This window comes from Sturnira hondurensis, unplaced genomic scaffold, assembly GCF_014824575.4.
Source record: "Sturnira hondurensis isolate 20B ecotype Veracruz unplaced genomic scaffold, ASM1482457v3 Scaffold0007607, whole genome shotgun sequence".
NCBI classification, from domain to species: Eukaryota; Metazoa; Chordata; class Mammalia; order Chiroptera; family Phyllostomidae; genus Sturnira; species Sturnira hondurensis.
The window spans coordinates 1-114,685 of record NW_028080238.1 but is presented as its reverse complement, the minus strand read 5'-3'; the positions used below and the strand labels follow the sequence as shown (position 1 = coordinate 114,685).

The window sequence follows — 114,685 nt, the reverse complement described above, 5'->3', positions numbered from 1 at the left end:
TTAGATTCTATATTTCCCCTACTACTCTTGCCCTCCCCCTATCTATTTTCTACCTACTGTCTATGCTATTTTCTGTACCTTCTCCCCCCTTCTCCTCCTCCCACTCCCCTGTTGCTAACCCTCCATGTGTTCTTCATTTCTATGGTTCCACTCCTGATCTAGCTGTCCTCTTGGTTTGCTTTTGTTTTAGGTGTGGCTGTTAATAACTCTGAGTTTGCTGTCCTTTCACTGTTCATATTTTTCATCTTCTTTTTCTTAGATAAGTCCCTTTAGCATTTCATATAATAAGGGCTTGGTGATGATGAACTCCTTGAAGTTGATCTTATCTGAGAAGCACTTTATCTGGCCTTCCATTCTAAATGAAAGTTTTGCTGGATAAAGCAATCTTGGCTGTAGGTCTTTGGATTTCATGACTTGGAATACTTCTTTCCAGCCCCTTCTTTCCTGTAAGGTCTCTTTTGAGAAATCCGCTGACAGTCTGATGGGTACTCCTTTGTAGGTGATTGTCCCCTTATCTCTTGCTGCTTCTAGGATTCTCTCCTTCATTTTAATCTTGGGTAATATAATTATGATGTGCCTTGGTGTGTTGCTTCCTGGATTTCCTGGAAGTCTATTTCCTTTGCCAGATTGGGGAAGTGCTCCTTTATTATTTGTTCAAATAACTTTTCACTTGTTGCTCTTCCTCTTCCCCTTCTGGTACCCTTATAATTTGAATGTCAGATGTTTGGATGTTTAAAGATTTCCTGGAGATTCCTAAGCCTCTCCTCATTTTTTTGAATTCTTGTTTCTTCATTCTTTTCTGGTTGGATGTTTTGTTCTTCCTTCTGGTCCACTCCATTGATTTGAGTCCCAGTTTCCTTTCCATCACTATTAGTTTCCTGTGCATTTCCTTTCATTTCTATTAGTTTAGCCTTCATTTGTTCCTCTAATTTGTGACTAAAATCAACCAGTTCTGTGAACATCCTGATCACCAGTGTTTTGAACTGTGCATCTGAGAGGTTCACTATTTCTTTTTCACTTAGAGTTATTGGCTTTGGGGCTTTGAATTCTTAAGCCACAATTTGGACTGTTCGTGCCTGTTACCTATGAGGAGCAGAGCCCTAGGTGTTCACCAGGGCGGGGCAACTCAGTCACTGGGTTGTGACGATGTATGTAGGAGCAGGGTCAAAGGGAAGCAATGGCATCTCCTCTGCTGCCTCCTACTGCTGGGGCCTCGCGGTCTGCCCCACTGTGCACGAAAGTGGGACCGAAGTCAGCTCACTGCCTTGTGCCCTCACTGGGTTCACCCACTGGGGCCTGTGTGGTCCGTCTCACTGCTCACTGCTCTGCTGGTTTATCTGCACGTGAATGTGTGACTGCCACAGTCAGCCTGCCTCGCGCCCTCACTGGATCCGCGTTGGTATCCCGGTTGCCTGGGTGCCTGCATTGGGGGATCTTTCCTGCCTGACCCTGCTCTGCTGCTGGCTCCCCCCTCTTACCGGTCCCGGTTGAATGGTTCGTTGTTGTTGGACTTCCGTATAGTTCAATTTTCTGTTCTTTGGCTGCATCTTTGTTTATTAAATCTTTGTTGTGTTCAAACTTGTTTGTGGAAGAATGCACAGTGTTTCCACCTATGCCTCCATCTTGGCAGAAGTCCTCCGGTTTTTTATTCTTTTAAAAGTATTAATTATACGATTACAGTTTTCCCAATTTCCCCTATATGCGTCCTCTGCCTTGCACCCCCCAAACTTCCAGCATTCCCCTTCCTTAGTTCATGGCCATAGGTTGTATATATAAGGTCTTTGAATTCTCTGTTTCCTATAACATTCTTAACTTCTCCCTATTTTATGCGTACCAACTATACTTCTTCCTTGTACCTTTCCTCCACTCCCCCACTCCACTGAAAATCCTCTATGTGATGTTCATTTCTCTGATTCTATTCCTGTTCTAGTTGTTTGCTTAGTTTTGTTTTCATTGTTTTTCTTTTTTTAGGTTTCAGTTGTTGATAGTTGTGAGTTTGTTGTCATTTTACTGTTCATAGTTCTTGTTCTTCTATTTCTTAGATTAATCCCTTTAACATTTCTTAAAATAATGGCTCGGTGATAATGAACTCCTTTAACTTGACCTTATCTGGGAAGCACTTTATCTGCCCTTCCATTCTAAATGAAAGCTTTGCTGGATAGAGTAATACTGGATGTAGGTCCTTGCTTTTCATGACTTGGAATGCTTCTTTCCAGCCCCTTCTTGTAAGGTTTCTTTTGAGAAATTAGCTGATAGCCTTATGAGCACTCCTTTGTAGTAACTCTCTCCCTCTTGCTGCTTTCAAGATTCTCTCTTTATCTTTAATCTTGGGTACCTTGGTGTAGATCCACTTTGGATCCAACTTCTTTGGGACTATCTGGGCTTCCTAGGCTCCCTGAACTTCCTGGAAGTCTATTTTGTTCACCAGATTGGGGAAGTTTTCCTTCATTATTTGTTCAAATAAGTTTTCAATTTCTTGCTGGTGTTTTTCTCCTTCTGCCACCCCTATAATTTGGGTATTGGAATGTTTAAAGTTGTCCCAGAGGTTCCTAACCCTCTCTTTATTTTTTGGAATTCTTGTTTCTTTGTTCTGTTCTGGTTGGATGTTTATTTCTTCCTTTTGTTCCAAATCATTGATTTGAGTCCTGGTTTCCTTCCTGTCACTGTTAGTTCCCTAAATATTTTACTTTATTTACCTTCGGGTATCTTTCATTTGTTCTTTCATTTTGTGACCAAGCTCAATCAGTTCTGTGAGCATTTTGATTACCAATGTTTTGAACTCTCCATCAGATAGGTTGGCAATCTCCTCATTGCTTAGTTCTTTTTCTGGAGTTTTGTTCTGTTTTTTCATTTGGGCCATATTTTTTTTGTCTTGCCACACCCATTAAGCTGTAAGGAGGTGGGGCCTTGGGTATTCACCAAAGCAGGGCAACTCTCTTTGCTCCATTGTGGCGCTGTCTGTGGGGGAGGGGTCAGAGAGGGAACGATGAACTCATTTGCTTGCTCTAGTCCCACTTTCCAACTCTCCTGTGAGACTGGGAGTTTCTCTTACCATGGCAACCAGCACTATAGTCCACAGTCAGCTCTGGGTCTCAGTTTCCAGTTCAGCCAGCCTCGCCCACATGGTCTGCTTCCTCACTGTGAGTTCTCTCACCCAGCCACCTCCTCACTGCACTCTGTCCTCAGCTGCCTCGCTTCGAGTTCTCTGAGCCAGCCCTAGCTGCATGGTTGCATGGTCTGACGCCTTGCTGTGGGTTCTCTCAACTTAGTGGACCTCACATCATGGTCTAGTCTGCCACCTTACTATGAGTCCTTTTAGCCAGTGCCACCCATACAGTCCAAAGTCTTGCCACAGGTTATGTCTATCCACACATCTCCTCTGTCTCCCTCATTGCCCTCCTACTGGTCTGGTTGGTCTGGTTGGTTTGGTTGACTGTTTCTTTAATTCCTTGGTTGTCAGAGTTCCATGTGGTTTGATTTTGTGGCAATTTTGGCTGTTTGTTTTTTAAAGATTAGTTGTTATCCTCCTTTTGGTTGTGCAAGAAAGTGAAGGATTTCTATCTGTACCTCCATCTTGGCCAGAACTCTCATTGCAGTTTTTCTTTGCATCTGTCTGATAATTAGTGACACTGAGCATTTTTCATATGTTTATTGGCCATCTGTATGTACTACTTGGAAAACAGTCTATTTATGCCCCTTGCCCATTTTTCATGAGATTGTTTGTCTTCCTGGTGTTGAGTTGTGTAAGTACTTATATATCTTAGAAATTAACCCCTTATCAGACACATCATTGGCAAGTATGTTCTCTCACAGAGTGGGTTCCTTTTTCTCTATTCGTTGATAGTTCCTTTTGCTACACAGATACTTTTCAGTTTGATGTTGTCCCATTCGTTTATATTTTTTCTTTTGTTTCCCTTGCCCTAGGAGATATTATCAGCAAAAATATTGTTATGAGAGATGCCCAAGCTTGTATTACCCGTATTCACTTCTGTGATTTATTTTTTTGGTTACTTACATTTAAGTCTTTTATCTATTTTGAGTTTATTCCTTTATATAGTATAAGATGATGTTTTGGTTTCAATTTTTTGCGTGTACCTGTCCAAATTTCTCAACACCATTTTGAAGAAACTGCCTTTACTTCATTTTATGCTCTTGCATCCTTTGTAAAATATTAATTGACAATAAAACTGTGGGTTGGTTTCTGGGTTCTCTGTTCTGTACCATTGATCTATATGCCTATTCTTATACCAATACCAGGCTTTTTTTTTTTTATTACAAGGGTCTTGTAGTATAGTTCGATATTAAGTATAATGATATCTCAAATTGTGTTCATCTTTCTCAAGATTGCTGAGGCTATTCAGATGCTGTTTTTTGTTCCATATAAATTTTTGGAATTTTGTTTTAAATGTGTGAAATATGCTGTTGCTATTTTAATAGAAATTTCATTGTACCTATACATAGGTATGTGTAGTATAAGCATTTATATGATAATTCTTCCAATCTATGAAAAAGGTATATGCTCTACTTATTAGTATTTTCCTCAATTTATTTATTTTTCTTTTAAAAATATTTTATTGTTAATGCCACTACATTTGTCCCCATTTCCCCCTTTGCCCCTCTCTAAATAGCACACCCCTCTCCATGTTAATAATCTGTCCCCTCACCATTGTCCAGGTCCATGAGTTCTTCATATATGTTCTTTGACTAACCTCTTTATCTTCTATCAGTCCCCATCTATGCCCTCCGCTCTTACAACTGTCAGTCTGTTCCATGTTGCTATGCCTCTGGGATTTTTAAAATTTATTTATTTTAATTGTTCAAGTACAGTTTTCTGTCTTTTACTCCCATCCCAGTTCACCCCCCCAGTGCTCCCCATCTCCCTCCATTTCCACCCCCTCTTAGTTTTCGTCCATGTTTCATTTATACTTGTTCCTGTAAACCCTTCTTCCCCTTTTCCCCTGAAATTCAATTTCTTTCTTCAATATCTTATAGATTTCTGAGTACAAGACTTTTACCTCCTTGGTTAAATTTATTTCAAGTTACCTTTTTTTTATTTGTTGCCATAGTAAATATGATTGTTCTCTTAGTTTCTCTTTCTAAGATTTCATTATTAGTATATAAAACTGTCACCAATCAGTGAATATTTATTTTGTATTTTGGTACTTTACTGAATTCAATGATTAGATCTAGTAGTTGGTGGAGTCTTTGTGGTTTTCTATGTATAATGTAATATGATCTGTGAATGACAGTTTTTACTTCCTCCTTTCCAATTTGGATGCCTTTAATTTCTTATTCTTGACTGATTCCTGTGGCTAGTACTTCCAGTACTATGTTGAATAAGAGTGGTGGAATCAGACTTGCCTATCTTGTTCCTAATCTTACAGAAAACATTTTTAGTTTTTGGTTATTGAGTATGATGTTTGCTGTAGGTTTCTCATATATGACCTTTATTATATTGATGTATGCTCCCTATATTCCCACTTCGCTGAGTGAATGCCATATCTTATCAAATTCTTTTTATTCCACATATATTGATATGATCATGTGGTTTTTGTCTTTCCTTTTGTTTATGTGGTATATATAACATTTATCAACTTGTGAATATTGTAACATACTTCCATCCCTGGGATAAATCCTACTTGATCATGGTGTATGATCTTTCTAATGTAGTGGTGGATCTGGTTTGTTAATATTTTGTTGAGGATCTTGGTATCTGTGTTCATCAGGGATATTGGCCTATAAACTTCTCTTTTTTTTGTAATATCTTTATCTGGCTTTTGAATTAAGATAGTGCTTGCCTAGTAAAATAAGTTTTAAAGCTTACCTCCTGTTGAATTTTTGTAATACTTTAAGAAGGATAGGTGTTAGTTCTTTGAATATTTGGTAAATTCACCTTTGAAGCCATCCAGTCCAGGATTTTTTTGCTGGTATTGTTATCGGTCTATTCAAGTTTTGTAATTCTTTCTGATTCAATTATGGGAGATTGTGTTTTTCTAGTAATTTATTCATTTTGCTCAGGTTGTCCAACTTTTTGGCATGTAGTTGTTTTCATAATATTTTGTTATAATCTTTTGTATCTCTGTGATGTCTGTTGTTCATTTTCTTCTTTCATTTCTGATTTTATTTATTAGGGTCCCCTTTCTTTTTAATTGATATGTCTGGTAAAAGGTTCATCAATCTTGTTTATCTTTGCAAAGAACAAGCACATGGTCTTTTTTAGTCTCTGTCTTTTATTTTGCTTTAGTCTTTATTATTTCCTTTTTAAAAACTCATCCAGGCTTTCTTTGTTATTTTTCTAGTTCTTTTAGCTGTACAGTTAGATTGTTTGAGATTTTTCTTGCTTCTTGAGGTAGACCCATAAGGCTCTGAACTCTCCTCTCAGGACTACTTTTGCTGTGTACACAGATTTTGATTTTTTTGCATGTTCATTTTCATTTGTTTTGAGTCAAAATTTTATTTCTTCCTTGACCTTCTTTCTAACCCATTAATTGTTTAATATCATGCTCTTTAGCCTCAATATGTTTGAATGTTTTTCCAGTTGTTTTTTTTTTATGGGAGAGGGGTGTGTTAATCTCTTCCACCATCCACCAAGATTGTCTTTATATATTCAATATTTAAGTGCTCCTATATTGGGTGCATCTACGTTTACAAGGTTTATGTCTTCTTGTTGGACTAATCCCTTTAGTATTACATAGTGACCTTTTTTACTCCTTGTTATGGCCTGTGTAGTCTATTGTGTCAGACTTCTATTCAACCTTTTTTTGTTTCTTTCCATTTTTTAAAACATTTTTTATCCCTTTACTTTCAGCCTGTGTGTATATTTTCTTCTCAGATTGGTCTCTGTTAGACGGCATATGTGGGTCATGTATCCTTATCCATTTAGCTACCCAATTTTTTTATTGGAACATTCAATTCATTAACATTTAAGGTTATTCTTGACAAGTACTTATTTATTACCATTTTTTAAAGATTTTATTTATTTATTGATTTATCTTTAGAGGGGAAGGAGAGGGAGAGAAACATCAATGTATGGTTGCCTTTCGTGCATCCCCTGCTAGGAGTTACCTGCAGGGAACCAGCCTGCAACCCAGGCATGTGCCCTGACTGGGAATCGAACCACGATCCTCTGGTTTGCAGGCCCGCGCTCAATCCACTGAGCTACATCAGCCAGGGCTATTACCATTTTTATACCTTATTTATTTACTGTCTCAGATCTTATATTTATGCCTTTTATTCATTTTGAATTGATTTTTATAATAGGAACCAACCTGTAGTCTAATTCCATTCTTTTGCACATGGTTTTCCATATGTGGAAAATGGTAAATTTTCCATTTACCCAGCATCATTTATTTCAAGGGTTTTCTTTTCTGTATTGTGTGCTTTTTACTCCTTTGTCAAAAATTATTAACCCATATATGTGTGGTTTTATTTCTAGACACTCAATTCAGCTCCTTTGGTCTGTATGTCTCTCCTGTCAATACCATGTTGTTTTGATTATCGCTGTTTTGTAGTATAATTCTTTTGTAGTATAAGTCACATAGTATGATACCTTTGTCATACTTCATTCTTTTTTCTCAGGATTACTTTGACTATTTGGGGTTTTTTTGTGGTTACAAAGAAGTATGATGGATTTTGCTCTATTTCTTTAAAATATTACATTGGGGTTTTAAAGGGGATTGCATTAAATCTGTGTATTACTCTGGGTAATACAGCCATTTTAACTATGTTGATTCTTCAAATCCATGAACAAAGAATATCTTTCCATTTCATTATCTTTTTTCAGTCTCTTATTAATGCCTTCTAGGTTTCAGTATACAGATAGTTCACATCCTATCTTAAATTTATTCCTAGGTATTTTATTATTTTTGTGGGAACCAAATAGGATTTTTTTCATTTTTTCTCAAGTTTTATTGTTAGTATATAGAAAAATATGTACATATTTGTACATTGATTTTGTATTCTGTAACTTTCCCACATTTTGTTTATTGTTTCTAATCATTTTGGGGAGTCTTTATGGCTTTTTTAAAAAACAGAATCATATAATCTGCAAAAAGTGGTACATTTACTTGCAAAGTTGGATGCCTTTTATTTCTTTCTCTCACCTGATTACTCTGCTTAGGACTTCCACAACTATGTAAATAAGAGTGGTAAGTGTGGGCATTCTTATCTTGTTTCTCATTTTAGAGAAAAAGCATTCTGTTTTTCACCATTGAGTATGATACTGGCTGAGGTTTTGTCACATATGGTCTTTATTTTGTTGAGGTACTTTCTTTCTATAACTGTTTTATCGAGTGTTTTAATCGCAAATGGATGTTGTATATTAACAAATGCTGACTCACAACTATTAATAAAATCGTATGATTTTATCCTTGGTTTTATTAGGGTGGTGAATCACATTGATTTGTTTGTGTAGGCTGATGATCTTTATGCCACTGGAATAAACCCCACTTATTATGGTGTGTTATTTAAATGTACCATTGGATTAAATTTTCTAGTATTTGTTTAGGATCTTTGCATCTGTATTCATCAGAGATATTGGTCCGTAGTTTTTTTGTGGTTTTTTTTTAGGGTTATCCTTGGCAGGTTTTGGTATCAGGGTTAGGATGGGATCATAAAATGTGTTGGGAAGTAGAATCTCTCCTTCAATTTTTTTGGAAGGGTTTGAGAAGGATAGGTATCAAGTCTTCCTTGAATGTTTGGTAAAATTCACTAGTAAAGCCATCTGGTACTGGACTTTTATTTGGGGGGACATTTTTAGTTGTTTTTCCATTTCCTCAGTGTTTATCTACCCATTTAGATTTTCCATTATTTTATTATTACATTTAGGAATGTTATGCATATTTAAGAATTTACCATTTCTTCTAGGTTATTGAATGGGTGGCATAGCATATTTCATAGTATTCTAGTATGAACCTTTGGATATCTGTGATGTCTGTGGTAATTCTACTCGTTCATTTCTGAGTTATTATATGAGCCCTTTCTCTTCTTTACTGAGTCTTGCCAAGGGTTTGTCAATTTTATTAATCTTTTCAAAGAACCTACTTTTTGCTGTATTAGTTTTTGTATAGTAATTTGTTCTCTATTTTATTCATTTTCGCTCTATTTTCTATTATTTCCTTTCTTCTGCTGATGTTGAGATGCTTTTGTTCTTTTTCTAGTTCTTTAAGATGTAAATGGCATTTCAGTTGTTTCTTGAGATAGGCTTTCAATAATACAAACTTCCTTCTTAATACTACTTCAGATGTATCCTGGAAGTTGTGATATGTCATATTGTCATTCTCACTTGTGTCTATATGTCTTGTGATCTTACCTTTTTTTTTCTTTGATACAGTCACTTTTTAGTAGTATGTTACTGATTGTGCATATATTTTGGGGGTTTTCAATTCTTTTTTGCAGTTTGTTTTCTAATTTATTTTGTTAACAAACTTTATTTTATTTTTTATTGTTATTCAACTACAGTTATCCCCATTTTCTCCCACCTACCCATATCCCACAATCAAAGCTAAACCCCCATTGTCTTTGTCCATGGATCCTTTCAACACGTTCCTTGATGACCCTCCCCCTTCTTACCCAGCTATTACCTTCCCCCCTCAGGTTACAGTAAGTTTCTCATATATTTCAATGTCTCTGTCTCTGTCTCATTTGTTTTGTTGATTAGGCTCCACTTATAGATGAGATCATATGGTACTTGTCTTTCAATGACTGGATTATTTCACTTGGCATAATGCCCTCCAGTTCCATCCATGCTATAGCAAAGAGTAAGAGCTCCATACTTTCTACCGCATAGTATTTCACTGTGTACATGTACCACAGTTTTTTGATCCACTCATTTACTGACCGGCACTTAGGCTGCATCCAGCACTTGGCTATTATAAATTGCACTGCTATGAACATTGGGATGCATAGGTTCTTTTAAGTTGGCGTTTCAGGATTCTTAGGATGTAATCCCAGCAGTGGAATTGCCAGGTCAAAAGTCAGTTCCGTTTTTAGTGTTTTGAGGAAACCAGTCTGCATTCCCACATACAAAACACTAGGGTTCCCTTTTCTCCACAACATCTCTAACACTTGTTTGTTGATTTCTTTATGATGGCTATTCTGACTGGTGTAAAGTGGTATCTCATTGTGATTTTATTTTGCATCTCTCTGATGGTTAGTGATGCTGAGCATCTTTTCATATGCCTCTGGACCCTCTCTGTATGTCCTCCTTAGAGAAGTGTCTGTGCAGGTCCTTTGCCCATTTTTTCATTGGATTGTTTGTCTTCTTGGTGTGGAGTCTTATGGGTTCTTTACAAATTTTAGACATCAAACCCTTGTTTGAGGGTATTATTGGCAAATACATTTTTCTATACAGTTGGTTCCCTTTTCATTTTTCTGCTACTTTATTTAGCTATGCAGAAGCTTTTTATTTTTATGAAGCCCATTTGTTTATTCTTTTATGTTCCTTGTTCTAGGGGACATACAAGTACAAATATTGCTGTGTAGAATATCTGAGATTTTCCTGTCTATGTTCTCCTGAACTTATATGTAAAGAGAAACAACTTATATGTGAGAGAAACATCAATCCATTGCTTCTCACAGGTGCCCCAATCAAGCACCAAAGCTGCAACCCAGGCATGTGTTCTGACAGGAAATCGAACAAACTAATGACCTTTCAATTTGCAGAAAGATGCCCAACCAATTGAGTCATACCAGTAAGGGCTGGGTTTTCTTTTTTAATTCTGTCTGTTACTCTATGAAGTCACCTCTTTATTGGTGAATTCAACCCATTTACATTTATGTCGTGTGAGGATTTCCTATAGCCATTTTATGTTTTGTTTTCTTGTAGCTCTCTGCCTCTATTGTTCCTTTTTCTTTGTGTTTTTGTCTGACTTATTTGTTTGATGGTATTCCTAAATTCCACCCTGTATTTTCTCTTTTATACACCATGTGTCTCAGTTTTGTTTTGTTCTCTTGTCTGTGGCAACGTTTAAATTTATGGAAAATTAAGTTTCATGTATACAGTAGTTTTTTTTTAATTTTATTGTTCAAGTATAGTTTTCTGTCCTTTATTCCCGTCCCAGCCCACTTCCCCAGTGGACCCCACCTCCCTCCCATTTCAACCCCCCTTAGTTGCCGTCCATGTGTCCTTTATACAATTCCTGTAAATCCTTCCCCCTTTCCCCTTGAAATTGCCTCCCCTCTCCCCTCTGGTCACTGTCCCCCTGTTCTCCATTTCAGTGTCTTTGTATTTATTTTGCTTGCTTGGTTGTTTAGCTTCCTGTTAAGGTGAGATCATATGGTATTTCTCTTTCAACACCTGACTTATTTCACTCAGCACAATCCTTTCCAGTTCCACTCATGCTGTTGCAAAGGGTAGGGGCTCCTTCTTTCTTTCTGCTGCATAGAATTCCATTGTGTATATGTACAATAATTTTTGATCCATTCATTTACTGATGGGCACCTAGGTTGTTTCTAGCTCTTGGCTATTGTAAATTGTGCTGCTCTGAATATTGGGGTGCATCAGTTTTTTAGGATTGGTGTTTTAGGGTTCTTAGAATATAATCCCAGTGGTGGAATTGTTGGGTCAAAAGGTCCATTTTTAGTTTTCTGAGAAAATTCCATACTGTTTTCCACATTGATTGTACCAGTCTTCATTGCCACCAACAATGGATTAGGGTCCCCTCTTCTCCACAATCTCTCCAACACTTGTGGTGTGTTGCATTGTTTATGATGGCCATTCTGACTGGTGTAATGTGGTATCTTATTGTGTAAAGTGGTTTTAATTTGCATCTCTCTGGTAGCTACTGATATTTAGCATTTTTTCATGTGTCTTTGGATCTTCTGTATGTCCTCCTTGGAGAAGTGTCTCTTAAAGTTCTTTGCCCACTTTTTAATTGGGTTGCTTGTCTTCTTAGAGTGGAGTCATGTAAGTTCCTTCTATATTTTAGAGATTAAACCCTTCAGTGAGGTATCACTAGCAAATATGTTTGCTCATGCAGTTGATTCAATTTTTATTTTAATACTGTTTTCAGTAGCCATGCAAAAGCTTTTAATTTCAATGAGACCCCATTTGCTTATTCTTTCCTTTATGTCCCTTGCTCTAGAGAACATATCAGTAAAAAGTTGCTGCATGAAATATCTGAGATTTTCTTGCAAATGTTCTCCTCTAGGATTTTAATGGTGTCATGGCTTATATTTAAACCTTTTATCCACCTTGAATTTATTTTAGTGTATAGTGTAAATTGGTGCTTGAGTTTTATTTTTTTGCACATAGCTGTCCAGATATCCCAACACTATTTGTTGAAGACACTATTATCAGTCCATTTTAAGTTGCTCTGCCCTTTGTCAAATATTAATCAGTGATAGAGACTTGGGTTTATTTCTGGGCTCTCTGTTCTATTCCATTGGTCTATATGCCAGTTTTTATGCTAGTATCAGGCTGTTTTGAATACAGTGTCCTTGTAATACAGTTTGGAATCAAGTATTGTGATCCCTCCTACTTTGTTCTTCTTTCTTAAAATCGCAGCTGCTACTCGGGGTCATTTATGGTTCTATACAAATTTTTGAAGTCTTTGTTCTATGTCTGTGAAGTATGTCATTGGCACTTTAATAGGTATTGCATTGAATCTGTAAATTGCTTTGGGTAGTATGGACATTTTGATGATGTTAATTCTTCCAATCCATGAACACGGTATATGTTTCCATTTGTTTGTGTCTTCCTTGATCTCATTCTTCAGTGTTGTGCAGTTTTCTGGATACAGGTCTTTTACCTCCTTGGTTAGGTTTATTTCTAGGTATTTTATTTTCTTTTTGCTATATTGAATTGGATTTTTTAAAATTTCTGCTTCTGCTGTTTCATTTTTGGTATACAAAAATGCCTTTGATTTCTGGATATTGACTTTGTAACCCGCTGTTTTGCCAAATTCATTTATTAGTTGGAGCAGTTTTTTGGTAGAGGCTATAGGATTTTCCAGGTACACTATCATGTCATCTGTGAACAATGCCAGTTTTGTTTCCTCCTTTTTGATTTGGATGCCTTTTATCCTTTTCTTGTCTCATCGCTGTGGCTAGGACTTCCAATACTCTATTGAATAGAAGTGGTGAAAGTGGACAACCTTGTCTTGTTCCTGTTCTTAGTGGAAAAGATTTTCATTTTTGCCCATTGAGTATGATGTTGGTTGTAGGTCTCTCATGTATGGCCTTTATTATATTGAGAAATACTCCCTCCATTCCCATCTTGCTGAGTGTTTTTATCATAAACAGGTGTTGTACCTTATCAAAAGCTTTTTCTGCCTCTGTTGATATGATCATGTGATTTTTGTCTTTGCTTTTCTTTATATTATGTATTACATTTACTGATTTGTGAATATTGAACCATCCTTGCATCTCCGGAATGACTCCCACTTCGTCATGGTGAATGATCTTTTGAATGTATTGTTGAATGAGATTTGCCAATATTTTGTTGAGGATTTTAGCATCTATGTTTACCAGCAATATTGTCCTGAAGTCTTCTTCCTTTGTTGTATCATTATCAGGTTTTGGATTTAGGGTGATGCTGGCTTCATAAAAAGAGTTTGCGAGTTTTTCATCATTTTGAATTTTTTTGAATAACCTGTGAAGAATAGGTGTTAGTTCTTCCTTAAATGCTTTGTAGAACTCTCCTGTGAAACGATCTGGTCCAGGACTTTTGTGCTTCAGGAGATTTTTGATTACTGCTACAATTTCATTTGCTTGTATTGGTTTATTCAGGTTTTCTGCTTCTTCTTCACTGAATTTTGGAAGATTATATTTTCTAGAAATTTGTCCATTTCACCTAGGTTTTCAAATTTCTTGCCATACAGTTCTTCATAGTAATTTCTTACAATCCCTTCTATTTCTGTGGGGTCAGCTGTAATCTCTCCTCTTTCATTTCTGATTGTGTTTATTTGGGTTCTCTCTCTTTTTTTCTTGATGAGCCTACTTAAAGGCTTGCATATTTTGTTTATCTTTTCAAAAAACCAACTCCTGGATGCATTGATCCTTAGAATTGTGCTTCTAGTCTCTATGTCATTTAATTCCGCTCTGGTCTTGGTTATTTCCTTCCTTCTGCCTGGTCTGTACTGTCTTTGTTGTTGATCCTCAAGTTCTTGTAGGCTTAGGGTTAGGTTGTTTGTTTGAAATGTTTCTATGTTTTTTTAGGTAGGCTTGTATTACTATGAACTTCCATCTCAGGACTGACTTCGCTGTGTTCCATAAGTTTTGGGTTGTTGTGAGTTCATTTTCATTTGTTTCCAGAAACTTTTTGATTTCTTCCCTAATTTCAATCTTGACCCATTCATTGTTTAATAGCATGCTATTCAATCTCCATGATTTTGAATGTATTGGATCTTTTCTCTTGTTGTTGGTTTCCAGTTCCAGTCCATAGTGATTAGAGAAAATGCTTGGGATGATTTCAATTTTCTTAAATTTCGTGAGGCTTGTTTCATGTCCTATCATGTGGTCTACCTTTGAAAATGTTCCATGTGCATTTGAAAAGAATGCGTACTTAGCTTCTTTGGGATGAAGGGCTCTATATATATATTAGTTAGGTCCATTTCATCTGGGACGTTGTTCCACTCCACAATATCTTTGTTGATATTTTGTTTGGAAGATCTGTCTATTTTTGACAGTGGAGTGTTAAAATCCCCAACTATAATTGTGTTTCTGTCAATATGTTTCTTCAAGTCCTCTAAAATTTTCTTTGTGTATTTGGGTGTGCCTATGTTGGGTTCATATATATTTACAACGTTTATATCTTCTTGGTGGATTCTTCCCTTGAGTATTATGAGGTGACATTCTGGGTCTCTTTTCATGGCCCTTTGTTTGAAGACTATTTTGTTTGATATGACTATTGCTACCCAGGCTTCTTTCCCCTGACCATTTGCTTTGAAAATTTGTTTCCAGTCCCTCAGTTTTAGTCTGTGTAGGTCTTTTTTCCTGAGGTGGGTCTCTTGTAGGCAGCATATGTGTGGGTCATGCTTTCTTATCCATTCAGCTATTCTATGTCTTTTAATTGGTGCATTTAAGGCATTTACATTTAAGGTTACTATTGAAAGGTACTTATTCATTGTCATTTATGTACCTGTGTTCCTCTCCATCTCTCTCTTTTCCTTCCTTTCCTTAAAGCAGTTCTTTTAGTATCTCTTGTAGAGCTGGTTTGGTGGAGGCATATTCTGTTAGACTTCTTTTGTTTTGGAAGGTCTTTATTTGCCCTTCTATCTTGATTGAGAGCCTTGCTGGGTAAAGTAACCTTGGTTGCAGGCCTCTGTTTCTCATTACTTGGAATATTTCTTGCCATTCTCTTCTTGCTTGGACTGGTTCCATTCAGAAGTCAGCAGCTAGCCTTATTGGGGCTCCCTTGTATGTTTCTTCCTCTTTCTCCCTTCCTGCCTTTAAGATTCTCTCTTTGTCTTGGAATTTTGCCATTTTAATGATGATGTGTCTTCAAGTGGGCCTCTTTGGGTTCCTCTTGATTGGGGCTCTCTGTGTTTCCTGGATTTGTGTGAGTTTTTCTCTCATCAAATTAGGGAAGTTTTCCATCATTAGTTTTTCAAATAGATTTTCTATCCCTTGCTCTTTTTCTTCTCCTTCTGGTATTCCTATTATTCGGATATTATTACGTTCCATATTGTCTTGCATTTCTCTTAGTCCCTCTTCATTGTTTCTGAGCCTCTTTTCCTTTTCTTGCTCTTTCTGTGAATTTTTTTCTAGTTGGTCCTCCAACTCGCTGATCCAATCTTCTGCTTCTGTATACAGTAGTTTTCTTGATGCATCTTAACTTCATCATTTTTGGCTAATGCAGATATTCCCCCCTTTCCTTTTTATGATTTTATTGTCACAAGTTATCCCTTTTTTGTGCTCTAATTTTGTTGGTCATCTTGCTCATAGATTTGTTACCTTTTGTTCTTTATTTCAGGTAGAATAACCCTTTTGTGTATTTTCTTTAATGGAAGTCATTTCGTAATGAATTCCCTCAGCTTCGGTATGTCTGGAAAATGCCTTTATTTCTCCTTCATATTTAAAGGGTAACTTTGCTGGATGTATTATTCTTGGCTGTTAAGTTCTCTCTTTCAGTTGTTTGAATATTTGGTTACACTCTCTTCTGGCTTGTAGAGTTTCTGCTGAGAAGTCTGATGATAATCTGATGGGCTTTCCTTTGTAGGTTACTTTTTTTCCCCCTGGCTGTCTTGAGAATCCTAACTTTGTCATTAATTTTTGATAGTTTTAATACAATGTGTTTGGGAGAAGTCTTCTTTGTACTGCAGTAAGGTGTTCTGTTTGCTTTTTGGATTTGAGGATCTAGTTCTTTCTGCAGGTTTGGGAGTTCTCATCTACTCTTTAAATAGGCTCTCGGTTCCCTTCTCCCTCTTTTTTTTTTTTCCAGTATGCCTATTATACTTACAAAGCTTTTACTGATAAAATCAGATAGTTCTCACAGAGCTCCCTTTTTTCTTGCTCAGATCTCTCTCTCCTCTCTGTGTCATTTCTAGATTTCTATCTTTGATGCCACTGATGTCTTTATTCATTTTGGTGTGCTTTGTATCTTATTCATTGTGGATCTAGTTCATTGTTGATCTCTTTTATTGAACTCTTCATCTCCAATATTTTTTCTTGTTTGATTTTGAAGTTTCAGTCTCCTTAGTGAAGCACTCCTTTAACTCACTGTTTGCTGAGCTTGTGAACTTGCCTGTTTGTACGTTCTTGCATCTCGTTGAGTATTTTCAGAACTCCAATCTCTAATTCTCCTTCATTTATGTCACATATTTCTATGTCTGTAAGCTTGTCTTATTGGAGATTTTTCATATTCTTTCTGAGCTGCCTTGCTACCTTGGTTATTCGTGGTATTTGTTGGTATTTATTTATTTCTTCTTTGTCTTGGCATCATCAATCTGTGCAGGGAATTTCTCTAGCAGATTAATATGAAGAGGTCTTTATAATATTTTCCAATAGGGGGCACTGGATCCTAAGTTGTTTGCTTGCTTGTCTGTTTGTTTATTTGTTTTAGCTCTGTGGAATCCCAGAGTAGCCCTGCTGTCTCTGGCTGCCCTCGGTGTACCCATGATGCATTGAGGTTGGGAGAGGCTGGGGCAATGCGCAGGCTTGTTTGTTTTGCCCTACTGGTAATGGCAACCTTGGTCCTCTGAAGGGTGCTCCCCATGCCCCTGTTTTCAGGAGTAGTCACAGAGTGCACCCTTCACTCAGGGAGGAATGCAATTCTGTCATGCTAGTTCGGGGGCTCAGAGATAATGGTCTTTGTGACCCCCACCAGGAGAAAAGAGAGGCACATTCTGGGATGCTAAGTGGAGGTGGCCAGGTTCCTGGCTTTGCTTCTCCACCTGAAATGCCCACTGCCCAAACACCCCAGCCCCACTCTTGTACTGAGTCTTTCTCCAGGTCCTTCAGCTCAGCTGCAGCTCTGAGCCTCTTTGTTCCTCCTCCCTGAAGGGGGTGTCAGCTACCATCAGGCTCCTTCCCACTCTGGTAAGAGTCCTGCCTTGAGCTCCTGGCTACAGGGCTGCATCCTTGACTCCTGTCAGCTCCACTCCCCTTTTTGCATCTCTCTTTTGTTCCACTTGCCTCCTTTAGATGTTTCAATACGCGAAACTCTCAATCACATTGTTCTGTTGAGCAGGGAATTCTTTGTTGAGTTAGAGCTATTCAAATATCTGGAACTTCAAGGGGAGACACCAAGGGGATGGCTCACGCTGCCATTCCTCTGAAGTTACTTGGGGGCACTCATCTTTGCTGACCTTTCTTTAAGTAGGGTTATTGCCTAGAATACCAATTATGGTCTGTCACCTTATGTAGTGGATTTTGCTAATTCTCCTGACTTCTCGTCACTTTGTAGCTTGGTCTATTCCAAAAAGCTTGAAACATTCAAATGAGTCTTTCATGCATACTGAGGTATGCCAGCTCTGTAGACCGTTATATATTAGTTTCTGGGGGGCTAGTATTAGCCTTTGATATTTGCCTTTGAAAGCAAATTTTTTCATAATTTATCACAATAAGGGTATTCTTAGAATGGATTTTGAGGAAGCAATTACTTTAAATTCTCTTGTGAATAACTTGAGTTGCATTAAAGCTGCCATAACTGTTATTGCACTTGTTTAAATTCATATGCATTAAGATAACAAACAGAAGATTTGGATTTGGATTTTGACTTGTAAAAGTCAACACTTAGCTATAATTCTGTTGGTAGGCAATTGCTCATATAAGTATATTCATATATTTGGCTATAGCTATATAAGAAAAATATAAATTTATTTAGATACGCTATATAAAACAATGAAAGTTCTTTGAAGTAGGGAAGCAAAGTGGGTATTTCCTAAGTACCTTGTTAATTTTAATTGTTTTTAGATAAGTAAAGATCAAAGTCTTTCAGAAGCAGAGTTGCCAACCCCTGATAAGGCAGCCACTTTGAGTGTCACACAAGCAGTGAAGTGTGTGCAAAACCTTGAAGAGCTGAAAAGTCACCTCAAAGATGGATCCGAAAGCTCTGCCAAAGTTGTGTTATATAAGCCCGAGTAAGTAGAATATAGAATAAAAACATAAGTGGGTATGTAACTAGTAATGAATGTGAGGTGATGCTTCAGATATTACACTACACAGAGAGCTTCTAGGTCAAATCAGAAGGTCTAGTCAGCTTGTTTCTATTTGAAAACTTTAATAGTTTGAAGTGGCACTGTTTAACACAGTAGACACTAGCCACAGTGGCTGTTAAAATTCAATTCAATTCAATTTAATTTAAAAAACCAATTTCTTAGTTACACTAGCTACATTTCAAGCACTTAGTAGCTATGGCTACTGTTGGAAAGTTCTTTCAGACATTGCTGGCTTTGGAATATCTGACCCATGAGCTTTTTTTTTAGTTTGATTGGCTAGCCTTCATAATAAATAGGAAACTAAAGTGTGATTAAATATTTTATTGTTCATGAACATCATTATTTAAAATTGCATGGGGACAGGGATATCTACCAAAGAATAAATTACTCCTGTTAGTTGAGAAAAGCCTTTCTTTTTCTCCCAGTGGGCGGAGATTCAAATGAATGATTATAGTGATGCTCCCATTATCTGTTGATGCTCATTTTTGATATTTGAGGATTACCTGTCTTGAAATTAAGTAGATGAATAAATCATCATTATAGAATACCTTCCGTGATTTCCTCCCTCTTCACAGAGTTACTATTTGTGGGCATGTTGTGAGAACACCTCAGATCCATTCTCTTAACAAATTTCAAGAATGCAATACAGTGGTGTTATTAACTGTAAACACCATGATGTACATAAGATCTCTAGATCTGTATTCAACTTATAACTGAAAGTTTGTACCATTTGACCAACATTTCCCCATTTCCCCAATCCCCCAGACCCTGGAAACCACCATTGTACTCTCTGGTTCTAAGAGTCTGACTTTTTCAGATTTCACATGTAAGTGAGATGATGTGTCTTTCTCTGTTGGGCTTATTTCACTTAGCATAATGTCCTCCAGGTTCATCTATGTTGTGACAGATAACAGTATTTTGTATTTATGGCCAGGTGATATTCCTTTTCTATATATTTACCATGATTTCTGTATCCATTTATCCATTCATTGTAAGCTAAGTTGTTTCTATATCTTGGCAGTTATCAGCAATGCTGAAATAAATGAGGGAGTGCAGATATCTCTTTGGAGATACAAATTCCACAGTTTTTGGATAAATACTTGGAAGTGGGATTGCTGGATTATATGGTGGTAGTCCTTTTTTAAATGTCTTTTTTAGAAACATATTGTTGCCCCTTAAGGTTCTAAAATTCACATTGTCAACAGCAGTGTACAAGTGTTCCCTCTCTCTACATCCTCACCAACACTTATCTGTTGTCGTTTTAGTAATGGCCATCCTAACAAGTGTAAGGTGATATCTCACCATGGTTTTGCTTTGTATTTCCCTGATGATTGGTGATGTTGATTACCTTTTAATGTACCTGTTGGCCATTTGTCTATTTTCTGTGGAAAATGTCTATTCATTTGTCCATTTCTTTCCCCATTTTAAAAACTGTGTTACATGGACAACAACTAAGGGGGGTGGAAATGGGAGGGAGGTGGGGAGCACAGGGGGTTGCTGGGATGGGAGTAAAAGACAGAAAACTGTACTTGAAAAATAAGTAAATAAAAAAATAATAATTAAGAAACGGTATTAATTGGTTTTTGCTCTTGATTTGTATAAGTTGCTTATATGTTTTGTATGTAAATCCATGATCAGATATATGGTGTGCAGATATTTTTCTCCCATTCTATAGTTTGCCTTATCATTTTGTTGATATTTCTTTCATTGTACAGAAACTTTTATATTTGATGTAATTTTATTTGTTTACTTTTGCTTTTGTTGACTGTAATTTTGGTGTAACATCTAAAATATCATTGCCAATACCAATTTTAAGGAGTCTTTTTTCTAGTTTTTTTTTCTAGCTGTTTTGTGTGTTCAAGACTTACACTTAAGTCTTTAATTTATTTTGAGTTCATTTTTTGGTGTGGAATAAAGTGATGACCTTATTTTGTTCTTTTACACTCAGATATCCTATTTTTCCAGCACCATTTATTGAAGAGATTGCCCTTCCTTTCTCACATATTCCTGGCATCCTTGTCCGAGATGAATTGATCACTTGCATGAGAGCTCTCTTTTCTGTTCAGTTGGTCTAAGTGCCTATTTTTATGCCAGCACAACAATGTATTGATTTGCATAGCTTGAAATTAAGAAGTATGATTTCTCCAGCTTTGGTCTTTATGAAGGTTTTATTGGCTATGTAGGCTTTTATCTGATTCCATATGAATTTTAGTATTGCTGTTCTATTTCTATGAAAAGTGTCATTGGAGTTTTGATGGGGATTGCATTGAATCTGTAGATCACTTGGGGTAGTGTGGGCATTTTAACAATGTTAGTTATTTTATTCCATGAATATGGAATATTTTTTTCATTTGTTCCTGTATTATTCTGTTACTTTTGTATGGATCTATCTAAGCAACCTATCTAAGTAAAATTTTACATTTATAAACAACTCTTTTTATTTATATTAAATATATACCAAACCTCTTAATTTTATAGTGTCGAAATAGAAAGTACCCATAATTGGAAGGGACAACTATTCATTTTGCAAGCGCTTTATTGATAGCTCCACTTGTCAATGATTAGACTTAAAGGGGTGAATGGAGTGGCGCATGAGTTGGGTCCCACAGGAGTTTCAAAATAGATCCTTGGTTCAAAGGCCCAGATATATTCCTTTCAGCTATCTGTGGTCAGGTATGAAATTAGTTTCTAGTCATATTTTAATATTAAAACCTGAAATTTAATTGTCTGCTGTATGCTAGATATTCTCCTTGCAACTTTTCGTGTATCCTGTGGTCCTTAGGAGCACTTTGTAAGTACTCTAATAGCTTAGTTTTAGTAGACGAAGAAAGTGAAGTCCAGAGAGGTTCAGTAACTTAAGTAACAAGGTCCCATAATTAGTAAGTGGGTAAAACAGGTTTTGGGCCAAGTATTCTCACTCTAGAACTTGTGCTCTTAATGCATACACCATTAATAATACATTAGTAAAAAGATGTCTCATGCTTCTACCCTATTTACTTTTGCTAATTTTGTTGTTAACGTTATTGGTATACCTAATTGTACTTGTGGAATATATAACATTCATAGAATCATATTGTTTGCCTTTTAAACTTTTTTGCTCACTAATAATTGATTGTCAGTGAGTAAGGGTTAGAGAACATGCTAGAGTTTACTTTAAAAACTGAATATGTATAGAGTGTATATTCTACTTCTTATCTAAGAATCTTATACTTTGATAATAAATATGTTCTATGTATTGACATTTTAACAGGAATAGTGAAAATCTACCAGAATCAGTACAAGGTGATGAAAATGTACTGCAGAAAATTGAAGGTGATATTTTATATATGTTTGCCTTCATAACGTTACCTAAATACATTAATATTTTGAGGTATACAGTTTAAGGGTTTATAGTCATAAAATTATACAATAGCAAATTGAAAAAGTTGTTACCAGAGGGAAAGAAGGGTATGGGGAAGGTAGTAAGAATAAAGGGGGTGAAATATATGGAGACAGAAGTAGGTTTGACTTTGGTTGGTGAACACATAATGCAATGTGCACATTATGGTATCATAGAACTGTACACTTGAAACCTGTAAAAGTTTATTGACCAATGTCACCTCAATTAATTTCATTAGAAAGATATTCAATAGTGAGTTTGATATTTTCAATAAAAGTTCTCATTATATTCCAGATTCTGAGAGTATAAAATGACTCAAATTTGTTTGGTACCCATACAAAACCCAAAACTTACTAAGGGCACAAACACATTATATATTATTTCTCATAGAGTAACACATGATAAATATTTGTATTATTTTTAATAAGTCTACAGTAAGGAGCCAATTTGTTCAATATGAGGAGTTGTAGCATTTTATGCAACCTTAAAACCTGAGTAGGACTTATTTCATTTAGGAAGGGAGATGTTTGGCACTTTAAAAGAAAGATCAAGTATGAACAAATAGCATGAATGGGGGATTAACAATTGGAATAGTATTAGACCATAAAGCAATAGGTAGAGATATGGTCGGGGAGAACCTAGTCTGAGGCACTAGATGCTGTGCTAGGAAACATTTTAAAAATTAGTTAATTAATGTATTTATGTTATATAATAGGGAATCATTGAAGGTTTGTTTTTTGTAGAGAAGTGACTTCATTATATTTTATTTTTAAGATTATTCTAGCCACATTGTAGAAACTAGATTTGGGGTCCAGGAGTAGGAAAGAGAAGTTTTTGCTCTGTCTTATATGTGTAATAAGTGCCTATATTAGAGCACAAGTAAAAGAGAAGGGGGAAGATTTGAGAAATATGTACCTTGTCAAACTGGCAAAACTTGGTGACTGTATGTGAAAGGAAGGGAGTTTAAATGATGATGAAATTACCTAAGAGGATATTGGAGAAAAACAGCCTCTTTTGTAAAAATGATTAGTTCAAATCATATAAGTATATGCATATTCTTGCAGATATTACCATTGTTGCTTACTTGGGAGGATCTATGGGTTGGAAGTGCTATTGTGACTCTTATAAATATTTTCCTCTTGAATAAGTTATTTAGATAAAAATTGTGTAATTCAAACTCAATACATATTATTGATATATGAAGCTTTTAACATTCATTATTATTTCAGAATTCATAAAAACCCACTCAGCTGTAGAAGTCACAGATATTTCTGAAACTGAGCCACGTAAGTTTTCAGTCATTTAAACACTACTGTACTAAAAACTTATTTTTTTATTTTTTATATATTTTATTAATTATACCATTACAGTTGTTCTATTCCACCCTCATTCTCCTCCACCCTGCACACCCCCTCCCCTCACATTCCCCCCTTTAGTTTATGCCCACGTGTCTCAAGTTCTTTAGATTCTATATTTCCCCTACTATTCTTGTCCTCCCTCTATCTATTTTCTATCTACTGTCTATGCTATTTTCTGTACCTTCTCCCCTGTTCTCCTCCTCCCACTCCCCTGTTGCTAACCCTCCATGTGATCTTCATTTCTATGGTTCCACTCCTGATCTAGCTGTCCTCTTGGTTGGCTTTTTGTAAGTGTGGTTGTTAATAACTGTGAGTTTGCTGTCCTTTCATTGTTCATGTTTTTCATCTTCTTTTTCTTAGATAAGTCCCTTTAGCATTTCATATAATAAGGGCTTGGTGATGATGAACTCCTTGAATTTGATCTTATCTGAAGAGCACTTTATCTGTCCTTCCATTCTAAATGAAAGCTTTGCTGGATAAAGCAATCTTGGCTGTAGGTCTTTGGATTTCATGACTTGGAATACTTCTTTCCAGCCCCTTCTTGCCTGTAAGGTCTCTTTTGAGAAATTCACTGACAGTCTGATGTGAAGTCCTTTGTAGGTGACTGTCCCCTTATCTCTTGCTGCTTCTAGGATTCTCTCCTTCATTTTCATCTTGGCTAATGTAATTATGATGTAACTTGGTGTCTTTCTTCTTGGATCCAACTTCTTTGGGACTCTCTGAGCTTCCTGGATTTCCTGGAAGTCTATTTCCTTTGCCAGATTGGGGAAGTCTCCTTTATTATTTGTTCAAATAACTTTTCCACTTTTTGCTCTTCCTCTTCCCCTTCTGGTACCCCTATAATTCGGATGTTGGAACGTTTAAAGATGTCCTGGAGGTTCTTAAGCCTCTCCTCATTTTTTTGAATTCTTGTTTCTTCATTCTTTTCTGGTTGGATGTTTCGTTCTTCCTTCTGCTCCACTCCATTGATTTGAGTCCCAGTTTCCTTTCCATCACTATTGGTTCCCTGTACATTTCCCTTCATTTCAATTAGTTAAGCCTTCATATGTTCCTCTAATTTGTTACCATAATCAACCACTTCTGTGGGCATCCTGATCACCAGTGTTTTGAATTGCGCATCTGAGAGGTTCGGTATTTCTTGGTCACTTAGAATTATAGGCTCTGGGGCTTTGAGTTCTTCTTGAGCCATGTCTTGGTCTGTTTGCACCTGTTACATATGAGGAGCAGAGCACTCGGCATTCACCAGGGTGGGGCAACTCAGTCACTGGGTTGTTAAGCTGTACATGGGAGCGGGGTCAAAGGGGAGCAATGGCGGTCCCCTCAGCCACCGCCCACCACCAGGGCTGCATGGTCCATTTCACTACGCATGAATGTGTGACTGAGGTCAGCCTGTCGCCTTGTGTACTCACTAGTTTCGCCTGGTGGGGCCTGCGTGGTCCGTCTCACTGCTCACTGCTCTGCTGGTTTATCTGCGTGTGAATATTTGACCGCGGCAGTCAGCCTGTCCCACATTCTCAGTGGGTCTGCGCTGCTACCAGCCACCTGTGCGCCTGGGTCAGGGGATCTTTTCTGCCCGACCCTGCTTCGCTGCTGGCTCCACCCCTCTTACCAGTCCCAGTTGAACGGTTCGTTGTTGTTGAACTTCCATATAGTTCAATTTTCTGTTCTTTGGCTGCGTTTTTGTTTACTAAACCTTTGTTGTATTCAAACTTGGTTGTGAGAGAAGGCACAGTGTTTCCACCTACACCAACATCTTGGCGGAAGTGTACCCTGTATTAAAAACTTCTGTTGAGAGCATTAATTTCTATAATTTTCCACAATTTTAAAGCAGTAATAGTATTGGTGTTAAGTACAGTTCTCTGCCTTTTACTCCCATCCTAGCCCATCCCCTCAGTACTCCCCATCTCCCATTTCCACCCCCCTAGTTTTTGTCCATGTGTCCTTCATACTTGTTTCTAGTTACAACACAGATTCCTTGTATTTTGCAAGGAATACAATTGAGCTTGCTATTAAGCAAGTATTGAAATTCCCAGTTGCGGCGACATGTTAGTAAAAATAGACTCATTTTCAAGGAAGACCATGTTATTCTTTGGAATGGAGGATTTTTAGTTGTAATTAGAATATGCTAATGAAATATTGCAGAAGTGGCAGACCTTTAAGGTGGGGCAGTAAGGAAGTTAAGAGATTAGTTGTAGATTTTGTTACTCTTTATTACAGATCATGTCATAAACAGTAATCAGCTATAGTTAAAGCTGCTAGAACCAGTATATTAAACTTCTGACAACTTGTCAATGGAAATGAGAAATGTTGCTTGTGTTTAATACTGGAGAGGATTTGTAACAATCATGTAATGTATGCTATGGAATACAGTTTAGAAGGAAGCAATTCATTTGGTTGGAAAAAAATCAATTGTTACCCTTATCCTCTTTCAACATCAGCTTTAAACTCTTATGTTGCCTTGTTTAAAACAAGGGCAGATATACATTCTATGGTACTTTAAGGTTGTATAGGACCCTAAAACACCAATCCCAAAGAACATATGCACCCCAATGTTCAAAGCAGCACAATTTACAATAGCCAAGAGTTGGAAGCAACCTACGTGCCCATCAGTAAATGAATGGATCAAAAAACTATGGTACATATACACAATGGAATTGTATGCTGCAGAAAGAAACAAGGAGCTTCTACCTTTTGCAACATCATGGATGGAACTGGAAAGCATTACGCTGAGTGAAATAAGCCAGGTGTTGAAGGACAAATACCATATGATCTCACCTTTAACAGGAATCTAAACAACAAAACAAACAAGCAAGCAAAATATAGCCAAAGACACTGAAATAGAGAACAGGCTGACAGTGACCAGTGGGGAGAGGGGAGGGAATTTCAGGGAAAATAGTGGAGGTACTTAGAGGAACATATATAATGGATACATGGACTACAACTGAGAAGGGTGGAAATGGGAGGGAGTGGGGAGAACAGGGTGGGATGGGATGGGAGTAATAGACAGAAAACTGTACTTGAAAAATAATTAAATTTAAAAAAAATTGGAAAAAAAGTTTGTATAGGGACTTCTGATCCAAGAGATCCCATTCTAGGTAGGATGAAAATGTATCAAGAACTTTGGAGTAGATAGTAGAAAGCCTCTTTCTACATCAAACTCCATGCACATCTAATGGGGCTCATGCACTCTCAATCTCTAGTACTGTGCCCTGTAAATTCTAGGCATCAAAAGTCTAAGCTTTCTCTATGAACTCAAGGACAGTCTTTTTGGGTTCCTCTTTCTTATGCTGTAGCCTAGAAACTTTAGGCAATAAACTGGGATGATCATCAAAGGCATTTTTCTTTGTTTTTCTTCTGTCAGGGATCACTACCTTGTTCTTTCTGTTTCCCAATGTTTCATTGCTGTGCAATTTATTTTTGTCCAGTTTTTTTCTTTTTAATTATCTTTTTATTGATGTTTGAATACAATTGCCTCCATTATCCCACCACGATATTCCCCCTGCCCCACCCTCCCCACCTCCCCCCCCTAAATCCTACCCACTCTGCTTTGTCCATGGCTCCTTTATACATGTTCATTGATGAACCTTTCCCTTCTTTCTCTCATTATTTCCCTCCCCCTCCCTTCTGATTACTGTCTGTTTGTTCTTAATTTCAATATCTGTAGATATATTTTCCTTGCTTATTTGTTTTATTATTTAGGTTCCATTTATAGGTGGAATCATATAGTATTTGACTTTCACTGCCAGGCTTATGTCACTTACATAATGCTCTCTAGTTCCATCCATGCTGTTGCAAAGGGTAGGAGCTCCTTTCTTTCTGCTCTATAGTACTCCATTGTGAAAATGTACCAGTTTCTTGATCCAGTCATTACTGATAGGTGCCAGGTTGCTTCCAGCACTAGGCTGTTGTAAATTGTGCTGCTATGAACATTGTAGTGCATAGGTTCTTTTGATTTAGTGTTTCAGGATTCTTAGGGTACAATCCCAGCAGTGGAATTTCTGGGTCAAAAAGCAATTCCATTTTAGTTTTTTGAGGAAATTCCATACTGTTTCCACAGTGGCTGCACCAGTCTGAATTCCTACCTACAGTATACTAGGGTTCCCTTGCCTCCACAGCCTCGCTAGCATTTAATTGTTTGTTGAATTGTTTCTTTTATTTTTTAAATTTTCTATACTATTCTTTTTTTCTTTGTTTTTATTTTTATTTTTAAAAATATTTTTTATTGATTATACTATTACAGTTGTCCCATTTCCCCCCTTCACTCCCCTCCACCCTGCACATCCACATCCTCATTTCCCCCTTTAGATCATGTCCATGTAACATACCTATAAGTTCTTTAGCTTCTACATTTCCCATGCTGTTCTTATACTCCCCCTGTCTATTTTACACCTACCATCTATGCTATTTGTTCTCTGTACCTTTTCCCTCTCTCTCCTCCTCCCATTTCCCTTTTGCTAACCCTCCATGTTTTCTCCATTTCTGTGGTTCTGTTCCTGTTCTAGTTGTTTGCTTAGTTTGTTTTTAAGTGTTGTGGTTGTTAATAATTGTGAGCTTGCTGTCATTTTACTGTACATTTTTTAATCTTCTTTTTCTTAGATAAGTCATTTTAACATTTCATATAATAAGGGCTTGGTGATGATGAACTCTTTGAACTTGACCTTAATCTGGGAAGTGCTTTATTTGTCCTTCCATTCTAAATGAGAGCTTTGCTGGATAGAGCAGTCTTGGATGTAGGTCTTTGGATTTCATGACTTGGAATACTTCTTTCCAGCCCCTTCTTGCCTGTAAGGTCTCTTTTGAGAAATCTGCTGACAGTCTGATGGGTACTCCTTTGTAGGTGACTGTCCCCTTATCTCTCGCTGGTTCTAGAATTCTCTCCTTCATTTTCATCTTGGCTAATGTAATTATGATGTGCCTTGGTGTGTTCCTCCTTTGGTCCAACTTCTTTGGGACTCTCTGAATTTCCTGGACTTCCTGGAAGCCTATTTCCTTTGCCAGACTGGGGAAGTTCTCCTTTATTATTTGTTCAAAGAAGTTTTGCACCTTTTGTTCTTCCTCTTCCCCTTCTGTTACCCCTATAATTCGGATGTTGGAACGTTTAAAGATGCCCTGGAGGTTCTTAAGCCTCTCCTCATTTTTTTGAATTCTTGTTTCTTCGTTCTTTTCTGTTTGGTCACTTTTTCTTTTTTTCTGGTCCGCTCGATCGATTTGAGTCCCAGTTTCCTTCCCATCACTTTTGGTTCCTTGTACATTTCCATTTATTTCACTTAGCATAGCCCTCATTTTTTCATCTAATTTGCAACCAAATTCAACCAATTCTGTAATCATCATGATCACCACTGCTTTGCACTGTGCATGTGATAGGTTAACTATCTCTTTATTGATTAGTTGTATTTTTTCTGGACCTTTGATCTGTTCTTCCATTTGGGCTATTTTTTTTCTTGACGCACCTGATATGTAGTAAGGCGGGGAGCCTTAGGTATTCACCAGGGTAGGTCAACCGAGTCAATGCAGTGTGACACCCTATGTCGGACAGGGGTACAGGAGGGAACAGTGGCACTTGCTTCACTCTCTGCTGGATTTCAGTCACTTCTGCTGCTTCCCCCAAGCAAACTGGGCCCTTCTGTTGCTGATTCCCCTGTGGGTGGGTTTGTGTACATTCTAGGACCCTATTGGTCCCTCCAACGGACTCTCCTGTGAGGCTGGGAGTCTCTCCGAGCACCTCAAACCCCATAGGTGTTTTCAGTCGGTGTTTTGAGGCTTTATTTCCCCATGCTGGGACCCTGGGTTGTGTGGTCTGTTTGGCTCCCCAGTTTTGCTTAGTTTATCAGCACACAAATGTGGGACTGTTCAGTCCACCAGCTACCTTGTGTGCTGGGCTCCTCCACGATCCACCTCCTTGCTGGGTCGGCCAGCAACCATTCTGCATGCCCTCTCTATCCTTGTTGCCTGACTCCGACCCTCCTACTGGTCTGGATAAATGTATCTCCTTTAACTCCTTGGTTGTCACACTTCCATATAGCTCAATTTTCTGTCATTACTGGTTGATTTTTTGTTTCTAAATTGTAGTTGTCCTTATTTTGGTTGTGCGAAAAGGCACAGTGTGTCTACCTATGCCTGTCCATCATAGCCAGAAATCTGTTGAATTGTTTCTGATGACCATTCTAATCAGCGTGAAGTGATATGTCATTATGCTTTAAATTTGTAACTCTCTGATGGGTACTTATGCTGAACATCTTTTCATATGTCTCTGGGCCCTCTGTATGTCCTCCTTGGAGAAGTGTTTGTTTGAGCCCTTTGCCCATTTTTTAATTGTTTTTTTTGTCTTTGTTGAATGGAGTCATGTGAGTTCTTTATATATTTTGAAGATCACTCCCTTGTCTGGGGCATCATTGGCAAGTATGTTTTCCCATATAGTTGGTTTTCTTTTCATATTAATGCTATTTCTTTAGCCATGCAGAAAGTTTTTATTTTGATGAGATTACATTTGTTTATTCTTTATTTATGTCCCTTGCTCTAGTGGACATATCAGTGATAATACTGCTGTAAGAAATATCTTAGATTTTGCTGCCTATGTTCTTCTGTAGGACTTTCATGATGTCATAACTTATATTTAAGTCTTTTATCCACCTTGAATTTATTTGTGTGTATGGTGTAAGTTAGTGATCAAGTTTCATTTTTTTTGCATGTAGCTGTCCAGATCTCCTAATGCCATTTGTTGAAGAGGCCATATTTTATCCCATTTTATTCTTCTACCCCCTTTGTCAAATATTAGTTGACCATAGAGCCTTGGATTTATTTCTGGGCTCTCCATTCTGTTCCATTGGTCAATGTATCTGTTCTTATGCAGTATCAGGCTGTTTTGAATACAGTGGCCTTGTAATAAAGTTTGATGTCAGATATTGTGATCCCTCCTATTTTGTTATTTTTTAAAATTGCTGCAGCTGTCCAGGGTCATTTATGGTTCCATATAAATTTCTGAAATATTTGTTCTATATCTGTGAAATATCTTGTTGGTACTTTAATAGGTATTGCATTGAATCTATAAATGGCTTTGGGTAGTATGTGCATTTCAATTATGTTAATTCTCCCAATCCATGAACATGGTATATGTTTCCATTTGTTTGTGTCTTCCTTAATTACTTTCCTCAGTTTTGTGTATTTCTCTGAGTATAGGTCTTTTACCTCCTTGGTTAGGTTTATTCTTAGGTGCTGTGTTTTTCTTTTTCTAAAGTAAATGGGATTTTTTTCTAATTTCTGTTCTTGATATTTTGTTGTTGTTGTTTTACAAAAATGCCTTTTATTTCTGAATAGTAAGTTTGTATCATCCTGTTTTGCCAAATTCACTTATTAGATCAAGTAGTTTTTTCATGGAACCTATAGGATTTTCTTTGTGCACTGTTGTGTCATCTGCAAACAGTAACAGTTTTGCTTCCTCCTTTCCAATTTGAATGCCTTTTATTTATTTTTCTTCTCTTGTTGCTGTGGCTAAGACTTCCAATACTATATGGAATAGAAATGGTGAAAGTGGACATCCTTGTCCTGTTCCTGAAAGGTTTTAGTTTTTTCCCCATGAAGTATGTTGCTGGTTGTAGTTCTCTTGTATATGGCCTTTATAATGTTGAGGAATGCTCCCTCTATCCCACTTTGCTGAGTGTTTTTTTTATCATAAATGGGTGCTGGACCTTATCAAATGCTTTCTCTGCATCTATTGATATGTTCATGTGAATTCTGTCTTTGTTTATTTTATTTTATTTATTTATTTATCTTTAGAGGGGAAGGTAAGGAGAGAAGAAGAGAAATATCAATGTATGGTTGCCTCTCGTGAGTCCCCTTCTGGGAACTGGCCTGCAACCCAGGCATGTGCCCTGACTGGGAATCGAACCGTGATTGTGTGGTTCGCAGGCCTGCGCTCAATCCACTGAGCTACACCAGCCAGGTGTCTTTGCTTTTTTAAATGTGATGTATTACTTTTTATTGATTTGCAAGTATCATACATAAGTGGGATGAATCCCACTTAATCATGATGTATGATCTTTGTGATGTATTGGTGGATGCGGTTTGCCAGTACTTTATTAAGGATTTTAGTGTCTATGTTCATCAGTGATATTGGACTATAGTTTTCTTCCTTTGTTGTATCTTTGTCTCGTTGGGGATTAGTATCATGCTGGCCTCATAAAATCAGTTTGGGAGTCTTCTCTCTTCTCTTCTCTCTTCTTTGGAGTAGTCTGCGAATTGTAGGGGTTAGCTGTTCCCAAAATGTTTTGTAAAATTCTTCTGTGAAACAGTCTGGTCCAGGGATTTTGTGTACCTGAGGTTTGTTGATTTCTGCTTTAATTTTATCAGCTGTTATTGGTCTGTTCAGGCTTTCTGCTTCTTCTTCACTGAGTTTTGGAAGATTATATTTTTCCAGAAATTTGTCCATTTCACCCAGGTTTTGGAATTTCTTAGCGTGTATAGTTCTTTGTAGTAATTTCTTACAATCCTTTGTATTTCTGTGGTATCAGTTGTAGTCTCTCTTCTTTCTTTTCTGATTGTGTTATTTGGGTCCTCTCTCATTTTTTCTTCATGAGTCTGCTTGAGGGTTTGTCAACTTTGTTAATCTTTTCAAAGAACCAGCCCCTCGATTTACTGATCCTTAAAATTGTGCCTCTATTGTCTATTTTATTTAATTCTGCTCTGATCTTGTTTATTTCCTACCTTGTAGTTGATCTGAGTTGTCTTTGTTGTTGTTCCCTCAGTTCTTGTAGATGTACTATTACGTTGCTTATTTGAAATGTTTTTATCCTATTTGGTAAGCTTGTATTGCTATGGGCTTTCCTCTCAGGACTGCCTTCACGATGTCCCGTAAGTTTTGGACTGTTGTGAGTTTTATTTGTTTCCAGAAACTTTTTGATTTCTTCTTTGATGTCATTATTGACCCATTCACTGTATAATAGGATGCTATTCAATCTCCATGATTTTGAGGGTTTTTTAAAAGTTTTTTATTGAAGTTTGTTTATAGTTTCAGTCCTTTGTGCTCTGAGAAGATGCTTGATATGATTTTAATTTTCTTGAGTCTGTTGAGGCTTGCTTTGTGTCCTATCATATGGTCTATTTTTTATACTGTTCCATATGCATTTGAAAAGAATGTTTATTTTGCTTGTTTGCCTGAAGGATGCTATATACATCAGTTAAGTACATTTGATCTAAGACATTATTCAATGCTGCAATGCCCTTGTTGATATTTTGCTTGTAAGATCTATCCATTGTTTACAGTGGGGTGTTGAAATCCCCTAGTATCAGTGTGTTGCTGTTTATGTATTTCTTCAAGTCCTCCTAGAATTTCCTTATGTATTTTGGTGCTTTTATGTTGGGTGCAAATATGTTTACAATATTTATGTCTTATTGATGGAATCTTCCTTTGAGTATTATGAAGTGTGTTTCTTATCTCCTTTAATGGCCTTTGTTTTAAAGCCTATTTTGTCAGATATAAATATTGCTAGCCAGGCTTTTTTCCTGTTTCTTTGCTTGGAATATTTTTTCTAACCCTTCACTTTTCAGTCTGTGTAGGCCTTTTGTTCTGAGGTGGGCCTCTGGTAGGCAGTGTATGTGTGGGACATGTTTTCTTATCCATTCACCTACCCTATGTCTTTTGATTGTAGCATTTAATCCATTTACATTTGAGGTTATTGTTGATAGGTGCTCATTCCCCGCAGTTTACTCCCTTCATACCTCTGTTCCTCTCTCTCCAACTGTTTATCTTCCTCTCCTTAAAGTAATCCCTTTAGCATATCTTATAATGCATATCTGGTGGAGGTGTATTCTTTTAGCCTCCTTTGGTCTGGGAAATTCCTTATTTCACATTCCATTTTAATTGAGAGCACTGCTGGATAGAGTAGTCTCGTTGCAGGCCTTTGCTTTACGTTACTTACAATATACTTGCCATTCCCTTCTGGCTCGTAATATTTCTGTTAAGGGATCAGCTGCTAGCCTTTCCAGGGCTTCCTTGTATGATACTTCCTGTTTCTCCCTTGCTGCCTTTTGATTCTCTCTTTGTCTTGGGATTTTGCCATTTTAATTATGATATGCCTTGGAGTTGGCCTCTTTGGTTTATTCTGGATTAATACTCTCTTTGTTTCCTGGATTTATGTGGCTTTTTTCTGTCATCAAATTAGGCAAGTTTTCCATCATTACTTTTTCAAACAAGCTTTCTATTTCTTGTTCTTCTTCTCCTTCTGGTATCCCTATTTTATGGACATTATTATAGTTCATGTTGTCCTCGAGTTCCCTTACCACGTCTTCATTCTTTCTGAGCCTCCTTTCCTTTCCTTGTTCATTGTGGGTGGTTTTTTCTACCTTGTCCTCCAGCTCACTGATTCAATCCTCTGCTTCTTGGAGCCTGCTTTTGAATCTTTCTTCTGTGGTCTCCAATTCAGAGACTGTCTCCTTCATATCCTCTTGGCTCTTCTTGAAAGTTTCTGTTTCCTTTTTCATGTTGATATAGTTTGCAGCGAGCTCATTGTAGTTTTCCTGTAGTTTCTGGTAATTCACTGTGAACTCATTAAGCTTCCTTATAAACATTGCTTTGAACTCAATATCTGATAATTGACTTGCCTGTATTTCATTTAGCATTTTTTTCTGAGGCTTCCTTCTTCCCTTTCATTTAGGGTTTGTTTCTGTGTCTTCCCATTGTTTGTGAGACTCTTCTTGTTAGCCTTTGATTCTTAAAGTGATCTTTTCTTTTTCCCTGGATTTGGGTGTGGACTTCTATGGCAGGAGACCTGTGAGGTTCAGAGGTGCAGTCTCCTTGATCTCCTGAACTTTCTGCTCTTGGGCTGTCATTTATGTTGGCTCTCTGGATATATTTGGGATTTGACTGCTGTTGGGTCATAGTTTGGTGGGTCCTTCCCTCTAGTTGGTTTTCTGAGCATCACTCTGCCCACCATGCCTCATATCCTGTTGTGCAGGATAGGTGTGGATAGGTTGTATTGAAGCTGGTTCTTCTGACTGGTGAGATAATGAGGCTTCTCTCTAATTATTGTTCAGTTGTTTGTTCTGGATAATTTCTCCATTAGTTGTGATTTTCATTGGTCCTGGGTGGTGGTTAGTGTGGCTTCCACTCCCTCTCTCACCTTCTTCCTTTATTTTCTGTTAGTGATTCCTTTGTTGTTGGGTTCTATCCTCCAGCACAGCTCCCACCTACTGTTTTATGTGATCATTTGGAGGGGAAAGGCAAAATGGATTAAGTCAGAGGGAGTGTATTCTATGGAATTTAAAGTACCAACCCATAGAGAAGAGTTAGGAGATCCTTTGGATAAGTATAGTGTTTATTGTGATATTTTACCCAACTAGCTACTTTTTAGAAAAGGTGGGAAAGAGCTAAGACTCTTTTTAGAGGGAGGAATGATGTGAAATGAATCGAGAAAACAGAGCTTGTGGTAGGTAAGATTATGAGATATATATATAGATTATGATTAGTGAGAGTACAGGATGGAAAATAGGCATGGTATGTGAGAGACTAGAGTTAACCACAACAGTAATAAGATTCTAGAAGGTATTGAAATGGGCTAAGACCTGGGAATCGTGCTGCATAGTATTTACAATTGTATGGAACAGCACTTATTTACAATAATACTAGAATGACAATCATATGACAGAAACTATATGATCTGAATAAAAAGAATAGTAAGTATATGACCCAGAGTACTGGGCTACTGGGACACAAGTGAAGTGAAAGTAGGAAAATTAAAATACAATATGAAAGAGAGAACAAGGAAAATCAATCAAACAATGCAATTAAGCAAACAAATAAAATGAAGAAAACTAAGTAGAAAGAAGAGAAATAAAATTATGAAAAAATAATGAAAAATAATACAAATAAACAATAACATACAAGTTCTCTGGAATAGCAAAGTGAAATTTGTCTCAGTTTCTCAGTTGTTGGGATTAGCCTTGTGATCCCTTTTTGGGTCTGACTCTGGTTCTTTCACAGCTCCAGGTTTTTCTGTTTTACTTGGTGGGGGTGGGGTGGGGGAAGAAAAGCTTTCTGCTGAATTTAAACCAGCAAAAGAAGTTCTGTGAGTGTTCCTGGCTTCCACAGATTGAGGGGGTTTGGTCTTGCTCTTCTTTCCTATAGTTTTGGGAGGATGGGGACCAGATCTGGGTCACACTCTTGACAGTTGCCCAGCCCCCAGCCCAAGTCCTCCAGGGGCAGGGGTGTGTTGGCTATGGGAGAGTTCCTTGAATAGCTATCAAGAGCCTTTTTGAAACAAAATACTTCTGGTCAAGTCTGCCACTCCTACCAAGTGCCTGGCTTCTCACAGAGCTCAACTTTACAACTAGATCAGAGGCTATCTGGGTCAGGGTCTGCCATGGCCCAACTCTTCTTCCTTCTCCAGGCATCACCCAACTCCTAAATTTCTCTGGCATCATCCAACACCCAGCCAGTGTCCACAGTCTCAGCAGGTGAACACTGCCCCTGTGCATCTCCCACTTTGTCTTTATTTCCCCCAATGACTTCAAGCATCCAGGTCCACCCTGGTGCCACTCTATCCTAACTCTTTGGCAGGGGAGGGAGCTGTTGATTTGGTTCTTGTCTAAGGATCCTGTGGCAGGGTCTGGGAGGCACCAGACAGGGGGCTACAACAGCCCTAGTCCCCTTGCTGGCCCCAGTGACATTACCATCCCAAAGCGATCTTACAATCTGTTTTTCAATGTCCTCTAGAACTTTGGTCTCCAACCTTCATATAGGCTGGGATACCAATGGCTTTTCATTCTGTTCCTCAGATCAGCTAGGTGTTCCACCTGTACACAGGGGGAAGGGGTCTCCACTCCCACCTACCTCACTGCCATGTCAAAGAATGCCTATCCTATTTTCTTATAAAATTTTTTCAGAAACTGAGGAAGAAAAATAAAATTCCTAGGAATAAACCTAACCAAGGAGGTAAAAGACCTGTATGCAGAAAACTACACAACACTGAAGAAAAAAATCAAGGAAGACACAAACAAATGGAAGCATGTACCATGTTCATGGATTGGAAGAATTAACATCATCAAGATGTCTGCACTTCCCAAAGCAATTTAGAGATTCAGTGCAATCCCTATTAAAGTACCAATGACATATTTCACAGATGTAGAACAAACATTTGAAAAATTTATATGGAAACATAAACAGCCCTGAATAGCTGCAGCTATTTTGAGAAAGAAGAACAAAGTAGGAGGGATCACAATATCTGATATGAAACTGCATTACAAAGACACTGTAATCAAAACAGCCTGGCATTGGCATAAGTACAGAAAACAGACCAATGGAACAAAGTAGAGATCCCAGAAATAAACCCAAGTCTTTATGGTCAATTAGTATTTGATAAAGGGGGCAGCAGCATAAAATGGAATAAAAATAGCCTCTTCAACAAATGGTGTTGGGAAAGCTGGACAGCTACATGCAAAAAAATGAAACTTGATCACCAACTTATACCATAGACATCAATAAATTCAAGGTGGATCAAAGACTTGAATAAAATATAAGTTGTTGCACCATAAAAGTCCTACAGGAAAACACAGGCAGGAAAGTCTCAAATATTCCACATAACAATATATTCACATATATGTCCTCTAGAGCAAGGGACATAAGAGAAATAATAAACAAATGGGATCTCATCAAAATAAAAAGTTTTTGCATGGCTAAAGAAAACAGTATTAAAATGAAAAAAGAACCAACTATATGGGAAAACTTATTTGCCAATGATACCCCAGAGAAGGGATTGATCTCCAAAATACATAAAGAACACACACAAGTCCACTCCAGGAAGACAAACAATCTAATTAGAAAATGGGCAAAAGACCTGAACAGACGCTTCTCCAAGAAGTACATAGAGAGGGCCCAGAGACATATGAAAAGATACTAAGCATCATTAGCCAACAGATGCAAATTAAAACCACAATGAGATACCACTTCACACCAGTCAGAATGGCCATCATAAACAAATAAATAATACGTGTTGGAGAGGATGTGAAGAAAAGGAACCCTAGTGTACTCTTGGTGGGAATGCAGACTGGTGCAGCCATTATGGAAAACAGTATGGAATTTCCTCAGAAAACTAAAAACAAAACTCCCTTTTGACTCAGCAATTCCACTGTTGGGATTATACCCTGAGAACCTTGAATCACCAATTTAAAAGAACCTATGTACTCCAATGTTCATCACAGCACAATTTACAATAAATAGGCAAGTGCTGGAAGCAACTTAAGTGCCTATCAGTAAATGAGTAGATTTAAAAAAAAACTGGTACATCTACACGATGGAATACTACACAGAAGAAAGAAAGAAGGAGCTCCTACCCTCTGCAACATCATCAATGGGTCTGAAGACCATTAGGGTAAGTGAAATAAGCCAAGCTGTGAAAGACAGATACCATATGATCTTACCTATAAGTTGTACCCAGTGAACAAACAAACAAGCAAGCAAAATATAACCAGAGACAGTGAAATTAAGAACAAACTAACAGTAACTACAGGGAAAGTGGTAAAGGATAAAGGAGGTAAAAGAGGGAAAGGTTTTAGAAACCTGTATGAAGGACACGTGGACAAAACTAAATGAAGGTAGGATCAAAGGTGTGAAGTGGGGATAGCTGGGGTGAGGTAAAAATGGAGACAAATGTACTTAAACAACCATAAAAAATAAAAATAAATAGAGGACACATGGATAACACCAAAGGGGGGTAAATACAGACATCTGTGCTTGATCAACAATGAAACAATTTAAAAATAAAGTCAAATAATTGTTTTCTTTTCTGATTGGGTATTTTCTGCCTTTTGGCTCCCATATCACTGATTTTTTTAAAAGATTTTATTTATTTATCTTTGAGGGGAAGGGAAGGAGAGAGAGAGTGAGAGAAACATCAATGTATGGTTGCCTCTCATGCGTCCCCTGCAGGGAACTGGGAACTGGCTTGCAACCCAGGCATGTGCCCTGACTGGGAATCGAACTGCGATCGTGTGGTCCGAAGGCCCGTGCTCAATCCACTGAGCTACACCAGCCAGGGCCCATATCATTGATTTGATCCCCTTTCTTATCTCACCTCCTGTTGATTTTTCTATTCTTCTTTTCAGATATTGTATTTTTAATTTCTTACTGGTTCTTTTATAGTTTTATGTTTAAAAATGTTTACTCTGTTTATGTAAGTTGTCACTGAGTTCATTCATTCTTTCTCTAAGTTCCTTGAGCATTTTTATAACCATTGTTTTGCACTCTGTATCTGGTAGCTTATTTATCTACATTTCATTTAATTTTTTTCTGGGGATTTATCTATTTTTTTTCTTTTATTGGGGCATGTTCTTTTATCTCTGCATTTTGGCTGCCTTTCTGTATTTGTTTCTATGTGTTAGGTAGAACTGCTGTCTCTCACAGTCATGTCGCGGTACCCTTCTGCAGTAGATGTTTGCTAGGGCTCAGTAGCACGGAGTTTCTGATCACCTAAGCAAGTGCTCCAGGAATTTCCTTTGTGTGGGTTCTATGAGTCCTCCTGTTGTAGTTGAGTCTTTTTATCTGTTGGCTCATCTGCGGGTGGGGTTGTCTCTCTGGCTGGCTATGAATATTTACCCCAACTCTCAATGTATGAACTCTGTATGCTGATCCCATGAAGCAGATTTTGCACCAGCAAGGACTGGTGCTTGCCAAGATTTCCTTTTGTGTGGGCCATTTGTGGCATTAATTAGGTCATGCTGTGATATGTACTTTTTAATTTTTTTATTATTGTTCAATTACAGTTGTCTACATTTTCTCTCCACCACTCCCCTTCAGCCCAGCCAAACCTCCCTTCCTCCCTCGCTTCCACCCTGCCCCTTGGTTTTGTCCATGTGTCCTTTATAGTAGTTCTTGAAAACCCTTCTCTCCATATCCCCTTCACCCTCCCCTCTGGCTGTTGTTAGATTGTTCTTAATTTCATTGTCTCTGGTTATATTTTGTTTGCTTTTTTTTGTTGATTATGTTCCAGTTAAAGGTGAGATCACATGGTATTTGTCTTATTCTTACCACTGAGTGTATTGGTTATGGAGCCACTTCAGAGCTACTGCAGTGCAGGCCAATTTCAGGTGCTGCCTGTGACAGGCTCTGGGCTATTTGTTTGAAGTTACAAAGTGACTCACCATTTGTGGCTGCCTCTGCTGGGCCTGAGTGTGCTTGGGAAGGGCCAAACTGTGCACCAAGGTCAATATTCATTAGTACTGAGCCAGAGGGCATGCCAGCAAAAGGTCTGAAGTTTCCCTAAATGTTCCTCCACCTGGTAGCTTCTGTTCGATCCACTCACTGAAATAGCCTCTGTCAGTATGTGAAGTGCATGAGGTAGTTTCTCAGTGAGACACCAGGTAGAGGCAAGAGGTGTTCACCAGACTGATAACAATTTCAAACTCAGTTATAGTATTGGGTCTGAGGCCACTTACCAGAAGTCTCAGGGTGCAGCCACCTAATTCATCTTTTCTCAGAGTCTGTCTGGACAGCCTGGAGAATCTTCTGCACAATGAGTACAGGCAGACCAAGGCCTGCTGACAATATTGCAGAGTAAAAGCTCAGGTGGGTGGCACCACTGGGAGTCAAGCAGGTGGAGTTTGTGGTTCTCTGTGATGGGGCTGTTGAATTTCTTGTGGGAGGGTGAGGTGCCATTGTTTTGGCACTCCTGGAGGGGGAAGTGCCTGTTGATATGTTCCGAGGGACTCATTCTGCTGCCCTGGTGCTTGGGGAGTGAGGCTGCTGTTCTGGCTCACAGGGCTCTGCTGCTGTGGTGCTTGTGGTGCATGGCTCTGGCACACAGATGGTATTGGCACTGCTGCTGTGGCATGGCCAGGTGAAGGGGAATGGCTCAGCCCGAGACACACAACTCAGTAACTGACTCCCCTGGAGCTCCCCTTCAGCATTCTTTTATGAAAATGGACACGACAGTCTTAAGCAGCAGACTCCTTGAAGGGTGTATGCTTTGCAAGGCAGAGCCAAAGATTTGGGAGGGTAGGGCTATTGCATTCCCCCAGTCTAATGTCATATAGAGGGGAGTGCTTGATCCAGGAAGGATGGTATGCATGGGTGGTATGAGAGAGTGACTAGACACAGGAACACTGGTGTCTGTTCTTTTAGCACTCTCACTGTAGCCACACAGCCCAGTCTGACTTCATAAACTCCATTTTGCTCTGATCTGCCCTCCCTCTGCCAAGGTGATAGACTGTGTTTTTAGCAGACTTAAGAATAAGTAGTTTCTAACAGAGGTTCCTGTTTCTCTCCCTGGCATACAGAATCCATGCTGATTATCACAGCCAGATGGTATGTGGATGCCTCTTTCAGACTCTGGTGCTTTGGACTGTGGAACCCAAAGTGCATTTGAGATCCCATTTTACTTAGGAGGACCTTTGCAGCTGAAATATCCTCTGGATTCTCAGCTGCCACAAATTCATGTAGGGCTAGTCCTTTTCATATCTCTGCCCTTCCTACTAGTCTCCTCTGGCTTTTTCTGTAAATTCTACTACAAGACTGTTGTTTAGCAAGTTCAGTTGGTTATTCAGCTTGATTTTTCTTTTACTTAAAAAAAAACTTTGAAAATATTTATTTATTTATTTTTAAACAGAGGAGGACTGAGGGAGAAAGAAGAAACATCGATATGTGGTTGCCTTTCACTTGGCCCCTACTGGGGACCTGGCCTGCAACCCAGGCATGTGCTCTAACTGGGAATCTAACCAGCGACTGTTTGCCTCTCAGGCTGACACTCAATCCACTGAGCCACAGCAGCTAGGGCTTTAAAAAAATTTTTTATTGTTGCTCAATTGCAGTTGTCCCCATTTTCCCTCATTGCTCTCCCCTGCCCTGCCCATCACCCCTTAGTTTTTATTCCAGTTTGATCTTGAGACAAGGTGAGTATAATTTTCACCCACTCTCCTGCCATCTTTTCCTCCACCAGATGTTTGCTTTTTTATTGTCGAGTTTTAAGAGTTCTTTGTATATCTTTGGCACAAGTGCTTTATCAAATGTGTTTTGTAAAGATTTTCTTTTAGTCTGAAGCTTATCTTTTTTATAGTCTTAACAAGTGTTTTTGCAGAGCAGAAGTTACTAATTTTTCATTTTTATGCAGTTTAACTTTTTAGTTTTTTCCTGTCATGAATTGTACTTTTGAGTTGTATCTAAAAAGTCATTTTCAAATCCAAAGTAATCTGTATTTTATCCTATGCTATCTTCTAGTAGTTTCATAGTTTTGCATTTTACATTTAAATCTGTGACCCATTTTGAGTTAATCTTTGTAAAAGATGTAATGTTTCTGTTCAGATTATAATTTTTTGCATGTGGATGTACAGTTTTTCCAGTCTCATATGTTGAAAAGATTAACCTTTCTCCATTGAGACTAACTTTTTTGTCTTCTTTCTTTCACCAAAGATCAGTTGTTTATGTATGTTTGGGGTTATTTCTGGGATCTCTATTCAGTTTTATTGATCTATTTGTTTATTGTTTTTGCAAACTGTCTGAGTTACTTTAGGTCAATATTATATCTTAAATTTGAATAGTATTAGTTCTCCTACTTTATTCTTCTTCAATATAGTGTTAGCTCCTCATGATCTATTGCCTTTCCATGTAAAGTTTAGAATTTAGATTGTTGATATACACAAAATAACTTGCTGGAATTTCAATTGGGATCACATTGAATCTAAAGATCAAATTGACAATAACTGAAATCTTAACAATATTAATTTTATTGTAATTTTCCTTATATACAAGCAGTGAACAAGTAGATTTTTATATTATACACACACCATTCGTATAAGCACCAAAAGGCCAATACTTAGATATAAATCTAATTAAATATGTACAAGGTCTATATGAAGTAAAGTATAATATTCTTATGAAAGAAATCAAAGAAGACATAATGAAGAAAGGTTTTATGTTCATAGATAGGAAGGAACTGTGTTATTTAACATTTTCTTTTCACCTATTATGTTTTGTTGTTATCAGAAAATTTGGTGCAGGGACTGTCTTCTGTCATATAATTCTTCTGTACCAAGATTGGAGAGTTTTATGTTACTATCATAAGGAGGGCACATACACTGGACCTCAGTCCAGTTTTGTCACTTAGTAGATGCATAGTTTTGATTGTGTTGTATAACCTCTCTGAGCCTCAAGTTCTTTATTTGAATATGATGATTGTATCTTCTTTTTTGGTTTATTTTGAGGATTAGAAGAATGTAAAGTAGTAGAGTGTTTTGAACATGATGAGAATTTTATAAAATGGAAACTATTTTAATCTTAAGCATTTTGTTCCTTGAGTACTGACATGACCCTGCTGTCTCTCTCTCTGTCTCTGTCTCTGTCTCTCTCTCTTTGCTCATCTAGTTCTCACATTTATAGAAGTGAGATATCAAAATATAGGTATAACTAGCTATTTGTAATTTCTTTAAATATTTTTCTTTCTTTTTTTTGGGAAACAGAACTTACTTATTCAGTAACTAATCGATTGAATGCCATGTTGAAAATATTTGAAAAACAGTCAAATATGTTAGACAGGTAAGCTTTTAAAATAATTTCTTTTCCAAATTATAAAACTGAACATATATATATATATATATATATATATATATATATATATATATTAGAACATTTGGGAATATAAAGAAGAAAATAAGATTACTGTTTAAAAAATTAGTGTTCTTACATCAATTTTTATTATATGTATACTTTTGAAGCTTAAAATTGCAATCACAGAATATGAAATTGTATAGTTACAATGAGAAATAGTATGTTAGTTCCTCAAAAAAAATAAAAATGTACTTATCAGGTGGTTCAGCAATTCAATTTATGGGTGTATACTTCACAAACTGAAATTAACATCTTGAAGAACAATTTATATACACATGTTTACTGTAGCATTATTTGCAAGAGCAAAGAATTAGAAGTAACCCAAGTGCCCAATGAAGAACAAGTGGATAAAGAAAATGAAATACATACATACAATGGAATATTGTTCACTATTAAAAAGAACGGAAATTGTGACACGTGGTACAACCTGAGTGAACATTGAGGACACTATATTAAGTAAAAGAAGCCAGTCACAAAAAGACAAGAATTTTATGATTTCATTAATATGAAGTACATAATATAGTCAAATTCATAAAGGCAGAAAAGAAAATGGTGATTGCTAGGGGGTTCAGGGAGAGTGAGGGATGAGGAGTTGTTGTTTAATGGAATTCTAGTTTTGCAAGATGAAAAGAGTTCTGGGGTTGGTTGCACAATAATGTGAATATGCTTTAGTATGGACTTAAAAATAGTTAATGGCCAATTTACATTATGTACATTTTACAGTTTTAGAAAGTAAAAAATTATATTCATACAAAATGTTACTGATATGTATACTCTTCATTTATTGATAATTCTTTGTAAACTCATAGTTATTTTTAAGTAAATGTTTTAAATTAAAATGTATTAAGAAAGTTCAGCCCTGGCTGGTGTAGCTCAGTGGATTGAGCACAGGCCTGCGAACGACACAATCACGGTTCGATTCCCAGTCAGGGCACACACCTGGGTTGCAGGCCAGTTCCCAGTAGGGGACTCACGAGAGGCAACCATACATTGATATTTCTCTCCTTCTCTCCTTCCCTTCCCCTCTAAAGATAAATAAATAAAATCTTAAAAAAAGAAAGTTTATATCACTCATTGTTTTAAAAATATTTAAATTCAATATTGAAAAATTGGTAAATTTTACATGATCAAATTTTCTAGTTATCAAATCCAGTGATCAGGAGATCACAGAAAAGTGTAAAGAGAGTTCCAGCCAAGGTGAAAGTATAGGTATATATGCTTTGCTTTTTTGCACAATAAAAAGAAGGATAACAACCAATTTAAAAACAAAACAAACAAACAAAAAAACCCAGAAATGCCAGAAAATCAAACTGTATGGAAGTGCTATACCCAAAGAGTTAAAGAAGAAACAGTCATCCAGAGTGGTAAGAGGGGTGGAGACTGGAAGCCAGGGTGGTGATAATCCATGACAAGGCAGGGGCTGGTGAACCAGGTAGTCCCACATTTGCATACTGATAAGCTGGGAGGGACAAGTGAGGAGCCAGATAAACTGAGCAACCTAGGGTTCCAGTGTGGGGAAATAAATCCTCAAGACCTCTGGTGGTAAATGCCTGTGGTGTTTTAATGGTGGAAGAAACTGCCAGTCTCACAGGAGAGTCCATTGGAGGGGCCCATGGGAACCTAGAATGTACACAAGCCCACCACCCAGGACTCAGCACCTGAAAGGGCACAATCTGCTTGTGGGCAGCAAGGAAAGTGACAGAAAGTGGAATGAGAGCTGAGAAAGCATATTTGCTTCCTCTCTGACTCCTCCCCCACAGACCGTACCACCACACAGTGAGGTGGGTTGCCCCACCCTAGCAAATACCTAAGGCTCCACCCCTTATAATGTAACAGGTGCACCAAGACAAAGAAATATGGCCTAAATGAAAGAACAGATCAAAATTCCAGAAAAAGAATTAAGTGATGAGGAAATAGCCAACCTATCAGTTGCAGAGTTCAAAACACTGGTAACCAGGATGCTCACAGAAATGGTTGGGTATGGTCACAAAATAAAAGAAGAAATGAAGGCAATGGAAAGTGAAATAAAGGAAAGTATACAGGGAACCAACAGTGAAGGGAAGGAAGCCAGGATTCATATCAACAGTTTGGAGTAGAAGGAAGAAGTAAACATCCTGCTGGAACTAATAAAGAAACAATTTTTAAAAAATGAGGAGAAGCTCAGGAACCTCTGGGACAATGTTAAACATTCCAATATCCAAATCATATGTGTGCCAGAAGGAGAAGAGGACGAGCAAGAAATTGAAAACTTACTTGAACAAATAATGAAGGACAACGTCCCCAATTTGGTGAAGGAACTAGACATGCAAGTCCAGGATGCTCAGAAAGTTCCAAAGAAGTTGGGTCCAAGAAGAAACACACCAAGACACATTATAATTAAGTTATCCAAGGTTAAAGGTAAAAAAAAGAATTTTAAAAGTAGCAAGAGAAAAGAAGGCAGTTTTCTACAAAGGAGTTCCCATAAGACCATGAGCTGATTTCTCAAAAGAAACCTTACACGGTAGAGGAGGCTGGAAAGAAGTATTCAGGGTCATGAAATGCAAGAACCTACATTCAAGATTATCCAGAAAATCTATCATTTAGAATGGAAGGGAAGATAAAGTGCTTCTCAGATAACATCAAGATAAAGGAATTCATCATCACCAAACCCTTATTATATGAAATCTTAAAGGGATTCATTTAAGAAAAAGATCAAAACTATGAACAGTAAAATGACAACAAACAACTATCAACAACTGAACCAAAAAAAACAAAAACTAAGCAAACAGGTAGAACAGGAACAGAATCACAGAAATGGAGATCACATGGAGCTTTATCAGTGGAGATAGAGATGTAGGAGAATGGGTTAAAAAGTTACAGAGACTAAGAAGCATAATTGGTAGGCACAAAATAAACAGAGGGAGGTTAACAATAGTATAGGAAATGGAGAAGCCAAAGAAGTTACATGTATGACCTGTGGCCATGAACTAAGGGGGAGGGGTATGCTGGAGGAAGAATGTGTAGGGCATAGGGGGGTAAAGGGGAGAAAAAAGGGCAACTATATTATCATAATCAATAAAATAAACAAAAATGTAAAGACATTTATATCTGGGGAAGCTGCTAAAAATAGAAATAAAGGACTTATCACTTGTATTCATTAATGGCCAGGTATTTGGTATGTGATTAATTTAGGCCCTATTTGTCATTTCCCCTTTTTATCTTTTTGGAATACGTCCTATTAAAGGTTAGGAAAGGATTAGCTTTCAGATGAAAGCTCATTGGAGGGTATCATATTCTAGGGGCATTCTTAATGATGGAGATTAGTTTCCATGCCAATTTTATCCATTGGACCCAGGGTATCAAAGCAGCCATTGATACTATTCAATATTATTTACTGTGGCTCCTCATATTAAGCTATTGGTGCTAGTTACTGCTGGTTTTAGAACTTCTGGGTGTAGTTCTAAAGAAGTGGGAAGGACTAGTTTAAGGGGTTACTATAAAGGAGAGGATTTCCAACCTGAATGCTCATATACTCAAAGTGAGCTTTGTACAATTGGCTGGCTGGAATATGTTTTGCACATTTCTTTGCATGTCAGGAAGTATCTTGAAAGTCACTGAGGATGAGCTACCATTCTTTCTGGTATCTAAGGTTATATTGGTTATACAATTGGTATGTTGAAAAAGTGTATCTTGTGGAATGAAACCACAAAACCGTATTTTTTATTCTCTATTCATTTATGTTTGCTAATTGGGGCTAATGTTCCCTTTGGTGCTGAATACAAACTAGGGCTTTTCTGATTACTGTTAAAGAACAATTAATTTATTTATTTAAAACATTTTAAATTTTCTTTACTTTTATTTTTTAAATTTTTAATGTTTTTTAATTTTCCTTCAAGTACAGTTGTTTCCATTTTCCACTTGCCACTCAACACTACCCCAAGGACCACAACATCACACCCTCAATCCTAAACACCATTTGGCCTTATCCAAGAGTCCTTTATACATGTTCCTTGATGAGCCTTTCCCTTCTTTCTTCTTTATTCCCCTCCAACCTCCCTTCTGGTTGCTTCCAGTTTGTTCTTTGCTCTTTTTTTCCGTTATATTTTGCTTCCTTGTTTATTTTGTTGATTAAGATTCAATATAGGTGAGATCACGCGGTATTTGTCTTTCACCACCTGGCTTGTTTCACTTAGCATAATGCTCTTCAGTTCTATCCATGCTGTCACAATGGGTAGGAGCTCCTTCTTTCTCTGCTGCATAGTATTCCATTGTGTAAATGTACCATTATTTTTTGATCCATTCATTTACGGATGGGCACCTAGGTTGCTTCCAGCACTTGTCTATTGTAAATTGTGCTGCTATGAACATTGGGGTGAATAGGTTCTTTTGGATTGGTGTTTCAGGGTTCTTAGGATATAATCCTAGCAGTGGAATTGCTAGGTCAAAAGGTAGATCTAGTAAAAGGACAGAAAACTCACAGTTATTAACAACCACACCTAAAACAAAAGCAAACTAAGCGGACAACTAGATCAGGAGCAGAACCATAGAAATGGAGGTCACAAGGAGGGTTAACAACAAGGGAGTGGGAGGAGGAGAAGGAGGGAGAAGGTACAGAGAATAAATAGCATAGATGGTAGGTACAAAACAGACGGGGGGAGAGCAAGAATAATATGGGAAATGTAGAAGCTAAAGAACTTGTGATATGTGGACATGAACTAAAGGGGGGAATGGGGGAGGGGAATGAAGGGGGGAAAATAGGACAATTGTAATGGCATAATCAATAAAATATATTTTCAAAAGGCAGATCTATTTTTAGTTTTCTAAGAAAATTCCATAGTATTTTCCATAGTGCTTGTACCACTCTGCAATCCCACCAACAGTGTACTAGTGTTCCCTTTTCTCCACAACCTCACCAGCACTTATTGTTTGTTGATTTGTTTATGATAGTCATTTTGACTTGTGTGAAGTGGTATGCCATTATGGTTTCAATATGCATCTAATTAACGGTGTTGGGAGATATAGGGTATTCTATGTACACTATCATGCCATCTGCAAACAGTCACAGTTTCAGTTCCTCATTTCCAATTTGTATGCCTTTTATTTGTTTTCTTGTCTGATCACCGTGGCTAGAACTTCCAATACTATATTGAATAGAAGTGGTAAAAGTGTATACCCATTTCTGGGGCCTGATCTTAGGAGGAAAGCTTTTAGTTTTTACCTGTTGAGTATGATGGTGGCTGTAGGTTTCTTGTATGTGGCCTTTATTATATTCAGGTATTCTCCCTCTACTCCCACTTTGCTGAGTGTTTCTTTTTATCATAAATGGGTACTGTAGTTTATCAAGTGCTTTTTCAGCGTCTATTGATATGATCATGTGGTTTTCTCTTTAATATTGTTTATTTGTTGTATTGCATTTATTGATTTGCAAATATTGTACTATCCTCGCATCCCTGTGATCAATCCCACGTGGTCATGGTGTATGATCTTTTTAATGGATTGCTGGATGTGGTTTGCCAATATTCTGTTGATGATTTTAGTGTCTATGTTCATCAGTGTTATTGGCTTGTAGTTTTCTTTCTTTTTTGTGTCTTTACTTGGTTTTGGAATTAGGATAACACTGGCCTCATAAAAAGAGTTTGGGAGTATTACCTGTTCTTGGACCTTTTGGAATAGTTTGAAAAGAATCAAGGCTAGCTTTTCTGTAAATGTTTTGTAAAATTCTCCTTTGAATCCATCTGGCCGAGGGCTTTTTTGTGCCAGGAGTTTATTAATTACTGCTTCAATTTCACTAGCTGATATCAGTCTATTCGGGCTTTCTGCTTCTTCTTGCCTCAGTTTTGGAAGATTATATGTTTTTATAAATTTATCCATTTCACCCAGGTTTTCAAATTTCTTGCCATTTAGTTGTTCATAGTAGTTTCTTATGATCGGTTGCAATTTCTCCCATTTTGTTTCTGATTTTATTTATTTGGGCCATTTCTGTTTGTTTCTTGATGAGTCTGGCTAACGGCATATCAATTTTGTTTATTTTTTCAAAGAGCCAGCTCCCGGATTTACTGATTCTTTTGATTACTCTTTTAATCTCCATGTCATTTAATTCTGCTTGGATATTGATTATATCCTTCCATGTACTCACTCTGGGTTGTGTTTGTTGTTGTACCTCTAGTTTTTATTGATGTAGGGTTAGGTCATTTACATACTGGACAGAATAGCCATCATTAATAACTCACAAAACAACAAGTGCTGGTGATGTTGTTGAGAAAAGGGAATCCTAGTACACTGTTGATGAGAATGCAGACTGGTGCAGCCACTGTGGCAAACAATATGGAATTTCCTCAACAGCCTAAAGATAGAACTGCCTTTCCATCCAGCAGTCCCATTGCTGGGACTATACCCTAAGAATCCTGAACCACCAAGTCAAAAAAACCTATGCACCCCAGTATTCATAGCAGCACAATTCACAATAGCCAAGTGTTGGAAACAACCTAAGTGCTCATCCATAAATGACTGGATCAAAAAACTGGTACATTTACACAATGGAATACTATGCAACAGAAAGATAGAAGGAGCTCCTACCCTTTGCAACAGCATGGATGGAACTGGAAAGCATTATGCTGAGTGAAATAAGCCAGGTGTTGAAAGACAAATACCATATGATCTCACCTTTAACAGGAAACTAAACAACAAAACAAACGAATGAGCAAAATAAAACCAGAAACTTGGAAATAAAGAACAAATGGTCAGTTACCAGAGGGGTGGCGGGAAGGAGATAAACAGGAAAAGAAGAGGAAGGGACAAACAAAGGAACATGAATAGAGGCCTCATGGACACATAAAATTGGGAGTATTGACTGTAGAACTGCGGGGCCAGGTTTGGGGAAATGGGGAAATAGGCAGGACAGCTGTAATTTAACAATAAAAATAATCTAAAAAAGACAGAGATAACAAAGTTTTAAAGTCTAAAAAATGAATAAAAATACAATAAGTGAGTAAAAAGGATAAAGGACTCATGGACATGGACAACACTGGTAATTGCAGGGTAGGGTGGTATAAGGGGACTAAATTATAATGGAAAAAATAGAATAAACTTTATATATTTTAAAAATATTGAAAAGTGGAATTGACCTATGTTTACCAATAAAAATAGTTCTCAGAAACTGTGTTAAGAGAAAAAAATATTTGAGAAACATATATACATTGATGCCCTGCATGTGGAAAAAATACAACATCTAACCCAATACAAAAATTTTAGAATCGAATAGGTACATACAGTATTATATAAATTCATGGAACAAGTTCTGCCAAGGTAGAAAACAAGCTAAAATTATCTCTGGGGAAATAAGTGAATTTTCAGAATTGTAATAAAATTGTACCCTAATGTCATTTGTTTTTAAAAAAATTTCCGAAGAAAATGTATATGTCACATAAATAAAGGTATAAATAAAATGATAATATATTACAGATGTTTTATATTTTTCAGAGCTAAGAATGATCAAATTTTGTTAGAAACTGTAAGTATAGCACTCTCAGTTTGGAATTATGATTTGATCTTATTAATAGATTCTAGATGTTGGCAGAATACATAATCTTAAATAAGGATCCAATGATTACTCATTTTATTCAAGTTTTCTATGCACATGTTAGCTAGAAAGCTTTGTCCACTTTTTGAATAATGTAAGTTTTATTTTTATATAATAGTATGCCTTATTATGCAGTAACAATATTCTCTGTTCTATAATGCAATGATATGAATAATATAAATTACAAATATAACATTGACACAAAATTAATATTAATGCTATTATACATAATATTAGCATAATAATAATAATATAACAGTTACATAATACTGCATGAAATAACAAATAATATAATGATAGAATTACATTATATCCTATATATGTTAATATTAAATTACATAAATAATACTTATTAGCATACATATTAATATTTATATCAAACAACACATTTAATATTATAAATATCAAATAATAGTACAAACAATAAAATATTATTTATACTATGTTGCATATTTATAACATTTTAAAATATAATATAAAATATTTAATATAAAATATTATTTATACTATGTTGCATTATTATAACATTCTTTACAATATATCACTATATACAATATGTAATATATATAATAACCTCACAAAATAAGATTATACACTATTATATATAATATTGTACATTTAACTTATAATTTTTATATAGTAAGAATTATAATTTTGGAATTATTATTAGTTTTTCTCTTTTCATTTTAATACTGTTTTCTTTAGCCATGCAGAAGCTTTTTATTTTAACAAGATCCCATTTGTTTATTCTTTCCTTTATGTCCCTTGCTCTACGGGACATATCAGTGAAAATATTGCTGTGTGGTATAGCTGAGATTTTCCTGTGTGTGTTCTCCTCTAGGATTTTAATGGTGTCACAATGTATATTTAAGTTTTTACCCACCGTGTATTTATTTTTGTGTATGGTGTAATTTGGTGCTTGTGTTTAATTTCTTCGCCTGTAGCTGTCCAGATTTCCCAACACCATTTGTTGAAGAAGCTATTTTTACTCCATTTTATGCTGCTGCCCACTTTATTAATTAACTGCAGAGATACGGGTTTATTTCTGGGATCTCTGTTCTATTCCATTGGTATATAGTAGGAATTAAATATTTTTGTCATAATTTTATTCAAGCACATTATTTTATGTCAGTGATAATTTTTCTAGGTTTCAATTGTCTTATTATTTTTTAAGTATATTTTATTGATTATGCCATTAGAGTTGTTCTAATTCCCCCTTCATTCCCCTCCACCCTGCACACCCCCTCCCCCACCATTCCCCCCTCTTTAGTTTATGTCCACATGTCTCAAGTTCTTTAGATTCTATATTTCCCCTACTATTCTTGCCCTCCCCCCTGTCTATTTTCTACCTACCATCTATGCTACTTATGTTCTGTACCTTCTCCCCACTTCTCCTCCTCCCACTCCCCTGTTGCTAACCCTCCATGTGATCTTCATTTCTATGGTTCCACTCCTGATCTAGCTGTCCTTTTAGTTTGCTTTTGTTTTAGGTGTGGTTGTCAATAACTGTGAGTTTGCTGTCCTTTCACTGTTCATATCTTTTATCTTCTTTTTCTTAGATAAGTCCCTTTAACATTTCATATAATAAGGGCTTGGTGATGATGAACTCCTTGAATTTGACCTTATCTGAGAAGCACTTTATCTGTCCTTCCATTCTAAATGAAAGCTTTGCTGGATAGAGCAATCTTGGATGTAGGTCTTTGGATTTCATGACTTGGAATACTTCTTTCCAGCCCCTTCTTGCCTGTAAGGTCCCTTTTGAGAAATCTGCTGACAGTCTGATGGGCACTCCTTTATAGGTGACTGTCCCCTTACCTCTTGCTGCTTCTAGAATTCTCTCTTTCATTTTAATTTTGGCTAATGTGATTATGATATGCATTGGTGTGTTCCTTCTTGGATCCAACTTCTTTGGGACTCTCTGAGCTTCCTGGACTCCCTGGAAGTCTATTTCCTTTCCCAGACTGGGGAAGTTCTTTTTTATTATTTGTTCAAAGAAGTTTTCCACTTGCCCTTTCTCTTCCCCTTCTGCTACCCCTATAATTCGGATGTTGGAACGTTTAAAGATGTCCTGGATGTTCCTAAGCCTCTCCTCATTTTTTTGAGTTCTTGTTTCTTCATATTTTTCTGTTTGGTCATTTTTTTCTTCCTTCTGGTCCACTCCCTTGATTTGAGTCCCAGTTTCCTTTCCATCACTATTGGTTTCCTGTGCACTTCCCTTCATTTCAATTAGTTTAGCCTTCATTTGTTCCTCTAATTTGTGACTAAAATCAACCAATTCAGTGAGCATCCTGATCAGCAGTATTTTGAACTGTGCATCTGATAGGTCGACTGTTTCTTGGTTGCTTACAGTTATCAGCTCTAGGGCTTTGAGTTCTTGAGTCATGTTTTGGTCTGTTTGCACCTGTTACATATGAGGAGTGGAGCCCTAGGTGTTCACCAGGGCGGGGCAACTCAGTTGCTGGGTAGTGACACTGTATGTGGGGGCGGGGTCAAAGAGGGGCAATGGCATTCCCCTCTGCTGCTTCCCACTGCTGGGGCCTGCACTGTCTGTCTCATTGCTCATTCTGTCACCGGTTTATCTGTGAGCAAATGTGTGACCGCAGTCAGCCTGCGGCCTTACGCCCTCACTGGGTCCGCCTGTTGCCAACCACACCTGGGGTCCGCCCACAGCTGCCTGCACACATGGGTCAGGAGATCTCTTCTGCCCGACCCCACTCCACTGCTGGCTCTGCCCCTCTTACTGGTCTGGCTGAAGGGTTTGTTGTGGTCGGACGTCCATATAGTTCAATTTTCTGTGTTTTGACTGCATTTTTGTTACTAAAACTTTGTTGACTTTAAACGTGGTTGTGCGAGGAGGCACAGTGTTTCCGCCTCCACCTTGGTGGAAGTCCTATATAGTAGGAATTATTATATAAGAATTGTATGTTTTACTACATGTTAGAAGTAATATTTATATAATTAATTTTTAATTTTTATATTATACACAAGTTATAAGTTTTATATACTATTTTGTATTTAATAATGTTAAAATATGAAATAATATTGATAATGTTTTTTCTACTTTATTCTCTCAAGCTGAGTCTTTATGAAGCATATATTTGTCTTTCACATCCAGCTACTCAGACACTGTATAGTGCCTTTTTAAAACATTTTTTATTGTTGCTCAACTACAGTTGTCTCCATTTTTCCTCCAGCACTCCCCCACCCTAGACCAGTCATCCCCAGCTCAAACTGTTGAGCCTACACCCCTTTGATGTTGTCCATTATTTATTTTTATTTTTATTGTTGTTTAAGTATATTTGTCTCCATTTTCCCCCTAACACTACTGTGATCCCAGCCATCCCTACTTCTGACCTTTGATCCCACCCACATTTGGTTTTGTTCGTGTGTCCTTTCATATATGTTTTTGAAAACCCTTTCCCCTTTTATGCCTTTATCCTTACCCACCTCCCCTGTAGTTACTCAGTTTGTTCTTAATTTCACTGTCTCTGGTTATATTTGGCTGGCTTGTTTGTTTTGTTGATTGGGGGCAACTCATAGGTAAGATCATATGGTATTTGTCTTTCATGGTCTGCCTTATTTGACTTAGTGTAATGGTCTTCAGACCCATCCATGCTGTCACAGAGGGCTGGAGCTCCTGCTTTCTTTCTACTGTCTAGTATTCCATCACATAAATGTACCATAGGTTTTTGATCAATTCATTCACTGATGAACACTTAAGCTGCTTCCAGAACTTGGCTTTTCTAAATTGTGCTATGAACATTGGGGTGCATAGATTTTTTTGGATGGGTGTTTCAGGAATCTTAGGATATAATCCCAGCAATGGAATTGCTGGGTAAAATGCAGTTCCATTTTTAGTTTCTTTGAGAAAATTCCATACTGTTCTCCATAGTGGTTGTACTAGTCTGAAATCCTACCAACAGTCCACTAGGGTTCCCTTTACTCCAAAGCCTTTCCAACAATTGTTGTGTGTTGCTTTGCTCATGATGGCCATTCTCATAATGTGAGGTGGTATCTCATTTGGGACTTAATTTGCATGTCTCTGATAGCTAGCAATACTGAGCATCTTTTCCTATGTCACTGAACCCTCTGTATGTACTTCTTGGAAAAGGGTCTGTTCAAGTCCCTTGCCCATTTTTTTATTGGGTTTCTAGTCTTTTTAGAGTGGAATCGTGGGAGTTCTTTATATGTTTTAGAGATCAAACCCTTGTCTGAGGTATCATTGGAAAATATGTTTTCCCATACAGTTGGTTCTCTTTTCATTTTAATACTGTTTTCTTTAGCCATGCAGAAGCTTTTTATTTTAATGAGATCCCATTTGTTTATTCTTTCCTTTATGTCCCTTGCTCTACGGGACATATCAGTGAAAATATTGCTGTGTGGTATAGCTGAGATTTTCCTGTGTGTGTTCTTCTCTAGGACTTTAATGGCGTCACAACGTATATTTAAGTTTTTTACCCACCGTGTATTTATTTTTGTGTATGGTGTAATTTGGTGCTTGAGTTTAATTTCTTCACCTGTAGCTGTCCAGATTTCCCAACACCATTTGTTGAAAAGGCTATTTTTACTCCATTTTATGCTGCTGCCCACTTTATTAATTAACTGCAGAGATTTGGGTTTATTTCTGGGATCTGTGTTCTATTCCATTGGTCTATGTGTCTGTTCTTATGCCAGTACCAGGGTGTTTTAATTGCAGTGGTCTTGTAATACAGTTTGATATCTGGCATTGTGATCTCTCCTACTTTGCTCTTCTTTCTCAAAATTGCTGCAGCTATTTGGGGTCATTTATGGTTCCATATAAATTTTTAAAATATATTTTATTGATTATGCCATTACAGTCATCCCATTCCCCCCTTTTATTCCCCTCAACCCTGCACACTCTCTCCCACCCACCTTCCCTCACTTTAGTTCATGTTCATGTGTCATAAATTCTTTAACTTCTACATTTCCCACACTACTCTTGCCCTTTCACTATTTTCTCTCCACCCTCTATGCTACTTATTCTCTGTAGCTTCTCTCCTCCTCTTCTCCTCCCACTCTTCTGTTGCTGATCTTCCTTGTGATCTTCATTTTTGTGGCTCTTCTCCTGTTTTAGATATCTGCTTAGTTTGCTTTTGTTTTAGCTGTGGTTGTTAATAACTCTGAGTTTGCTGTCCATTCACTGCTCATATTTTTAATTTTCTTTTTCTTAGATAAGTCCTTTTAACATTTCATATGTTAAGGGCTTGTTGATGATGAACTCGTGAACTTGACCTTATCTGAGAAGCACTTTATCTGCCCTTCCATTTTAAATGAAAGCTTAGCTGGATGGAGCAATCTTGGATGTAGGTCTTTGGATTTAATGACTTGGAATACTTTTTCTAGCCCTTTGTTGCCTGCAAAGCCTCTTTTGAAAAATCAGCTGACAGTCTTATGGGAACTCCTTTATAGGTATCTCTTGCTGCTTCTAGGATTCTCTCCTTCATTTTTATCTTGGCTAATGTAATTATGATGTGCCTTGGTGTGTTCCTTATTGGGTCCAATTTCTTTGGGACTCTCTGAGCTTCCTGGACTTCCTGGAAATCTATTTCCTTTGCCAGATTGGTCGAGTTCACCTTTATTATTCATTCAAATAAGTTCCCCACTTGTTGCTCTTCCTCTTCCCTTTCTGGTACCCCTGTAATTCAGATGTTGTAACATTTAAAGATGTACTGGGCATTCCTAAGCCTCTCCTCATCTTTTTGAATTCTTATTTATTTATTATTTTCTGTTTGGTTGTTTCTTTCTTCCTTCTGGTCTACTCCATTGATTTGTAGTGTAGCCTTCATTTTTCATCTAATTTGCAACCAAAATCAACCAGCTCTGTCAGCATCCTGATCACCAGTGTTTAAAACTGTGCATCTGATAGGTTGGCTATCTCTTGGTCACTTAAAAGTATTGGCTCTGGCCTTTGGTTTGTTCTTCTGATTGAGCCATTTTTGGTCCTGTGGCACCTGTTATGTATGAGTGGTGGAGCCTTAGGTTTTCCCCAGAGCGGGGCAACCCACATCTCTGGGTTGTGACTCTGTATGTAGGGGTGGGGTAAGATAAGGGGCAATGGCATTTGTTGGGTTCTCTCTCAGATTTCAGTCCCCTCTGCCACTTCCCACAAGCCTGTACCTTTTAATCAGTGCTTTTAGGCTTTATTTCTTGTCACTGGGGCCCTAGATTGCATGGTCTGTCTTGCTGCCCGTTTTTGCTTAGGTGTTTACCAGGGCGGCGCAACCCAGTTGCTGGGTTGTGATGCTGTATGTGGAGGAGGTGTCAGAGAGGGAGCAATGGCACTTGTTCTACTCTCTCAGATTTTGGTCCCCTCTGCCACTTCCCACAAGCAAATTGGGCCCTTCTGTTGCTGCTTCCCAGGTAGGTGGGCTTGTGTACATTCTAGTACCCTCTGGTTCTCTCCAACAAACTCTCCTGTGAGGCTGGGAGGCTATCCTAGCACCTTGACACCTGAAACATTTTTCAATCGGTGCTTTTAGGCTTTATTTCCCATTGCTTGGGCCCTGTGTTGCATGGACTGTCTCACATCCCAAGTTTTGCCTGGCTTATCTGTGCACAAATGTGTGTCCACAGTCAGCCAACTGCCTTGCACATCTAACTAGGTTTACTCGATTCATCACTGCACCTGGTTCTGCTAACCACCACCTCTTCCTGCCCAGGACTCCTCTCTGCTGGCTGCTGACTCCGCTCCTCTTACCAGTCTGGATGTATGGTTCATTGTTGTCAGACTTCAGTACAGTTCAATTCTCTCTCTGTTCTGATTGTGTTTTTGTTTCTAAATCTTTCTTGTCCTTAAATTTGGTTGTGCGAGGAGGCACGGTGTTTCTACCTAACCCTCCATGTTGGCCAGAAGACCCATGTAAATTTTTGAAGTGTTTGTTCTATGTCTGTGAAATATGCCATTGGTACTTTAATAGGTATTGTGTTGAATCTATAAATTGTTTTAGATAGTATGGACATTTTAATCATGTGAATTATTCCGGTCCATGAACATGGTCTGTGTTTTTATTTGATTGTGTCTTTCTTGGTTTCTTTCTTCAGTGTTGTGTTGTTTTCTGAGTGCAGGTCTTTTACCTTCTTAGTTAGGTTTATTCTTAGATATTTTATTTTTCTTTTTGCTGTATTAAATGGGAGGGTTTTTTTCTGATTTCTGTTTCTAGTGGTTCATTGTTGGTGTACAAAAATCCATTTGATTTCTGAATATTGACTTTGTATCCTGCTATTTTGGCAAATTCATTTATTAGATTGAGAAGTTTTTTGGTGGAGCCTATAGGATATTCTATGTACACTATTATGTCACCTGCAAACAATGGCAGTTTTGTTTCCTCTTCTCCAATTTGGATGCATTTTATTTCTTTCTCTTGCCTGATTGCTGTGGCTAGGACTTCCAATACTATGCGGAATAGAAGTGGTGAAAGAGGACATCCTTGTCCTTTTCTTCACCTTAGTGGGAATGGTTTTACTTCTTCCCATTGAGTATGATATTGGCTATAGTTCTCTCATATATTAGCTTTATTATGTTGAGGATGCTCCCTCTCTTCCCAGTTTGGTGAGTGTTTTTATCGTAAATGGGTGCTATACCCTATCAAATGCTTTCTCCTCATTTATTGATATGATCATGTAATTTTTATCTTTGCTTTTGTTTATGTGGTTTATTACATTTATTGATTTGTGAATATTGTACCATCTTTGCATCCCTGGGATGAAACCCACTTGCTCATGGTGTATGATCTTTTAATCATATTGATGAATGCAGTTTGCCAATGTTCTGTTGAGGACTTTAGTGTTTATGTTCATTAGTGATATTGGCCTGAAGATTTCTTTCTTTGTTGTGTTTGTATCTGGTTTTGGGATTAGGATGATGCTGACTTCATGAAAAGAGTTTGGGAGTCTTCATCTTCTTGGATTTTTTGAAATAGTCTACGAAAAATAGGGGTTATCTCTTCCTTAAATGCTTTGCAGAATTCTCCCATGAAACCATTCAGTCCAGGGATTTTGTGTGTTGGGATTTTTTTATTACTGCTTCAATTTCATCTGCTGTTATTGGTCAGTTCATGTTTTCTGCTACTTTGTTATTCAGTTTTGGATAATTATGTTTTCCTAGAAATTTGTCCATTTCATTAAGGTTTTCCAATTTCTTAGCATATAGTTCTTTGTAGTAATTTCTTACAATCCTTTGTATTTCTGTGGTATCAGTTTTAATGTCTCTGCTTTCATTTCTGATTGTGTTTATTTGGGTCCTCTCTCTTTTTTCTTGATGAGTCTGCTTAAAAGCTTGTTGATTTTGTTTATCTTTTCAAAGAACCAGGTCCTGGATTTATTCATCCTTTGGATTGTTCTTTTAGTGTCTATGTTGTTTAATTCTGCCCTGATCTTGGTTATTTCCTTCCTTCTCCTTGCTCTAGGTTGTCTTCGCTTTTGTTCTTTGAGTTTCTTGTAGGTGTAGGGTTAGCTTGTTTATTTGAAGTGTTTCTATTTTTTTATATAGGCCTTTATTGCTATGAACTTCCCTCTCAGGACTGCCTTTTTTGTGTCCTATAAGTTTTAGATTGTGAGTTCATTTTTATTTGTTTCCAGAAACTTTTTGAGTTCTTCCTTGATCTCATTCTTGACCCATTTATTGTTTTATAGCATGTTATTCGATCTCCATGAGTTTTTGTGTTTTTGAGTTTTTTCGTTGAGGTTGGTTTCTTGTTTCAGTCCCTTGTGGTCAGAGAAGATGCTTTATATGATTTCAATTCTCTTGAATTTGTTGTGGCTTGTTTTGTGTCCTATCATGTGGTCTGTCCTTGAAAATGTTCCATGTACATTTGAAAAGAATGTTTGTTTTGCTTCTTTGGGATGAAAGTTTCTATATATATATCAGTTAAGTACATTTGATCTAGGACTTTATTCAGTGCTGCAATATCTTTGTTGATATTTCTTTTCAAGGATGTATCCATTTTTGACAGTGGGGTGTTAAAATCCCCTACTATAATTGTGTTGCTGTCAATATCTTTCTTGAAGTCTTCCAAGATTTCCTGATGTATTTGGGTGGTCCTGTGTTGAATGCATATATATTTACAATGATTATGTCTTCTTGATGTATTCTTTCCTTGAGTATTATAAAGTGACCTTCTGGGTCTCTTTTTATGGCCCTTTTTTGAAGTCTATTTTGTCTGACATGAGTATTGCTATCCTGGGTTTTTTTTTCTTCCTGTTTGCTTGGAAAATTTGTCTCTAGCTGTTCACTTTCAGTATGTTCAGTTTTTTGTCCTCCAGTGGGTCTCTTGTGGACAGCATATGTGTGGGTCATGCTTTTTTATCCATTCAGCTAACTTATGTCTTTTGATTAGAGCATTTAATTCATTTACGTTTATGGTTATTATGATAGGTACTTATTCACTGCCATTTTTTGTATCTGTGTTCATTTCTCTTTCACTCTTTTCCTTCCTTTTCTTAAAGCAATCCCTTTAGCATCTCTTGCAGAGTTGGATTTGGGTGAGGTGTATTCTTTTAGACTTCTTCTCTTTTGGAAGTTCTTTTTGTGGCCCTCCATCTTAATTGAGAGCCTTGCTGGTTAATGTAGCCTTGGTTGCAGATCTCTGGTTCTCATTACTTGGAATATTTCTTGCCATTTTTTTCTGGCTTGGAGTGTTTCCATTGAGAAGTGAGCTGCTAGCCCTATTGGGGCTCCCTTGCATGTTAGTTCCTTGTCCTCCCTTGCTTCCTTTAAGATTCTCTCTTTGTGTTGGAATTTTGACATTTTAATGATGATGTGTCTTGAAGTGGGACTCTTTGGGTTCCTCTTGTTTGGGACTCTGTGCTTCCTGGATTTTTGTGTCTTTTTCTGTCGTCAAATTGGAGAAGTTTTCAATCATTGCTTTTTCAAACAGTTTTTCTATCCCTTGCTCTTCTCCTTCTGGCATCTCTATTGTACACATATTATTATATTTCATGGTGTCTTGCAGTTTCCTTAACCATTCTTCATTCTTTCTGAGCCTTTTTTCCTTTCCTTGCCCTTTCTGGGTACTTTTTTCTACCTTGTCCTTCCGCTGGCTGATCTGATCTTCTGCTTCAACTAGCCTACTTTTGATCCCTTCTACTGTGTTCTCAGTGGAGAAATTGTGTTCCTTATTTCCTCTTGAGCATATTGATAGTTTCCCTTTTCTTTTCACATTGACATAGTTTGCAGTGAGTTCATTGTAGTTTCTCTGTAGTTTTTGGTAATTGTCTATGAGCTCATTGAGCTTCCTGATAACCATTGCTTTGAACTCAGTATCTGATAATTTACTTGCCTCTATTTCATTTAGCATTCTTTCTGAGGCTTCGTACTTTTTTTTATTTGGGTTTTTTTCTTTGTCTTTCCATTGTTTGTGAGACTCTTATTAGCCTCTGCTTCTTAAATTGATCTGTTCTGACTCCCTGGGTTTATTGTGTGAATGTCTATGGTAGGAAACCTGTGAGATTCATTAGTTCAGTTTCCTCGATCTCCTAAACTTGCTGGTCTTGGGCTGTAATTTATGTTGGCTTTCTGGGTTATTTTGGGTTTTGATTGTTGTTCGGTTCTTTTGGTGGGTCTTTCCCTCCAGCTGGTTAACTGAGGTTCACTCTGTCCACCACGTCTTGTATTCTGTTGTGCAGGTGTGAACAGGTTGTGTTGTAACTGGTTCTTCTGTCTATCTGATGTTTTGGGGCTTCTCTCTCACTATCGTTCAGTTGTTTGTTCTGGGTAATTTCTCTACTGTTTAGTTGTATTTCCAGATCAGTCCTGGATTGCCGTTAGTGTGGCTTCCACTCCCTCCTTCACCTTCTTCCATTGTTATCTCTTGGTGATTTCTTTGTTGGTGGTTTTCCTTTTCCAGCAGTATACTGGTATTCACAGCTCCCCTCTACTCTTTTTTGTGATCAGTTGGTGTGGGAAGGCAAAATGTTTTAAGACAGCAGGAGTGTATTTTATGGTATTTTAAGTACCAGCCCATAGAGAAGAGATAGGAGATTCTTTCAATATGTAATGTTAACATTGATAGTTCATGGAAGTAGCCACTTTTTAGAAAAGGTGGAAATAAGATAAAACTCTTGTTAGGAGAAGGGAAAGATTGTGAGTTGGATCTAGAAAGCAGTGAGCTTATGGACATCAGATTATGAGGTAAAGCGACAGTAAAGAATAGAAAATAGGTGTAGTGTGTGAGAGAATAAAGTTAACTTCAACAGTAATAAAGTTCAGGAAACAGTAATGTAAGCTGAAATTCAGGAGTGGTGCTGTGTAGTATTTAAAATTGTATGGAACAGCAATTATTTACAATAGTAATGGCAACATTCATAACAGTCAACAATGCAATTTAACAAACCAAGTGAAGAAGACTAAACAGAAAGGAGAAATACTAATAAAGTAAAAGATGTAAGAATAATGAAAATAATAATAATACAAGAACTTGCAAGTTCTCTGGAGTAGCAAAGTGAAATTTGTCTCACTTTCTCAGTTGTTGGGCTGACCCCTCTTTGGGTCTAAGTCTAGTCTTTTCATAGCTCCAGGTTTTATTTTCTCACTTATGGGAATAAAAAGAAAGGAAGGAAGGAAGGAAGATTTAAAAAAGAAAGGAAAGAAGGAAGGAAGAAAGAATGAAAAAATAAAGAAGGAAAGAAAGGAAAAGGGAATTAAAAAAATTTTTTTAAGTGTTCTGCTGGCTTTGAATGGTTTAAGCCAGTTCTGCTGGTTTTCCTGGCTGCAGCAGGCTGAGGAGGGATTGGTTTCACTTTTCTCCCTTCCTGAGCCACACTTTTGCTGTTGCCCAGCCTCCAGCCCAGTTCTTCAGTTCCCTCCTGTGCCCAGCCTGTTCTTTCAGTCCACCAGTTTTACTGTCCTTGAGATGCACCAATTAGGGGCAATTCACAAACCCTATTTAGCTCTTTGCTGTCCTAGATGCTAGGAACTCTCAGTGCTCCTTTAGGGTAGTTCTGCCCCACCACTGAGTTAAGTCTTTCTGGGGATTGCTGACTCCCTGAGCCTTGCAGCTCTCCTCTGTGGGGCATGTCTGCCTTGCTCTTAAAGAGCCAGCAGGTCCTGCAGGGCCCTGGGTGCAGGGGCCAGATGAGAGGTTCCTCTGGGCAGAGGGGTCAGGTGTGCTCTATCCTCTATCCCAAGGCTGCAGGCCTGAGCACTGGGCCTACCTGCTGGGGCAAAACAGGCAGCCCAGGGCCTCATGGTCAGGTGTTCATTGTCCCTGGGGCTTTGGTGTGAATGTGGACAGGGAGCAGCAACACCATGCGATCTGTTGCAGACTGTGCCTAGGGCTGCACGCATGAGCAGGGGCTGCCCGGTAGGGGCGCAGGAGGTGGGGGCCGCTGCTTCAGAGAATTTTCCTAACAGATGCCGAATGCCTCTTCTCTCTCTCTCTCTCTCTCTCTTTCCCCCCTCTTTTTAACTCCTTCTATTCAAGCCTACTGCTCCAAACAAGTGCCTGGTCTCTCACACAGCCAGACTCTCCAACCAGACCAGGGACTGACTGGGTCAGGGTCCATCAACTGCCCAACTCTTCCCAGCTGGCGTCCACAGTCTCAGTGGGTGCACACTGCCTCTGTGTGTTTCCCACTTTGTCCTTATTTCTCCCCACTGTGACTTCAAGTATCCAGGTTCCTCCTTGTGCTGCTCGAACCTTTTTTGGCAGGGAAGGGAGGTGTTGACCTGGCTTTCTCACAAGAATCCTGCAGCAAACTTGGAGGGTGCCAGGCCTGGGGCTAACAGCCTCCCTGGTCCCCATGCTGCTTCCCGTGCTGGTCCTAGGGACCTTATTATTGTCCCAAAGCACTCTCCTTACAATCTGTTTTCCAATGTCCTCTACAACTTTGGTATCCAACCTTCATATAGGCTGGGATACCAATGGCTCTTCATTCTGTTCCTCAGAAGATTGGCTAGGTATTTCACCCATGCACAGGGGGAAGTGGACTCCTCTTCCACCTATCATGTGGCCCTCTTACCTGGGGCTAAATTAATAAAATCTTAATAATAATAAAGGGTTGTCAAATTTGTTTATCTTTTCAAAGAACCAGCTCCTGGATTTATTGATCCTTTCAATTTTTCTTTTAATCTCTATGTCATTTAATTCTGCTCTGATCTTGGTTAATGTTAATCATTTTTAATATATATATATTTTTAGTTTTGTTTAAATAAAGTTCTCTTCATTTTGCCCCCCACCAGCCCCCCACCCCAGCCATCCCCACCACCCATCCCTGATCCCATCCCCCTTGGTTTTGTCTATGTGTCCTTTATACTTGTTCCTGAAAACCCTTCCCATAATATTTTAATATATTAAAGAAAAATATTAATTTGATAATATAGTTTCATTACATTCACATGATAGCATGTTTATTATATAACATTACATGATAAGCTTATGATATATCATATTTAATATTAATAACATATAATTATTTGAATTATATACTTCTCGGTATTCTAGAAGTATACATAGTTATATATGATATTATTGCTATATAATGATAAGTTGTAGTAAAACTTATATAAATTTCACTGTAATTTACTATCATTCAGTTGTACTTCACTTTATAAGTACTTCATTACTTATAAAGTGAAGTACAACTGAATGATAGTATCCCTCCATCTTCTAAACTTTAATTCATTGTCACTTCTAGTTCCTTTGCCTCTTTTCACCTCATTTACAACTTCACAGTACAGATTAGTGCCAATGGTTTATTATTTTCATGAGGTAATAAAGACTTTCTCACTTTAATCATTAAGTATCCTAATAAGTTCTGTATATTGAGACTTTTGTTTTTTGTTATTACTAAAATTATAATATTTTTCTTTAGAAGTACAAAAGGATGGAAAATGATTTCCAGATTTTATCAGAGGAGAAATCAGTGTTGGAAAATGAACTCCAAACCTTGAGAAATAAAGAGGTTAGTTAAATTTTAGTGACTAAAAATGGTTAAAGTTTCTAAAGATTCTTATTATATTAGGCTAAGAATCAAATATATATTTAAAAGCTTTATTATACATTTTCAATATTAATAATTGGTAACACCTGTGTTTTAAAAATGAAAAATAATATTGTATTTAAGTTACAATATTAACAAAACCCAAAAGGGTGGTATGAAAACAAAGTAAATTTTAAACATTCTGAAAGACACTTTTAGGCCTAATATTGTACTTTATTAAAATATTAATCAACTATACACTTCAAGTATTTTTAAATGCATTTTATGGTACTTTTTGCATTTATGTAATGTGTGTCCCAGCTCATTATATCAAGTAAATAAAATATCTAGGACAAAAAATTTTTTCTTAATATCTCTTCTTTTCTAGGTTCATAAAGCTTGTAAATTTCAAATTGTAGAAAACAATGGCTTAGAAGCAAATATTTATTAACTTCTTAAATCTATAAGATGTATGTTTCAAGATATAATCAATATACAATTAAGGAAAATGCTCTTTCTTGAATGCACTAATGTTGCTTACCTGATACTTCTTTCTTACTAAAGAGATACATAAATAGTACTAGAATTTTTTTTACTTAATCAGAGAAGCAGACAGGTGTCAAATACAATACCAAAGCTGTCACATGCAATTAAAAGCAGTTTCATTTAGGTATAATTCCAAATAGGTATAGAAGATTAAAAAAAATAACTTAAGTGAAAATAAAGTAGCAAATTATTACATTAAATCATTAGGTAGTCTGGCCAAGTGTATTTTGGAGCATTTAATCATTTACCATTAGATCCACACTAAGAAAAAACCTTGGAGCACACTTCCAGTCAAGGTGGCTGCATAGGTAAACCCTGTGCTGGCTCCCTCCAACAATCACATCAAAATTACAATTACACTACAGGACAACCATCATTCAGAACTGTGAGAAGTCTAGCTGAACAGAAAACCTATAACTAAGGATATATAGAAAAAGCCGTATAGATACTGGTAGTGAAGATGTGGAACAGATAGTTTGGCCTCACATCCATGTACAGTGTTTAAAAATCAGGAGGTATATCTGGGTGTAGAAGTCCCCACTGAGGAGTGAGAGGTCCCAGTCCCATGGTGGAATACTTAGTTCAGGGTTTCAATGCCAGGAAAAGAAGTCCCCATGACTTTTGGCTGTGAAAACCAGTGAGGACTCTGGCTGAGTGGGACCAGAGGCTGCTCAAGTCCCAGATGTTCCTACTAAAAAGCTTGTGCATGGATTTACATAAACTCATTTGCTTTGAGTTTCAGCACTGGGTCAACACCTCAAAAGGCACCAGCAATATATGGTGGGCGGGGACTAAATTTTCTGGGTCAAGGGATAGAAAGGCAGAACTCTCCCAGACACAAGTGCTGGCAGAGGCCATTCTTTCTTTGCTAAGCCCTCCCTGCACATAGCCAGAAGGCATATTTGAGTCTCCATTATACTGGATAACACTATTCACTCTACTCTGGTAATTCCCTGAGACCCCACCTCACCCAATTTACAGACCTACCTAAGGTGCTTTTTAACACAAATTGCCTGTCTTGGGTTATGCCATGGATTTTCCTAAAATCTCTCAAACAAGTAGTATTTGACCTTGGGTGCCTTGGACCTCCTGCTAAATGGCCCTAGGCTTAGAACTAGCAGCTACTGGCCTTGGTTCACAGTTTGGCCTATCCAGGGTACAGCAAAATTAGCAGCCATCTGAAAATAGTTTTGTAGCTCATGCCCAGTGGCCCTAGACAGGCCACATGTGGCAGCTGATCTTAGCCTGCATCTCCTCAGTGGCACCTGAACCTCACTCTCAGTGGAAAACTTCACACCCTAATGAAGCACCACCCAATTATCTCCATGAACTATACACTTAAGGTGCAAATTCAGTAGTCATCAGAGCCACACTGAAGCCAATTCTGATCTGTGGGGTTGGCTATTGCACAGGAGTTCCTTCACAGTAGTTGTGATCAGCCTTGCAGCCAATAGGACTGATGGTAAATATTTCCTGTTGATGTGATACTAACAATCAAAGCTTAACTACAATAGGATGGTGCACACAGCCTATGTAGAGTGGGGGAAGCATGTACCTTCAGTGCCCACATAAGGTGACTGGGGTGGCTGCACCATTGAGCTTTTCAGAACACCTACATAAGGCAATTCTACCAAGACTGGCATTTTTAGCAGTCCTACCTAATACATAGAAACAAATATATGGAGGCAACCAAAATGAAGAGATAAAGAAACATGTTTCAAATAAAAGAACAGAAAAAATAACTCCAGGGAAAATATCTAAACAAAATGCAGACCATACATGTGATACAGAGTTCAAAACACTTTTTACAAAGATGCTCAATGATCCCAGTAAGAACTTCAACAAAGAGATAAAGAGCATAAAAGTGGAGGCAGAAAACAAAAGAAGAGTCAGAAATGAAAACTACAATAACTAAGATGAAGAATACATTACAGGAAATCAATAGTAAAGTACATGAAGCACAGGATCAAATCAGTGATTGGAAGGTAAAGAAGCAGAAAACACCCAACACAATCATCAAAAAGAAAAAGGACTTCAAAAAAGGAAAGTTTAAAGAGTCTCCGGGACCACTTCAAGTGTACCAACATTAGCATCATGGGTCATCAGAAGAAGAGAAAGAGCAATAAATTGAAAACTTATTTGAAAAAGTAATGATGGAAAACTTTCTTAATCTGGTGAAGGAAAAAGACACACATGTCCAGGAAGGACAGAGTCCCAAACAAGATGAACCCAAAGAGGACCACACCAAGACACATCATAATTAAAATGGCAAAAATTAAAGACAATGAGAAAATTTTAAAGGCAGCAAAAGAAAAACAGTTAGCTACCTGTAAGGGAGCTTGCATAGGACTGTCACATGACTTCCCAACAGAAATATTTCAGGCCAGAGGAATTGGCATAAAGTATTTAAAGTGATGAAAAGCAAGGATCTACAACCAAGAGTAGTCTACCCAGCAAGGCTATCATTAAAAATTGAAGGTGAAATAAAGAACTTCCCAGACAAGAAAAAGGTAAAGCTTTATTATCACCTAACTATTATGATAAGAAATGTTAAAGGATTTTTTTAAGAAAGAAAAAAGAGTAACATAGTTTGAAATAATAAGATGGCAATAAATACTTACTATCAATAATCATTTTATTCTATTTTATTTTTTAAAATTTTTATTGTTGTTCAAGTACAGTTTTCTGCCTTTCCCCCACCCCTCTCCTGTTTTCACCCCCCCTTGTTATTGTTCATGTGTCCTTTATAACTGTTCCTACAAACCCTTCACTCTTTTCTCATATAATCCCCTCCCCTCTCCCCTCTGGTCACTGTCAACTTATTCTCAATTTTAGTGTCTTTGGTAATATTTTGCTTGCTTGTTCATTTTATCAATTAGGTTCCTGTCAATAATCATTTTAAATATAAATGGACTAGATGCTTAAACCAAAAGACAAATGGTGGTTCTATGGGTAACAAAACAAGTCCCTTAAATATTTTATTTACAAGAGTGCCACCTCAGAATGAAATACACACAGATACTGAAAGTAAAGGGATGGAAATATCCAAGATGATGTCAGAGAAGGTGGAAGCTACATTCACCTTCTCCATGGACTAAACTGGATTAAAACTAAATTATAGAACAATCATTCTAAATAGACAACTGACAATGACTTGAACAGAAGTTTTAAACCAAGGACTTACAGAAGAAGCCACATTGAAACTGGTAGAAAAGGTGGAGAGGCATAAAGGGGTGGCCCAACCCCTAAGAGTAGTGGCTGAAGTACTGTAGGGATATCTCAGCAGTAGGGGTGCCCCCTCAAAATTATCATATCTAAATTACAAGGTGAACTCCTCAGTTCAGAGCATAAGGATCAGGAAGAGGCACCCACATAACATCTGGCTGTGAGAAGCAGTAAAGTTTCTATCAGGGTGAGGAAAGAGTCCATTAGAGACACATATACTTCCCTAATGGGCCAAATATAAAATTTTGTTCACATATACCCTAGAAATCCATGGAGGGAGGGCAGAGTGGACTAGGGTTTCAAGAGGAAAATGTGGTGTTTGTGGCTCTGGGGAGGGAGTTGAAAGGATAGCTGCCAGGAACCCTGTGCTTAGTCATTATCTGATACTGCAGACATCATCTTTCTTAGATGGAGCACTCTTCTCCCTATGTTACCAGCCTGAACGAAAGCAATAGCCACACCCTTTGTACTCCTACTTGGATCACACTGTGGAGCATACACCCTTCTGAGGAGTATAGCCAGAGTTTATTTCAGTGACTGAACATTATAGGCCAGCTGGCAGGCGAGTTAGGCAAAGACAAATCTCATTCTTGTGCTTTGGGATATTTGCTGGCTTATACCTGGGTCCAGTGCTCTTATAAGTTGGCCTTGGCGTACAGCTTGGTCCTGCCTGTGTGCACCTGGGCTTAACAGAGATAGCCCCAAACTGTGAGTCCCCTGTTACTCCCAACTAGTTGCCAAGGACAAATCAAAGCAAGTATCTTACACAGGCCTGCACCAAAGTCTCTTCCAAGAAGCCCAGAATGAGTACACCCAGTGGGCATCTTCAGACAACATCAGAGTAGGATTCAGTAAGCTTCAAAAGTGGCATATCCAAAGGGAGTTCTTTGAAGGCACCAAAATCTGCTGGGGTGAATTCTTCATAGGGTCAGCACCTGCATAGCAGCTCACATATAGTTGGGATTGATCCTCAAAGCCAGCATAAGGAGTGATCTCATGCACAAATGGGCCAATAGCAGTCAAGACTTGATTATAACAGGAGGGCCCATATAACTTACACAAGGGACATTTTTGGAGCACCAAACTTGATTGATTAAGGAGACTGCACCACTTGACATCATAGTATACCTACTTAGAAAGGCCACCCCATGAAGACTGGAAGGCATACCATATATAGCTAACAAAAAAATAAGCACAAAAAGGTAAACAAAATATGGAATCAGGGAAATAAGCCCCTTATAAACGAAGAGGAGAAACTCTAGGAAAAGAGCTAAATGAAATGGAGGACACAATTTATGCAATATAGAATTCAAAGCACTGGTTATAAAGATGCTCAACAGTATGAAAAAAGTCATAGAAACCACCAATTAGAAATGACTATAGATTCGAGACCTGAAGAGACAAGGTGACAGAAGCTGGGAAGGACCCACCTCCCAGCTCAGCAGAGTCCTGGGAGCACAAATGTTGACATGCTGCATGTGTGCAATGGTTAGAGACCAGCTGATCAGATAACAAACTGTCTCATCAGCATTTGTAGAGAATTCCCTCCTTTCAGAAAGACACCAAAGAACAACACAAAAAATGAAAAAAAAACCCACAATTACATCCACAGAGGCAACATAAATAGCACTCTAACAGCAGCAAGTTCAGGAGATTGAGGACTGCCCCACTGAATCTCACAGGTCTTCTACCATAGAAACTCACACCACAAACTGAGGGAGTCAGAACAAATAAATGTAAAAAGCAAAGGCTAACAAGAAGAATCTCACAAACAAAGGGAAGACAAAGAAACAAATCGCAAATGAAAGGAGGAAGCCTCAGAATGAATGATAAATGAAATAGAGGTAAGTCAACTATCAGATACTGAGTTCAAAGCAATGGTTATAAGGAAGCTCAATGAGCACACCGAGAATTACCAAAAATTACAAGGAAACTACAATGAATTCACTGCAAACTATATCAACATGAAAGAGGAAATAGAAACTATCAACAAGAGCCAAGAGGAAATGAAGAATACAATTTCTGAATTGAAGAACACAGAAAAAATCAAAAGCAGGCTAGATGAGGCAGAGGATCAAATCAGTGAGCTGAAGGACAAGGCAGAAAAAACATCCAGAAAGAGCAAGAAAAGGAAAACATACTCAGAAAGAAAAGGTGTTAAGGGCACTGCAGGTGCCTTTAACATGAAACAGAATAATATTCATATAATTGGGATACCAGAAGGAGAAGAAGAGCAAGGGATGGAAAACTTGTTTCAAAAAGCAATAAAGGAAAACTCCTCTAATTTGACCAGAGAAAAAAGTTACACAAATACAGGAAGCACAGAGGGTCCCAACCAAGAGGAACCGAAAGAGGCCCACTTCAAGACACATTACAATTAAAATGCAAAATTTCAAAGATAGGGAATCTTAAAGGCAGCAAGGGAGAACCAAGAAGTAATACACACAAGGGAGCCCCGATAAGACTAGCAGCTGATTTCTCAATGGAAATGCTCCAGGCCAGAAGGGAATGCCAATAAATATTCCTACTAGTGAAAAACAAAGGCCTGCAACCAAGACTGCTTTACCCAGCAAGGCTCTGAAGTAAAATAGATGGTGAAATAAGGAATTTTCCAGACAAAAGAAGCCTCAAAGAATACACCTCCACCAAACCAGCACTGCAAGATATGCTAAAGGGACTGCTTAGTTTTTTGATCCACTCATTTACTGATGGGCACCTAGGTTGCTTCCAGCACTAAGTTGTGCTGCTATGAACATTGGGGTGCATAGGTTCTTTTGGATTGGTGTTTCAGGGTTCTTAGGATATAATCCTAGCGGTGGAATTGCTGGGTTAAAAGGCAGATCCATTTTTATCTTTCTGTGAAAATTTCATACTTTTTTCCATAGTGGTTGTACCAGTCTGCAATCCCACCAAAAGTGAACTAGGGTCCCCTTTTCTCCAAAACCTCTCCAACACTTGTTTTTTGTTTTGTTTATGATGGTCATTCTGACTGGTGTGAAGTGGTATCTCATTGTGGTTGTAATTTGCATCTCTCTGATAGCTAGCGATACTGAGCATCTTTCCATGTGTCTCTGGATCCTCTGTATGTCCTCCTTGAAGAAGTGTCTGTTCAAGTCTTTTGCCCATTTTTTAATTGTGTTGCTTGTCATCTTAGAGTGAAGTTCTTTATATATTTGGGAGATCAAACCCGTGTCTGAGGCATCATTGGCAAATATGAAGGCAACAAATCTTGTAAGTACCAAGAGAAAAACAGTTAGCTACATACAATGGAGCCTCCATTAGAATGTTGGATGATTACTCAACAGAAACATTTCAGAACAGAAGAGACTGGCATGAAATATTTAAAGTAATGAAAAGAAAGGGTCTACAACCAAGACTATTCTAACCAGTATGTCTATCATTTAAAATTGAAGAAGTAAAGAGCTTCTCAGAGAAGAAAAAGCAAGGGAGTTTGTTACCAAAAACCAGTATTACAAAAAATGTTTAGAGGCCTGCTTGAAGAAGAAGGAGAAAGAGGAGGAAGATGAAGAAGAAGGAAATGAAAGAAGAAGGGAAAAAGAAGGAACAAGAAGGAACAAGAAGAAGTCCCAGTGTACTCAATTAAATAAAAAATGGAAGAGAAATAATAACTGACAAAGAACTACAAAGAATTCTATTATAAGTAACTGCATGCCAACACATTGAACAATGAGGACAAGATATATACATTTCTAGCAAGAGTATTCCAAAACTGAATCAGGAAAAATCAGAGAATCTGAATAGACAGATTACAGCTAGTAAAACTGAAGTAGTAATTAAAAAGAAACAACACAACAAACAAAAATAACAGTTGAATTTAAACAAACATTCAAAGAAGAACACCTATTTTCTTTCTCAAAATTGTCCAAAAATTTAGCAGGAGGGAAGACTCCCTAGTTCATTTAATGGGCAAGCATTATACTAATTCCAAAGCCAGATAAAAATACACTACAAAGAAAGAAAATTATAGGAAATATCCCTGATGAATGTGGATGGTAAAATACTTAACAAAATATTAGTAAATCAGATGCAGCAATACACTAAATAGGTCATCAACATGATCATGTGGGATTTATTTAGGGGATGCAAAGTTGGTAAAATATTTGCAAATCAATAAACATGATACACCAGGTACACAAAATGAAGGACAAAAGCAAAGTGATTATATCAGTACATGCAATAAAAAGCATTTGATAAAATCCAGTGCATGTGGGTAGGCTTTACCTGCAGGCCCCCCACCCACTATCCACCATGGATAAGAATAAGTTTACCAAGACATGATTTTCTTGGGGAAGAAAGGTGGCTGATTTTTCAAAGGAGAAGGGCCAGGAGCCCATTCCTCAATAAGCTTTTATTGGGTTTAATTTTCACAGCAATACAGGTTCTATATGTAAAGCTCATCAGTCATTTTCAGGTAGCAATGGTCAAACAATAGATAACATTCAAAGAACTCTGAGGGCTTATTTTGAGTCAGGGTCAGATAGCTAAAGGGCCATGAAACTTTCAGGAACAAAGTTATTGAATGCTTGGATCCTTATTATTTAAATTGAGGGTATTAGCAACGTACATTTCATAGGATTTTGTGCATTCTTTCTTAGGCTTGATCACCCCAGAGAACCCACCCTTTCCAGCACAGGGCTGCACCCACCTCCAGCATCCTTTCAGGCTTTATTTGGGCAGGGGAAGTAAGGCAGCCAAGGGACTAGGAGACAGAATTCCTATTCTTGCAGACAGAATGAGGACTCAGGCTATGTCAAAGCTGAGGGGTGAGGGTCCATCACCTCTTTTTCTATTAGCCCCCTAAGTCCTTCCCTGAGGGCCCCCTTGTGACCATGCCTGTCTTAGGTCATCCCTCCCTTGAGGACTCTTACCCATCATTGGCTAACCAGTCATCTGCCCCGGGGCCAAGCAAGATGAGGTGAAAAGGGGCAAAAGCAGTGTCCCTACCAGGAAGATAAGCTTTGTCTCCTAAGTGGCTTATGGTCCCAGGTCTTTTTACTCTGCCTTAGCCATGAGGGCTTACAGTTTCTGAAACCAGGCAGGATGGTTCCCAACAATCTAGCACCCATTTATGATAAAAGGTTTCAGCAAAGTGGTAATAGAGGGAACATGTTCCAATGAAATAAAGGCCATATATGACAAATCTATTGCCAACATCATCTACAATGGGCAAAAACTCCAAGCATTTCTCTTAACATCAGGAACAAGACAGGGGTTTCTGCTTTCACTATTCTTATTCAACACAGTACCAGAAGTCCTAGCCACAGCAATAGAGAAGAAGAAGAAATAAAAGGCATTTACATTGGAAAGGAAGGAGTAAATGATCATTATTTGCAGCTAATGTGATACTGTATATAGAGAATTCTAAAGATTCTACCAAAAGCCTGGTAGGAACGCTAAATGAATTCAGTAAGATAGCAGGATATAAGCATAAGTATTTAGATATTGGTTGTGTTTTTATAAACAAATAATGAACTCTAAGAATGGGAAACTAAGAAAATAATCCCGTTCACAGTTGCTTTAGAAAGAATAAAATACCTAAGAATAAATTTAAGGATATAAAATATTTGTAATCAGAAAATTGTAAAATATTAAAGAAAGAAATTGAAGAAGATACAGATAAGTGGAGACATATACTATCATGTTCATGGGTAGGAAGAATTACCATTTTTTGCCCAAATTAGAGGTATAATGTGTACCTTTTTGCCCAAATTTTTGAAGAAAAAGTAAGAACATGCATTATACATGGATAGTACTAATCCTGTTTCTATATACTGTAAAATGGAATATATTTTTCCTGAATGCTTTGGCCAAAAACATGGGTGCACATTATATATGCCAAATGCAGTAGCATCATTAAAATATTCATACTACCCAAAGCAATCTATAGATTTATTGCAATTTCTATTAAGATACCAATAGCATATATCACAGAGGAAGAACAAATACTCCAAAAAATTCATATGGAATGACAAAAGACCTCAAACAGCAATAGGTAACTTGAGAAAAAAGAAGAAAGTTGGTGGGATCATGCTACCAGATATCAAAGTATACTATAAGTCCTTAGTGTTGAAAACAACGTGATAGGGATGTAAACATAGACATACAGATCAATGGAACAGAATAGAAAGCCTATGCCCTGGCTGTTGTGGCTCAGTGGACTGAGCACAGGCCTGCAAAACAGAGGGTTGCTGGTTCAATTCCCTGTCAGGGTACATGCCTGGGTTGTAGGCCAGGTCCCCAGTAGGGGACGTATGAAAGGCAACCATACATTGATGTTTCTCTTCCTCTTTTCCTGCCTTCTCCTCTGTCTAAACATAAAAAATAATATAATATTTTTTTAAAAAGAATAGAAAACTTAGAAATAAACCCAAGTCTTTATAGTCAATATTTGACAGAGGAGGCAAAAACATACAGTGCAGTACAGATAGCCTATTTAATAATAGATGTTGGAATATTTGATAAATATGTGCAAAATAATGAAACTAGATCACTTTTTTTTCACTATATACAAGAATATACTTGATATGGATTAATAACTTAAACATTAGACTCAAAACTGTAAAAATCCTACAAGAAGACATGCAATAAAATATTGAATATTTTTGTAGCAATTTTTTTCTAAATATCTCCTCATGCAATGGAGACAACAAGAATAAATGGGATTTTTTGACTCTGAAAAGTTTTTGCACAGCAAAGGAAACCATTAACAAAATGAAAAGAGGACCCACTGAATGGGAAAATATATTAGCTGATACATGTGATAAGTGTTTACTGTTTAAATTTATGAAGAACTTAAAAATTTAACTCTCCCAAAACCCAATCAATCCTATTAAAAATTGGGCAAACATCCTAGGCAGACATTTCTCCAGAGAGGAAGTACTAATGGCCAGTAGGTATATGAAANAATGGAGACAACAAAAATAAATGGGATTTTTTGACTCTGAAAAGATTTTGCACAGAAAAGGAAACCATTAACAAAATGAACAGAGGACCCACTGAATGGGAAAATATATTAGCTGATACATGTGATAAGTGTTTACTGTTTAAATTTATGAAGAACTTAAAAATTTAACTCTCCCAAAACCCAATCAATCCTATTAAAAATTGGGCAAACATCCTAGGCAGACATTTCTCCAGAGAGGAAGTACTAATGGCCAGTAGGTATATGAAAACATGCTTAATGAACCACTAATCACCATAGAAATACAAATTAAAAACCACAATAACATATCACCTCACACCAATGAGAATGGCTGTCTTCAATAAATCAATAAACAACAAATGTTGTAGAGGATGAGGAGAAAGGGTAACCCTCCTGCACTGTTGGTGGGAATGCAAAATGGTGAAGTCACTGTGGAAAGCAATATGGAGTTCTCATAAAAAAATAAGAATGGAGTGACCCAGGATGGCAGAGGAATGAGTAGAGTCTACATTAACCTCCTCCCAGGATCAATCTGAAATTATAAGTAAATTGTTGAGGAATAATCTGGAATAAACAACTGAACAATAGCAGGAGAGAAGCTTTATAATAACAGACATAAGAAATAGCTTCACCAGAATGTGACTGGTTTGGAGTATAGAGGAGACATGAAGGGACTGACTGGGCTCCTGCATGGCAGTTGAAGTGACAGAGGAAACTTTTAGCAGCCAAGGGGTTCCTTATGAGTAGTGTGGGGTCTAAGTCCAAAGCTGGGCTCCCCAGTTTATGTCACCATGATATGACTAATATTACATTTCATGTTGTCCTGCAGGTCCCTTAACCCCTCTTCATTCTTCTTGAGTCATTTTTCATTTTGTTGCTCTGTCTGGGAATTTTTTTCTACCTTGTCCTCCAGCTTGCTGATTTAATCTTCTGCTTCATCTAGCCTGACTTTAATTCCTTCTACTGTGTTCTTCAGTTCAGAAATTATATTCTTCATTTCCTCTTGGCTCTTATTGATAGTTCCTATGTCCTTTTTCATACTGATGTCGTTTGCAGTAAGTTCCTTGTAGCTTCCCTGAAGCTTTTTGTAATCTCAGTGAGCTCATTGAGCTTCCTTACAACCATTATTTTGAACTCAGTGTCTGATAGTTTACTTGTCTCTAAATAGAGAGAATTTAATTTAGCAGTCTTTTGGGGGATTCCTCCATTCCTTTCAGTTGGGGGTTGTTTCTTTGTCTCATTTTAGGTACCCTCATAAGTTTGCTTCTTAACTTGATCTGCTTTGTCTCCCTGCCTTAGTGGTGTGAACTTCTATGGTAGGAGACCTTTGGTATTTATTGGTGCATTCTACTTGATCTCCTGAAATTGATGCTTTGGGATGCCCTTTCTGCCATGTATGTTAGCTCTCTAGTTGTAACTGGGTTTTGATTGTTGTTGTATCATTCTTTGCTGGGTCCTTCACTCCAGCTGGTTGACTGAGAGTCACTCTGCCCACTATGTCTTGTATGCTGTTGTGCAGGTGCTGCCAGAAGAAAATCACATAGCCCAGGAAACAAACCCACTCCCGCAAAAATACCACCCCCCACAATCACACTCTCAATAACAAATGAGCCAGTATTAATAGGGCCTAAAGGGATAAGAAAGGACAAATGAATATGAGATGACAAGCTGAAAGAAAAATGATTTTGAGATAGTAGAGGGAGGATCAATTGGAACAAGGTTGAGAGAGAAAGTAAAATTTATATCATAAATAAAAAATGGAATGAAGAAGCAGGAATGGAGAGAAGGGAAGTGGTATAGTTTTATGTTTACAGAAACTAAAAATATATATTGAGAAAGAAAAAGGAAAAAAATGAGTAAAGAAATTTTAAAAATAGGAACCAAATTGGACAAAAATATCCACCACAGCACTATCAACAACAAATTAGCTAAGAATAATATAAGTGAGATTTGAATAAGAGTGAAAAAAGGAAGGAATTGTTTAAGTGATGCCTAGAGGAAAAGGAAGTGATTTCAAGATGAAAAAAGGAAAAGGAATACAAAGAGTGAGGAACAAAAAACAGGCTAAGGTCAGGACGAATTAAAATTTGAGATGATGAAAAGGGCAGGAGCAATGCAGAATGGAGTAGGAGGTGGCAATAACAAAATTTGAGATTTGAAATACCAAAATAGTGAAGATCCAGAGATAAAATTGAAGAAATTCAACAACAACCACACTACCCATAACCAACAAGCAAAGGTTGATAAAGGTGGAGAGAACACAGGAGTATTTTAAGGGTGTGAAAAAAGAATGTAAGATGACCAATGACAAGAAAAATGTTTTTTTGAGCCTGAAAGAGGGGTGGGGATAGTAAGAATATAAAATGGAAACAAGCTATAGCAAGAGGGAAAACAAAATTTATAATTAAAATAAAAAAGGAATAAAGAAGGTAAAATGGGGTTAGAGAAGGGAGAGGCAAAATATGAGATTTAAAATAAACTAAAACAATTAAAATAAAATACCACAAATATATGTGAGAAAAAATAAAATAAACTATAATAAAAATCTAGTGACTTAATATGCGCAAGCATTTTAATGAATTTATTATTTTTTAACATTTTTATTGCTGTTCAAGTAGTTTTCTACATGTTCCCCCCATGCCATGCCACCACCCCAGCCCTCCCCAACTCCTTCCCCTATTTTCACCCTCTCCCCCATTAGTGTCCATGTGTCCTTTATAATTGTTCTTCTAAACACTTCATCTTTTTCTGCCATTATCCCTTCCTCTCTCCCCTCTGGTTACTCTCAGCCTGTTCTCAATTTTAATGTCTTTGGTTATATTTTGCTGGCTACTTCATTTTGTTGATTAGGTTCCTATTAAAGGTGAAACCATGTGGTATTTGTCTTTCACCGCTTGTCTTATTGCATTTACCATAATGTCCTCCCATTCCATCTATGCTGAAGCAAAGGGTATAAGCTCCTTCTTTCTCTCTGCTGTGTAGAATTCCATTGTGTAAATGTACCATAGTTTTTTTCTTCACTCATTTGCTGATGGGCACTTAGGTTGCTTCCAGCACTTGGCTATTGTAAATTGAGCTACTAGGAACATTGGGATGCATAGGTTTTTTTTTATTGGTGTTTCAGGGTTCTTAGGACATAATCTTAGCAGTGGAATTGCTGGGTCAAAAGGAAGTTCCATGTTTAGTTTTCTGAGGAAATTCCCTATTGTTTTCCATAGTGGTTGCACCAGTCTGCAATCCTACCAACAGTGTACTAGGGGTCCCTTTTCTACAAAACCTCTCCAACAATTGTTTTTTGCTTTATGATGGTCATTCTGACTGGTGTAAAGTGGTATTTCATTGTGGTTTTAATTTGCATCTCTCTGATGGCTAGTGATACTGAGCAGCTTTTCATGTTTCTGGACCCACTGTGTGTCCTCCTTAGAGACATGTCTGTTCAAGTCCTTTGCCCATTTTTTAACTAGGTTGCTTGTCTTCTTAGAGTGGATTTGTGTGAGTTCTTTATATATTTGGGAGATCAAACCCTTGTGTGAGGTATTATTGGCAAATATGTTTTCCCATATAGTTGGTTCTCTTTTCATTTTAACGCTGTTTTCTTTAGCCTTGCAGAAGCTTTTTATTTTGATGAGACCCCACTTGTTTATTCTTTCCTTTATGCCCCTTGCTCTAGGGAACATATCAGTAAAAATGTTACTGCATGAAATATCTGAGATTTTCCTGCCTATGTTCTCCTCTAGGAGTTTAGTGGTGTCACAGCTTATATTAAATCTTATGCATCTTCAATTTTTTTTGTGTGTGTGGTGTAAGTTGGTGATCAAGTTTCATTTTTTTGCATGTAGCTGTCTAGCTCTCCCAAAACTATTTGTAGAAGAGGCTGTTTTTACTCCACTTTATGCTTCTTCCTCCTTTGTTGAATACTAATTGAGTGTAGAGGCTTGGGTTATTTCTGGGCTCTATGTTCTGTTCCATTGGTGTATTTGTCTGTTTTTCTGCCAGTATCAGGCTGTTTTGATTACAGTGGCCTTGTAAATACAGTTTCATATCACATATTGTGACCCGCCTTACCTTCCTCTTCTTTCACAAAGTTGCAGCAGCTATTCGGGGTCATTTATGGTTCCATATAAATTTTGAAAGTGTTTGTTCTGTATCTGTGAAATATGCCATTGGTACTTGAATAGGCAATGCATTGAATATATAAATTGCCTTGGATAGTATGGACATTTTGATAATGTTAATTCTTCCAATCTGTGAACATGATATATGTTCCCATTTGTCTGTGTCTTCCTTAATGTCTTCAGTGTTGTATTGTTTTCTGAGTACGCATCTTTTACCTCCTTAGTTAGGTTTATTCCTAGGTATTTTATTTTTCTTTTTGCTATATAAAATGGGATTTTTTCTCATTTCTGCTTCTGCTGTTTCATTGTTGGTATACAAAAATGCCTTTGATTTCTATTATTTTGCCAAGTTCATTTATTAGGTTGAGCAGTGTTTTGGTTGGTGGAGTCTATAGGATTCTCTATGTACACTATTATGTCTTCTGCAAATAATGACTGTTTTGTTTCCCTTTTTCCAATTTGGAAGCCCTTTACATGCTTTTCCTGTCTGATTGCTCTGGCTAGGATTTTCAATACTATGTTGCATAGAAGGGGTGAAAGTAGACATCCTTATTTTGTTCCTTATTTTAGTGGGAAAGCTTTTAGTTTCTGCAATTGAGTATAATATTGGTTGTAGGTCTCTCATATATAGCCTTTATTATGTTGAGGAATGCTGCCTCTATTCCCACTTCGCTGGGTGTTTTAATCATAAATAGGTACTATTCCTTATTAAATACTTTTTATGCATCTCCTGATATGATAATGAGATTTTTGTTTTTGCTCTTGTTTATGTGATGTACTACATTTATTGATTTGTGAATATTGTACCATTCATCCATCCCTGGGACATACACCATCCCACTTGGTCATGGTGTATGATCTTTTTAACCCATTGCTGGATGCAGTTTGTCAATATTTTGTTGAGGACTTTAGCATCTATGTTCATCAGTGATATTGCCTGAAGCTTTCTTTCTTTGTTGCGTCTTTATCTGGTTTTGGGATCAGGATATGCTGGCTTCATCAGAAGAGTTTGGGAGTCTTTCATCTTCCTGGACTTTTTGGAATAATCTGTGAAGGAAAGAAGTTAGCTCTTTCTTAAATGTTTTGTAGAATTCTCCTGTGAAACCATCAGATCTAGGGTTTTTGTGTGTCAGAAGTTTTTTTGATTACTGCTTCAATTTTGTCTGCTGTTATTGGTCTGTTCAGGCGTTCTGCTTCTTCGTCATTCAGGTTTGGAGAATTATATTTTTCTAGAAACTTGTCCACTTCATCTAGATTTTCAAAGTTCTTAGCATCTAGTTCTTTGTAGTAATTTCTTACAATCCTTTGTATTTCTGTGGTTTCAGTTCTAATCTCTCCTTTTTTATTTCTGATTATGTTTATTTGGGTACTCTCTCTTTTTTTCTTGGTGAATCTGGTTAAAAACTTGTTGATATTGATTATCTTTTCAAAGAACCAGTTCCTGGATTTATTGATATGTAGAATTGTGTCTTTAGTCTCTATGGTGTATAACTCTCTTCTGACATTGGTTATTTCCTTCCTTTTACTTGCTCTGCGCTGTCTTTGTTGTTGTTTCCCCAGTTTTTATAATTGTAGGGTTAGGTTGTTTATTTGAAATGTTTTTCTTTCTCTCTCTCTCTCTCTCTCTTTTTTTAGGTAGGGCTGTATCCCTATGAACTTCCTTCTCAGGACTGCCTGTGCTGTACCATTAAGTTTTGGGTTGTTGGGAGTTCATTTTTGTTTGCTTCCAAAAACTTTCTGATTTCTTCCATAATTTCATTCTTGACCCATTCATTGTTTAATAGCATGCTTGCTATTCAATCTCCATAAGTTTGCATGTTTTTGTATTTTTCCCTTGAGGATAGTTTTTAGTTTCAGTTCCTTGTACTCAGAGAAAATGCTTGATATGATTTCAGTTTTCTTGAATTTTTTGAGGCTTGTTTTGTATCCTGTCATATGGTCTATTCTTGAAATTGTTCAATGTGCATTTGAAAAGAATGTTTACTTTGCTTCTTTGAGATGAAGATTTCTATATATATTAGTGAAGTCCATTTTATCTATGGCATTGTTCAATGCTGCAATATCCTTGTTGATAATTTTGTTTGCAATATCCTTGTTGATAATTTTGTTTGGAAGATCTGTTCATTTTTGACAGTGAGGTGTTGAAATTTCCTACTATAATTGTGTCACTGTCAATATTTTTCTTGAAGTCCTCCAAGATTTTCTTTATGTATTGGGTGCTTCTGTGTTGAGTGCATATGTATTTACAATGTTTATGTCTTCTTGATGGATTCTTCCCTTGAGTATTATGAAGTGACTCATGGGTCTCTTTTTATGGCCCTTTTTTTTGAAGTCTATTTTGTCTGACATGAGTCTTGTTACCCCAGGTTGTTGTTTTTTCCTGCCTGTTTCCTTGGAATATTTCTTTCCAGGCCTTCATTTTCAGTCTGTGTAGCTCTTTTGTCCTGATGTGGGTCTTTTCTAGGCAGCATATGTATGGGTCATGCTTTCTTATCCATTTAGCTATTCTACATCTTTCAATTGGAGCATCTAATCCATTTATGTTTATGGTTATTATTGATAGGTATTTATATATTGCCATTTTTTTGATCCTGTCTCTGTCACTGTTCCTCTGTTCCTCTCTCTGTCACTGTTTTTCTTCCTTTTGTTAAAGCTATCCCTTTAGCATGTCTTGCTACCTGGTTTGGAGGAGGTGTATTCTTTGAGACTTCTTTTGTCTGGGAAACTCCTTATATGGCCTTCCATCTTAATTGAGAGCCTTGCTGGTTATAGTAGTCTTGGTTGCAGGCCTTTGCTTTTCATTACTTGGGATATTTCTTGCCGTTCTCTTCTGGCTTGGAACATTTCCATTGAGAAGTCAGCTGCTAGACTTACAGGACTCCCTTGTATATTACTTCCTGGTTTTCCCTTGCTTTTTTAAAGATTTTCTCTGTGTCTTGGAATTTTGCCATTTTAATGATGATGTGTCTTGAAGTGGGCCTCTTTGGGTTCCTCTTGATTGGGACTCTCTGTGTTTCCTGGATTTGTGTCACATTTCCCCTCCTCAAAGTAGGGAAGTTTTCCACTGTTACTTTTTGAAACATGTTTTCTATCTCTTGCTCTTCTTCTCCTTCTGGTATCCCTATTATATGGATATTATTTCATTTCATGTTTTCTTGAAGTTCCCTTACCAATTCTTCATTCTTTTCTTGCTCTATGTAGGTGATTTTTTCTGCCTTGTCCTCCAAGTCGCTGATTCAATCCTGTGCTTCATCCAGCCTGTTTTTATCTCCATCTAGTGTGTTTTTTATTTCTGAGATTCTATTGTTCATTTATTCCTGGTTTTTGTTTATAGTTTCTATTTCCTTTTTCATACTGATGTAGTTGTCACTCAGTCACTTGAACATATTTGTAATCATTATTTTGAATTCTATATCTGATAGTTTGGTTACCTCTATTTCATTTACCTATATTAGTGGGGAGTATTCCATTCCTTTTGATTGCAGATTCTTTTTTTGTATCCCCATTTTATCTGACTCTTTTTGTTTGTTTCTGTGTTTCCTGGTGTTTCACTGTACTAGCTGTCTTTGTAGGGTGAAGTTCTATGGGAGGAATTCTATACTGGTCAGTGGTGTGGTCTCTTTGATTTCCTTGTCTGGACACTCTAGATTTTCCCTTTCTTCTGTTTGTGTGGGCTTTCTTGTTGTACTTGTGTTTTTACCTTTTGGTGGTTCCTCTGTTTGTGGTTTTTCTCCTCCAGTAGGTATATTGATGTTCTCAGCTCCTACCTATTCTTGTATGTGATCAGTGGTGGGGGTAGGGAATATGGATTAAGACAGTGGGAGAGCATTTTATGGGATTTAAAGTACCAACAAGAAGAGAAGAGATAGGAGATTCTTTGGATAAGTATTGTGTTAACTGATATTTCACCCTACTAGCCACTTTTTCTAAAAAGTGAGAGATAAAACTCTTGTTAGAGGGGAATATGACTGTGAGATGAATCCAGAAGACAGTGCTTGTGCAAGGTTAGATGATGAGATATAGTGGGTATATCTCATCATCTAATGGATAAGGATAGAAAGTAGGTGTAGTGTGAGACAGAATAGAGTTAATTACAATGATAATAATGCTCAGGATTGAAATGAAGTGGGCTAAGATCAGGGAGGGTTGGGTGCAGTATGTACAATTGTATGGAACAATTATTTACAATAGTACTGGAAGAACAATAATATGACAAGAAATATATGGTTTGGATAACCAGAATAATAAGTACTCGGTGAAGAGCTGTGTGTTATTGGAACATGGGTGAAGTGAAAGAAGGAAAATTAAAATATAATAAAGAGAGAATAAGGAAAACCAGTCAAACAATGCAATTTGATGTAGAAATAAAAAAAGAAAAACTAAAAATAAGGAAAAGAAATAAAAATACTAATAAAATAAAAGTGGTAAAAATAGTGAAAAGATAATAATAATACACATAAAAAATAAAATGCCAGCTCAATGGGAAAGCATAGTGACATTTGTCTCAGTTTCTCAGTTTTGGGGGTTAGCCTTGTGTACCACCTTTTAATCTGTCTCTGGACCCTTCGTAACTCCATGTCGTATTGTTTCACTTGAGGGAAGGGAAGAAAAAGGAAAAAAAGGGAGAGGATCCAAAAAGAAAAAAAATAATAAGCCTCCTCTGACTTGCTGGTCTTCCTAGATGCCCCAGGAATACGGGGGCTGGGCTTCACTTTTCTCCCTTCCTACAGTTTTGAGATAATGGGGACCTGGTCTGGGTTGCAATATTCAGAGTTTCCTGGCCTCCTCTGGCCCAGGTCCTCCATGAACTGCCAAGCTCAAATCGGACACTGTCTCTGAGTGCACAGCATGAGTCAATCTCAGGTGCAGAGCCAGAGGCAGGTTGGACACTCAGTTCTGCTCAGCTATTCAGTCTCTGGGTGCACAGCATGAGTTCACCTTGGGCACAGAGCCAGAGACAAGCCAGGTACATGTGGTTCTGCTCAGACATTCAGTCTCTGGGCATGAGCAGCTCAAATCATGGGGATAGCCAACCACTGCTTGAGAGTTCCTTACAAAGCAGCAGCCTGCCATTCTTAACAAGCACCTGGCTTTTCACACAGCCCAACTTTCCAACCAGTCTGGAGACTATCCAAGTTAGGATCCAACACAGCCCAACTCCTTCCTTCTCCAGGTGTCGACTGGCACCTCAGTTTCTTTGGTACTGGCATCCACAGTACCAGTGGATATATACTACCTCTGTGTGTCCCGCACTTCACCTCTATTCTCTCCAGTGACTTCCAGTGTCCAGGTTCCTCCTAGTTCTGGGATGCCCTCCCTGCTCTGGTAGGGGAGAAAACTAGTGATCTAACTCTCCTCCCCATATCCTGTGGCAGTACCAGGCCAGGGGTACAGCAGCCTTGGTCCCCATGCAGACACCAGGAGCCTTACCATCCCAGCACAATCTCCTCACAGTCTGTTTTTCAAGGTCCTCTGCAATTATTTGCCTCCAAACTTCATATAAGCTGGGATTCTGTTGGCTGTTCATTCTGTTCCTCAGAAGATAGGCTAGGTGTTCCAGCTGGGCACAGGGAGAACTGGGCTCCACTCCCCCCTACCTTGCCACCATCTTCCTGATCCAAATATGCAAACTTTAAGGACAAGAAATAGCTATACAGGAGAGAATCACAAAGAAGAGTACAGTGAAATTTGTTTTGGTAGCATGTAGTATTTACCACTGTTTTCTTTCTTCTGTATCCAACTCTGATGGTGTCAGATGGTGTCCCCACCTGGCTCTAAGCAGCCTGTTCAAGACTTCCAGGGATCTACAGACTCTGCCTGACTCCTTCAGTTGTGAATCTAGTCATTCTGTAGTCAGCAGTTAGGCTTAAGCACAACAGGGTGGGGCATAGTAACTCTGGGAGTGGGGCTACTGCTTCCCCTCAAGGTGATGTCACTTGGAGGGGAGTTATCTGCCTGAGCAAGATGGCTCCTGCAGTATCAGGGGATGACTCAGCACAAGGATCCTGGTGCTACTCTCTCAGTTCTCTCTCTGAATCCACCATCTCCAGTCCCTCCTCAAGTGTCTTTAGTCCCTCAGCCTCCACTTTGTGAGAACCCAAGGTAAGTGGCTTTAAAATTTTATGTGTTGGCTATTTAAAAAGCTCTCTGTGTCTCCAACTGGTCCCTGGCAGACAGAAACTCCGATGCTTTTCTAGGCTGGATGTTATCTGGGTTCTTTTTGGGTCCTGGTGCTGAAGGCTGTGGAGCCCCGTTTGGGGTTCAGATGCCACACTATTCAGTGGGGTCCCTCTGGTCAGTGAAATATTCCTCTGGCTGTCACCCATGGGAGCTCTCCTCCACACTCCATACCAATCACGTTGTGGTGAAGGTGTTTCTCCTGTCTGTGGTTATAAGGCTTCCTCCCCAACTATTGTTCATTTGTTTATTCCAGAATATTTCTCTGCAACTTAGTTGTATTTCCAGATTTGTCCTGGAAGGAAGTTAGTGTAGCTTTACTTATTCCTCTGCCATCTTTGATCCTAGGAAAAAAATTCACCTAGTGTGTAGTTTAAGGCTACCATTTGCTTATTTTCTGTCTGGGACATCTATCCATTGATGTAAGTGGAGTGTTAAAACTACTAGTAAGCCCTGGCTGGTGTAGCTCAGTGGATAGAGCATGGGCCTGTGAAGCAAAGGGTCACTGGTTCAATTCCTGGTCAGGGCACAGGCCTGGGTTGCAGGCCAGGTCCCCGGTAGGGGACTCATGGGAGGCAACCACACATTGATGTTTCTCTCCCACTCTTTCTCCTTCCCTTCCCCTCTCTTTAAAATATAAATAAATAAAATATTTAAAAAAGCTCTACTAGTAAGACACTATTACTATCAATCATTCTCTTGTCCATCAAGATTTGCTTTATGTATTTAATTGCTCCTTTTGGGGGGTGCATAAATGTTTTCCAGAGTTGTAATTTCTTATAGGATTGCTTCTATTATTATTTAGTGTGCTCCTTTGCTTTAAAGTATTTTTTTCAGATACATGTATTGCTACTTTAGTGTTTTTTTATTCCCATTTCCATGAGATATCTTTTTTCATCACTTTACTTTCAATCTTTATTAATCTTTCATTCTCAGGTGGGTCTCCTGTACACCCATATATATGGGTCTTGCTTTTCTATCTATTCAGCTACCTTATGTCTTTTGATTGGAGCATTTAAGCCATTTTTTTTTACTTACAGTGATTATTGATAGGTATGTAATTATTGCCATTTTTCTCTTTTAACTTTGTTTCTTTTTTTTCTTCTGGGTCTTAAAGCAAGCCCTTTAACGTTTTTGTTGTTGTACTGCTTTGGTGGTAACAAAGTACTTTAGCTTTTTTTTTCTGGAACCTCTTTTTTAAAAAAATATATTTTATTGATTATGCTATTACGGTTGTCCCTGCCCTCTTTATTCCCCTCTGCCCTGCACCCCCCCACCAGCCTTCCCATCCCCCTTGGTTCTTCTCCATGGGTTGTATATGTAAGTTCTTTGGCTTCTTCGTTTCCTATAGTATTCTTAACCCCCCCCCCGTTCATTTTATACCTACCATTTATGTTTCTGATTCCCTGTATCTTTTCTCTCATTCTCCCTCCTCCACCTCCCCACTGATAACTTTCCATATTGTCTTCATTTCTGTGATTCTGTTCCTGTTCTAGTTGTTTGCTTAGTTTTTTTTAGGTTTGGTTGTTGATATTTGTGAGTTTGTTGTCATTATATTGTTCATATTTAATATCTTTTTCTTGGATAAGTCTCTTTAACATTGTTTATTATAAGGGCTTGGTGATGATGACCTCCTTTAACTTGACTTTATCTGGGAAGCACTTTATCTACCCTACCATTCTAAGTGAGAGCTTTGCTGGATAGAGTAATCTTAGATGTAGGTCCTTGCCTTTTGTAACTGGAATACTCCTTTCCAGCCCCTTCTTGTTTATAAGGTTTCTTTTCAGAAATCAGCTGACAGTCTTATGGGAACTTCTTTATAGCTAACTGTCTCCTTTTCTCTTGCTGCTTCTAAGATTCTTTCCTTGTCTTTAATCTTGAGTAATGTAATTATAATGTGCCTTGGTGTGTTCCTCACCTCCTTGGTGTGGTCCAACTTCTTTGGGACTCTCTGAGCTTCCTCTACTTCCTGGAAGTCTATTTCCTTTGCTAAATTGGGGATGTTCTCCTTCATTGTGTTTTCAAATAAGTTTTCAATTACTTGCTCTTCCTCTTCTCCTTCTGGCACCCCAGTGATTCAGATCTTGGAATGTTTAAAGTTGTCCAGGTGATTCCTAAGCCTCTCCTCATTTTTTTGAATTCTTGTTTCTTCATTCTGTTCTGGTTGAATGTTCATTTCTTTCTTCTGGTTCATACTGTTGATTTGAGTTCCCATCATTATTGATTTACTGTGCATTTTCCTTTATTTCACTTTTCACAGCCTTCACTTTTCCTCTGTTTTGCAATTGTGCTCGACCATTTCTCTGAGCCTCCTGATTACCAGTGTTTGGAACTCTGCATCTGATAGGTTAGTCATCTCTTCATTGCTTAGTTGTATTTTATCTGGAACTTTGATTTGTTCTTTCATTTGGGCCATTTTCTTTTTCTGTGCATGTCTATTATGTAGTAAGTTATGGAGCCTTAGGTATTTGCCAGGGTGGGACAACTGATGTTAATTCATTGCAACACTGTATGTGGGGGAGTGGTCCCAATGCTGCCTGCTGGGCTCTTGGCTGGCTTTCAGTCACTTCCTCTGCTACCTCCAAGCAAATTGGGCACTTTTGATGCTGATTCTAGGGTGGCCGGTTTTGTGTGTGTTCTCAATGCTGTGGGTCTCTCCAACATACTCTCCTGTGAGGCTGGGAATTTCTCCTGCTGCCTCAACCCTCACAGACTTCTTTTAGTAAGAGGTTTTGAGGCTTTATTTCCCTGTGGTTGAACCCCGGGTTGCATGTTCTGTCTCATTCCCAAGTTGTTCCTCCAGGTTTATTCATATACAACTGTGGGACTGCCTGGTCCACCAGCCACTGCCTTGCACATGTCCTCTCCACCCCAGCTTCCCTTCTCCATCCCACCTACTGGTCTGGAAGAATGTTTCCTCTTTAACTCCTTGGTTGTCAGACTTCCATACAGTTTGATTTTCTGGCAGTTCTGGTTGGTTTTGTTTTTAAATTTGTTGATCTCTTTCTTTTCATTGTGCAAGGAGGCACAGTGTATGTACCTAAGCCTCCATCTTGGCTGGAAGTCCTGCAACCTCTTTATTTCTCCATCAGTTTAAATGTTAGCTTGCTAAGTAAAATAGCCTTGGTTGTGGGTCCTTGCTTTTCATCACTTTGAATATTTTATGGTAATTCCTTCTAGCATGAAATGTTTCTATTGAGAAATCAGCTGACAGTCTTATGGAAACTCTCTTGTAGGTAATTTTCTTTCTCTTTCTACTTTAAGCTTTTTTGCTTTGTCTTTAACCTTTGGAATTTAAATGATGGTTTGTCTTCCTGTGAGCCTCTTTGTGTTCATCTTGCTTGGGACTCTGTGCTTCCTAGACTTTTATATCTTTTTCCTTCACCAGGTTAGGAAAGTTTTCAGTCATTTCTTCACATAAGTTCTTGATTCACTGCTCTCTCTCTTCTCCAATCTGGTACCCCTATGATGTGGATGTCATTATACTTTATGTTGCCTCAAAGGTCTCTTAAACTACCCCAATGTTTGTAATTCTGGGTGGGTTTTATTGCTGCTTTGATTGGGCATTTTTGTTTTGTTTTGTTTTGTTTTGTTTTTTTACTTTGGAAGACCTTTGGGAAGGTCTTCCAAATCACTGATTCAGTCCTTTTATTCATACAACCTACTTTGTATTTTTTTCCAGTGTATTCCTGATGTCAGATTGTATTCTTCATTACTGAGTGGTCCTCTTCAATGTTTTATATGTTGTTCTTTTTATGCTGTTGTAATTGCCATTAACTTCCTTAAGCATCACTTTAACCATTTTTAAAACTCTGTATCTGGAAGACTGCTTACCTTTATTTGATATAGCTGTTTTTCTAGTGATTCCTTTTGTTCTTTTATTTGGGGCTTCTTTTTTTGTATCCCCCTTTTCACTCTATCTTTGTGATTCTTTCTGTGTATTAATGTAGTAGCTGGTGTGGCTCAGTGGATTGAGCACCAGCCTGCAAATCAGAGTCACTGGTTCAATTCCCCATCATGTCACATGCCTGGGTTGCAGGCCATGTCCCCAGTAGGGGGTGCATGAGAGGCAACCACACATTGATGTCTCTCTCCCTCTATTTTTACCTCCCTTCCCATTTCTCTAAAAAATAGATAAATAAAATATTTAATAATATGCTGTAACCTCCTGTGTTAGTGGGGCAGCTTTTAGTGTAGGTGATTTGTGGGATGCAGTTTTATTGTCTCCTTGATCTCCTGAGCTGGGTGCTCTAGTGAAGTCCCTTGTGTAGGTTATGTGGGCCCTCATGTTGTATTTGAATCTTGATTCCTATTGTCTTGTTCATGTGTGAGATCAATCCTCAGGCTGGCTGAGTGTGAGCCTTAACCCACACCACAGAGTGCAACCTGTTATGCAGGTGCTTAGCAGAGTTTAGTGCTTGCTGCAGTCTCTTTGGATATTCTGTTTGTGAAGTTTGTTGGATCCTGCTCCAATATTGTTTGAATCTGGCTACTTGGTGTGTTGGTCTTGGTATTTGGGGGAGAGACTCCAGTTCAAGCCAGTGTCAGATGGTGTCCTTGCCTGGCCCTTGGCAACCTGCTTAAAGCCATAAGTGATCCACAGTTTGTAGCTGCTTCTGCTGGGCCTGGTTGCACATGGGAAAGAACAAGCTTTGTTCTAAAGGCCAGCTTTTATGAGCACTAGGCATGGGGGTGCACCAGCAAATATTTCAAGGTGCCCCAGAATTTGCCTCTTCCTGCCTCTGCATTCTGGCTGCCTATCAAGCTCAGTGACTGGAAGAGCTGGAAGAATCAGGAGGATGATGTTAGTGGACCTCCCATGAAGGAAGGTGTCATCCAGACTTTAGGGAAAGTAGTGAATATGATTCCCCCACTTCAGAGCCACATGACTGAGTCTGTCCCAGATTTTTCTCTAATCTCAGCAGGGCGAGCCCCTAGTAGTGAGGTGGGTGGGGTCTTTTGGGCCCAGTGGGTGGGTCCTCCAGTATCCAAGAGGTTGTTTTTATCAGATATCCTATAAGGAGGAAACATCAGTCATGTCCACAGAGAAATAGGAGAAATGGCCCTGACTGAAAATACCTTTTGCCCAGACTACTATGTCCTGGCTTATGCCGTTGACTCCTCAGTCAGGCTTAAAATTTGCTATGTATGGCGAGAGGGATTTCATAGGGTGGGAAAATTGCTTTCCTCTAGGCTGATGCAGTTTGGGGGGGATTGCTTTTGCCCAGGAATATTGGTGACTGTGGTATCCAAGAATGGCTCAGTACAAGGATCCTGGTGGATGTCTCCCCACATCTCTTTCCAGAACCAAAAAAACCCTGACTCTCCTCAGGTAACCCTGTCTACACTGCCCTCCAACTGCTTGAGCCCAGGGCAAGTGGCTGTGAATGAAATTGTGTGTGTTGGCCATTTAACAGGGGGTCTGGGTCTCCAGTGAATTTTGCCTCTCCTTGGAAGACAGAATCACTGCCACTTTTCACAGCCAGATGCTATCTGGGCACCTATTCTTGGATTTCATGCTCTGGGCTGGGAAGCCTGGCCTAGGGTTCAGGCCCTGTACCTCTCATGGGGATCTTTCTGCAGCTAAGATAACTTTCTAGCACCTAAGCCACTGCCTGTGAGAGCGGAGCCAGCCCTTTTTGCATTTTCACTCTTCTAAGAATGGAATGAGACTCTACCAGTCTCAATGTAGATTCTTCTTCAGATCCTAGGTTATAAGACTCCTCTTTAGCTAGTCTTTAGCTGATTATTCATGCAATCATTTCCCAATTTAGTTTTAATTTCAGCTTGGTCCTGGGAGGAGGTAAATGCAAGATCTACCTAATCTGCTACTGTCTTGAAAAGCATTACATTTTTTAATGCTAATTCTAAAATCTGGACTATGTTGTGACCACTCTCTATAGATTGTATTTTATCTTAAGATTAAGAATCATTTCCTGTGGGGACTTCCAGCCAAGATGGGGGCATAGATGGAAATACTGTACCTCCTCACACAACCATATTTAAGGACAACAAAGATTTAGAAACAAAAACACAACCTAAACAGACAGAAAATTGAACTGTACCAAAGTATGACAACAACGAACCATTCATCCAGACTGGTAAGAGGGGCAAAGTCGGCAGCTGGCGGAGATGGGTCCCAGCACAAAGAGGTGGTGGTTGGCAGACATGGGCTTGGGGAGAAAACGAACAAACCCAGTGAGGCTTGCAAGACAGCTGGCTGATCGCAGACACACATCTGTGTGCAGATAAACCAGGCAGGTATAAAAATGTTCAGTGAAACAGACCACACAACCCAGGGCCCCAGCAATGGGAAATAAAGCCTAAAAGCACCTATTGGAAAAACTTTTGGGGTTGAGGTACCAGGAGAGGTGCCCAGCCTCACAGGAGAGTTTGTTGGGAAGACCCACAGGGTCCTAGAATGTACTCAAGCCCACACACCCAGGAATCAGCACGAGAAGGGCCCGATTTGCTTGTGGGAAGTGGCAGAGGGGACCAAAATCTGAAAGAGACCTCAACAAACTCCATTGCTCCCTCTTTGACCCCACCCCTAGTCACAACCCAGCAACAGGGTAGACCCACCCTGGTGAACACCTAAGCCTCTGCCCCTCATACATAACAGGTGCAAACAGACCAAAACATTATGGCTCAAAAAGAAAAACAGCTCAAAGCCCCAGAGCAAATACTTCTAAGTGATAAAGAAGTAGCCAACCTATCAGATGTACAGTTTGAAGCACTGGTGATCAGGATGCTCACAGAACTGGTTGATTTTAGTCTCAAATTAGATGAAAAATGAAGGCTACACTAAGTGAGATGAAGCAAAATGCACAGGGGCCAATAGTGATAAAAGCAAAACTGGGACTAAAATAATTGGAGTAGACCAAAAGGAAGGAAGAAACAACCAAATAGAAAAGAAGGAAGAAGCAAGAATTCAAAATAAATGAGGAGAGGGTTAGGAACCTCCAGGACATCTTTAAATATTCCAACATCCAAATTAATAGGGATACCAGAAGGGGAAGAGGAAGAGCAACAAGTGGAAAACTTGTTTGAACAAATAATAAAGGGGAACTTCCCCAGTCTGGCAAAGGAAATAGACTTCCAGGAAATCCAGGAAGCTCAGAGAGTCCCAAAGAAGTTGGACCCAAGGAGGAATGCACCAAGGCACATCATCATTACATTAGCCAAGATTAAAATGAAGGAGAGAATCCTAGAAGCAGCAAGTGATAAGGGGACAGTCACCTATAAAGGAATGCCCATCAGACTGTCAGCTGATTTCTCAAAAGAGACCTTACAGGCAAGAAGGGCCTGGAAAGAAGTATTCCAAGTCATGAAATCCAAAGACCTACATCCAAGATTGCTCTATCCAGCAAAGCTTTCATTTAGAATAGAAGGGCAAATAAAATGCTTCTCAGAAAAGGTCAAGTTCAAAGAGTTCATCATCACCAAGCCCTTATTATATGAAATGTTAAAGGGACTTATCTAAGAAAAAGAAGATAAAAATATGAACTGTGAAGGGACAGCAAACTCAGTTATTAACAACCACACCTAAAACAAAGGCAAACTAAAAGGACAGCTAGATCAGGAGCATAACCATAAAAAGGAAGATCACATGGAGGGTTAGCAACAGGGGAGTGGGAGGAGGAGAAGGGGGGAGAAGGGACAGAAATTAAGTAGCATAGGCGGTAGGTAGAAAATAGCGGGGAGGGCAAGAATAGTAGGGGAAATATAGAATCTAAAAGGACACGTTGGAAATATAGAATCTAAAGGGAATCTTGAGACATGTGGACATGAACTAAAGGGGGGAATGTGAGGGGAGGGGGTGTGCAGGGTGGAGGGGAATGAAGGGGGGATGGGACAATTGTAATGGTATAATCAATAAAATATATTTTTAAAAAGAATCATTTTCTGTTTCTTCAAGTGTCAAATAGCTCTAAATTGTATTCTGGATAGTTGGAATATCATGTTGAAACCCTAAATTCTGCTATATTCTTTAGATGATTGGTAATTTTTTTCATTTTTGTTTATTTTGGTTTAATACATAACTGACATGGTTGGATACAAAAAAAAATACTGTATTTAGGCAGGAGCTCAAATGGAATTTTTTAAAGCTTTTGATCGGCTGTTTAGAATCTTCTCTATGCATGCGTGGTTTAAGAATCAGAGTAAGATTTTGGGAGAGATGTTTGCAGCTTCCAGTCTCTGGTTCTCTAATTTGTGTGATTTCCCCCTAACTTTTGCAGTGGCTATATTGCCCTGAGTTATGTTACCTGTTTTTTTAAGTTCTAAAAATTCAGGTTTTCTATCAGTTATCAGGTTCTTGCCTGGCTCAGATAGGGCTTGCTCTTAGACTAGGCACCAAAACCTAAAAATACTATTCTTGGTCATCTTCTCTCAAGAATCCAATTACTCTTGGTTGCTTTGAAATATTGATATTTGTATTTTGTTCATAGATTATGGTGGCTCTGTGTGGCTTGGCTTGTCCAGTAGGTATTTGCTATTGTATACCAGAGAAGAAAGGGGGACTTTAGGTATGATTCCTCAAACTGTCTTTCATCTGGAGAAGAATTCTTGAGCTCTCTAATGTGTAACAGAATCCACTCCTACTCGCAAAGTCTGAACTATATTTACTTTGTGTTAAGAAAAAAGTTGCTTCTCTTCATAAAATTTTAATGTTCATTTTTAAACTAGAAATGAAATATTTAATTTACTTTAGTTATAATTTGCCAGATTGAAAGTCGGTTTGCACATGAAAAATCAATAGGAAGGTTTAGCTACAGAAATTTTCCACCATTATGCCTGAGAATTGCACAGTAAACATTTATGCTTAAATCATCATCTTGGCTCTGCATATGGAGTTTATAAAGGTAATAAGTCTAATAAAAATTATTAAAAACAGAAGTACCAAAATGAACACTGCCCCACCCCTTCTTATGTTACATCCTAGAAAATAACTTGTGCTCTGGAAACTGAGAACAAAGTCCTTCATGAACAACTGAAACAAGCTTTACAGGTAAAGGACATCATGTTTTTTTTTTCAAATTGTTAGCAATTGAAGAACATATCAATAAAGAGCTTTTAAAATTAATAACATTGAAATTGTTAAAAGAATTATATAATATTCTGCCAATTTTAAAGTATATTCATTTTGTGCTGTAGGAATATATCACTAGAATTTAACATTCATTTTTTTCAACACCTAGAGTTTTACTTTAAATTTATTGGGGTGATATTGCTTAATAACATTATATAGCTTTCAAGTGTACATTTATATGGCACATGATCTGTATACTGCATTGTGTGTCCATCACTCAAACTCAAATCATCTTCTGTCACCATATATTTGACCCCCTTTATTGTTTTCTACACTCCACCCCCTCTCCTTTGGTAAACATCATACTGTTGTCTGTGTCTATGAGTTTTTGTATGTTTCCCTTGTTTTCTCACTTGTTGCTTTCAGTTTTATAATTCATATGTAAGTGAAATTATATGGCAGTAATCTAGACAGCAAAGTAAACATTCTTAATCAAACAAAAGATATTTCTTTCAAACTTACAGAACATTATAAGTAAAAGTACAATACTTCAGGCATTCAAATTAAACTCAGTTAAACTGGAATAAAGGAAGAAATTGAAGAACATTCAAAGAAATGCAAGCCTGTACCACGTTCATGGATTGGAAGAATGAACATCATTAAAATGTCCATACTACCAAAGCAATCTATAGATTCAACATGATTCCTACTAAAATATCAATGGCATATTTCACAGATACAGAACAAAAACTCCACAAATTTATAGGGAACAAAAAGCCCCCCATAAAACAAAACCCAAATAGCCTCAGCAATCTTGAAAAAGAAGAACAAAGTTGGAGATATCACAATACCTGGTATCAAATTATACTACAAGGCCACTGCAATCAAAACATCTGGTACTAACATATAGGTCAATGGAACAAAATAGAGAGCCCAGAAGTAAACCCATGTCTCTATGCTCAATTAATATTTGACAAAGGGGGCACTAGCATACAATGGAATAAAAAGATAATCTCTTCAACAAATATTGTTGGGAAAACTGGATTGGTACATGCACAAAAAAATGAAACACAATCACCTAATTACATCATACACAAAAATAAATTTACAGTGGGTAAATGACTTAAATATTAAGGGTGATACCATAAAAATCCTAATGGCAAACGTAGGTAGTAAAATTTCAGATATCTCACATAGCAATATTTTTGTGGATATTTCACCTAGGGCAAGGGAAACAAAGGAAAAAATAAACAACTGAGACTACATCAAATTAAAAAGTGTTTGCATGGCTCAGGAATCCATCATCAAAGTAAAAGGGTACTGACTATATGGAAGAACATATTTGCCAATGATACATTGAACAAGGTTTTGATCTCCAAAATATATGAAGAACTCATATGAGTAGCACCAGGAAAACAAATAATCCAATTAAATAATGGGCAGAGGACCTGAACAGACGCTTCTCTAAGAAGGACATACAGATGGCCCATAGACATATAAATAATGCTCAACATCATGAGCCATCAGAGAGATGCAAATTAAAACCACAATGAGATATTCACATCTGCCAAATGGCTATTATTTGTAAATCAATAAACAAGTGCTGACAAGGCTGTGTAGAAAAGGCAAGCAAAATGTAACCAAAAACATTGAAATAAAGAACAAACTGACAGGACCCAGGGGGAATGGGGGAGGGGGGTAATAGGGGAAAATAGGGGAAGGTTCATCAAGGAACATGTATAAAGGGTATGTGGGCAAAGCAAAAGGGGGTAGGTTCGAAGGTGGGAGGTGGGGATGGGTGAGGCAAGGCGTCATGGTAGGGTGAAAATGGAGACAACTGTACTTGAACAACAATAAAAATATTTTTAAATAAAAGGGGACCCTAGTGCACTGTTGGTGGGAATGCAGACTTGTGCAGCCACTGTGGGAACAGTATGGAGTTTTCTGAAAAAAGTAAAAATGGAACTAGCTTTTGACACAGTGATTCCACTGCTAGGAATATACCTTAAGAATCCCAAAACACCAATTAAAAGGAACTTACTCACCCCTATGCTCATAGCAGCACTATTTACAATAGCCAAGTGTTGGAAACAGTCCTAGTGCCCGTCAGTACATGAGTGGATTAAAAAAATATGGCATATTTCCACAGAGGAATACTACATAGGGGAATAAAAGAAGGAATTCCTACCTTTTGCAACAGTGTGAATGGAACTGGAGACTATTATGCTAAGTGAAATGAATGGAGCAGTGAAAGACAGATACCATATGATCTCACTTATAAGAGGAATCTAATGAAAAAAGTAAATTAATGAGCAAAATAGAACCAGAGGCATAGAATTGTAGAGTAGCAGTGAGAGGGAAGGGATGAGGTGGGGACTGTTTGAAAGAGATTGAAGGGATTAATCAAAGAACATATATGAAGGACCTATGGACATGGTGTGGAGATTGAGTATGGAAGTGGGTGGTGGGCTGGGCAGATGGGAGCAAAGGGGTTAAAAATTGAGACAAGCATAACAGCATAAACAATAATTAAAAAATTATCATTGGGTGGTAAAAAAATGCAGACATTGGCTTTTACTGCTGTTTTCCAAATTGTTGCTAAATGATATAAAAATAAAAGAAAGAAGGTACATTTTTATAAATGATAGATAAAAGTAGTATTACTTACTATATAGTTTTCTTTCTGGAAAGTGTAAGATAATATATGCAAACTTGTTATTAATGCTAAAGTTCAAAAAGGAGGATGGGGACAAAATTGATACAAAAACCAACAATTTTTTTTTTCCATCAGAAGTAGTCATTTGGCCATTTGGGGGCTGACTCAGCACAAAATTCCCTGTGACTGCTCTCTCCGCATTCTCCCCAAAGCTTCTATCCTCAGTCTCTTCTCAGGTGTCTCCAGCCTACTCTGGCCCCACCTTGCTGGAACCTCAGAAAAGGAGGAAGAGACAGAGAAACAGAGACAGAGCAAAAACATTGATGTGAGAGAGAAATCTGATAACTTGCTTTTTCTATATTCTTCCTTATCGTGGACTGAACTCAAAACCTAGTTCTGGAAGCTTGAATTTTGAGATCAGGTTGTGGGCTGGATTGTTTATTTCCAGAGAACATTTTCCTTGTCTTTCCAAATAAGTGAGAGCTGCTAACATCAATATACCCACTGGAGGAGAGAAACCACCAATAAAGGAACCGCCAACAGGTAAAAACCCGAGTACAATAAGAGAGTCTAGACAAACAGAAGAAAGTGGAAAACTAGAGAATCCAGACAAGGAGATAAAACAGACCACACCACTGAATCCCATAGAATTCCCAACATACAAGTTCCCCTTCAAAGACAGCTAGCAAGCAAAACATCAGGGAACACAAAAACAGAGTCACCTGAAATGGGGAGACAAAAAAAAAATCACTGCAATCAAAAGGAATGAAGGACTACCCACTAAAAGAACTAAATGAAATGGAGGTAAGCAAACTATCAGATATAGAATTTAAGTTAATGGTTATAAAGATGCTCAAGGAACTCACAGACAACTACAAGGAACTGAGTGAAAACTATAATAATATCAAAAGTAAATAGAAACTATAAACAAAAACTAGGAAGAAATGAACAATAAAATCTCAGAAATGGAAACCTCACTAGAAGGAATTACAAGCAGGTTGGATGAAGCAGAGGATTGAATCAACGAGCTGGAGAACAAGGTAGAAAAGAAAACCCATGAACATCAAGAAAAGGTAAAAGACTCATAAAGAACAGGTGGTAAGGGAACTATAAGACAACATGAAACAGAATAATAACCATACAATAGGGATACCAGAGGGACAAGAAGAAGAAGGACATAGAAAACTTGTTTGAAAAAGGAATGATGGAAAACTTCCCTAATTTGATGACAGAAAGTCACATAAATCCAGGAAACAGAGAGTCCCAATCAAGAGGAACCCAAAGGGGCCCACTTCAAGACACATCATAATTAAAGTGGCAAAATTCCAAGACAAAGAGAGAACCTTAAAGGCAGCTAGTGAGAACCAGGAAGTAACGTAAAACTGAGCCCAGATAAGACTAGCAGCTGACTTCCCAATGGAAAAGCTCCAAGCCAGAAGGGAATGGCAAAGAATATTTCAAATATTCCTTGAAATATTTCCAAACCAAATGCCAACAACAGAAACTACTTTATCCAGCAAGGCTATCAATTAAAATGGAAGGCCCAATAAGGAGTTTGGGACAAAGGAACCCACAAAGAATACACCTCCTCCAAACCAACTCTGCAAGAGAAGCAAAAGGGTCCCCATTAAGAAAGGTATAAAAAAAAGAGAGAGGAATAGAGGTATAAAAGATGGCAATGAATAGGTACCTATCAACAATAAGCTTAAAAGTAAATGGACATAATGCTCCAATCAAAGCACATAGAAAAGCTTAATGGGTAAGAAATCATGACCCACCCCTATGCTGCCTACAAGAAACCCACCTCAAAACAAAAGACCTAAAAGTGAAGATCTAGAAACAAATATTCCAAGCAAGTGGAAAAAAACCCTGGAGTAACAATACTCATGTCAGACAAAGCAAACTTCAAAAAAAAGGGGGTGGGCATAAAAAGAGATCCAGAAGGTCACTTCTTACTACTCAAGGGAAGAATCCATCAAGTAGACATAAACATTGTAAATATATATGTACCCAACATAGCAGCACCCAAATACATAAAGAAAACCTTGGAGGACTTCAAGCAAAACATTGAAAGCAACCCAATTATAAGAGACGATTTCAACATCCCACTGTCAAAAATGGATAAATCTTCTAAACAAAATATCAACAAAAATATTGCAGCATTGAACACTGTCCAAGATCAAATGTACTTAACTGATATATATAGAACCTTTCATCCCAATGAAGCAAAGTACTTATTTTTTTCAAATGCACATGAAACATTTTCAAAGATAGACCACATGATAGAGCTCCAAACAAGCCACAACAAATCAACAAAATTGAAATCATGTCAAGCATTCTCTCTGATGACAAGGGACTAAAACTAAACACTAACTTCAAAAAAATACTCCAAAAAATTCAAGATCATGGAGATTGAATAGCATGCTATAAAACAATGAATGGGTCAAGAATGAGATCAAGGAAGAAATCAGAAAGTTTCTGGAAACCAATGAAAATGAACTCACAACAACCCCAAACGTATGGGACATAGCTAAGGCAGTCCTGAGATGAAAATTCATAACCATACAGGCCTACCTAAAAAATATAGGAACATCTCAAATAAACACCCTAACCCTACACCTATAAGAAGTGGAGAAACAACAACAAAGATAGCACAGAGAAAGTACAGGGAAGAAAATAACCAAGATCAGAGCACAATTAAATGACATTAAGACTAAAAGCACAATTCTAAGGATCAATGGATCCAGAAGCTGGTTCTTTGAAAAGATAAACAAAATCAACAAGCCCTTAAGTAGACTCGTCAAGAAAAAAAGAGAGAGGGTCCAAATAAACTAAATCAGAAATGACAAAGGAGAGGTTACAGTTGAAACCACAGAAATACAAAGAATTGTAAGAAATTATTATGAAGAACCATATGTCAAGAACTGAAAACCTAGGTGAAATGGACAAATTTCTAAAATAATATAATCTTACAGAAGTGAATGAAGAAGAAGCAGAAAACCTGAACAGACCAATAACAATTGACAAAACTGAAGCAGTAATCAAAAAATTCCAGACACACAAAAACCCTGGACTGGATGATTTCACAGGAGAATTCTACAAAGCATTTAAGGAACAGCTAACCCATATACTACACAGACTACTACAAAAAGTCTAAGAAGACAGAAGACTTCCAAACTCGTCTGATGAAGCCAGCATCATCTTAATCCCCAAACCAGATAAAGACACAACAAAGTAAGAAAACATCAGGCCAACATTGCTGATGAACATAGATGCTAAAATCCTCAATAAAATATTGGCAAATCGCATCCAACAATACATCAAAAAGATCATACACCATGACCAAGTGGTATTCATCCCAGGGATGCAAGGACAGTGCAATACTCACAAATCAATACACAAAATACATTACATAAACAAAAGCAAAGATAAAAATCACATCATCATAGCAACAGATGCAGAGAAAGCATTCTACAAGGTGGAGCACCTATTCATGATAAAAACACTCAGCAAAGTGGGATAGAGGGAGCATTCCTCAATATAATAAAGGCCATATATGAGAGACCTACAGCCAACATCATACTTAATGGGCAAAAACTAAAAACTTTCCCACTAAGACCAGGAATGAGACAAGGTTGTCTATTTTCACTGCTTCTATTGAACATATTATTGGAAGTCCTAGCCAGAGCAATTAGACAGGAAAAGGAAATAAAATGCATCCAAATTGGAAAAGAGGAAACAAAATGGTGATTGTTTGCAGATGACATGATAGTGTACATAGAAAATCATAGAGAATCCACGAAAGGAACCTGCTCGATCTAATAAATGAACTTGGCAAAACAGTGCGATATAAAGTCAATATTCAGAAATCAAGACATTTTTGTACACAAACAATGAAACATCAGAAGCAGAAATCAAGAGAAAAATCCCATTTCATATAGCAACAAGAAAAATAAGATACCTGGGAATAATCTGAACCAAGGAGGTAAAAGACCTCTACTCAGAAAACTACAAAACACTGAAGAAAAAATCAAGGAAGATACAAACAAATGGAAGCATGTACCATGTTCATGGATTGGAAGAATTAACATCATCAACATGTCCATACTACCCAAAGAAATTTACAGATTCAATGCAATACCTATTAAAGTACCAATGGCATATTTCACAGACATAGAACAAACACTTCAAAAATTTATATGGAACCATAAATGACCCCAAATAACTGCAGCTATTTTGAGAAAAAAGAACAATGTAGGAGGGATCACAATACCTGATATCAAATTGTATTACAAGGCCACTGTTTTCAAAACAGCCTGGTAATGGCCAAAGAACAGACATATAGACCAATGGAATAGAATAGAGAGTCCAGAAATAAAACCAAGTCTCTATGGTCAATTCGTATTTGACAAAGTGGGAAGAAGCGTACAATGGAGAAAAAATAGCCTCTTCAACAAATGGTTTTGGGAAATCTGGACACCTACAGGGAAAAGAAGTGACTCTTTATAACCAACTTACAGCATACAAAATGGAGAATAAATTCAAGGTGGATAAAAGACTTAAATATAAGTCATGACACCATTAAAGTCCTTCAGGAGAACACAAGCAGGAAAATCTCCAATATTCCACAGGGTAATATTTTCACTGATATGTTCCCAAAGCCAGGAACATAGAGGAAAAAATAAACTAATGGGACCTCATCAAAATAAAGAGCTTCTGCATGGCTAAAGGAAACAGAATTAAAAGGAAAAGAGAACCAACTGTATGAGATAACATATTTTCCAATGATACTTCAGACAAGGGTTTGATCACCAAAATATACAAAGAACTCACACAACTTATCTCTAGGAAGACAAGCCAGTTAAGAAAAGGCCAAGGACTTGAAGAGACATTTTTATAAGGAGGATATACAGAGGATCTAGAGACATATGAAAAGATGCTCAGCATGACTAGCCATCAGAGAAATGAAAATTAAAACCACAATGAGATACCACTTCACACCACTCAGAATGGCCATTATAAATAAAGCAACAAACAACAAATGTTGAAGAGGTTGTGGGGAAAAGGGAGCAGCACTGTTGGTGAGATTACAGACTGGTGCAGGCACTATGGAAAACAGTATGGACTTTCTTCAGAAAACTAAAAATGGAACTGCCTTTTGACCAGGCAATTCCACTTCTAGGATTAAATCCTAACAACCCTGAAATACCAACCCCAAAGAACCTATGCACCCCAATGTTCGTAGCAGCACAATTTATAATAGCCAAGAGCTGGAAGCAACCTAGGTGCCCGTCAGTAAATTTATGGTACATATACAGAATGAAATTCTATGCACCAGAAAAAAAAAAAGGAAGGAGCTCCTACACTTTGCAATAGAATGGATGGAACTGGAAAGCATTATGCTGAGTGAAATAAGCCAGGCAGTGAAAGACAAATACCATATGATCCCACCTTTAATGGGAATCTAAAGAACAAAACAAACAAGCAAGCAAAATATAAGCAAAGAAACTGAAATAGAGAACAGGCTGACAGGGACCAGAGGGGAGAGGGAGGGAATTTCAGGGGAAAAGCGGAAGGATTCACAGGAACAAGTTTAAAGGAAACATGGACAATAACTAACAGGGGTGGAAATGGAAGGGAGATGGGGAACACTTGCGGGGTGGGCTGGGATGGTAGTAAAAGACAGAAAACTTTACTTGAACAATAATTAAAGAAATTTTAAAAAACGTATGGCACATTTTCATGATGGAATTCTATGCAGCAGAGAGAAATAAGGAGCTCCTACCCTTCGCGAAAACATGTATGGAAATGGAAAGCATTATGCTGAGCAAAATAAGCCAGACAATGAAAGACAAATACCATGTGATCTCACCTTTTAAGTGGAACATGATCGATGAAATAAACAAGCAAGTAAAATACAACCAGAGTTATTGAAGTAAGAACCATTTGATAGTAACCAGAGAGGAGGTGGGAGGGGATAATGGAGGGAAAAGGGTGAAGGGTTTTCAGGAACAACTATAAAGGAAGGACACATTAATAAAACCAAGGGTGGTGGAATCAGAGGAGGGAGCTGGGCATGTTTGGGGTGGGAGGGAGATGTAGGGAGAAAAGACATAAAACTGTACTTGAACAACAATAAAAGTAAAAATAGCATAGTCAGTAAAATATATTAAAAGGTAAATTAAAAATAAATACATTAAAAAAGAAGCAATCATTTAGTCATGATGTTGTACACCTGAAACTAATATAATTATGTGAACTGTAAATCAAAACCAAAAAGACATAAAATGATTAAAAATAATACAAGAAAAATAAGTTTTTATTTGTAAAATACAGATGGAACTTTATATTCATGATATTAGGATAATATATTTAACAAAAATGCATAAATTTTTATATGAAGAAATACATTTACTGAGAGATACAGATGAAGAGTGAAGAAACAATGTATATTTTTGGTTTCAAAGTCTCAGTAATATAATTTGATTTTTTAGTTTCTTCAAATTCATATACAAACTTACTGTAATTTACTTCTAGATATAAATGAAAATATATTTTAGCTTAACAGAACTGTTGTAGGGTACATTGAGATAAGAAATTGGTGAATATATGAAATAACAATTAAGGAAAGATTACTCACTTATAAATCATATAAAGTTTACATTTATATAATGTAAAACTGAAAAAGCTAAAGCAGCGTGGTTCTGGACTGAATGAAAAGTATAGAAACAGATTCAAATGAACATATAATAATGTAGTATTTTATAGTTTTAGTTATTAATTTCCTATAGGTTATAATAGTCACAAAAAGTAAACCATTGTTAAAAAATAGTTTTGTAGTTCATGTAATATGCCAAAATAAATTGCCAAATTTTTTGTTTTTCTTTTTTTAAATATAATTATTGTTCAAGTACAGTTTTCTGTCTTATATTTCCACCCCTGCTCACCCCCTCACCAGTGCTCCCCACCTTCCTCCCATTTCCACTCCCACCGTAGTTATTGTCCACATGTCCTTTATTCTTTTTTAAATTTTTATTTTTATTTAATTCTTGTTCAAGTACAGTTTTCTGTCTTATATTCCCAGCCCTGCCCCCACCCAGTGCTTCCTACGTCCCTCCCATTTCTACTCCCCTCCTTAGTTATTGTCCATGTGTCCTTTATACTTGTTCATGTGAGTCCTTCCCCTTTTCCCCTGTGATTCTCTCCACTCTCCCCTCTGGTCCCTGTCAGCCTGTTCCATATTTGAGTGTCATTGGTCATATTTTGCTTGCTTGTTTGTTTTATTGTTTAGATTCCTGTTAAAGGTGAGATCATATGGTATTTGTCTTTCACCGCCTGGCTTATTTCACTCAGCATAATGCTTTCCAGTTCCATCCATGATGTTGCAAAGGGTAGGAGTTCCTTCTTCCTTTCTGCAGCATAGAATTCCATTGTGTAAATGTACCACAGTTTTTTGATCCAGTCATTTACCGATGGGCATCTAGGTTGCTTCCAACTCTTGGCTATCGTAAATTGTGCTGCTATGAACATCGGGGTGCATAGGTTCTTTTGAATTGGTGTTTCAGGGTTCTCAGGATATACTCCCAAGAGTGGAATTGCTGGGTCAAAAGGCACATTCATTTTTAGTTTTCTAAGAAAATTCCATACTGTTTTCCATAGTGGTTGTACCAGTCTGCAATCCCACCAACAGTGAACTAGGGTCCCCTTTTCCCCACAACCTCTCCAGCACTTGTTGTTCATTTCTTTGTTTATGATAGCCATTCTGACTGGTGTTAAGTGGTATCTCGTTGTGGTTTTAATTTGCATCTCTCTGATAGCTAGTGATATGGAGGATCTTTTCATGTGTCTCTGGATCCTCTGTATGTCCTCCTTGGAGAAGTGTCTGTTCAAGTCCTTTGCCCATTTTTTAATTGGGTTGCTTGTCTTCTTTGAGTGGAGTCGAGTGACTTCTTTGTATATTTTGGAGATTAAACCTTTGTCTGAGGTATCATTGGCAAATATGTTTTCCCAAGCTGTTGCTTCTCTTTTTATCTTGATACTGTTTTTCTTAGCCATGCAGAAGCTTTTAATTTTGATGAGATCCCATTTGTTTATTCTTTTCTCTATGTCCCTTGCTCTATGGGACATATGGGTAAAAATATTGCTGCATAGAATATCTGATATTTTCCTGTGTGTGTTCTCCTCTAGGACTTTAATGGTGTCACAGCTTATATTTAGGTCTATTATCCACCTAGAATTTATTTTGGTGTATGGTGTAAGTCGGGGTTCAAGTTTCATTTTTTTGCATGTAGCTGTCCAGATCTCCCAACACCATTTGTTGAAGAGGCTATCTTTATTCCATTTTATGTTACTGCCCCCTTTGTCGAATATTAACTGAGTGTAGAAAGTTGGATTTATTTCTGGGCTCTCTGTTCTATTTCATTGGTGTATGTGCCTGTTTTTATGCCAGTACCAGGCTGTTTTGATTATAGTGGTCTTGTAATACAGTTTCATATCAGGTATTTTTATCCTTCCTATTTTGTTCTTTCTCAAAATTGCAGCTGCTACTCAGATTCTTCTTTGGTTCCATATAAATTTTTGAGGTGTTTATTCTAGGTCTGTGAAATATGCCATGGATACTTTAATAGGTGTAGCATTGAATCTGTAAATTGCTTTGGATAGTATGGACATTTTGATGATGTTAATTCTTCCAATCCATGAACACAGTATGTTTCCATTTGTTTGTGTGTTCCTTGATTTCTTTCTTCAGTGTTGTGTAATTTTCTGCATATAGGTCTTTTACCTCCTTGATTAGGTTTATTCTCAGATATTTTATTTTTGTTTTTGCTATATTGAATGGCATTTTTTTCTTGATTTGTTCTTCTGCTGATTCATTGTTGATATAGAAAAATGCCTTTGAATTCTGGATATTGACTTTGTAACCTGCTGTTTCACCAATTGTATATATTAGTTCCAGCAGTTTTTTGGTAGAGTCTATAGGATTTTCCATGTACACTATCATGGTATCTGCGAACAATGACAGTTTTGTTTATTCCTTTCCAATTTGGCTGTCTTTTATTTCCTTTTTTTGCCTGATTGCTGTGGCTAACAGTTCCAATACTGTATTGAATAGAAGTGGTCAAAGTGGACAACCTTGTCTTGTTCCTGATTTTAGTGGAAAAGCTTTTAGTTTTTGCCCATTTGGTATGATGTTGGCTGTAGGTCTCTCTTATATTGAGGAATGCTCCCTCTCTTCCAACTTTGCTGAGTGTTTTTATCATAAATGGGTGTTGTACCTTATCAAAAGCTTTTTCCAAGTCTATTGATATGATCATGTAGTTTTTGGCTTAGCTTTTTTTAATGTGATGTATTACATTTACTGATTTGTGAATATTGAAGCATCCTTGAATTCCTGGGATGAATCCCACTTGGTCATATTGTATGATCTTTTTGATGTATTGTTGGATGCGATTTGCCAATATTTTATTGAAGATTTTAGCGTCCGTGTTCATCAGCGATACTGGCCTAAAGTTTTCTTTCTTTGTTGTGTCTCTATTTGGTTTTGGGGTTAGGATTATGCTGGCTTCATAAAAGAGTTTGGAAGTTTTTCATCATTTTGGATTTTTTGGAATAGTCTGTGAAGAATAGGTGTTAGCTCTTTTTAAAGAGCTTTGTAGAATTCTCCTGTGGAACCATCTGGCTCAGGGCTTTTGTGTGATGGGAATTTTTTTATTACTGCTTCAAGTTCATCTGCTGTTATTGGCCTGTTTAGGTTTTCTGCTTCTTTTTCCTTGAGTTTTGGAAGATTATATTTTTCTAGAAATTTGTCCATTCCCCCTAGGTTGTCAAATTTCTTGGCATACAGTTCTTCATAGTAATTTCTTACAATCCCTTCTATTTCTGTGGTATCAATTGTAATCTCTCCTCTTTCATTTCTTATTGTGTTTGAGTTCTTTCTCTTCTTTTCTTCATGGACCTACTTAAAGGCTTGTCTATTTTGTTTATCTTCAAAAAAAACAACTCTGGATTAATTGATCCTTAGAATTGTGCTTTTAGTCTCTATGGCATTTAATTCTGCTCTAATCTTGGTTATTTCCATCCTTCTACTTGCTCTAGGCTGTCTTTGTTGGTCCTCGAGTTCTTTTAGGTGTAGGGTTAGGTTGTTTGTTTGAAATGTTTCTATCTTCTTTAGGTAAGCCTGTATTGCTATGAACTTCCCTCTCAGGACTGCCTTCACTATGTCCCATAAGTTTTGAGTTGTTGTGAGTTTATTTTCATTTGTTTCCAGAAACTTTTAGATTTCTTCCCTAATTTCAGTCTTGACCCATTCATTGTTTAATAGCATGCCATTCAGTCTCCATGATTTTGGGTGTTTTGGTTTTTTTCCTTTGGAATCGCTTTCCAATTTCAGTCCCTTGTGATCACAGAAAATGCTTGGTATGATTTCAATATTCTTGAATTTGGTGAGACTATCATGTGTCTTATCATTTGGTGTGTCCTATCATGTGGTCTATCTTTGAAAATGTTTCATGTGCACTTGAAAAGAATGTGTATTTAGCTTCTTTGGGATGAAGGGCTCTATATATATCAATTAGGTCCATTTCATCTAGGGTGTTGTTTAATGCTGGAATATCTTTGTAGATATATTGTTTGGAAGATTTGTTTATTTTTGCAGTGGGGTGTTAAAATCCTCTACTACAATTGTGTTGCTGTCAATATCTTTCTTGTGGTCCTCTAAGATCTTCTTTATATATTTGTGTGTTCCAATGTTGGGTGCGTATATATTTACAATGTTAATGTCTTCTTGGTGGATTCTTCCCTTGAGTATTATGAAGTGACCTTTTGGGTCTCTTTTTATGGCTCCTTTTTTGAAATCTATTTTGTATGATATAAGAATTGCTACCCTGGCTTTTTGTTTGTTTGTTTGTTTGTGTGTTTGCTTGGAAAGTTTGTTTCCAGCCTTTCACTTTTAGTCTGTGATGGTCTTTTGTCCTGAGATGGGTCTCTTGTAGGCAGCATATGTGTGGGTCATGTATTTTTATCCATTCAGATATTCTATGTCTATTTAGTGGAGCATTTAAACCCTTTATGTTTAAGGTCATTATTGATAGGTACTTATTTATTCATTTTTGTACCTGTGTTCCTCTCTGTCACTCTCTTTTCCTTTCTTTCCTTAAAGCAGTCCTTTTGGTATTTCTTGTAGAGCTGGTTTGGTGGAGGCATATTCTTTTAGAATTCTTTGTCTTGGAAGCTTTTTGTTTGGTCTTCTATCTGATTGAGAGCCTTGCTGGGTAAAGTAGCCTTGGTTGTAGGCCTCTGTTTCTCATTACTTGGAATATTTCTTGACATTCTCTTCTTGCTTGGAGTGTTTCCATTGAGAAGTCAGTAGCTAACCTTATTGGGGCTCCCTTGTATGTTATTTCCTTTTTCTTCCTTGCTTCCTTTAAAATTCTCTCTTTGTCTTGCAATTTATCCATTTTAAAGATAATGTGTCTTGCAGTAGGCCTCTTTGGGTTCCTCTTGATTGGGACTCTCTGTGATTCCTGGATTCATGTGACTTTTTCTCTCATCAAATTAGGGAACATTTCCATCATTACTCTTTCAAACAGTTTTTCTATCCCTTGTTCTCCTTCTTCTCCTTCTGGCATTCCTTTTATTCAGATATTATTACGTTTCATATTGTCTTGCATATCTCTTAATCCCTCCTCATTCTTACTGAGCATCTTCTTTTTTCTTGCTCTTTTTGGGAGATTCTTTCTACTCTTTCTTCCAACTCGCTGAACCAATCTTCTGCCTCATCGATCCTCTTTTTCGTTCCTTCTGTTGTGTTCTTCAGTTCAGAAATTGTATTCTTCATTTCCTCTTTACCTTTACTGTTGGTTTCTATTTCCTTTTTCATGTTGATATAGTTTGTGGAGCATTCATTGTAGCTCCCCTGTAGTTTCTGGTAGCTCATTGTGAGCTCTTTGAATTTCCTGATAATCAGTGCTTTGAATTCAATATCTGATAGTTGATTTACCTCTATTTCTTCTAACATTTTTTCTGAGACTTCCTCGTTTTCTTTCATTTGAGGATTGTTTCTTTGTCTTCCCATTGTTTGTGATGCTCTTCTTGTTAGCCTCAGCTTCTTTAATTGATCTGTTCTGACTCTCTGGATTTATGGCGTGAACTTCTGTGGGAGAATGCCTTTGAAATTCAATGGTGCAGTCTCCTGCAGGTATCTTGATGTTCTCTGCTTCCACCTTCTTCATTTTTCGTGTGTGTGTGATCAGTTGGGTGTGGGGAGGCAAAATCGTTTATGGCAGGAGAAGAGTATTTTATGTTATTTACATTCATAGGTGGTAGAGAAGAAATGTAAAATCTGTAGGCTATATATAGTGTTAACTGCAATCTTCAACCCAACTTGCTACCTTTAAGAAAGGATGGATGAAAGATACATTTCTTGTTGGGACAGGAAGTCTTGTGAGTTGGATCTGGAAAGCAGTGAGGTTGCAGGTGGTCAGATATTGTAGTAAGGTGAGAGTAAAAAATAGTAATTAGGTGTAGCATGTGAGCATATAGAGTTAATCAGTACAGTAATAGAATTCAGGAACCTGTAAAGTGGGTTAAGACCCAAGAGATGTGTTGTGAAGTATTTACAGTTGTAAAGAACAGCTATTATTTATAATAATGTTAGAGCAACAATCATATGACAGACTATGTGATCTGTCTGAATGGGGGGTATAGAGCTTTGGGTAGTGTGCCAAAGGAAAACAAGTGGCATGAAGTATAGAAAATTAGCAATACACAGTGGAGGAAAGAACAGGGAAAACCTGTCAAATAATATAATATAACCAGCCAAGACTAAGAAACCTGTACAGAAAGAGGAGGAATACAAAGATACTATTAAAATATAAAAGAAGTGAGAATAATGAGAAAACATAATACAACTATGCAGCAACTTGAGGCTTCTCTGCTATAGCAAAGTGAAATTTGTCTCTCTGTCTGTATTGTTAAGATGCCCCCTCTTTGTGTCCCACTCTGGTCCTTTTGCAGTTCTCAGTTGTTTGTGTCTCTTGTGGGTAAAAGAAAACACAGCAACAAACAAACAAACAAACAAACAAACACAAAAAAGGGCAGGAGAATGCAGGAGTAAGTGATAAGTTTGGGAATAAAGGAAGAAGGACCAAAACAGAGAAGAAGAAAGGAGAGGAACAAAGTATTGAAAGATAAAACAATAATAAAATTTTAAAAAGTACAAGATTACTTAAATAAAAAAATTGCTAAAAAAACAAAAGAAGACAAACAAACACAAAAAACAAAAAAAACCCTTCTCTTGTTGGTTTCAAATTGTCCAAACCAGTGGTTCTGGTTGTAGCAGGACCTCTCTGAGGTGGGGTGCAGGGCCACACAAGTGCACGCATGCACGCATGCCAGCCAGGCTACCAGACTGGGGTGTAGGCTCCCGAACACCCAGCAGGCTGGCTGGGTCCTGCAGGATTTGGCATGGTCCTTCCCAGTCCTGTTGCAGGACCCAAGTGCTCCCGCCCTTCCTCTGGGTGGATGTTGGGCTGGGTGGAATGTAAGGCAAACTGCAACCAGGAGAACACCTCAGTCTACTTTCTTTTTTTGTTGTTTAATTTATTTAATTATTTTTCAAGTACAGTTTTCTGTCTATTACTCCCATCCCATCCCACCCCCCCAATAAAGACTTCTCAATGCCTGCCTCTCAGCCCAACCCAATCCCCAGAAGATGGGTGATGATAATGCTCTCAACTCTCCGGGGTGGCAGGCTGGTGGGCTGGCGGGCTGGTGTCCACAGAATCTTCCATTGAACACAGCCCCCTGTCCTTGTTACCCTTTACGTAAACTTAAGCAGACAGGTCTCTGCCTGGTATTGCCCAGCCCTGCTTAGACGGGGAGGGAGGGAGTCAGTTCTCTCCCACAGACCCTGTAGCAGGCCCACAGCTCCTGCAGAGTCTGTTGTAGACCCACTGTGTGCTGGACTTCCGAATCTCCCTACATAGCAGGTGCCCCCGGTGCTGCTTTCAGACAGAAGCCTCTGTACCCGAAGCCTCTGTACCCATGCTTCAGTGGCGGCACTGAAGCCCAATAGGGCCTGGCCAAGAGCACCGGCCACCGGCGCTGCCACTTTTTTCTTCACTCACGTCCCTGAGTCCCCACTGACCTGTAGCTGTCTGATCCCTCTGTTACACTCTCTGGTCTCTTATTTTTTTTTTTAAGATTTTATTTATTTATCTTCAGAGGGGAAGGAGAGAGGGAGAGAAACATCAATGCACGGTTGCCTTTTGTGCGTCCCCTGCTGGTAGTTAGCCTGCAAGGAAACGGCCTGCAACCCAGGCATGTGCCCTGAATCGAACCGCGATCCTCTGGTTCGCAGGCCCGCGCTCAATCCACTGAGCTACGCCAGCCAGGGCCTCTGGTCTCTTATTTTCATAAATGCTGGGGAAGAGTTGGTTGATTGCGCTGTTCCTCAGTAGATCTGCCAGGATTTTCTACCAGGGGTATGGGAACTGGAATCACTCCGTCCTATTCTGTCACCATCTTCCTGCCTCTCTCAAGTTTGCTTTTCATAAACAGTAGTTTCTACAATGGTTCTCATATCCTTTATGCAGCCAAAAATGTCTCTGCCTCATGCAGGACTAGACTGTGGATGCTCAGCCTAAATCTAGATGTTTCAGAAGCCACTTTAATACCACCAAATCCATAAGGATTTTTTATATTATTGCTCCACACAGAGCATACCTCCAGTCAACTCGCAGAGTTTAATAAATTGCCTATTGATACAAGATTTGAATGTATCAAATGCATTCTGAAGATATGAGAAGAAAGGGTTGATAGCAATTATCTGGCCTTAGTTATAGCAAGGCTTTCTAAGCATTGCACCACAAAGAAATTTGTTATTATATGGGAAAATTGGACAGGTATATGCAGAAAAATGAACTAGACCACCAACTTACACCATGCCTAAGAAGGAACTTAAAGTGGATAAAAGACTTCAGTGTAAGTTGTGAAGCTATAAAAATCCCAGAAGAAAACAAAAGCGTTAAAATTTTAGACATGTCTGGTAGCAATATTTTTGCTGATATATCTGCTAGGTCAACGGAAATAAAGCAGAGAAAAAAACAAGTAGGACTACATCAAACTAAAAAGCATGCAAAGAAATCTTTATGCAAAGGAAAGAAATCAACAAAATTGAAAAGGAACACACTGTGTGGAAGAGCATATTTGCTAGTAATACAAGGTTTGACCCCACAAACCTGGAATTATCTTCTGGAGGGCTGATCCCCAGTAGTACAGGTTTCTCACACTAGATTAGTGTTCTGGGAACCCATCTGCATCAGCTGTCACTGTTGTGAGAGGCTGCACTCCAGTTAATTTTTTTGAAGACTCTCAACCCATTTGCCCATTCCGTGATGAATGATTTACAACCTTACCTGCCCAAACTGTACTGAATGTTCAGGAGTTTTTGAACAATATGGCAAACCCCCATGCAATGAGCCTCTTTATTTACCTGATCTCGCCTTGAGCAACTTTCTTGTTTCCCAAGATAAAAAAGTCCTCAAATAAACATTTTGCCAATGTGAAAGAGGTGGGGAAAAATGGCAGAAGCACTAAAAGGGCTTGAAATGGTTGAGTTCAGAAACTCTTTTGAGCACTGGAAAAAAATATATTGATAGATGTACTGCATCAAATGAAGAGTACTTTGAAGGTGACTGAATTTTAAACATGAAGAATAAATACACAATTTTTAATAAATAAATTCTGGGTTTTGGGGGGTGCTCTCTCACAAGTCTGATAAGGGGTTAATTTTGTAAAAATATAAGACTTATACTACTCAACACTAGGAACACAAATTAAATTTTAAAATTGGGCAAAGGAGTTGAATAGACATTTCTCCATAGGTCATACATATAACCAATAGACATGAAAAAATGCTCGACATCATTAATTATCAAAGGAATGAAAATTAAAACCAATTTCCTGCTGTAACTGGTGTGGCTTAGTAGATTGAATGATGGCCTATGAATCAAAGGGTCACCAAGTCAATTCCCAATCACGGTACATGCCTGTGTTGGGGGCTGGGTCCCTGGTAGGGGGCACATGAGAGGCAACCACACATTGTTGTTTCTGTACCTCTCTTTCTCCCTTCCTTCCCCTCTCTAAAATCAAATATTTTAAAAATCCACCTTATTATTTTAAAAATCTTCAGAAATGCAGTATTTTATGAAATAAATAAATATTTCTTTAGCACAACATCCAATTCCTCTGACAAGGATCTCTTCTACCTTAGCCCACATATTGCTTTACAGTCTAATGTTATTCCCCATTACAAGCAATTCCCCACTCATTCTATTTGTTTGTGCTTTATCTTCATCACTAAACTAATTCTTACTCATGTTTTAAGGCTGCATAAAATCTTCCTAGATTTCTCAAATTGAATAAATTGGTTCCTTTCTGTAGACTCACAGCAAATTACACAAACGCTTATCATGTATTACACTATGAAAACTGATATATCATGTACTTCTGCCCTTAGTAAGTTTTAGATTTTATGGGGGAAATACAAATATGTTTATTTTATGTTTTTAAAAAGATTTTATTTATTTACTTTTAGAGAGTGGTTATGGGAGGGAGAGAGGGATAGAAACATAAATGTGTGAGAGAAACATTGATTGGTTGCTTCTTACACTAACCAAGGACCAACCTGCAGCCCAAGCATGTGCAGGGAATGAGAATGGAACTGGTGAGCTTTTGCTTTGGAAAATGATGTCTAACCAACTGAATTATGCCTACCAGATAATTACCATTATCTAATCTCCCTTCCTTTCACATACAGTCACAAAGTTTTGCCAGTTTGACAAGGTACATATTTCTCAAATCTTCCCCCTTCTCTTTTACTTGTGCTCTAATATAGGCACTTATTACACATATAAGATAGAGCAAAAACTTCTCTTTCCTACTCCTGGACCCCAAATCTAGTTTCTACAATGTGGCTAGAATAATCTTAAAAATAAAATATAATGAAGTCACTTCTCTACAAAAAACAAACCTTCAATGATTCCCTATTATATAACATAAATACATTAATTAACTAATTTTTAAAATGTTTCCTAGCACAGCATCTAGTGCCTCAGACTAGGTTCTCCCTGACCATATCTCCCCTATTGCTTTATGGTCTAATACGATTCCAATTGTTAATCCCCCATTCATGCTATTTGTTCATACTTGATCTTTCTTTTAAAGTGCCAAACATCTCCCTTCCTAAATGAAATAAGTCCTACTCATGTTTTAAGGTTGCATAAAATGCTACAACTCCTCATATTGAACAAATTGGCTCCTTACTGTAGACTTATTAAAGATAATACAAATATTTATCATGTGTTACTCTATGAGAAATAATATATAATGTGTTTGTGCCCTTAGTAAATTTTGGGTTTTGTATGGGTACCAAACAAATTTGAGGCATTTTATACTCTTAGAATCTGGAATATAATAAGAACTTTTATTGAAAATATCAAACTCACTATTGAATATCTTTCAAATGAAATTAATTGAGGTGACATTGGTCAATAAACTTTTACAGGTTTCAAGT

The 114,685-nt window shown here is 37.7% G+C and overlaps 1 long non-coding RNA gene across 1 annotated transcript; it reads left to right on the top strand.

The window, feature by feature from the left end:
* Nucleotides 1-50,376: 50,376 nt before the first annotated feature.
* LOC118991567 (uncharacterized) lies at nucleotides 50,377-94,426 on the top strand. The gene is made up of 3 exons (XR_005067444.1): nucleotides 50,377-50,410; nucleotides 64,310-64,399; nucleotides 94,368-94,426. It is a non-coding gene; the product is annotated as an uncharacterized LOC118991567 (long non-coding RNA).
* The last annotated feature ends 20,259 nt before the right edge of the window (nucleotides 94,427-114,685 follow it).